Here is a 119,334-nt window from a genome sequence, read left to right as displayed (position 1 = left end):
TACTATATTACTGTTTGTGCACATTGTAAAACTGCCATTTGTCAACATATATTTTGAAAAAGATGTAAATTTTTTAAATGTATGGTTTTGAATGCATAGATAATTCAATATCTTTATGCTACTGATAATTAATACTGACCTGCAGGTCTGAGGGGAGCCATCAGCAGTGTTTACTTGATTCTGACACGTCACGTAAGTCACCCGACCACCGTTGATATTGTCTCCTCCTCACAAAATGATGGATTGCAGAGGAGAAAGTGAACTTCTAATCATTCAAATATATGCATGCTTGTCAACTAAATATTCAGCTTTTGTTTCAGCCCTTTTCCTGACCTGACAATTTATCTTTTTGACAGTGCGTCGGTGTTCACCTGAGGGAAATTTCCATTATCTCTGCAACCATTATCTGCTTATGTACCACATTTAAACCTGTCAAAATCAATCCCAACCTGGTAATTGATGTGTGATCCATTGCGAGCCCGATGACCCTCTGCTCTTTTTGTCAGAATTACACTTGTCATTTTCTATCTGAGGACATGCCTCTCAAGATAACACTTATTCTTCTCCCACAGGTGTGATTTGTCTGGGCTGTCATTTGCATTTGACTCTTAAGCTCCCCCTTCTCAGTTGATCACACTACTTTTAAAGATATGCACTGTGCTGTGTAGTCAGGAAAACTCTTCTTGGAAAACATCTGGAGTTAAGCGTCATTTGATTCACGGCATCCTAAACAATTAAAATAGGTTAAACATAGTCTCTGAAGCAAACACATAGGGGACATTAACACCCATTACCCTGATCAATAACTGCTTGTGTTTAACCAAATGGAAAGTTAAGAAGCGCACATAATGTCATGACAGCTGCTGACAGCTTAACTCGTCAGCAATGAAAAATCTGGCCGCAGCGACTTTTGTTTCCGTCCCCGTAACAAACAAATCTCACACTCACAGTAAGCTCTCATTTTTGTCGCAATTGCAACCACAAGGACTTTTTCCTTTTTTTTTTTTTTTTTTTTTTCACTCAATCTGACTCAACCTGTCCAAAACAGCATTGGCAGATGGTAGGTTGTGATAATAATTACGCTGTTGTGTCTGGCCTTGCTGAGGATTTCCTCTGGGAAGTGTCTGGCTGCAATTGTGATGATGCTCCATTGAAACTGGGTGGAGGTCCATCGCTTTACAGCTGAACAGGCCGCTTTAGGTAAAGAGCACGGCGACCCCGCTTCCCTCCGACACACATGGAGCGCGCACGCACTCAAACACAGAGGAGGCCATTGGATGAGTGATGCCCCATGTGTGCAGCTTTGATTCAAACGTGCAAACGCAGGATGTAATGTCCGAGTCAGCTGTACCCTTTCTGACATGTTCCACTAAATCCACATCTTAACGTGTCTTCCAGCTATTTTTATGTGTGTTTTTTTTTTTTTTTTTACATATGTTCTTGCTTATTTAGAACAAAAACATTCTGGTTATGATGCAAGAACCAATTGTTTTGCTTTAAGATACAGTACTTGAACAACCTTTAGATAAGCTTACACCTCTTACTGACTGTTTGTTCCCGACAATGGAATCTTGAATCATCGTGCACTCGTGTCTCCCATGACCCTTGACGTTCCTCTATCTCAGTCGCACAGACACATCACACTTACACCAGTCAGCCAGTGGCCTTGCTCCCCTATTGTCTCCCATCCCTGCAGTCGTGACCCCAAACACGGCACTGCAGGGGTCTGTTCCTATTTATAATGAGGGGGGTTTCCTCCTCTTGTTTTGTTGCTGTTTGCCAGCACTTCCTCCTTTCATTCACTGACCTCTTCTCTACTTCCTGTTTGTGCGGTGGACCAGTGGTCATCCCAAGGGTAGTTTAGTAAATCCTCTTAATTATTACGGGTAAAAGGGTGCGGTTGAGGCAGCATAAAGAAAAAAGGAAATCTGAGTCATGTCTGGATCAGCTTGTGTCCTGTCAGACCAAAGGTAAGTAAGTAAGTCCAAACTGAATTAACTTTTTATTATTATTAATATTATTTTATTAGCATCTATTTTCACATACACGTACATTGGGTACATCTTGGGGTTCAGCATCTTGCTCATGGGCCCTTCAACACACTGACAGGAAAAGGTCAAGATCAAACGACGACATTGCGATTGATGGCTCAAACTGCTTCCAGCAGCAGTTGGATATGAACAGCGCATGAGGAAAACTGTATGTTCTTTGCCATCCTTCCAATAGCAAAGCTAATCTCATGTTTACTAACACATTCATTTAAGATACATATTGTAAATCTTGATAATTGTCTTACCCTTCCAACAGAGTATTTGTGCAACTAGTCCCCAATATATTATCTTTTATTCCTGAAATCTAAATCTATTTTCTTTGTAGTGAATGATGCTGTTTCCAGTTGCTTTATATTCGCCAGGAAATCTTTTGACATGTCAACCATCTCTTCAGTATTTGTCACCAAAACAGTATTTAATTCTAACACATCAATCAGAAAAAAGTTGAATGGACAGCTGACACCTTTAAAACAACAGATATAATCCTCTGACCTTTGCTGCACTGGCTTCAAATCTACTTTTTGATTTAGAAAGTCCTCTTTTTTAAAACATTATTAGTTATTTTTGATGCAGTTGCCACAAATGGCGACACTAACTGCATTGCTTATATTTTTCATATGAAATTATCTATTCACATTCTTACTCTGACTAACTTTTCTCTAACTTTTCTCTGCCACCAAGGACCCATTATTTATCAATTTATGAAGATCCAGGCTGGTGGTGTGCAGTCGCCTCTGATTGCAGAACAATCTGTGAGTTCCACTTCAGATCTCATGTCCCAAGAGAAGCCTTTTTATAGTTTAACAGGAACCAACCCTCCCATGTGGCTTCAACTCATCTGTGTGAATGACATAGTTTTCTTCATAATTTATCTCTGTTATTTTCTCCTCTGTTTTATTTTCCTCACGCAAAGTAATCAGCAGTCTGAAGGGAGGGATGAATACTGTGTACTTTGTGGTGAGGGTGAGGGTGAAGGGTTAAAAACTGGAACACCATGGTACTTTACAGCTCAAACTCCAAATTACAATCACATGCATACCAGGTTTTGCCAGTTTTGTGCCAGTCTTTTGTTTTTCAGAGACTCTGGCCTCAAGTGTTTAGATGAGCAATTGAAAATAAACAATGCAGTTGACACTACAATTCAATGTCAAACAATCTCCGGCGCAACAATGAGCTGAAGCATGGGCAATGCGAGCTAATGGCTGACCATTGATGCATGCTTCACTTTGTTGCCCAGACGATGTTAAAACTATGGCAGGAAATGATGTAAATGGTGACCTGGAGAGGCAAAGTCATTGTATAATGGGGGTCTCTTGAGAGTCTGGCTGACAATGGATCAAAATGAGACCAGAAACAATGGAACACAAGTTACTGACAACATTCACAGCCTCGACCAGATGCTAGTGTGAGAAAAAAAAAAAAAAAACCTGCAGTTTGATTATTTGGACCTTTGAGCTGTCGGAGCCAAGGCTACGGCCCACCTGGATGTTACAAAGCCTCATCATGCAGAGATTGGGGGCTGAACTCTAACTCATAGGCTCTTATCTCATTCCGACATCTGTTTGCACTAGGTCTTCCAGATGTTTCCTGCTTGGCTTCTGCTGATTCTGAGCTGGGCCAAAGGGTCCTGCGCACTTGCCTGTCCTCCCAGCTCAGTGTTGGTGCTAGACCTTTGGGTCCCATCAAATGTGTTTACCTAAGGCCCCACGCTGATAGCAACTTGGCGACAAGGCTAAATCATATTCCAAATGCAATCATCTGTTAGTGGGAGAGGCAAGTTATTTTTGATACAGGGCAAGTGCTTTGGCCTTCAAGAGGAGCAAATGGGAGGATTTTTCACTGACTACTCTATTATCCAAAGGATATTATGTAATTGTACTCTTTCTATCTGCTGCACTAAAGTACACTTAAAATAGTCAAATGTGATAATCAGCGGAGTGCAGTTTAGTCAGTCAGGCCTACGTGACTCCATTCACTGCTTCAGTACCTAATAATGTCCTTTGTTTTGTTTAAGGGATCATTTGGATGACAGCCAAACTCACCTTTCCACTAAATGCATTTCCAGACTGAAATATGAACAATAACTCCACCATTACTTTTATATCTGATGGCATATTTGATAAGCAGAAATCTAGTCGAGACACGTACACAGCTTTGTTAGGCACCGTGGCTAAAAGTCTTCAGCATTTTGGTTAGATGAGTGTGTCGAGAAACTGTACCAGCTCTGTTGATTAATGACACCAAGAAACCAGTCATAATGAAACTGTGTGGAGCAAGACTGAGTTCCCAACCAGGTCCAAAATTCTGATAATCATTTGAATTTTTAAGACGTTTTGTTAAAGCGACTAAAATCAAGATGTTTGACAATTGATCACACAGGTGTATGTAAAGCATCGCTCATAATGGTGAACCCTTAAATGAACCCAGGCGTAGCCGACAAAGTTTGGCTACTGTGCTTGGAGCATAGCAGCTAGTAGCTCGCCTTGGTGCGGGGAATTAGCATAGAGTAAGCTAGACTGGCTACTCGCTGGTGAACCTAGCAGAACGTTTAGCAGATATTTCCCTCAAGAGTTGGTGGAGACCAAAAACAAAGCTAAAAAGAGAATGATTATTGGACTCACATTCGCCAGGTGGCTAGAAACACAATGCCAAATGCATGCTAATGTTGCTCTGTGTCTTCTGGATCAGTAAATAGTCAACAATCAAGTTTGCTGGCTCACTCGTGTGATGTTGGTCTAACAGTACATTTACAGTCTTTAATCATTATTTAGTGTTATGGAGTTGGCCTTAAAGTAATTAGTGGTACCCTCATCCTTGGAATTACTCTCGATGGTGAATTAGTTGCTGTTTAAAGTGTCCGCATGGACTGGCCCAGCCTTTGATCTTCTGCTTCAATGGCAAAATTAAGACCTAAAGTCTGTATCTGAGCATTGCAGGGATCAGTGTTTTACTGCAGCCTGATAATAGTTGGAGACGGTCTCTTGCAAGATGCTGAGTTACTCTATCATCTCTGACAGCAGTGGAGACTGCTTGCCTATCTCCTGTCCCATCCTCCTCTTCCTGATATACTTCTTCTCCCAATTCTCCATTCAACCTTCCTCCCTGCTCTATCTCAGCCTAACCCCATACCTCCTGTACGTCCTACTTCCATCCCTCGTTTCTCTGTCTTTCCTCATACTCCTCCTCCTCGAACCACTATGTACTTGCTGCTTATTAAATTGTATTGTCATTTTTATAATTTTTAACTTTTTAATTCCGAATCATATTTGTTGCCCCAAAAGAACAAACAAATAAGAGTACTGTCACAAATTCCTACAACCATGCTGTTTGCATGTGAAATAAAAGGATTTAACTTGCTCTATGTTCGGAAAATGCTATCTGCTGGAACGCATCGCACGAGGCGCCTGCCATGCTAAGCTGCAGCGCTGCAAGGCAAAGACAAGGCAAAGGCGAGAAGCCGTGGCACATATTACATCATGAAATGAGTGTCTGAAGCCTGCAGACAGATCGCAGCAAAGCTGTTTGATGGTTTTGCAAGTGCGTAAGTGTCCCTTCTCTTCACCCACACACACAAACAAACATAGAAACCTGCATCACCTCAGATAGCGGTTGATGATTTTTTTTTTCTCTTGCTGTAGATCGTGAACACTTTTCAAAGAGAATGATTCCGATGAGTAGAATTAAAAAGGTTGCTTGTCAGATTTCCAGTAATACATCGTTGGCAGATGACCATCATTGCAGTGATATGGCTCACACCAATGTTTTCAGTAGTGCAACAGCCCGAAGTTTTACACCGTTTTGCTGTAAATGGCTTTGTGGTTTTTCATTCTTGCGTCACTGTGAAGCTGCAGTTACGTATGTCGTTTTTCTTGCTTGTTCATTTGAAACCATTTCCCAAGAAAAGAGACTTAACCAATAAATTTCCACCACCTGGAAATGTACTGACAAATAGAGCACATTTGACAAACAGTCAAGTATCTTGTACGTACATGAATGCCTGTCAGTTCCATGTGACAAAGATGTGAGATGCACAGTACAGGCGCAGCAAAGGAAACTGTAGCCTGTCTAAAGCCCTCTATGTAAATCTGTTATCAATTTTGAGTTATTTCTAGCAAGCGTCTATTCCTGGTGAGTTACTGTACTCACACCACTGGCACTGATATCCACTGGCTTTCAGGCAATGGGATCTATTTAATATCCTCCTACGTTTCATTTGAATTATAAGGATCAGAGCATATTTATAGGATGTACTGCCAAGATGTGTGATTCTTTCCAGACCGTTTGGCACAAGGCTTTGCAGAGTGCCCTGCAGATGGTTCTTTTATTCACCTTATCTGCCTTTTTTCTCCTTGTTTCTCATTTTTCTTTCATAAAATGCTCCGGTTCAGTCTTTTTTTGGAGAACGAAAGAGGAAATCCATCAGATCTGCAGTGGTGCAACGTACCTCTGGGCTCATAAATTGTACATGCCTCAAAGTAGCAGGAAGTACAGGCCTAATAGGGTGTATCCTCCAGGTTTCCTGTTAGGTTAACCCATTGGGTCGGGGGTATTCTACCCCGCCATTGGATCAGAAGACACGACCCCCTCTTGCCCTAACACTTAAACTGAATGGGCCCATAATGCAGTCAAGCTGCACAGCAACCACTGAACACTTTTTTTTGTTGTGTATTGTATTGTATTTTGGGGCCGTGCTTTTCACAGAAACATAAACCACCAAACCTCAAGCTATTTTGATGTCATGGTTATTATTGTTACCAGTTACAGAGAGAAGTTGATCCGTGAGGTGAACTGGCAGGATCTTATTCCGAGTTGGCCGTGAAAATGTCTCGTTTGCATGGCAAAGAGTGCTCAAAAAATCACACTTGTCCGACAGTTATTGAGTTTCCATATCATTATGGGGATCACACTCGTTCAGATGCACACACGCAGACACTATTTCATCGCTTAATTCAATTCCCAGCTCTTCACTTAGACTCTGGGGGATGAAGTGTGGCTGGCATTGAAAGGGTTAGATCTGAGCACAGGAAACTCCAGCCCAGAGCAGAGACAGAAAGAGGGAGAGAGGTGATCAGGTGCCCCATCTGGATCCAATCCCACCTGGGCCCAGATAAAAATAGAGGCTGGGTGATGGGCCATCGGCCCACCAGTCCTTCTTCTTCAAAGGTGTTAGGGGGAGGAGTGCAGTGTGGGTCCACGTTTGTCCTTGATGCTAACCCACACTTTTCGCTAAATTTTAAAACACTCTGTTTTTTTACTTTAATTGTATTTGACATGACAGCTCAAATAGAAAAAAAACATATATAGTTTAGCGAGGCTTTAAAGAAGCCTGCTTCCTGTCTCCCCCTTGGCTTTCTTATTCTTTCTCACTGGATGGGTTGCAGGTGTTGGGAGAGGAGTTTTACGCCACATTTCTGTCTCTCAGGAGCCGTCGCAGTCGGTTCGCCTGGTGAGGAGTTGGCCACGGTTTCATCACTGAATTGAGCAAGGCCTTTGAACAGTGCGGGTCATCCCCCGAGAGCCTCTTTTCACAGATAAAATGCTCAGATACGACATGTTGAAAGGATATGTTTCCAATTTGACTCGTGCCACCCTTATCCCTCTCAGCCTCCTCCCCACCACCATCATCTTTCTTCCTATCTCCCTCCCTCTGTCTGCCTCCCCGTCTGCCGTGCATGTGTCAGACAGCTGATTAATTCCCCAGAGAAGGGGGGGAGGACGGGGGCACAAGGTAAATTGATAAATCATCTCTTTATTCATTCACAGGTAAATAAAAAAAAACATGACCATGCTCTGAAATACATAGATCTACCCGTGACACCCACAGATGCTCTGCATTAATGTCTTCCTGGCCTCAATGTTGTAATTTATAAACTGCTTCAACGTGCAGACCCCAGGGATGACTCTTATCTCTGCTGCACTCGCATGCATATGTGTCTCATTGCTCCAAGAGGGATTGTGTGCGTGTGCATTAAGAGTATCATCAAATCCTAATACACATTTATAGTTGATATAAATTATTTGGTACATGGCTCCAAGCCACTGGCAATAGAGAGCTCCAGTCAGAGCTGAGTTAAAATGCTGTGTAAAACAATCTTTGCATTCAGATAAACCCACTTAGAACAGCACGGCCACGAGATTTATCAGATTTTTAAATCACATATTTGCCGTTCATATACATCCTCCATGTGCAGCAAAGTTCTGTGTCAGCGCTTACACTGCATTCACATATGCGCTGCACAACATATGTGACGTAGCCCATCTGATGACATCTAATCATTCTTAAAAACTGTTGGAAGTATTTCCATTTGCTCCAACAGGTTCGGACCCAGCTGTACAATCTCAACACTCCCCAACACCAAAACCCATTTTTCCACAATTGCTATCAACACAGTGATTATTATTCATCACTCAATCATTTGTAAACATTAACTCGTGGCTGTAATGAACGCATTTCGTGCGGACCTCTTCCTGTAAACGTTGTTCCAATTATATTTAACAAGGTATGAAATATGCAACAATGTGAGGATTGTGTTGTGTCAGTTCATTGAGAAGCCCAAGCTGGGTTTGAGTTTTCCTTTCGAGCAGTGCTTTTTATTCCCATCACCTGCTCTCTCTCTCTCTCTCTCCTTGGACACGCATATACAAACACGCACACATGCAGAATTCATGTGGACAGCACGTACTCTCCTGACAAGCTGTTGGAGCCTGGTTTGCAGCGCTGGGCGGTAATATGATTTCTTTTGTTCAATAACAAGCAGTGTCACAGGTTTCAGCTGTTACATCACAGTTACTAACGCTCTGTTACTTTGACATGTTGGGTGGGGGGGTCGGCTTGTTTACTGACTTACCAGGAGTTAAGCCTATATCAGGAATCAGCAAGGTTTGAAGTGTGAAACATGCAGCTTTCTGTATACTTGCTGCATGCAAATAACAATACCTCCAAACTTTATGTGTAATAGCACAGCTAGTGCTGGTGGTTCATTTGTTGTTAGGTTGGGGTTTAATTGCCACTAAGCCTCATGGGTGTACAGTAGTACAGTACTAACTAGTAACAGGTCATTGCATACAGTAGATGCCTTAGCTGTCAGCACAAGAGAGGGTACAGACCTTACCCAGACGAGCTCAACTAACTGACCCATAAAAATCATGTTTATATATTGCTAACCAGCAAAAGCATATATAGAAAACTGTCCCCTGCTTTATGACTTTGACTATGACTTCAATATAATAATACATAATTATAACAATATGCACTTGGTGTCATACCTTGGAGTTATTATAAACCACTTTTGATGACACTATGCTGAGTAACAGAACGTAATGTAACATATAAACATGGCATACTGACACTTTTTCATGTTACTTGCCCAACACTGCCTGTCTGGCATCATAATCAGTTTTACAGTATCATTAAGTTAATGAATGCTCTTATTATTGTGAGTGGAGCTCACTTCCAAAGCAGCTGCTATTATCACTGTTGCGCCTCCATCAGTATGAACCAACCCCTGTTGGGAGGGAAGGGATTATTGTGTCGGGACACTGTGTTGTGTTGTGAAGTCTTAGTTAATGAATATACACCTCTGTATGTTTATGTTCCCCAATAAGAGCTCTTGTGTTTAACATCTGACCAAATTAATAAGAAACTCAGGAAATGACAATAAAAAAAATAATAACAATAATAGTTGGAGGATATGGCAGTCAGTGGTAGTATTTATCAGTCAGATTAGTTTTATGAAAGCAAAGCCTGCCTTGGTTTGTGGGTTTTTGTTCTTTTTCTGCAGAACAGTTGTTTAGAGGCGGATTGTGGTGATGGGGAGTCACAGCGCTGATATTTTAGTTCATGCTGGGTGAAGGCGTTCAGCTTTGCAGATGCAGCAAAAAATTACTTGTGGGGTGGAGTTCCTGATAAAGGTGGTTTCCTGCATTTGCTTCTTTTAGCGAGGGAGTGTGTGTGTGTGTTTGTGTGTGTGTGTGTGTGCGTGTTTGAAAAAGAGCGAGAGCTATTGAGGAGAGCAGTTCCAGTTAAACGGAAAGTGGAGAGGACTGTCAAATCAGCAGAGTGCATCCTCTTGGTCATTCAGTGTGTGTGTGTGTGTGTGTGTGTGTGTGTGTGTGTGTGTCTGTGAATGGAGGTACATGTGCATGCTGATATGCATGTGTGACCACCCCACCTCTAATGCACTATGTTTACAACTGTAGCAACAGCAAGTTGCTAATGGTTGCCTGGTCAATGACCCTAAAAACAGATCGCCTCTGCACCCCCAGCCCCCCCGTCTCCTCCTGCTCACCAGGCCTTATCTCTGCTACCCCTGCCGACCACTCATCGGCTAACGGGGGGGGGGGGGGGGGGGGGGGGGGGTGACTGAGTGTGCAGAAACTGAAAGTGCTGGAGCTGCTTTGCACGCCCGTTGATCGTTCTGCTTTAAGAATTTCAAGTCTGTTACCCTCCCTGTGGATTTTCACAACTATTTACTACTGTAACTTGAGTTTTTTGCAGCATTTTTCATTGAGTCACATCTCAATATTTACTTTGGATGTTCTCTTCTGAGCTTTTGATCAGGACGGGAAATCACTTGCAGTAATCTTGAAATTTGGAAATGTAATATGCTTGAGAACAAATTCAGTTGATCTTCCTCCAGATCTAGATGAACTTTCAGCACATGCCTGCCGTCAGACTGACTACACCACTCATAATAAGGGCAGCTCATTACACTTAATCCCTGCAGCCACAGCGGTGCCCACATTTCAGTTCTGAGATTGTAAACTGCGGAAAGATGGCTGATGTGTTTGTGAAACATGTTGTCGAGCAGAGGTTATGTTTTGCTGTCCTGTTTGCTTGTTAGTTAAAATGAGATTACAATTGGTCTAATTTATCAATTTATGCAAACTTTGACTCTCTTTTGGCAGCTTCCAACAACAACTGTGACCAAGGATAAAACACCTGTTTGCGTATATGTTGGTTTCACATGGGAATCGAATCCTGTTCTACCATGTTAAAGTCATGTGTGTGATACAGTTTCCAATTAAAATGTATTACATTTGTCTTTGGCTTCATTCATTGTTGCCCCCTGTGGGTGCTGTATCTTCCTACGTTTGTGTACTTTTCACACTTCTACTGCATCGGCGGGCTGGAAAATATATATAATACATATAAAAATATGAAAAATGTCAATCAAAGCAAAATGTTGATATAAAAAAGTCAAAAGTGAGAGCAGATTAGATAAGATTCAGCATTGTTGTCATCACCAGTAAAACTGAACGCAAAATGCAAAAAAAACACAACAATATAGAAAATGGACATAATTACAGACACTGTGTGATATGTGAGCAAAATAACAGTAAGTCATATATGGACAGAGCTAATGAATCATATATGTATGTATGTATGTGTGTATATATAAACACTATGTACAGATGAATATGGTCAGAGTTAAATACAATCAGTTAAAAATAGATAACAGGAAGTGCAAGTACAGAAAGTAATGAACCTTAGCAAGACTTGTTCATCAAACACATAGATGCTTTTCTACATTTAATGTGCACTTCTACCTACAGTGTAGGTATTCCGCATCGTCACATGCACTAACAGCTAATGGCTGCTAAGATTAACAGGTGAAACAAATGCACAGATGTAGAAGCATGAGGTTCACAGGCTGCAGAGGCACGCTGAGTTGTTAATGTTATGCACTTGAGTCATTTGAAAAGGATGACAACAGTTTAGCTTTGGATACGGTAACAGACATAAACACGACTTGTACAGCAGGAAAACACTGACGTTAATCTAATTTAGCTGCTGTCTCTCCAAGATCACAATAAATATGTTCCCCGACCGAATTCAAGAGCAGTGTCACTTTTGCTGTCGCTCTGCTCTGCTTTGTTTCAACTTGTTATCACCTGACAGCGACTCCTCTCACCCCGCATCAGCTGTCCTCTGACTCAGTACTCCGGGCTCATTCCCTGACCACAAATTTGCTTTGGGTATCTCTTCCTCTCTCTGTCCATCTCGCCCCCCCCTCCCCTCTCTTTCTCTCTCTGTGGGGTTTGTGACTGCAGGGGGAGATGGTGAGAACAGTGGGCTGTAGCCTTTCCCAGCCACAGCCCAGAAGATTGCTGTGGAGCAAGGAGCCCACCTCTTGCCTCAGCCCCTGGCCCCCGGGCCCCCAGTGATGTGGGAAAAGCCTGGGAGGGTGTCCCACTGAGCGTGCTCAGGCACTCGTCCCAGTCTCCAAACCTGTCACCGCGGCCCTCTCGGTCGCAGCGGCAGTGGGGCCGAGCCGAGCTTGTTGAAGACAGCTCTCTTCGTGGCCGCTGTGTATATTTATTTATTTACTTTCTGCCGTGTAGTTTCACCTTGCCTCTAACCAAACAGAAAGTGCCACACAAGTCGCAGTGGGAGTCAGTGAGGTTGAATTGCGCCAGCGAGTCGTGACTTCTTGTTACCACTTAAAAAGATCTGTGTAAACATCTGTTTGGCTGGCCTGAGACAGTCACGAGAGGGCTATTGATTGACGCAGCTTTGACAGTTGTTTTCCAGCCTCGAATCGCTGGTTTCTGCTTTTTTTCAAACTTGTCACTATTGTTTCTTTTTGAGGTTTTTTCCGCCTTTGTTGTTCTTTTACTGCTTTTGCAACAAGCGACTGCTAGAATCATCACTACTATAACAGCCACTTGAAGAGCAATGACTTGTCCAGCTGCGTGGCTAAAATCTGAGAATTACACAACGTCGAGGGGGACTGCGTGGTGGCTGGTGAGTAATCTCTGGCTAGCCCCCGTGTGTTAAACTGATAAAGAGCAGCGGGATCTGTGTAGTGTCAAATCCTGTAACAGGCCAAACACACGCACGCACATGCACAGATAAAACAACTTTACATCACTGCAGAGGGTGAGACTGCCAAAATATGAGAAAAAGAGAAAAATCTTGAGAGATCGTTGACCTTCATCGAAGCCTAAAGAACATTATCATTTTGAGACCTTTGCATGTCTCCAGCAGAGGTTCTTGCCATGGGAATGGACATTGTTCCACATCTTACACCTCCTCTGTCACAATGCTCTCATGTGAGAAGAGGAGATCAAGCAGAGAGAAAGTTCCAGATCCAATAATTTTTTCTCACAAAAACACAGAGAGAAGCATAAATCATGACTGCTATACGTCCACACAGACACCCCTCTGCCAACCAATTACGCTGATTCAGCATTCCATACGCGAGGGAGCAGATCTTTGTGTGGGAGACTCGTGTGAACAGCCAGCACCCTCCCTCCTTCTCCCCATGTCCCCCTCGCAACCCTTCCGCCGCTACATGCTAAACGTGCCATTATGTTTTTCTCTTGTCATCCTTAGGTTTCATTGTCTCAGCAAAGCCGCGATCAGTTGGCGCCAGACCAACCTGTGTCTGCTTTACATTAGCTGTGAGTCACCAGGAAAGCCCTGTTTATACAGCCTGAGACAAGGACACTCCGGACGACAGCCAGGAGAGAGCTTGTCCTCTTCTTCTCTCTTTTTTTTTTTTTTCGTTCTCCCGCAAAAGTTTCAGCTTGGATCTTGTGAGATGTGAGATGACATGCACTGTCAGAGTCTCGGGGGGGAGGCAGAATAAGCAGGGACTGCCACGGTGTGTGTTTGTGTGTGTGGGGTGGGGCATGGGGGGGAATGGTTTGTGGTTATGTGAGCAAGAACTTCTTGGCACATCATCATATGACTTTATTCTCTCTCACACGGTGAGAGAAAAGGGGATGTGCGCACATTGTTTTATTGTGGAAAAATATCACTGTTGCAGCATCACAGTAAACACATGATTACATAGCAACCACACAGCGTTTCTGAGCCGGCTTATGTAAACATAGGTGAGATGTCATTGGTTCTATGGGTTTCCAGGATATGTACTGCTCTCTTAAAAATACAGTGGTGATGTTATCCTGTGGTTATGATTAAGGGAGAAATATTCTGCTGATTGTGCTTACAGTATACCTGAAATGAGACAGACAGACCTTTAAGAACATTCCTGGCATCTGTTTGACACCTACTTGAAGACAAGCTCAACTTCTAATTATAACATAAAATAAAATAGGCACAAACTTTGTAACAAAAAACACATTTTTCTATTAAAAGTGTTCAGTATTTTCAGTATCAGTATTTTTGAGGTGGAATAAAATGCTTTCCCACATATTGTTGCGAAACCAACACAAATTGCCTTGTCTCAAACAATATATTATGTCATACAACACTGAGAGACCATTCATGCAAATAAAGCTAGAGACTTACTATTGTTGACGCATCTAAAAATGAAAACCAAACACAAAGTCAGAGTTTCCCAAGATCAGCTCAGCTCAAGCTCAATTTAAAAGAGACTTCTGCCCACGATTCCCAGGAGCTCTCTGTTTTTCTATAAAATCCCAGACTGGCTACTTTTGTCCTCCGGTTCCTTTGGTCTCCTTTAGCTGCCAAACACAATTACATTTCCGGAGAAAAAAAGCGTTACTGGAGACTCACATGATACCGGTGGACCGTGTTTCTCCACAGCCTGGTACTTACTGGACGTCGTGAGTGGGTGTTTTCTCGCATGCTGAACGTGGTGCCACACAGGTGAGCTCTGCGCCACACCTGCTGGACAGCTACGGGAGTGCTACGGCCTCCATGGTCACGCAGCACTCAGATAAATGTGATTTGGTCAAATTGCTAAATTAAGTCTGAGTGGAAATGATTGAGGTAATCGTAACAAATCATCCGCTGGAACATGATCACACTGTCTACTTTGGCACAATACATTCATCAGCGACATTATCAGCTTGGGAAAAGTTTCTTTTTACGGTTCGACAAAGATCCAAATGACTGAATGTCTCTGTTATTAGAAATATGAGTCTACTGGTGTCCATAAAAAGCTTAACCAACAAACACTAAGAAACAGGAGTTTCTCTGAGGCACAGTGGTGCTTTGAGCTAAATGCTAACATCAGCCAACATGCATGCAGTGGCAATGCTAACATGCTGATGTTTGACAGCTTTCCTGTGTACCATATTCAGCATCTTATTTCACAAACTACAGCTCTGGCATCAGAAGTCATTAAGATATTTCAGTCTGGACCAAACTGGTGGATCGACCTACTAACGTTGCCACAAAGCCACGCTTATAATGGGGCTGAAAAGCAAACAAACCAAAAATAACTTGAAATGATGTGTTTAACTCTTGTGTAGTAACTATAAAACACTGAATTTTACGTTTTATCATTTCGTTTTCGACCATCATTCTGTCATGATACCCTCTCCTGACCTGCCCACCTCTGCGATGACTTCCTGGTCTCAGGGGCCTTCTCCCTGAGCGCCGGGGGAGCTGCCCTCCTCACTTCTCACTCCCTTCCTCTTCTCTGCGTTACTGGAGCTCGTAGCTCATGTACTTACTGTGTTATTGCAGCGAAAACAGTTCATTCATGTTGTATACATATGCCTTCACACACACCCGGCGCGTTGCCGTCCTTTCCCACAAAACCTTAACCTCTGAAGTGCCAGAGGTCGAAACAGCTTATTTCACTCTCTGTGGTCTTTGCAGAAGGGGCTGTGCTTAAATTCCTCATGGGGACAAGATATTTAGTTGTTCTCTAGTCTGTCTCATCAGAACAAGTTATACTGGAGGTTTTCCAAAGCACGCAACGAACAAGAACGTTCGATTATAGCTTGATCTATTATTCCCTTATTTCCAACCATTTGCGTTCCACTTTATCTTGTAAAACTCATGGACTGAGCTCATGTGTATGAGGCAATTACTCAGCCACCTCCTCTACAAGGTAAGCCAAAACAAAGCATGCAACATGTCATGAAGCGCACTATCAGCCAGTTCTCATGACTCACTGCAAACAGTGGGACAGCAGGTGTTGGGATTTGGCTTTTCACAGCCCCCTCTGTGTACGTGAAGTTGCACCACATTCGCTCTGACCGTATGTTCTGCTTTCTGTGTTTGGTCAGAGGAAGCAAGTGAAACGGGGAGTTAAGCCGGACAAGTGCAAGTGATAGTACACCTTCACTAGAACGACATACTTTGGTTTTACACATGAAGGCACGGGGTAGAGTCTGGGCAGCTGATTTACATTTCATGACATTCACCCCAAGCTTTCCTTTACCTATTTATTGTTTTTTTTATATATTCTTATATATATATATTTTCTCCCCTTTCCAATTTCTTACACCTGGTTCAGGCAAAGGTAATCACAGGTAAGTTTTTGTCATGCGGGCTATGATTACATTCTGTTCTATAGAGCAAGCAGTCAGCTGGGATATGAAATCTCTCCTTCCTCAACTGTGCGATTAGCTTCGACTGGCGTTCATTCTCTGTAAATGCATTGCACATATTTTCATTGATCACATGGTGCATTTTATAGCTTACTTATATGTACATCTGGTTAGCATTAATTACACTCAGTAAGTTCCAGAACTTTAATGACACAGGAAACTATCCCCATGGTAGTGTAATAGTGCTAATTCAATTGTTATTGCTGATTGCACGTAATGATACTTAATTACATAAAGAGAGTTTATGAACCAAACTTTTAAAAACGGTTTCGAAAAGCAGGAAAACGCAAGAAACAAGATGTGCTGGAGTGGCACACTGCAGATTTATTAGCTCGGTCTGACCCAGGATTACTCCTGAAGACCAGTCAGCACTACTGCGCTGTAAATCAGGCCTTGCCCAGCAGGAGTCGGAGCGCAAAACCAATGGTGTTAAAGGTCAAAGGTCAATGGGAACGAAGCTCAAAATCAGGCAGCCACTGGTAATATCTTGATCTACTCCGGAGGCCACAGTTCTTTCGTTAGCACCAGGTTTACAGTGTCATTTGGTTTTGTGCAAGTCAGAACATCCTCTAGTTTAAATATATAATATCGCAGTAGTGGTTTCATTTCTCTTATTGCTGTCTGTGAGAAAGGTTTACGTTTATCGAGGGGTAGCCTCTACAGTTTGGTCTAGCTGTTACACAGAACTGTTTGTAATAACTCCCAAATTTCACTTCAACAACCTCATAACCTCCAAGTTATTTCTCCCATGATTGTTTAGCCATGAGGGCCAAAGCCTATTAAGCAGTTTTCTGGCAGAAACAACACAGTCAAGCCTTGCTGATAATAGCGAGCTATTGCACACAACTCAAGTAACTGCTGCTCACACTGTGTGTTTCTCTTTGGCTACAGTGACTCATCGTGCTTATTCCTGAGCATCTGTGGAAAGTACCTGCTATAATAAGCAGGATTTTCTGCCGTTTGTTGACTTGTTGCAGTTGAAAGTCACGCAAAAGGAGCAGCGGCGATGACCGCACGGGAAAGGCCGAGCTGTGAATGAAAGTAAGTAAGTAAGAAAGAACACTGACACTTAAGGAAGTTGACCCTCATGCTATTTTCTCATGAAAAGGGTGGGATGAAGTGCCGCGGGCAGCAGTCACAAGGATGTCCAATGTGTGTTTGAGTGTGTGTGCTTGTGAAAATATTTTTTCTTTACCAGTTTCTGCCCTCTTTGCTCCCAGTCAGTTCAGTCACATCTGATTCATGAATTGATGCACGAAGAACGATGCATCATTCTTTGCAGTCAAACGTTTAGAAGCTCATGCATGTTAAGACTGTCGTATACAAAGGCAGAAAGAAATAAACGACACTGTTAAGAGAGGCAGCTGAATAAAGTTGTATCTTTAAGAGGATTTGCGTGTTTAATGTTTAATGTCACTTACAACATAAAATTGCCTGGAAGTTACAAGCAGAAAGCAGCAGGAAAAAGGTTGCTTGGTGTTAGTGTGTGTGTGTGTATGTGTGTGTTTGTGTGTGCGTGTGTGGGTGTGTGTGCAACCCAGACAGCGGGGAGAAAGAGAAGCGGTCTTTTCACTAACGTTGATTGGAAGCAGATGTTGGCGAAAGCCAAGACAGAGGAGAGAATGTTTCGGAAAATTCTCAGGGCTCAGCCTTCTCTTTCTGGGCCCTGGCCCGGGCGGCCAATGGCTGCTCAGCACCCGCTGGTCTTAGGGGCGAAAGGAGCACTCCTATTGGATGGAGATTCAAACGTGGGCGTCGGGAGCAGATGTCCTGGGAAAGTTGCTGAATCCCAGTCGACTCGCAGCAAAAGAAAAGCGAAAACATTTGCTTGTTCAACTGGACAGTGACCAAAGCCTGTTTAAATCCAGCTGAACTCTGTCTCCCGCTCTTTCTCGCTCTCATAGCGCTTGTACAAACACTATTATAAAAATTGCTGTATGCCGCAGCTATGGACGTAGACCTATAGATTTCAAATGAAATGCCTTTCATTCAGCTGCCTCATGAAAGAAAATAATCTTTTGTGAGGAAAGAAAGCTGACTTAAAGACCTCTCTCTTTTCTTCTGTCTTCTTTCATCTGGTTTTGAAAACCATGTTTGGAATGAACGCAGTTGAGAGCTTTCATACCTTTGCCATCTCCCACCACTCACTCATCCAACCCTCAGCACCTCCGAACCCTCCACTCCTCCTTTGCTCCCTCTCACCCCCTAACCTTCACCCTCCCTCATTCAACCCTCCATCCCATTTCTCATCTCTCTTCGTCTCTGTCCCCGAACCCCCTCTTCCCTCCTCTCACCTCTCCTCTCGCCCCATCATCAGCACCGTGATGCAGTCACACTCTAGTTCACACGCGGCCTCACCTGCACACAAAGCCCCATCTCACTCTTTTATTGTGCCAGTCTATTGCCTATTCACGGCGACAGCACAGCGCAAATCAATCATCTTTCCTAATGGAAAGTCCACATTAACATGAGAGGACACTCCATTTCCGTCCCAGAATGCCAGGTCGACTGGTACCTGAGCTTCAGCCAATGCGGATCCGGGGGCCAGCAGGCGCTCTCATTTCAGGTGGGATAGCAAGGTGATGCCGTTAGGTCCAGGGGTGGCTCTGGGAGTCAATGGTGTATTAACTGAGGATGCGACAACGGCAATAAAAATGCAAATTGCCAGCCAAAGCAGGGGATGGCCTGGATCTGCCCTTCATAAGCCCGGATAATACAGTCACCACACCTGCCAAGACATGTGGTTCAACACATCTCAGACACAACAATACAACGAAGGCGAGGAGGAGAGGAACAGCAGAGGAATAGCGTGTGTGAGAAACCTTGAGACCATAGGTGATATAGGAAAGGAACAAGCTATTTTATTCGTGACAGCTATTATTGGTTTGTCAAATAGCCTCGATTATGTTTGGTTTGTGTTCTGTTTAATAAGAGGGTTAATGTACTACGCAACAGTAGACCGTACACATTTAGCCATTTCGCAGTCCTGCACCAGTTTTTATGGCAATTCTGGTGCTTCTCATTTACTTCACTGGTGTCTCTCAATGACAAACATGTGATATTTGTGAAACTAAGGAAGTTTGTCACTAATGAACATCCCTGAGAAGCTTGGCTGATATTTTTCAAGACTTTTTATGTGGCCATCTAATTTGATCCATTGCTTTTAGAGTCTGTATTAACAGAACCCTAAGAAAAGGTGAAAGTGTCATGCTGCACGCTGTCCAACTGAGGTTGGCCATGCACACTCTCCACTGTTTTCCCCAACTACGACAGCAAGAACTACCAACACAACCACATTGTTGCATGAGCTATTTCACATTCATTCACATTCATCTGAGGAGTGAATTAAAAAAATAGACAGAGTTTACATTATGTGGCCCAAGTAAAATGATTATATATATATATATATATATATATATATATATATATATATATATATATATATATATATATATATATATTAGAAAGACAGTACATTAGGCAGTGAGAGGGGCCTATAAACTATAAAGTTATGGCCATTTACCAAATGTGTAAACCAAACTCTCTGCCTGTCTCTCTCTATCCATGAGAAGGGTCATATTAGAGAAGACACGGTAGATCTAACTGTGTTTATGTTTGTCCATACTGGCCCAAGTCAGCCCAACCATGACGGACAATAGGACATGAATATATCCCCAGGCAACTGTGTCTTAGGTTGGGCCATCAGGGCCCTCAGGGACACACTGGTCATATTTCACAACTTCTCTGCGTAATGGAACCACTGAGTTGGTCCCTTGTGCGTCACAGGGATTCTCTCTCTATGAAGAGGATGTTAATTTAGGACAGGGGGGATAGATATAGTTGTCTTATCATAGCAGTCCATTAGGTCTTAAAACCAAAGAATGTGGATTTTAAAGCGATTTGATTGGAAAGCTGACCAAAGTTTTGCAATAGCGACATTTAGAGTGTAACATTTTTACATCCATTAGTGTCCCTAAAATAAAAATTTAAAAAGATGTACAATATAGGGACAGACAGAGGTGGTCAGCCTTTGTGCCATTAAAATACCAGTTCTGCTGCACTGATCTTTACAGTTCATTTAGATGACGTACACGTGTACTGTCAAACTCTCAGAGATTTGTGTAACTTTGGAGATTTAGGGTGTACATACACCATAGTTTTACCACAAAAACAGTTTCCTCTGGTGCCGTTCACCAGCTCTGATGAGTGTGACTGGTTTAAGAGATACGAGGACACTTTTGCAAATTGCTGTCAGGACCACAACACTTTGTGCTGCCACATGTTTTCAATTTAGTATTTAGTATTTGCTAAGACTGATTCTGTAATTTGGCGCAGCCACAGTGCTGTCTATTATTCCATTTGAATGTTATGCTACTAATTAAGACTTGAACCAAGGCAAAGGACATGTGTGCATGTCTGGAAAGCAATGGGCCGCAACAGAAAGCTCTGCTACTGAGCTTGAAATATTTAAATGGTGTTAAATACTTGAGTCTGCTTGATAAAAGGGTTTGCAAATTTCATTTAAAAATGCTGATAGCCGGTGCTTCTCCCAGACCTTCCATCACAGACGCTGTTTGCTCTGCTGCAGCGGTCAGCCATCATTCCTGAATCACCTTCCATTCCTTCCTCTCATATTTTCCCACAGATATTCCCGAAAATACATGTTGCTTTAACTCAAACATCATTCTGCTCTGTAATTTCACCCCATAAAAAAGTACAGACAAGTGCTATTTGACCCATTAACATCTGAAAAGTGCTTAGTACAGCAGCCCCGTGATGTTTTTGGCTTCCTATCGATACCCCAGTAGCACAGTGGTAACTTCAAAAGTCACGGTATACTATGAAGTGCAACCCCAAACCTCTCCTGTAATGATACTATAAACTAAATAACACCTTTTGAGAGCTGGTGTAGTTTTCGAGTGGCTGAAGAGCAGCAAGTGTCACAAGGAAGTGGCTCAAAAGCATAGGGAGCACATAAAATATGTTGTGTGTCGGCATGGAGAAGCCTGCAGACACACACAGGCCAAACCCTCAGCAGCCTCGTCTGGATGCATTCTCGGAAACACAAATGTTTCAACGCAGCGGTCTGATAAGATGGATCCAGAGCGCAGCTATGAGGACTAATTGATTTCACCTAATATATTTAGTTTTTATTCCAATTGTGTCTCCAGTATGTCCAGTATTTCCAACCTTCATGCTTACACCAGTGCACGATTTAACCTCCCTCCTTGTCTTTCTCAGCCGTGTTAAGACCACATGCAGGAGACAGATGTAGCTTGGTAAGACCCCTTAGATAAATATTTAGGTTTGAAATCTGACAAACGCGCTGCATTCCAGTGTCAAGAGAGCCGTAAGCTGCTGACGACAGGAGGCGATGCTTTTCGCCCGACATCATTCTGTGACTGCTAAGGTGTGACAGTTCTCACTGTCTGCATGGACTTCCTCTTCTCTTCATGTCTCTCTCTGCTGTCTTTCACTTCTAAACCCTGCTTTAAATCAGTAGAAGCTTTCTTTGAATGAGGCAGGGAGGGGAAAAAAAGAGGTGTGAAGTGTGTCTCCGTGGGCCAGCTTTGTGTCTGGCTTTGGACGTTGAATAAGCAGGTATGAGTGGTATCGTAATGGTTTGGATTTTGTTGCAGGTCTGCTGGAACGCGCGCAGCCCGGGCAAATATTTCAAAACCTGCCCAGCGATCACGTCTGGTCTGGATCATCATCCCAGTCGGAGGGAGGGAGGTGGAACAGGAGAAGAACCACCTGGGTAACCTCCGACTGCCCTCATCCGAGAACACCACCAGCAGGTCCAGCAGGAGACTCTGGGTCTGCTTTTGACAGAACACAGCTCTGTGCTTTGGTGTGACATGAAGTATGTATTGGTCATGTATATATATTCTGTTTCATGTGATTTGTACAGTACATGTGTTTTATTTGATCCACATCATTGTCATTTTGTTGCATTTGTCATGATTTAAGTTTGTCCCAAACTAGATATAAATTATGTCTGTGTACTTGTGTTTTCATGCAGATTGTGTTTTGTTTCTACATTCAGATTTGCAGTTTTCTGAAACTGAAAAACAGCCCGCTGGATCTGTGTTTTGGCCTTATTGCTGGACTGCTGCAGCGGGGCCAAACAGCTGTGCTGCTTGGGGCAGCAGGCCACGGCCCTGTATGTTTTCTATCGACAGTGGAATTTATATGAGCCCGGAGTTACAAGCACATGAATGGGCCCCAGTGTGTTGGTTCTGTTTTGACGTCACCTCATCAGCGTGCATGGGACACACTCGTTAAAACTGGGACACACCAGGGCCTGCGTGTGTTTCAAAGGGAACCTGGGCCCCCTTTGAGGGATCAGAGTGACTGATGATTTGAACAATAGACAGATCTGTTTGACCAATTTGTGCCACTGTGGGTTAGGGACTATTGCACAATGAACTGCCAAATGAATCCATCCATCCATCATCTCCTGTATCTGTTGAGAGTTTCTCAGTAATTTAATATATAGTACTTGTTCTGTAGATGACTCTAAATGTTGAGCCGGTAACATTTTATATTAAGCTACACATATTCAATATTATCTAGTTGCTCATAGGCTCTTTATTAGCCAATTATAAAGCACTTACTAATGCCTTATTGTACATGGTCATGTTCTTTAGCTACTAGGCCATTTTCTCTCAATAACCTCCTGTTTATTGACACTGTGTGCACCTTAGCCATAACCATATCAAATAGCATATAACATAATATTTGTAATACTTAAATGGCATAGCAAAACTAGTGTGGTATAATAACAGTATGGCATATAGTATGTTGTATAGTATATGGTACTATAACAGCACTAATAAATGAATGTTAAACTAATGTTATATGGCACAGTATACATATACTGTATGTTGTATATGAATAAAAAAACACGACACAAATGTGAAATCTTTGTTCACATATATTTTATAACATTTTGAAGTACATTAAGTACATTTTAGAAATAGAAGCTACAGTTTATAAAACCTTTCCAGCGGAAATCATTGATGGGCCAGCATCAGCCTTTTTTTCTCGAGCAGACAGGTCTATTTTCTGTATAAAAAAAAGGATAAAAAAACAAAAACAAAACACATAATCGCTACATTATTTTGTCCTGCGCTACCTTTAAATTCCCATGAAAGCACCAGCTGTCTGCGTCTCTTGTCTTTTATAAAATATAAATTATTGAAAAATATTCAAATGTTTGTGAACTAAATACAATAAAAATGATCTCATAACAAAAATACAGAGACACTATAAAATATACAAAAAAAAACAACATCCAAAACAAAAAAGGTTTCCTTCTGAATCCATTCTGAGATCTGCATATGCCACAAACTACTGGTGTGTATACACTTGTCCAACTAAGGTTCATTAATACATACGACCTGCAGTAGATTGCAATCTGTGACACTGAACATTGTATATCTTCCTGACAAAACAATTTTCAAAATATTAACATTTTAGGTAACAGAATGTTTTCTTTAGCGCATGAATCTTATGAAGCCAACCAACTAATATTATGACCTTGTGTGGGGAAAAAAAAGAAAGCTTTTTCAGGGCACTGACGACAATAATTTTTAAATCTCTGTAAAGCTCTGTTGAACATAAAACGCTGACATCAGAAAAGGAACCTGAACAAAACGAACGAAACAGTGTTTTGAAACCTTGACATCAACATGCACACAGAATGAGAGTACAGTGCAGCATTACTAATGAATTTGTTGCGTCGGATGGCGAGCATGGGCGAGGGTTTGTGAGTCAGTGCTTGATGATGGCGGACAGGCTTTTGCTATCGATCAAGCATTGCAAACACATACAGCATCTCTTTGCAACGCTCAGTGGGAAACCCAGACCAGCGAAGGCGTTTCTCTTTGTCCTGAAGCTGTGTGCTTTCCAACATACTAACAAAAGATGAAAGGAGGATCAACACTCGCAAAGACGTTTGAGAATTCTGGTCCCTGTCTTCCAACATTGTGGACGATACCCGAAGACCTCACATGGGTTTTGGTTATTATTCCTGCTTTGTCTCTTGCTTATTTGCGTAATCTGGGTCTCAATAAAGCATCATGAAATAGAATCTGTACAAATAGACATCTCAAAAGCTATTCTCATCCATATGGGTAACATTCAGCCACTGTAAACAATAACATTGTATTCTAAGATGATACTCCACTTTGGCATTTCCCATAAGGCCAGTGTACAGCCACCGTTCCCACTGCTGGGAGGAAACTGCTGCCAATTTGCTCAAACGTAACCAGTGAATCTTGCGTGTCTTCCGAGCAAACGGCACGAATATATGAGGAACCATACACGAGACGCTCGCTATGAACTGAATATTATTTTGTGACACACACGCAGCTGAAAACGAAATACAAAACGCCTGCCAGCATCGAGGACGCAACCCATGTAATGCAAAGCTCCGAGCAGCGCCAGCTCGCATCATTCCTCTCCGACCTCGCAGGTGATCATCACCTGCAGGATCCACAGATTCCTTTCTGCCACCTTCATTTATCCCACACAACTTCCCATACGCTCTTCTCAACATCTCTCTATTGCCTGCCCCTTTTTTTCCTACACTGTACCTTCACTCCACACTCTATCCGCTTCCTTTTACCCAAAATGTACTGCATAACAAAAGAAAGAAAATCTGACATTCTTAGGATTTTGTAAAATCACCCCCTCAGCTATTTCACTTGTGATTTTATTGTACAGACATACGGACGGACGAGACTACTCCAACACTTCTAAAGCAACACGAACATGGACAGTGAACCGACAAGTTATGCATCTAATCTGCACATTAAACAACTCTTCTTACCAAAGACTCCTGAATTTCCCCACATTAGATTGTCTACAGTTTGCTAATACTGGTGGTATATGCAAAAATGCATAAGTTTCAGTCACAATATGTGTCCCTAACAAGATGGCAAACATGTACGTAAAGGTGAAAGCGTCAGTTTCAAAAGCAACGGCTACTTTCAGTTGTCTGTCTATCAGACACTCTTGGTATGAGTAATATCACCAGGTCCTCACACCTTCCGGAGCACAGGCCCGGCGTCTATAGTGTTGTCTGATAACGAACCGGCGCATTTCAGTTAAAGGCTCCTGGAGATCAGAACGGTTCAACTTGGCAGCTAATGTTTGGTTCCACTGTAATACCTTCATCGACAACATAAGAAAACAAGTATTTCCAATATACGCCTGGTGTGTTTTACATCGGGTGTTCTGAACATCAATAATACGCATAATACTGGCACAAGCATACGCTTCTCAAAAAAAAATTAGAAACAACACTTTTTGGTCCAAGCTGAAAACTCTCTTTGCCAAAGAGAAACAGTGAGCGTGTATGCAAATATGACATTATACCTTCCTTGGGCTTCGGCTTTTACATTTTGGCAACCGTTTTTTTTTTCCTTAGCGGGAACTTTTGCCCGCTATCTGTTTACCCCAACAACGAAATGAATCAGTTTAATTTTGCTCGTTTTCTCCGTCCTCTCAGACTGTCTGTCTTGGTCCTCTGTCTTGGGCAGAACAGAAGCTGAACTCTATAGCGCTCCATCTGCCTCGAGCTGCTAAATAACGCTCGCTCTCACACACGCACGCACACACACCTCAAATGCAACAGGGTATGAATACAGGCTTTTGGCTTGTGCCTTCTTTTTAAAACATGTTCTGAGAGACAGGAGCTTGAAGTTGAAAAAAGACCATAATTAGTCATCAAAAACATTTTTGGTCCCCCCAAAAAAAACGGTTTACCGACTCTATCAAACAGTTAAGACCACTTTACGAGCCGCAGTCCACGCGGCTCCTTGACTTCTGTCTTCGCTTCCTTCCTCCTCTGTGCTTTCACTCGTCCGTATCGGGCTTTACGTCCAACATTGCATGGAGCTCCTCGGGCGTGTACCCCAGCAGGCTTTTTAAGTCACAGACAAATCGGTAGACGTAGCGTTTCCCTGATGTCTTGTGGATGATATTCTTGTCATAGTAGTAGCGTAGGCCACGGCTCAACTTCTCATAGTTCATCTTCGGCTTGTTTTTCCTCTTGCCCCACCTCCGAGCAACCTAAAACAACACAGGGAACGAGCTCGTCAAGATGATTCATAGACACTTAAAAATGCGCCTCGGATGTTTCTACATGGACTCGGGAACACTATGTGAAACAGTTGTCGGGGAATGCGAATGGCCGCGTTCTGTTTTTGTTTACATTTTACACAGCATCCCAACTTTTTGGGAATTGGGGTTGTGCATTAAATGTGTAACAAATGATCTCAGTTTCAAATCAAAGCCACATTTTTTTTTTTTTTTTTAAATCTGGTCGTCATCTGAGAATGCAATCATCCGCATTTTGAAATGAAACACTGCTCATGCAAAACCAGCAAAGCTGACCCTTCCGAAAAGATTGATGGAGCCAAACAAGGCATGCAAATGTTTTTTAACAAAGCCAGAAGATGTCTTGTTCATCTGGCTATCTACTTAGGACCTCCCAGCACGCGTACCAGCGACCGGCGGGGTCAGGACCTCTCACCTCATCTGGGTCAGACAGCTTGAACTCCCAGCCGTCGCCTGTCCAGCTGATGAAGGACTGGCAAGACTTGTCGGTCAGCAGCTCCAGAAGAAACTGCCACAGCTGGATGGGGCCGCTGCCTGCAGAACAGATGGGAGGGAGAAGGTGTGCATTTAAATAAAGCTTTTTACACTGAGAAGACACATTGGTGTTGATGTAGACGCTGCATGGCATGTGGATTTAATTTAATAAGTGTGAGCTCGGGGCAAGCCAGACTCAAATTGCGTTCTATTATTAGTCCTTTCCAGTGTAAGAGTTTAAAAAAGTGAGGCACATAGAATAAAACTGAACAAAGTCTATATACTGTTAATGCACTGCAAGGATGAGAGGAGATTCTTGAAAAGTGAAAGAAATACACTCCAGGTCAAAAGGAGGAACATCTAGTGTCTCTAGAGAGGAGACTTCTGCTATGTATGGAAGTGTTAAATATGCATGCCAATTATTCACTTATGTCTGGAGAGGGACAAAGTAAACCTTCTAATCTGGGTCACACTGAAGTACAGCAGTGGAACCAAATGTCCTCGTGCATACAACAGTCCCATTTATCATGTATCCCCTTGTCTGCCAGTTGCCCTGTGCAGTATGTGAATCCAGAGTCTGTGTCTCCATGAGTTCCAAACGGATGAAATCACTAGTTTAAAATAAGAGGGGCTGCCTTTAGGCCTCGGCAACTCATTTTAGGGACTTGAATACAGACTGTGTGTGTGTGTTTATGTGTGTGTGTGTGTGTGTGTGTGTCAGAGAGTGGTTGCTAAGTCATCTGTAATGTTTGAATGGATTGCATTTTTTCACAAATGAAGACTAATATAATAACCTGTTAAAACCGAACTTTGGCGCTATTCAGACAGCTTGGTACATTTCGTGGAAAAAAAGGAGGGAAAGCAGAACAAAGACAACCAAAAAAAAAAAAAAAAAAAGGCAGCCCTTGTGTCTGAACTAGATTCACTGCAGCACACTTTGATCTTGTGGTTTTTTTTTTCGGCACATAAACTAACCCACCCACTTTTGAGGCTCGCATGTAGAAATCACACCTGCCTATGCAGCACACCGCCTCAGCAAAACTGAAGCCGAGCAAAAGTCGCCTCTCTCGAGTGCCTCAGAAAAACCAAATGTACCCTTATACAACACAAACAAGAGCGCTGAGGGGAACAGACGTGTGGGTTGAACACTTGAAATGCTGCTTGCGAGCCCTCTTCGCTCCTGCTAGGATTGGAGAAGGTGCATGACAACAGCCGCCACGACTTTGGAAAATAAGCAGCGGCGCAACACTGGGTCTCTTTCAGACAGAAGGCTTTGACTCAAATTCCAAAAGTCTGCTACTGTAACTGCAAGCCCACATAAGGGTGATACAGTGCCCGTTTACCAGCCCCCTGCGCTTTCACGCCAGAATGTGGGCGACCCTTTGACAAAACCACCCCCCCCAGAAAAAAAGAAGTTTCCAAAAATACGTTACAAGGCTCCGTGCACAATGGGCCTCATTGAAAAAGCATACAGTGCGGCTAAAGGTTGGGTGGGGTGGGGGCTCACATTCACAGCAGCCTTAAGTATCTGACCCATGGCACGCTAAACGAGTCTGAGAGAGCCGGGTGGTGATCGTGGCTGCAGCTAAGGAGTCATTTCTGGATTTTTCAGAAGGTATTTGAATCATGATTCTCACATCTGAATAACGTGGAATAGGTTATATATAAAGATAAATGACATAATCAATGAAGTCATTTATCAAGTTTTACCACTTTACTTAATCTAGCGGCGATGCAAATAAAGCAACAGGGAGACAGAGGAGAGAGGAAGCAAAGCGTTTTAATAAAGGTTAAGAGTTCGCCGTGTTATGAGCCCGCCTGATGTTACTGTAGACGGAGGTGTAGATGGCAAATTGTCACAGGAAACCAGAGAGATGACAACTGGCTCTTCACTTATCTCTCTGCAGCCTTATCGGGCTCCCTGTCCTCACTACAAGTGTCACCTGTCACCGCGTGACTGGGACAGGAAACCGAGCAGAACAAGCCGTCATAAACATCGATCTGGAATTTTACAAAAGCCTGTCTCTTTATTTTGAGGTTTCATTTGGGGGAGGGGGGGGAGGTTTTTCTCTCTCTCCTTTTCTTCCTCTATTTCTTCATCCACCCACACACATATGCACATGGGCACGCACACACATGTACACTCAGAAAGTGCTTCCATCTCTGAAGGACTGCACTCAACCCGTACCGCTGCTCCTAATAACAGCCGGGACCAGAGCAGGCTGCTCGACTTTTTTTTTGCCTTTCAGGAAAATTGGGGTACTTCAGCATGATTTTTATTTCCCATCTTGCCTTTTTCCAAATGTTTAAAAGCTCAGAGGAAGCACATTCTCCCCAGTGAGAATACATTACTATGCATTAGGCAGTAAACACTCGCCAGGCTTTCACGCATTGGAGTCTGTAACTACTATCCCGCCGTAACGACTGAGACACGTCAGACGACGAGGCTCAAGCTGTAAACTGAGCCAGAGTGTTGTGAAGACGTTTTTCGCAGCCCGAGGGCAAAAGCAAATTTCATAAGAAGGTAGATGTCACAGCTTGCTTTAAAAAAATCCTGCATCAAACTCAAACTTGCATGAATCTCAGAGGGTTTCATGCAGAATGTTCACCCTATCTACATCCGACTGCATCAGCTCATGCATCACTTTTATTTTTGGTTTCTCAAATGGGATGCAGGGAGCAACGCGGCCTCTAATGGTTACTAAAGGGGCTTTCAGACTGCCTCGACTCCTCATTATTTGATTATACGTACATTACGACATCTTTCCAGCGTCATTACAAATGAATGACTCGTTGTTGTACAAGCGGCTTTTGAACTAATAATCATGCAGATGACCAATTAAGCGGCGCATAGCAACCGTGGGGCAGTCTGTTGATGTCTGATGTATGCATTGTTAATGACGTTGAGAAATTTGCTCGGGTTTCCCCTCTTCCAATGCTGGCAGCCTTGCAGCCTTGTGACTCTAATTTAAACACTGCTGAAAAAGTCCCAAACACTTGAGCGTTAAGAGGCGATTCAGTGTCCACACTGGAACTGTTCATCGCTTCCTACAATCCAGATTTTAAACAGCAGCAGGGTACGTCATAAAGACTCAACTTGAACTACACCCTCTACGCATGACTGCTAAAGTTTAATATGTATTTTCTCAAGGAGCACATGTTTGAATACAACATTTAACATCAAGAGGCAGTTTATACCATACATAAATAGTTTTAGTTCCCTATGTTGCTAGGTTCTTATAATGGAGAAGCAGCATTCATGGCTTCATGTTAACATGCATATCCTGGTAAACTCTTAAAAGCATAACAGCGGTAGTTTTTTCATGCACCTTTTCTAGGCCAAAAACCATGACAGGTGATAAAATAGTGCATTTGCTTCAGAAGAGTTTGCAGATATCTCCACATCTTACTGAACATGGAGAACACATATAAAGCAGCTCTTTGAGCATGCACAAGTATGAAGATGCCTCGTGAGATGAGGAGATAATTTTACTCTTGTGTTATATGCAGGGGCAGGCATAATTTCTATATTTTACCGGCGTTGCTAGGACGACCTGGAAAAATAGGTTGAGATGCGGGCTGCAGATAACAAGATGAGAAGTGAAGACACAACAAAAGAGTGCCAGAGAGAGCGAGAGACAGAGAGAGCGAGAGAGAGAGAGAGAAGAGAGAGAGAAGAGAGAAAGAAGAAGAAGGTACGAGTGAGATCTATTCTGTTTCCTGTAATGTGCATGACTCGGGCTGTCAGGGTAAAAGGTGTTGTTGTTTTTTTTTTTTTTTCTTTTGGTCTAAAAGCAGTACATGAAGGCACCACCACATCTGGGGCTTTTGCAGAGCATCAACAAGTGCGTTACAGCTGCACTCAATTTTATTCCCTGTAGAACTGATGGCAGGAACTCAATTCTGCACCTTTGAGAATATTTCATCGAAAATACAAGAAGAAGAGCATGCAAATACTACTTTGTATCTGGTTTTAATGTGCACAGATGCATTCTGTGAAAAGGGCTTGTTAAACTTTAGACTGAGCTTTTTTTTCTTTTCAGTTATTGATAAATTAATGCTGTAGTCATGGAAATTTTCAAGATTATGGGATTTTTTTTCATAATGTACAACAAAGACTATAAGTGTAAGTGTGCTTGTTACCCTGTGCATTCCCTGCCATTACTTTTTAAAAATGTTTGCTGTGAAAAAGGTCTTTAAAATGCTGCAACATTTTTCAAGGCTTTTTGAAACTACGACCTCTGGACATCTCACCTGTGTATCCAGCCAGTGCCGCTGCCGGGATGACGGGTTTATCCTTGCTGAGGTCTGAGCGCTCCCTCACATAGTCTTTGAAAGTGCCCTTGGGCTTGTGGCCATGCAAGGCGGTGGGGTAATCTTCCGAGTCGAAGCTGTCGTATGAAGGTACCCGCTGGAGGCTGCTGAATGAAGACTGGCTGCTCCATGACTGGGTCAATCGGTCACAGCTCTCAAAGCTCTCGATGCTCTCGAAGGAGTCCTGGCCGCCGAGCTTACCTGTGAGGGGGGAGCCAAGGGAAAGTAGGCAAGAGAGAGAGAAATAAAGTCTTTACAACAGCAGCAAATTTTAGCTTATCTCAATCTAAAAACTCCAAAGCCTGGATTTGTATTAAGTATGACTGTCAGACTTTTTCTGTAAAAAAAAACAAAAGAATGGATGTGTAGCAACTTTTCATCATACTTCACACAGCGCATATGTATGTTAACTGTTGTTGCATTGAACAAAGGAGCAATATTTACATGAGTGACATACACAACACCTTAGCAGAAAAATATGTTCCTTCTCAAGGATTCTCAAGGATTGTTTTGTACGGTGCCACGTCTCTCTCCATTTCGCACCTCATTTCCCTTTCACAACCACATTTGGATTTGATTTTAAATGGAAGACAATCGCACAAAAAAAAAAAAAAAAATTGCCTTGCTATTTTTGACCTTGGGAAAGATAAGAGGACTCTTTCAATGGTGAGCCATTATCAAGTGACAGATAATGCGGCACCTCGATTGATGCAGAAATCTACGACCGCTGAAATTGGAGCCACATGTGGATCTCAGCAGCGGTGCTGCAGAATTCTTTCCCACGTTGGGAACGCTCAGAAGCTTGGTATGTGTCATGCATGGGGATTGGACCTCATACCTTACAGGCAAATGCTTAAAGCACTGGGAGGGAGGCTTGTATAGTGTACATGGCACATGCTCTTCATTTATACAGCTGGGGATTTGTGAGAAGAAAATCCTGGCTTTATGGCTATAAATGTAAACCATGCTGCTAATTCCTCTGTAAACTATCACTGGGAGAGAAAACAAGCCGGTGCATTCAGAAAAGCAAACAGTTTCATGAGAAAGCCCCACGCTTGATAGCTGAGGATGACACCTCTATCTCCTTACCAAGAAAGTTCAGCAGAGGAAAGGAAAAAAAAAAACTGTCTTGAAGGTTACACCACTAGAGCTCTTTTACATAAAGGACAGGCGGCAAGAGAACACGTTGTGGCTTTGGTTTCGTGCATCACTCTGACAAAAACAATAGAGTTTTCTTTTTTTCTCGCTCTCTTTCTCCCAACCCAGTCTAGAGTGTACGAGACGGTTTTGCTCGAACCACAAACCAACCAGAGGGCCTGCTTTTCTTCTTCTTCTAATACATGCACGCTGATGTGGCATGACAAGATTTTGGTAGCTTCAGCACAATCACACGCACGCAGACACCCACACAAACACTTAACATTCACACGCGCTCACACATGCATGCACACATGGACGCGTTTATCACACAGACTGTTGATCACGACAGAAAAGCAGCACATCGTTCACTGCAGTACTTCTACAGACTAATGCTACGCTGCTCTATATTGATCATCCAGTGCATGACCCCTCACCTCTGCTGAGGCGTCCCACGCACATGTTGTCAGGGGACACCACCTCCTGCTTGACAGAGAAGTAGTCCCCCTGTAGCGGGTTGAGGGGCGTGTCGCGGAGGATGACAGCGGGGTATTCACTCTCATACTTAAGCGTCAGCAGTTCCTCCGAGCTGATGGGATGAAGTGTCTGGTAGGACTCCGTGATGAAGCCGGGCTCTGAGTATTCAGAAGGAGGGACACACTGAGCATGCTCAACACCGTAGCCTGGAGACACAGAAGGGAAACGAGTGTAGATAGAGAGCAGGGAGGGAGAGCAGGCAGCAAAGCAGAAGAGGAAGATCAATCTTAGGAGAGCGGAGTCATTATCTGTCTTGTGCTGAACTGCTCCCCATAGTGTGAGAAGAGTTCATAACAAAACACAGCCCTGAATGCATAAGATGAATCTTGTAGATGTGAGGCAGAGGTATTGATTGGACATGTGCCTAACTTTGGCAAAACTTACATATTATTTCCTATGATGCTGTATGTGGTCGTTATAGATCTATAGCTACAGGGTTTTTTACTGGGATCTATAGCTGGTTTTTTGTACACTGAGAAAGGTCACTTAATCTTTTATTCACAACACTAAACGGCTCCTTCGGCATTTCCATTCATATTTCAGGCACGCATCTATTACACAGAGTGACTGGCTACGAGAGGGACGAGTACTTACTGACAAAGTAGTCTGAGGTATAACGTGATTCCTGGAAGTTGGAGGTCAGTCCATTGATGGGGTAATGCTTTGTATCCTCTTCATGAAAAATAGATAGAGAATGAGTGTCAGTGACCTCGTCATTGATTTCTTGTATCATGTAACTGCATCCAGCGTTATCAAAAATTAATGACCTGAGCTAAATTGTGTCTTTCCGTTTGGCTCCTGTTACTATTGCAAATGCCAACAGTGTCTTAAATTGGTGCAAAGAGAGACATCACAACATGTGGTGCGTGTTTTTTTTACACACCGTGTGCATGATGAAAAGTCAGTGGTCAATGGTCTTAAAACCATCTTATAATGCGCAAAAACAAATAAACAAACAGGAAATCGGTGTAGTAACTTGTGGCCTTACCTTTCTGAAGCATCTCTAAATGTTCCCAAAGGATGTCGCCCACAAAATCAGGCGCTAAGTCCAGGAAGCGATCCTTCCCCATCGCACACAGGGTGGCTCCGTTCATACAGAATTTGTCAAAGTCGACATTCTTCAGACTGAACTCGTTCACTGTCCATGTTAGCCACTCAGCCACATGGTTTTCTGTCCACTGTCTGGGATCTGAGGAGGATCACGGCTGTTATATTCACCAGTTTTTATGCAGAGTATTCAGACAGAGGTGCACATACCACACATACATTCAAACATCCATCTCAACCGACTGATACAACAATTCAGATTATAGTTATAGCACTACAATACTGCACCGCATCCTGTATTGTGCACCTTTATCACAATCAGAACGCAGATCTTTTGTTGTGCCGCCAACTATCAAACCGCCTCTGTGGTAAATATATCTTCGCATAACAAGTCAATCAACAACAAACAGGGTGGCAGCAGTAATGACAAGCCGAAACCATAGTTTGCAGATATAGTATGATTACACAGACGCACACACACACTAAAAGTCCTGCTGTTTCCACACAGCATGAAGAGGCTCTGTGGTCGGCCTCCATTTAGGAAGCTAACTCATTATTTCACTGTCTGTCTCTGCGTCTACATTCTCTGGAAGCTGCAGTCAGTCAGTCTGCCTGGAGTGAAATGTACAGTTTGTAATGTAAGGGCACTGCTGGAATAACTGGGTGTCTCCTGGTTCTCAGTGAATCCTTCAAAGAGATGCCTTCATTGAGTTATCTAAAGCTGGCTATGATGTGATCTAGCAAATGCACATGTCTGGCACGTGACACATCCAGGTGGTTATGAGGGCTCGTGCTTTACTGATAAGATTTCATTTCCCCCCATGAAAATGTTTCAGGCATATTAAGAGTACACGCAGCTTACCTTTGGGAATACCCAGCCGCTGCTGCTCCTTCGTGAAGCCACTGAACGTGGCCTTCAGAGCCTGGGACATCATCTCTTTACTTCCTGGAGTTAGCAGGGGGACATCTCCACACTCCGGATCTGCCAATCACAAAGAAAAAAGCAAAGAACATTGATTATGACATTATTTTGAGTAATATCAATATCTGTTTAATTTGGGATTACAATTAGTAATATGCTAATATTATATATTGCTTTATTTATGATTGACAATCCAAGCTACAACACTGCATCCTGTATTGTGTGTCATGCTGATAACGCTTACTGAATGAAAAATTGAATTGAGACAGAGGGAGAGCGGGAAAGAGAGACTTGTAAATGTGATTCAGTTAGTCATCAACACACACACACATGCACACGCACAAATGCACCCACACACACACACACACAAAATCAACACAGTTGTATCTGACCGTGATCAACAACATGGCTCAACAATTACATCTTGTCTAGACAGACACCCTCTCCGTATCAGAGCCTATCAATCTAAACAAGAGCTGTCACACTGTCTCATGCGAAGTGTTTTAAAACTGAGGTAACATTGCATGTGGACTATTTTTGCACAGTGATACACACGTTTCAGTGGGCTGAGTAACAGACGGTGGAAATCGTTTTTTTCAGGAGTTTATAAACAAAATTTCGCGCATGGTGAGTTCAGGAAATGTCGTACGACCACTTTTTAACAATTGTCTACTTTTTCTGGTATTTCAGGCATTGTCTTGAGGTAAATCCCGCTCATCTGGCACTCTGCATTAAAATAAACACCCAAGCTTATTTGCAAATACTGCAAACACCAACCTCTCTCCTCCCCTCACATTCTGGGTGGGAGAGCAGCGCCTGGTGCCCATCCGTGACACCATGACCCCTGCTGGCCCTCCTACCATGTTCCCCCGACACAGTGGGCCTACTGTCGCCGGCCCAAGCACGGGGTCAAACACTCTGAGAGGTCAAGGGTCGAGGGATGAGGTGATGATGTCACCGTGGCTGCTGGCGGGTGGCTAGGAGAGTCGGGGGTGGGCTGTCTCGAGGGTCTCGGTCACACACTAGGGTTACTGTTCTCTGCTCACAGCCAGTGGGCACCCTGTGTGGAACAGAGCTCCCTTTGATGGCTTTAAACAGTGCCTGATGACTCGCACTCATCTAATTAGATTGACCAGGCTGCAGAAGTATGGGATGAGGAGGGGGAAGCAAGGGCCATGACAAGGGGAGAAGGGGAAAGACCCCCAGGCCACTAACATTAGAACAGACCGCTAAAGACTAATCTGGCCAAAACTGAACAAATCACTTGTAAATAGACACAAGAAGGCTCTGTGGTGTTCCCATTAACTGACATGCCTTTATCACCCATCTACAAAGTCCCCAGACTCACTTACACAACAAAGACAGACATGATCTCTTAGCGACTGCAGTATGGTGTAATGGCATTGTCTTGTCTAATCAACGTGGGTGGGGTGAAGTGAAAAACCAAAACAAAGCATCTTGGGGCTTCAGCAGGTTATGGCACAAAAATCGAGGGTTCAATCGGGCTTAGTTTGTGGCCGCGTTTCTCATCTGTGCCGTCCGTCTCCATCGCTAATCGTTAAAAAACAGATCACTAAAGGCTGGAAGGCAAAACCAGTGATGAGGATTAGTTGTGTCACTCCTCTCGCAGCACCAACATTCGTCGAACCCAGATGTCCTGGCATCTCCTGCCGCTGGTGGCTTCATCTGCCAGCAGCACGCTGGGGCAACATACAGTTCATGCTTGTTTTTTGCCACTCGCTGACGTCTCGACCTCGTCTGGAATGCGCAGCAGCTGTCCCTGCTTCGCCCGTGTAACCAATGTCTGTCTGGCTGTTCGTAAAATTAGGTCTCCCACTTACTTTTTTCTCTCTTTGGCTCTTTTTTTCCCCCCTTATTTTCTCTTTCTAAAGAAAGAAACCCCACAACGGGCCCAAGACGGAGGACACACAAGAGCTCCTTGCTTCTTCATGTGATTCAATTAGGCCTGTAATAATATATTGCTCTCTGTTGCACTGGTGAACAAACAGAAAGTTATTCATTCAAGTCAAGACAGAAGAGCTGAGAATAAACACTGTTTTACAGTCTCACATAAGACCTCAGTTAAACTATTGTCAGACACAGCTCACACACCAAAATAAACCGTGCAGAAAATAAGACCTGAGCTGTCTTTGTGTACAAGTTAACGCTGACAGCGAGACTGCCTGAGCCTCTGCAGAGCTCATTTTTCTTTTGAGCAGTGTTGGTAGTACAAAAACGTACATGTTGCAAACTGAGATGGGACTGGGGCTCAGACAGTCTGCGCTTTGATGTGAAGGCGAGGGGCGAACTGCGGCAGTTTATTTAAGCTGGATCGAGTGGAGTTTGTCTGCACTTTCGAACCGTTTACGCCCCTCCCTCTCCATCGCTTTTATGAACCCAGCCCCGGCCTGGATTTGCCTACACAGACATGAACCCACTTAAGCACTAAATCCTCCATCAAAGACGCTCAACACCATCGTGCATGAGAGCTACCATTAGACACTCCGAGGAGAGAAATATGCGAGCCATGATTACAGAGCAAATTAAAATGTGAGCTGCAATTTGTGTGATTTCTTTTGTTTTTATTTTGAATGACTTCTTTCCCCCCGTTCAAAATGAGCTTGAAGTGGGATTTTTGTTTATTGTGTTGCAGCAATTCAAAGCACAAACCATGTTTTCTAAGTTTGGACTGTTAGGTGACAGCACTAATTGCACTTTCAACAAAACACTTTACTTTCTGGAGTGCATCTTACACATCGTGCATGTACGTACATTACTTTGTGGCGCTTTTGTGAACTGATTTGAGATCTGAAAAACGTGAAGCAGAAGACACAGCAGCGCTGAGAGGCAAATAAAAACCTAAAAGCGCAATGATAATAGAGCAGACTCCATGGTGAATGATCCATATGAAAGTTATCTGTGGCAGTGCTAATGTACAGTGTGCATCCATTAGTGAGAGAGGCGAGCTTGTATCTAGACGATCTCTAGTAAATGATGAAGTCCTGATAGGATTTCAATGCCTGCGAGTCCCATTAGATACAGAATGGTCAGCGTGTACTGAGAGTTAGAGCATCCACAAGTCATCACTTTCCACATTAGACGGTGTGGGTCTGTCCGCAAAATGAGTCCCATCCACTTAGCTCGTGAAATGTGGGAGTGGGCGTAAATCACGGGGCAACATTATGGTATTCGTGTTTCACTAACAAGACTCCGAGTAAAAAGAGCGTCTGGAGTGAAAAGTAAGAAATGAAACCAATTCCTTCTAATGATGTAGAAGGAATCACTAGTCGGTCTATTCTAAGAATGACTGATAAAGTGAGACTGATGTTCAGTCTGTATGTACAGTAAAAAGGTATTGATCAGCCACTCCCCTCCTGATATGATATGAGTAATGGACAGGCTGCTGAGTGTGACGATGATATTTTCCTCCGGGGATTGTCTCCGACTGATTGTGCACCCTCACCGCCCTGCCCTCGTGACCGAGCCCCAGCCCAACCTTAGACGGAGGGTCTGTTAAACGGACACACATATGAGCACATATCTATACACACACACACGAGCTAAATTAGCAGCCCTCCTCGCCTGCGCGCCAGAGCGTGGGCGTGAAATTGGGATTTTTGCGACTGGGGCTGGAGTCTGTGGGGCTGGGAAAGGCAGGGCTGGGCAGGGCAGGACGGGGGCTGGGGAAGATAGCAAGGGAGAATCTCGGGTGGGTGAGTGGGGCGGGGGCGGGGATGAGTCACCGGGCTGTAATATGAACCCATCACAGGACGAGAGAAGCGAGGAGTGGGCACAGCGGAGAGGACGGGACAGAGAGACAGAAGAATGAATGGGAGGTCTCATAAAGCTCCCTCTCTTCTCCTTGTCTCTGGAGTGACATCACAGTGGGATCAGTGCCATCTCCCAGCCTCTGGCGGAGACTCAGTTCATTCATAAAAGCCTGGGCTGCTGCCTCCACACAGAATGATGCAACGATACAAGCAGAGCAGGCAACCAGGCCCAACAAATAAGGGACAATATGCTTTCTATCGTGTCACTGAGCTATAAATAGCCCTATAGAGTCGATCCAATGAGTGGGCGTGTGTTGCTGTGAGGAAAAGAGAGTCGGCTGTGGCATAAAAAAAAAAAAAAGAGAATGGCATCTAAAAGGCTATTCAAAGCTGGGCTTTTGAGAACTGAATACGTTATGGTCAGATAACCATTTATTTATATCTGTGTCAAAGTATGTGGTAATCCATGCCTCCCTGTCTATGGCCTTCTGTAGCTGAGTGTACAGGGGGGCTTTTTTTTTAAATCAGCAAAAGAGTCAATTTCCTGTGGCTAAGTTGCCATTTCCTGTGGGAAGTGAGGTGAGATGTGGGTTCAGGTGAGGGTCAAACATTTCAGAACCGCCACTAAGGCCTCGCACCTTTCCTGAATATCCCTACATGCATGCAGGTACATATGAGGGGGGTCACGACATGGCGCAGGGAAAAAGAGAAGCGGTCTTGGCGACTTGCCAGGGGCTGATAATCGGCTCTTTAAGGCAGACCAGTCTGCCCACAGCAGACCAGAGGTGACAGTGGTATCTGAGAGAGCCTTTGATGGAGATCCGTATCTGAACCCCTGGTCTGAGAACGCGGGGTCATAAACCCCACCAACATGAAGGGGGCCCATTCAGCGCCACGGGGTGATAAAGTGGCGGCTGAGGGCTGTAGTGGAGCAAGAGGAGGAGGACGGGGTGGCAGTCTGGTTTTGAGAGGGCTGCTTGTTCGGCCAGCCGCTCCGCTGTTTAGATTTCCATCTCGTTGCCAAGGACCAGGAATAGATGTGTAGGCCTGGCTCAAGCTGAACTGAAGGAGGCAGACCAGGCCTAAACCCAAGCCTGCTGCACAGCACAGGGCAGCGTAAACCCAAAGAGATCCAACTCAGAGACCAGGACTGTCCCACCATCGTGTGCTGAAACACTGGTTTTATTCTTAGGTCTCCACCACTGGATTCTGGCTGCCCTCTTGAAGCACAAGCCTGTGGTGGCGAACAGCAGCTGTACGGGACGAGGCCGCTACTGCTGACATCTGTCTTTGGCCATGTAACTAGAGTTGTTCAGGATCATCACCACCACAGACATACCGGCTACTGAAGCAGACTGTAAGTGAGACTAATACCCCATAGCTGCCTTGCTGTCTTTCTTTCCTCCACTCCCCCCATCTCTGAAATCATATTAGCTTCTGATGTGAAAGTGCATTAACTCTACTGTTTATGGCAAAGTCTCAGCGCTTGATACGACATTACCTCTGCGCTCGGAATGATACGCGCCACCGCCAACAGACGCTAAACATATTTTTGCTAAAAGCTTGATGGAAAGTCTTTCCTTTCCAGAAGAAGGAGGGAAACTGAGACAAGGCACTTTCAGCGGGATTTGGCTCTGTGTTGCTTATTTAACTGCCTACAAGCTTTGTTGCCCTGTGATCTTTAACAGTGTGAAAAGGCCTGGTTTTCGGTATGCTTCAACTATTAGGAGGTTGAGCAACAGTACTGTACTTCTCACAACAGCCAGCAGCACAAGGTTTCTATTACTTTCCTGCCAAGGCCCAATATGCACTCTCGCAAGCATCTTGAAGGTTTTCCATGACCTCCGTATATGCTAAATATTTATAATGAAAGCACTAGTTAGTCAAAAAGGATTTGACTGTCTTGTTTTATCCATCAGTGGGAGGCATAGTGGCGAGAAAGGGGAACTGACAGGCGAGCACCGCACTGGAGAGTGCAGGTGGTGTGAGCGTAGCTGCATCCAGGCTCGCTGCCCTCCCAGGCTCCATCCCTGTTGTAAACAGACAGGGGATGCTCTGGGGGAACTGTTTAGGCGTAAAACCAAACACGCGACATATCTGACAAACAGTTTACTCTCTGTGTTGCATTTTTTCCACAAAACACGGTGCCTGCCCCATTTTTAGTCCAAACTGATACATTCCACAACCAGGTCCCAGATAAAAGTGTGAATTTTGTGGGACAGCATGCGGCCGCACATTCGCACACGTCGACGGGATAGCCTGCAGCTTCTTTTGTGCAATGCATACGACTGTAAGTGTTGTAGTGGCTGGGTCTAATTAGACATCGCTCATATATAAGAGCTTGTTGCTTGTTTGAAGGCAAGCTATGGGCGACAGATGGATACTTGATAAATAAATTCCCCCCAGACCGCAGTGTTTTCATGCTGCGTGCCTCACATTCCACCTCTGTTTTACAATCACTAATGTGCTTCTCACAGCTTTCTTGTTTTCCTCTAATGTGACCAAAAATGACTTGTGGTCCAAGTGGCAAAATGGTTTCAGCTCAAAATGATGAATTGCCCGTCTATTTTAAGCTCAGAGTAGGCTCCGTGGCTAATGGGAGCATAAAACATCAAACATCTGGCCACATCTCTCTTCCTTTATCTTATTTAAGATATGCACGTTATTTTTCATGACGCTATAAGAGCCTGAAGCTTTGGCTGACTTGGCTGATTAGAAGATGTAAACCGTGATTTGATAAGCGGAAAGTTACAACTGCGTTTTGCAATAAGAGATGGAGGTGATTTCCTAAACATGTGCATATTATTGCAGATGTGTAAACTCATGCTCACCACTTCTATCTATCTCCCTCTCTCTCTTCCTATCTCTCTCTCTCTTAGACACACACACACGCACACACACACTCGCACACACGCAGATAGGCTGTGACTCATGCCATCAGAGAATGACTGGACTTCAGGGGATATCGTGCTGCTCCAGTTGACAATGTGACTGGTTATGATGAAAGCAGTGACCATATCTTGTAAAATTCCTGCTCAATGACTCAGACTTTGTCACGGTTGGCAGTAACTATGCATAAAACAAACACATGTTTCGGGCAGCAAACAGAGCATCTCTAATGAGCGTTTATGTAAAGATCGCTTCATTAAAAAGATAATTTTTCACCGACGAGATGGCACTCCTGAACTGGAATGTTGGCAAAGTCAAGTTCTGGATGTGCGGACAGCAGAAGAGGTCAGTGAAGGCAACTCGTGTATGTAAAAATAGATACAGGGCAGGTGAGGATAGGAAGGCAAAGGAATCCCACTGCTTCTGCTCGTGTAGCTAAACTCCAGCGGCGGCCTAAAAACTTCCACCGAGTCCCACTCCCCCACCTCCTCCTGCCAGAACACACATGTGCCTCCCATTCGACTGCGCCGCTGAGGCCAAACTCATCATGAGCGCCACAGAGTCGCACCTACACAGCAGAGCCGGCCACCCACACAAACACACCCTTCTTTATCATTCTTTGCCCTGGCAGGCCAGTCAATCAATACAACTGTAACTGCTGTAGGTCTGATACACATGGAGCCTGCGGCTGCGCCCCATTTGTTCACCTGATTACAAAAGCAGCATGCAATGCGTGTTGACTCCAAAAACAGGTGGTGTGCAGCAAGCGCAGACAAAAGAGAAAACAAGGGAAGAAAACCTGGACCGTACGCTGAACAAAATGTGTGACGCGGCCCTTTTGAGGACAGCTGAACATCTGCGGTGGAAAAGACCTGCTGCCTTTCAGGACCGTGGACTGGGGTTCTGAAAGCAGGCACGTTTCTAAACTGGCCTAGTTTCCATGCCATTATAGGAAACGCAGCTCCTAAATGTGGAGCCATAAAACAGAAACAGCAACAGAGCGAGCGGACGAAAAAAGTTACAAAGCACTCAGGACGACGTCGAGATGAGTGGGCGGCTGCGGAGCCATTTTGGGGCAGCGTCAGGCCGGTTAGGGTTCACGGTCGGACTGGTAATGCAGGGAGGGGAGAGGCCTGCGGTGGCAGAAGTCAGTAAGCGAGCCAAGCAGACGCACAGTCGGACAGCCAGTGGCGTGTGGTGCAGCAGGCGTCTAGTGCCATGACTCAGGGATTACAAGCAAGGAATGAATGGGGATGGGACAAAGTGCACTCACCAGGAACTCACTATACACCACATCAAGGCGTCATGAGAGAAACTCATGTGGCCAACAGAGAGACACTGGAAACAGAGGAAGAAAGGGAAAGGAGGGGGAGGAACGCTAGAGGAGGAATTGTGTGTGTGTGTGTGGGTGGGTGAATGATTGAAAAGAGTTGTCTGTTGCAAAAAAAAGCTTGTCAGTGCTTTATTTCCCCCACTGAGGAACATGTTTTCCTTTGTTTTGGTTGTTGGCTTTTTGTGGAATGTGAGTAAAGCAAGAAGCTGTGGAGGACTGATTGTATTTTGATCTCTCATTAATGTTTCTAGCATAACGAGGACTTTTCACTGCCATCATGCCGACCACACCTTGGAAGGCCTCTCTTTCTTCAACCCCCCCACCTTCACCATATGCTTACTATTTAGCAGACTGCTGTATCTGGTGCTAACACGCCTTACTTTATGACTAAGCTTTATAAGCAAAGATTAAGGCGTGTAGTCACCAGGGAAGCGCTGTGATAGGACCCACGCAGTATAATTGTTTTATGTTTATATGGGCAGCGCGGCAGATGACTGGCTGAATGAAGGAGCAATGAATGAAGAGCTGACTGAATGGGGGGATAACCCATTTGATGTAACACAGTGGCATAACTGAGCAGCCTGGGAAAGAAAAAAAGACAAGGTCATTGTGGAAACTCACAGAAAGCTTCTTCACTAGCATCCAGCCAGTCTGTTGACAAGTCTGACCAACACAGGGAGGCCCATTGAGGAGGCTGGTATCTGTTGCCCTCTAGGCTCAGACATGGCCTGGTCAGACACTACTCAGTGACATATGGGTGATGCCCTGAACACTGGACTGACTAATCAAGTTTGGACCATATCGTCCTCAGTTTGACACGGCGCACATTGGATGGAAAACGGGCCGGTTTGCCTAGTTTGGCCCGATTCATTGACAGACCACATCAAGAGAAGCCTGGATCACCCAAACAGTGTTTGCACAGCTGCCAGGCAGCCACGCACACTCAAACATTGGCATATATTACAGTGCGCTACTGAAGGAGTGCTGACACAAACACACCGAAGCAAAAACCTGAAGCTTATGTAACGCCTTCTGTTCTAACACAAGCTACCCGTCTCCACACCGCACCGACATGGGAGGCACCTTAGGAACGTCAGCGAAGCCTTTCTGAGAGTCATCTGTGTGGCATGGCCTGTGTGTGCTTGTGTGCGCATACAGTATGTGGTCGGGCGTGGAGCGGGATGCCTTATAAGGGTTCGCAGCAGAAGCATCAGGCACGCCAGTTACAACAAACAGCAGCGTTTTGATCAGATAAAAGTGGGCCTCCCACTCATGCTCCTTCTGTGCCTCCATGCATGCCACCAAGCAGGGCATGCTCGCACGCATTCCTGTCAGCCACTGAACCCTGACCTTCAGGCCCGACGAACGGAGAGGGAAAGTAAAAGAGGGACGACTCCCTCAGGTCTAACACAGACAATCTGTGTGTTGTAAATGATCGACAGCGCCGTTGTCTGAAATGTTTACTTGGTTAACCGAAGAACGAGGTTACTGGAGTACGCTTCCACACTCCATAAGAACTTCGGCAACACAAGGCGTTTGTGCTTTCATGTCTGTAATTTCACAATCCAACCCCTTCCCCGCGAAGTCATGCTCTCCCCTATCTTTAAAACCTGCCTCTGTCGAGCTGACAGCTTTGTTATGGTTGCATAATGCTTTCGATAATAAGCTACCGTGATCTGAACACTGAAGCAACTGTGCTCTGTCAGGAATTGACTGCTAGAACTGAGCGGAGGAATGAAAGCTTTGTGGAATTTTAGATGCCTTGTTTGGGTGCACCTCTGACCCTGGCAGTGTGTGAGCACTTTAAGAGGAATTACCTCCGCTGGAGAGAGGCAGGACAGGCCTTGGGTAAGCTGACTCTAGCCGCTCTTCTGTCGCAAAGAAAAACAAACAATATAGTAAGGTGGGTCGGAAGCCACTTAAGCCTGTTAGCGGGGGATGTATGTACGTACAGTGTGCGGTTGCAGGTGTTTGGAGAAAGGGGGAAAAAAAAAGACAGCATCTGCAGTTCTCACAATGCTGTAGCAAGACGCTACCGAGTAGCCTTGTCCAGTGGGACGGCTGCAAATCAACAAATGCATTCTGCCTTTGTGTGGAGCACTTATCACTTTCAGCAAGTTGTAAGCAAAGAGGCCGTCATGCTCCTGTGTGCCCGCAACACAGAACATCACTGTTTTGTCTCCTCAGGATCAGGGACAGCCTTGGACTTTGCACTTATCTCGTAAGTATGGGAATACCAAGGAGAGAACAGAACAGTGTGTGTCTGTGTGTGTGTGAGTGTTTGTGTGAAAGAGTCATGGAGAAAAGATGTGTTTGTGTGAAGCTGCGAACTGCTCCTTGGCAGCCTCAGCTTGACCCGAATGCACCCAAGTGAGCTTAAGAAGGGGCGCGCATTGCGAAACCGTGTTGCAAGATAGCGCTACTCTTTGGCAATTTAGCTGCAGCTGTCAGCACTTTCTGTGTGAGTTTCTGAGATGTGTATATGTGAATCTATGCTCTGCAGGTATTGACAGTGAAGAGAAGGTGGTTAATGTGGTGAGTCACAGCCCCATAGTGGGTCAACACTAGCAATTAGTATCAAATTTCCATGATGCATCGATGCTGCTTGCTGCTGCACTAACACCACCTGAGCAGCAAAAGCACAAGGGGATTAGTTCATGTAAAAAGCTGCTCAATGCAAATGATCCAAACATGCCGCCATGTGTAACACCACTCTGGGTAAAAGTGAGAAGTGAAACCACACGCAAGTTTAAAGCCAAACACAAACACAGCTCACGGTTGTGGGCTTCCCTGCATGTGCCCTGGACTACCCCTGGAGCAAGCCAAGTCTTCCAGGCAGCGGGGTCAGAGAGGCAAGCCTCAGCACTGCAGATTCATCACCTCAGCCTGCCTCTCCTTCCCTCTGGAAAGTCAGTTTCAACCACTGCGGAGGAGGGGGAGGTGGAGGAGACAGTGGGGTTGGTGGGGAGGGGAGTGATTAGGCACTACTGCCTGTCTCCCATGCCGGCTGGGCAGAATGCCCTGGCTCTCCCGGTGCAGCACTGGATAGAGGGTCAGAGATGGGTGCTTAGATAGAAGAGAGAGGAGATGGAGATAGATCCCCGGTGAGATCAAAGCAGGATGAAACAGAGGGGTGTCACTCGTACATCAGAGCTCCAGAGTAATCTGAGCAGCAGTCCAAAACAAAACGGACAAAACTGAACTTACAGGAAGGACGCATGTAAAAAGCAAATCAGAAAAAAGTAATTAACACATCCCATGATTACTTGACAGCAAGCAGCGTGTCTGAAAGTGTGTCAGCAGCTTGAAAACATATCAAACACACTGGAAATGTCACAATCATCTCTGGATGAATTCAACATTTTTGTTCCTGTTTTAATTTGTTTTGCCTACATTACCTCAGTGTCTACACATGTAAGAACTTCTTTTTTTCATAATGCCCCTTGTTTCACAAACATTACATTGCAAATTAAAAGAGGGGAAAAAAGCAAACCAGCCTGATTCATTCAATCTAAATAAGCAACACACACTGGTTGTATAGGCTGTTGCATGACTGTAGAGCCTCCGGCGTGATTGCATTTTTCTTAAGTGTTGCGTGCTGTCCAATATTGAGCAACCAGCACCGTGTTCACACTGAGCCGCGTTCAGGACGCGGTGTCCCTCTCGGCGCGTCTGCTGTAATAACGACCACGGTCACGCAGATCCACGCAACGAGCCATCTGGCTACGTTACGAGGAAACGCTGCGGAGTAATGTTAGTCTCGTGTTAGCTGTCACAGAAGAGTTGCGCTACTCACCGTCCATTTTTTCAGCCTTTATGATTGTTAACGTCGGTTTCATATCGACAGCTGCCGTCATGACCATCAGATCAGCGGGACTTAACAACGCCGCGTCCCTCTTTTTTTTATTCTAACAGCTCCCAAAAAAAAAGAAAAAAGGTAAGGGAAAATCTTCTCCTCCTGTGGCGCCCCGGTTAATTCTAGTGGCCGGCTGGGTTTTACCTCTCCTCCCGTACTAAAAATAAAAAACACACACACACACAATTTCAGTTTCTTTCACTCCTAACTTATCTTTCTCTCTCCCTCTCCGGTACATGTACACACACTCCCTCTTTTCCTCGTTCTTTCTTACTCACTCACTCACACACTCACTCCTTCCTCTCTATCTCTGGCTATGGGCGTTGCATTGCTCAGAGCCGGAGAGCGACGACAGCTGAAGGGGGCGGTGTTTGGGGCTGACTTGCCAGTTGATTCACAATTCAATTACAATGCCCCCCCCCAACACACACACACACGCACACACTACTCCTACCTCCCCCCCCCGTGTCTCTGTGAGAACCCACTTGCATCAAGACCCCTTCGCGTCATCAGACGCACTTAGGACTCCACACGTTCCCGCAAATTACTCGCGTTTTACAGGGATGAGGAACACTTTGGAGACGCCAGAGCTGCTGAGTAACCTGACAGAAAACCCCACTACTGCCCAAACATGACAGCAAACACTTAGTTCAAATAAGATATTAAAAATCCAGTCCGAACAATAGTTGAAGATGACACCCTGGAGTGCTGCAGGCACACTAAAGGGAACAAAAGCAGCATGTTGGAGTACAGCAGACAGTAGTTGGCCTGTTTGGCACTGTGAGCTCTTATATGAGAGAGAAATCTGTCTTTGGAGATGGTTTTAGATCTTAAAATAGCCGCGCACAAACGAGTTTAGCTGCGGTTCATGTGTGAGGGACCGTTAACTGTGGGCTGAGAGAGAGTCCGGGGCTGTCTGTGCCCTATATTCTGCAGGTCCGGGCCTCCTCATAACTTGTAACTCACCCTCATAAACACCTCAGAGTATTTCCTGTTCACCTTGTGCTGATCAATAAAAGCTTTACTCAGCTGCATGACGTATTAGTAACAAGGTACATCTTTGCAGATACTGTATGCACAATATTATGTATACGAACGACCATGAGGCATACAGACAGAGAGTGTTGTTAAGAATCATATGGATATTATAATCAATCAGACTGGGTGGCCTGTAGCCAAAACCCATCAATGAAAATTCAGTTTAAACGGGGTAGCCTGCCCATACTAATTCTCAGTTTGCATTGCTTTTTTATTTTTCAGACGTTCGTGCTCTCTTATCTTGGATAATCAGGAACAATGACCCTGCCTTACTGGAAATCAAATCAAGGATTTGTTCTGCCACTGCAAAAGAACAGAAAAGAGAAAGACCGAGCTCTCCAGCCACAGTATGGCTCCACTCTGAACAAATCACTGCCGTCAGAGAACACCTCCCATGGCAACCAAAACGGTAATAGCAGATTATAAAAGTGACTCTCACATATGTTCCACTGGAACCTAGTGCTTCAGCAGAAGTGAGAAAATTGAGGTCCAATATGAACTGCTAAAGGAGCAATATGGACCACTTTATTCATTAATGAAACAATTGAAACACTTTTCTCCAAGAGACAAGGCCTCTTTTTCATACATCCAACCTCGTCATGAGCAACCTTGTTAGAGTGACTCATATGGCGCAGCCTACAATGCACGTCAATATTATACTTCTGCATGTACAGTATGCAAGTGCATATGGAGGCTGGGGAGCCAGGGATATTGATCACACATGGATTTTCAAACCGGTGGTACTTCACCGGCTCCATTAGCAGCCCTGGATCAGGTTTCATTGGCCTGATAGGAGCCTCGTCTGGGAAGAGTGCTGGTGGGTTCTGCGGTGAGAGGAGCTGCCTCACCAGGGGCAAAGTGGAGGGGGGCCCGATGAAGGAGAAGAATGGAGGAGGGTGTGGGGGACAGTACCTCTCACTTCATCACAGTCAGTCAGTCTCTCACTCTCTCTGACTGGACCTCTTTGTTTTCTGTTAATGAACTCCCTCGTATCTGTTCTTAAAAGGACAGCGCGGGTCCTTTCGTGCCTGAGGGCGGCCATTAGGGGTTTAATGGCGTTGCTGACTAATATCTGGGCTGGCGTCACTTTAGCTCATTTCAGTTTGGGCTGTCCTCTTCCCGTCTTCACTTCTTTACATCTGATTTTTTTAGCATTAAAAAAACAGAACTATTTAAAAAAAAAAGTAAAGAAGCAGTTTGCGGACAAACTGATTGCATAAAGCATTGCTGCTTTTAATTCCTGTTGCCAGGAAACATCTGAGTACATTTCTTCTTGTGTCTAAGAACAGCGTGTTACTGATCTGTTCCTCGGAGCAATGGCCATTTCTATTGCTTTTAGGCAGCCTGGTGTACAATGACCCTGAGGATAAACACATTTTTTATGAACAGCCCACTGACATGAGGAAAATGATATCAATAAAGAAAGCATGGGGTTAGATGCTAAACATTGGGTTTATCTGCACAGAGATCTCTACATCAACTGCAGGAACTGCTTGTGTCAAAGTTTTGCTCAATACGGACCCCCAAAAAAACCAGCTATTGTTGAAACTAACTGTGTCATTTCCTATTTAGACAGAGGGATTGTTAATTGTCCTACACTCATGAAACAACCAGCCGGTAAACCATGTGCATCAGTACACTTGAGGACACATGTCCCAGATCAAACAAGTTTTGGTTTCAGTGTCTCTTTCCTTCACCTGGCAAATGCTGTTGCCATGGTTTTGACAGTTAGCTGGCTTCACTCATTTGCGTTGCAGTATAGCACCCCGAGCAGCTTTCTCCCTCCCGCTCGCTCTCTGTCTCTCACTGGCACATCTGTGCTGTCTGCCTGTCTATAATCCTTAGATGTAACCGTTGCACCTGCTACTTTTCACAGAGTTAACTGAAAGGTTATTCGATTCGGAGCAATCCATACAGCTGTCAAGTGATATTTGTCTTTGATGTTAGTGCCCTCGCAGGCAGTCGCAAGAGTTTCGCTTGTATTTCAGCTCTGAACGCCGTGCTTTCTTTCTCGTTCCCAAAGAGAAAATCTGAAATGATGACCTCAGACGAGGGATATGTTTGGTGTGTTGTGTGGCTGGATAGCATTTGGCATGTAATCAGTCAGTCGCTAATTTACAGACTCTCAAGCTCACACACAGTCAGACAGAGAGAGAGAGAGAGAGAGAGAGAGAACAGACAGTAAAACAGTAAAACAGTGGGGTCCTTGTGGCCTCTGTCTAGCAGCTCAGTCTCAGCTCTATCTGTGGTTGATGCTGTCTGAAGGTGCCACAGGCTGGATGCACTCCTGCTGAGATCAGAGGGTTAGCTGCTCCAGGACTGGTGTGTGTGTGGGTGTGGGCGTGTGTGTGTGGGTGGTTGTGTGTGTGCGTGCGCGCTCATGCACATGTACTTTGCGTGTGTACATCTTTCTCTTGCGCCACACATTCCAAAATATCCTCTGAGAGCATGTGTGTGTGTGTGTGTGTGTGTGCTCTGCTAAATTGTGTGGTGCATGTAAGTGCACTGGGAAAGTAGCAGGGCCTCCCTGAACAAAGGCTCAGCTCTTTTCTGAACAATTAGCTTCGCTAAAAAGGACATCTCTTCCTCCATTAGCGGCACCACGTGCCCCCCATCACTCCATTGTGCAGATAATTCAATTATCCCCACCCCCCTCCGAGTCTCTTTGCCTCCCAGACCTCCCTCTTCTCGTCTTGCCCTCCCTCCTCTCTGTTACCGCCGCGCTCTCAGATGAAGCTCCGCTAGTCCCTGAAGCTAAAGAGAAAATACATCGGTCTGCGGTTTAAATTTATTTCTCATTGAAGAAATGAGGGTTGTACATTATAGTAAGTAGCAACACTCAAAAGAGCGGTACATTCTGAAAAGATAATGATGGCTGTGAAAACACAGTTACTGCTTGTTGTATTGTGGTAATTGTTGTATAAATGCACTTTATATTGAGTGGTTATAGGGAGGAATTGAACTTTACCTACTATAGGATGGACTCAGTTCAACTATGAACGCACATTACGAGACACAGTAAGAGGTATTCACTCTTACCATTACCAGCGCACGCTCATTGTAGTTAACAGTCTGTGAATATTGCTAAGCTCATGATACAAACATTAAAACAATGGGAGGTCTCTCTTAGGATTCATTAAAGCACCACCTTTCCTGATGAGCTGGCATCTGTTGCATCATCACCCATCAGTGATTGCATGCGTTTCAGAACTGCATGTTCTCCAACTGAAGTGGTTTGTAATTAGTCACCACGCTATCAAGAGGAACTTACCACACTAACACTTCCTGGAAAGAAAACTTGTAGAACTCTGGGAAAGAGAAGTTTAAAAATCGGGCATTTGGCTGATGCCTTGAAGCAGAGCACCTCTTCAGAAGGGGAAAGGAGGATGTCTTTCTTCAAGCTGGGTGCACAGCCAGTAGCTTTCAGCGAGGGAAAATACTGAGACATTTCTGAATGCCAAGAGTAATTATTTAGAAAAGCACTCACATTAATGGCTTATCAAAAGAAAAAGTACATTCACCAGAAATGATTCTTTGACATGGTTTCCTTTTAGTTCATCAAAGTAGTGCATTGAGTTATGGGCTAGAAATTCGAGAGCGACTCTACTATAAATGGCCGATTTCAATGCACAATGCAACCACTTCTCAGAAGTCTAATGTGGAAACTCAAATACTTCAGATTTCTAAAAATACCTCAAAACTTACAAATGTAGAGTGTCGTAGTAAAACATTTTCTCTTTCCTCTGTTTATTGACCAACACCTCTCGCCTCAGAACTATCATCACACGATGCAGTTCAAATCTAGGACCACGGCAGCGGTGTAGCCCATTCCTCCACAGTTGTCTGTCGCTTTTCCGTGTTTCCACTCTTGTTTTGTTTTATTGTTGGAGGGGGAAGTGTGTGCTGGCCTGATTAGCATCACTGTTTCCTCCTTTCCCATAACCCCCCAGACCCCCGCAGGCTGCCTGTTTACTTTTAGAAATAAAAAATGGGCCTGCGCCCGTGAGGACGTGCCCCTCATCAGAGGCGAAAGCCCCCCCACCCCCACCCGTCTCCCCCCTCAAGGCTCCACATCTCAGATCCTCCTCCCCTTGTCTCCCCTCCTCCCACCAACGCCAGTCCCAGTCCTGTGACTTATCCCTCTCCTTATCCGTCTTCTCTCCTCAAACTGTATTCCGCCCACTCTCCTTCGCTTTCCACCCCGTTCCCCTCCTCTTCCAACTGTCCAGCTGTCAAATCACATCAAATAAAACAGGCCAATGGTCCCTGAGTGCCAGATCACAGCTGTGTCTGCGTGCACTAAATGGGAGGGCATGTTTAAATGTACAGTGAACTCATGAGTGCCTGGGAGTGGATGTGTGTGTGTGTGTGTGTGTGTGTGTGTGTGTGCGTGCGTGTGTGTGTGCCTGCTTTACTGAATGGGAGGATGCAGTAATACAATACACGCCAGAGCGCAGGGTGTGAATTTAATGAATGAATATGTGGAGTGTGCATCACTGCAGGATGTTGGTGGAGTGTGTGTGCGTGTGTGTGATATCTGCGCCTGGAATTCAATGAGATACGCGCCGAAATACACGCGCTCTGTTTTTCCCGTACGCACGCACACACACACACGCACACACACAGTGAATTTCCACAGTGGGAGTTTACAGCAGGCCCTGTGGTGCGAGTGCTGGACAGTGAAGAGTAGAGCTGGGTCAGTGTAAACATCGCCATGGCATGGCTGTTGTCAGGAAGCGGTGTGTGTGACATTGGGCTCTGGGCCAAACATGCAATGGTCCTTTAACGTCCAACATCCCCGCCTCACATCTGCTCTGTACTCTTTCTTTCTCACACTAGCACATTTCATTTTTACAACACCCAATCCATTCCTGAAGAAGTGGCTTGAGCTTGTTCGCTTTCAAAGTTAAATAAAATACAGCAACCCATATATCCAAGACACTGGATTCAGCTTGTGGGATAGTTAGGAATGCTTTTAACTGATTACTTGCCTGCTGTTTATTTATGATCACCATGCAACTATTGTGTCAGTAAAATAGTTCAAAATGGTTGATTTATCAATTTCCATCTAGTTTCAACATAAAAACAAACTTAAATCAGCTATAATCAATATTTTTAGGATATGAGAATCTACAGCTCCCCTCTACTTTACAGAGAGTTTCAGCTCATTGTTCAGCTGTCCTGCCCATACTTACAGCATCGTTTTCAGCCACAGCTACAAACCCATTGCACACTACCTCCACCAAATGGCAGACAGACACAGTTAGCAACTAGCCGAAAAACATAGTGGGATATTTCAGAGCTGGAAATTTCCCTCAGGAGTCGGTGGAGACCAAAAGGGGCGAATCTCCACCAGGTGTCTAGACACACGACTCAAAACAAGCGATGACGTTGCTCCGTAGCATCTGCATGTGGAAATAAACAGCTGATTGCTAACAAGTTCGCTTTAAAAGATGCTCATATGTTTTCCGCTGTCTCCAAGTGGCCATAAACTCACTTATTGCAAGTTTAAAGACTGTAGTCAGAGGAGTTTGTTTTAACACAGTTGCTGCCTATGTCGGTTTTACTTCTACACACCTGAATCAAACACAACAAACAGGGCAAACTCATTATATTCCGGGGAATCTTCAGCTGATCTCAAAGCAGAAACCTCTGAAGTGCCAAATCACACTTACACAGCAGTAAGAAGCTCAAATAAGCTGTAGAGTTGTATTTTGCAAGGGCAAAATGCTCAACGGGTGACCGTGTTTTCAGTTTGAGAGAAATGAGTCAAAGCAACGGCTATGCAGTGTGGAGACTGTGTGAGAGGTTATTTAGCTGCTTTTGAGGTTAGCGCAGACTCATAACACCATATGCTGGTAGCAGCTCTATATGACACCAGCAACGAGAGCTAAATGACTGTTACAACAGCTCCAGGTGGCTCGAAGGCTCTGAGACCTGTGCTCTGCATAGTGCAGGATTTAGGAGATGGATGAGAGAGGAAAAAAAAAAAAAAAGGTCATCGCTCGGTCATTTTTTTCCACTCAGAGATGTTTATGTCAACGGTTTAGCGCTGGGAGCAATGAAGTGAAGGCTCCAAAGGAGTGTGTCTCTAGCAACAAACATCAGCAAATCCCATCAAATCCTGACTCCCTTTCATACACACACACACACATATGCACAGTCAGCCCCCCTCCACCTCTCCAGAGACCAAACAAGAGGCTTGGGAAAAAGATGGCCGCCCTTTGGCCCCCCGTCTTGCCCCCTGCATCCAGCGCAGGGAGGTGACGGAAGAAAGCCTGTGCCCCCCAGCACCCCTACCCTACTCCCGTGGCGTGCGTCCCGGTCCACCAGCATCAATCTCTTTTGAGGACGAGTAGAGGCCGGAGTCAAACACAGGCAAATGCACTGGAAGGAATGTTCCAGTTTAAAATAAAACTCATTTGAAAAATGAGGAAGAAAAAATAGAAAAGGGAAGGTTGGAAGCGAGGAAAAGCAGGGCGTTCGGTTGTCCCCGGAAGAAAAGGGAGAGAGACAGAGAGTAAGAGAGCCGGGGGGGAGGGGGTATCTGGTAAAGGCATTGCCCTCTGGGTCAACATCACCAACATCAGCCAACAGGCCAAGCTGAAACTGTGTGTGTGTGCGTCTGTTCTAAATAACTAAATGAGGGAGTTTAAACGTGTGTGTCAAGATCACAGACACGAATGCTTGAGCGTGACCGATTGCCCGTTTAGCATTCCAGTTAACACAAAGTCTTCTGTTTGCTCTAAGCCGTTTAATCACAATGAACTACTGACGATGTTTTGAACATTATGAATATGCGCAGTATGAGAAAAAGACAAGGTAAAGTATGTGGTATGTCATTTTTATAGATCAGCACTAAAAAATGCTTTGGTTTCCAACTGGCTGCATCAAATTTGTGTATGACTGATGACAAATGGGGCATTAATAAAGGTTCATTTAAACAAAACTAATTATATTACAAAACATTGTCAAGTTATGCGTCAAACACAGTACTTCTTCCAGTGCTTTGTACCATGCTTGACGCCAGACTGTCCATTTCTTACCTGTAGGGCACACGTCGTGTCCGTTGGGTACCTCCTGCAGGGGTATATCCCGGATGTAAAGGGGCTGTGATGGGTAGTACTGCTGCTGAGGGTGAACCACACCTGGGAACTGGGCATGAGGGCCCACTGCCCCCCCTCCACTCTGCCTCTGGAGACAAACAACGTGCGGTATGATTGAGCCAAAACGAACAGAGCAACATGGAACAGATGCGTGCTCTTGCAAAGTCACTGGGTGGTGGTAGGGGGTGTTGTTGGGGAACAATTTTGCTCACCTCACAGATGTGAAACTAATATGTGAGCTCAATTCAAATTTTAAAAAACAAAACAGTTTGGCCATGAATGAGGGCATGTTATAACCTGTTATTGACATTATACAAATCACTTGGCTCAACAAAAGATTTACAGGGCCAAGACAATGAGCTGCGGAAATATATCAACAGGGTAAGGGGTCACGTTAGCGCATCTGTCAGTAAGTGATTGGTTCTTTTTAACTGTGGCTACAAGGAGGATCCAGCTCAACTAGCATAAAATAAACAATTTGGTCTTTGGATGAAATTCAAGCTTTAAAATCAATGATTTTAACAGCTGGAAAAGGTTGAATTCCAAGCACAATTTCATGCTTGAACCATTGGAAGGGGCACTTTAGCCAGGGTTTTATTTGTTAACCAATGAAAAACATTAATTTCTGTGCTTGGGGCCGCAGTGAAAGATTAAGCTGGAAAAAAGTGAAACTATCCAGTGGCTTTGGCCGACAGCGCAACCTTGGATTTTGAAAACAGTTTTTTCATTGTTTTCCCGCACAGATAACCCTTGCAGCTAAATTTGACTCGTTCAGTTTATCATTGCTGTGTTGTTGTATCCTGCTTATCACAGAAATGTCCACGTAAGAGGCTGCGCTGAGGGGGAAGTCTAAAGTCAGCACTTGACAGGCGAGATACGAAATTCTGTGATACAAGAGATGGAAGGGAGGAAGATAGCCACTTGGCCATTTTTAGCATATCAAAACCTTCATTTGACAACAAACAAAAAAACTCAATGGATATTGTTGGATGCTTCTGTTTGAAAGCGATGTGAAAAGGCGATTGAGATCTTTCTCACAAGAGTGAGTCGAACCAGATGTAGGTTTCTAAGACTCATTTAAAGAGCAAGAATTCATCATTGTAACATACAAAAAGAGATGAAAGCAGTGTTTCAGTTAGTCTTTCCAATGCAGCCTCCAATGAGAGGGTGTTAGACATTATTTCTGTCGTATGCTATACATCATGTGGACTGACAGACTGGCTGACAGAGTGACTGCTGATCTGATAAGGAGGCCCTGTTTAAGCACAGCAGCAAATTTTATCAGTAGCCGACCAGCTTTATGGATGGTAAACATGACCGGAGGATTGGGGTAGGGGGTTCGCATGGGACGCTGCTCTTTCCTATCAGTCCCGTCAGCATGGGGGGGAAAGTTAGATGGGCATGGAGGGAGTCACATGGATTATTTATGGATTAGACACATAGACTAGCACGGACAACAGTGGAAATGACATCTTTCAATGCAGAGGTCAGTCTATAATTTGGGAAGTGAAGAGGCTAACAACAAGCATGAAGGAGCCCTGAGTGCCTTTTCAGTTTGAAATAAATTATAGTATTCAACCTAATTTCAAATGATCTGACTGATCTGAGTACATATCAACTACAAACAGGTTTGTGGCTCAAGTCTAAAGCCTTAATAGTCTATATTTTGACTCGAGCGCCACAATAGCAATGCTAGTTTGTGCCTGGTTGCTTAATAACCTACTTTCATTCGCGCTCCACCAACATGGATGCAGTGACTGAACAAATGCGCCAAAGGGTACATGTTTGTTACGTCACTTTTTCAATATAGGAACATAAAACCTTCAGCACATTATGTACGGAAATCTTCACAGTTGAGACATTTGTGACTCACAGTTGTCATATAGTGTCACATGGATACTGTAGAGTGCTTGCTGAATACTAATTCACTGATTTGTTCACTGTGGCGTGTGGTTAGTTTATCTGCCCCCTAGTGGTTTGAAGCAGGAATTGCAGCATCTACAGTTCACGCACAGGTGTAATTAAAGGCACAGATGTGAAGTTTATGCACACACTGAAAAATTCACACACAGAAATCTGGCCAATTGCATGTATATTCCTTTCTGCCATCAACAGTGTTGTGCAAGTCATGGAAAATTACTCATTAGTTGCAGCTACTAGTTGCTTCTCACAAAAGTAATTGAATTACTTTACCAATTACTGCATAAAAGTAATTAGTTACTGTGGAAAATAACTTTTTACCTTTACTTTTAAATGTCTGCTTCAATGCTCCTATTAATGCATGCATAGCTTTATTATTTTAGTGTTCCTGTGGAGCAGTGACTGAAATCTTATTTTACTACTCACTTGATTAAACTACTGAGTGTCTGCACTGTCGGGATGTAATGAATGAGTGAACAAGGGGCTGATTTATGTGGCATGCCGCCTCTATACTTTATAATACACTAAGATCACCTTTGCTGTGAGGTGGCTTCTGGCATTTTGTAATCGCTACAGGCTGCGTGGAAGCTCTGATTTTTTTCCTCTTTTCTCTGCACACAGTCATCGTGAAGCATAGAAGACACAGACAATCACTAACGTGTAAACACATCAGGCCCTGCTGCTTTTTGCTGATAATTCTTGTAAATTCAGGAGAATATAGCCACCGAGGTGACCCAGGTTCACCTTTTGACCAAGTCTGTCCTGGTATACAGTAGTCTCAATTTCAAAGGCAAGCCCCACCACCTGAGCCAATTAGGACCCAGGGAGCTTTACCCTTCTATGTTTTCTACCAGGCCAGGGTGGGGTTGCCATTTGCATATAACCTCAGTCTCTTATCCTAATGTGCCGGCGCTCTGCATACAAATGGAGGCATTTATTTTGCCGCTCCTTGGCCTTCACCCTTCAAATGCTCATCTGACAGGAATCCCAATGTTCCCGGCTACCACTGTCTCTGACTCTGTATTCAGCTCCCTCATTTGGAAAGCGTTAAGAGCCTTGGTGTTCTTGCAAGCAGGCTGCAGCAAAGCACTGTGTGGGTGGCTTAACTGAGAAAAGTGTTATTCAGTAGGGATGGTCTGACTCCAATTTGACTGGTTAACGGCAAGGCTGGAGGCCTACAGGTCTCAATATTTACAATATTACTTGCTAAAGAGAAGTGCATCTTGGCGCAAGGTGGTTGTGCAACACAGAGGAGTTCATAAAGGTGATTTCACAGCCTTGTAGAAAATCATCTTGTTCAACAGCTCCGTTTCCTAACAGAGGAACAGCGTGTACAGATACAACCGCTGTTAGCGCAACTGTGGTGGACTAAACTCAACAGGAAAAATGTTCAGATAGAGTGTGTTCCTGTGAGGTGATGGGATCCAGAGTTACTAACCCACATACGAGCACGCTGCTCACATGCACCTCCTGCACACATTCCTGCACTGCCATGTGGCTGAGCAGCTCACACACACACACACACACACACACACACACACACACGCAAACGCTCATTCCCCCACACTGCCGGCTGGCTGTGTGACAGGTAGCTGGGGCAGCCCTAACACTGAGGTAATTTACGAGGCAGGTCTTACCATTGCGCCCAGACGGTCACAGGGGTGAAGGGCCGGGTAGGAAGAAACTGGATCCATGTAGTAACTCATCACGGACGCTGCGGACAGGAGAAGCAGGGCCTGCTGAAGGGATCAACACGCAAACAGACGAGGCAGGGTGGAGCGACCTATCTATCACACACTGTTTACGCTTTGTGTGGAAGTGTGCGGTGTGTACTGTGTGTGGGTGTGTGCGTTAGTGTGTGTATATGTAGGTGTGTGGGAGAGGAGGGAAGGAGGGAGAGGGAAGGGAGTCAAAAAAAAGAGAAAGAGGAGGGAGAGTGAGACATCTGAGCTGGGTTTCAATAACCTGCAACATCAGCTCTACAGTTTACAGGGTGAAAACTGTGGTCTGGATCTTTTTTAACACACAGTATCGTGTCATCGTATTCAGCCTTTGTTTGAGTTAGGTTATAGGGCTTACAGGAGGGATTCTTTTAAAGTAAACACTGCTGTTTTTCATATGGGGAATAAAGAGGATCTCAGCTGAGGCAAATCAATCCACCGAGAGGCTTGTCAGCCTTACATTTCCATCACTCCTCTCTCCCCGAATCACTCCCCTCTCCGTATGCAAAAACTGCCTCCTCCTCTCAACTGCCTCACCTCTTCCTCCTCCTCTTTCTCCTCCTCCTCTTTTCCTTCCTCTTCCTCCCCTCCTACACACTTTGCTTATCACTTAACATTGTTTACTTGAAGCAGCATCAACAAAAGAGACTGCAAACTGAGCTGAAGGATTACATTAGAGGAGGAATGGTGTATATGGGCAGTGGCAGGTCCCATCCTCCTCACATTCATATGTTAAGCAATTTGGCATATCTAGTTTGTGGCAGCTGCTGACAGACTGAGGGAAGATGCGCCACTGCTCAATGGTTGCAGATGTTCATCAGCTCAAAAAGATTCAGATGCTCTTGTTTCAGGAAAAAAAGTACCCATACACAGAGTGGATAATGTGCAAATCAGTTCTGTCATTCAAATGCATGCGGCACCTTTAGGCTTTTACTTAAACCTCACTGATTTGATGGAAGAAAAAATAAGATGTAAAAGAGAAAAGCCTTCATATAGCTCTAATTATGCATTTTCTTATATAAATAGATCCCACTCATACGTTGTGTATTTTGAGAGCTCTATTTGAAGGCAGATTGAAGCTCACCAAGTGAAGGAAAATGAAAAAAAAAACATTGAGGTGAAGTTCATTTTAAAAAGACGCATAAAGGTACACACAACTTTTACTTTGCTTTTTCTCACGTTTTGAACGCCGCGGCAAGGTCGCAAAAAAATGAGCAGCGATGAAACGGGGTCGAAAGCAGCGCATCTCAATTAAAAAAAAAAAAAAAAAAAAAAAAAAGCGCGCTGCATGCTTCAAGAGAATTCCTGACGGGAAAAAAACAGAAACTTTAAAGCCAACACTTTCACCCCGCTGCATCAAACGGTTTCACACTTCGTCTCATCCCATCAGTTGATTCCTAGTTAATGTTGGTACAATAAAACTTTGCACTTACCGACAGTGGCGTGAGAAGTTTCCTGTGCAGTGGAAGCGCCGGGCAGCTGAGTGTGACAGCTGAGCGGTGGACTGCAGAGATGCTGTACCTGCTCGCAGCGAGTCCCACAGAGGAAGGAATATTATGCACACTTTTAGTCCCTCCCTCAATCACACGGTGATCCCCTCCAAATTCTATTTTCCTCTGCATGTAGTCTTTGGACTTCGCATGCAGCCACAGCACAGGTGTAAACTCGCAGAGGACCTGCGGTGGCCAATAATGGATTTCTGTTGTGACCTAACTTTTCCAGCCTATTATCCCTTTAATACCCACTTCACTGTAATATTCCAAAATCGTGTGGGTGAAGCATATTTATCCAATATCGAGTCAGCCAGGAAGTCTCTGCTTTGCAGGGAGCTTAAACAATGAAGCTGACACTGATGTGTCATTCCAGAAACCCACATCTGTATTCTCCCTTTGGTTTGAGCAATGTTTCAATAAGATTGAAATTTAAAATGAAACTCAATCTGAATGAAGCTGGTTTGTTTATTTGTTTGAAAGCTAAAAGTCGTACTTTGGCAAACAGGAGGACGGAGGCAGGAACACATCACACAGAGAGGAGGTGTGATGACAATGACAATGGCTCCTCTTCAAGAGAGAAAACATCTGTGTTTGTGTGTGTAGGCAGGCAGATGTTTGATTAAAACACCAATTTGCCATTTTTGGACATTTGCTTCAATCCATCCTTTAATCAAACCCCTCATATTTTTTTAAAAGTTTGCTGGTAAACATCTCCTGCATACGCTTATATTGTCCTGCATGGCGAACCTCTAACATCTGACATCAAACGCAGGTAAAACCATTTGAAGGACTGTCACTGTCAAATCAATTTGTTTCTGGTTTTGCCAGAGTGCGCCTGAGCAGCGTGCGCTTCTTGAATATTTATTGACTTTACATCGCTGACTATCGTATCTTCCTCCACCTCGCACCCCCTAAGCCCGGCCGACGACGTGTGGGATGCTGATTAAAGCTATGACAGAAACGTAGACCACTCTTCTGCGAAATGAGAAGTCCCCCCCCAGTACAACACAAGATCTACATCCACCTGCTCTGATAGAGGTTAGTGATAACCAGGTAAGAGAAGCTTTATCTGTTTGCTCATTTATCGCTTTATTTGTTTATTTATTTCCACGCTGTAAGGTCACAAGCTTTCCGCTGCATTGCTACCTAACAGCATGGAGGGCAGTCTCTCTTCTTATGTCTCTCTCTCTCTGTCTCTCTCTCTCTCTCTCTCTCTCTCTCTCTATCAGCTTAACACTCAACACTTGCGAGTCATCTGAAACACCTTGTGACTCCATGATAATTCCGTGACCCCCGGTGCAGCATTTGTTTGAATTAGAAAGTGCACGGTTCAAACTTCCTGACAGCCACTGCTCTTAACAGTAAATCTTAAAAGTCTTGGGAAGGAGGTGTGTGCGTTGTCGGGGGTGAGGGGGGTTGATGTGTGTGTTTGTGTGTGTGTGTGTGTGTGTGAGTGGAGAGCTGAAGGGTGGGGTCAAGTCCAAGGTGAGAGGCGTGAAGAAGTACCATAAGGGGCTCAGTGGCAGGGAGCCTGCATTTTCTCAAGACCTCGTCTGAATCCCTCAGCTTTCTGTGGGCCTCAGCGCCTCAGGGCCCCCAGGGGACACAGATGGGCAACACGTCGAGGGCAAAAGGCGAGGGTATGACTTATTGCCATGTGGAGAGAAAAGCACGGGACGCGCCCCTGCGATGAGACCAAATTGAATAAAAGCGAGGATGAATGCGATCCAGATCTTCCACCGATGCCCCCGCAATGCTGTTTCAATTAGCTGACTCACCGGTTCAAAGGCGAGGCCCTCGATACACTTCTGCTCCGCATGAAGCCACTATCATCACGTTGCCCCCCCTCGCCTTTCGCCTCACCATTACGGTGCCACTTTTTTCCGATCAGAGCCTCCATATATCCGTGGCTGTGCTTGTGTTTTGCATTTAACGGACGGTGAACGCCTCGCCGTCCCCGCCAGTAAAAGCCATCAGTCAAAAGACCTGCAGGGGTTTATGGCTTTCATCATCGTTCTCATGGTAAAGTCTTACAATGCTCTCGCATCCACATCAGCTGTGAATTTAACTGATTCAAATCCATGTCCACCTGATATCTGGAATCTTTAAAATAATGCTCCTCCAGACTTTATTTTTTTAGATGTGACAGCGTTCAATGCCACATTCCTCACCTGAAACCACCTGGAGGTAAAAATCTTGACCATATAACATCAACTCTGAAACGCTGACAGAACGTTTTCGTGACAGGTTCATTCCCTACCTTGAAAGATGGAGTCACGTAAGGGGTCATATTCTTATCCTTACCATGTGTTCAGAGGTGACGATCCCACCATACAATGCACTGCTGTATTCAAACCCCATTTGGAGCAACTGGAACATCTCTAAGACCAAAAGATAAAGAATTGCAGGCGATAGTTTGCTGCAAGTCTGACCAAAATGAGGAAACCATGCGACATAGGTTACACAAACCTGATGTTCCTGCTAAGAAAACGAAATGTTTTGCAGGTGAAACATCACCGATAATAAACCAGACTGTCCTGCAGCCCTTGTGATGACTTTATCTTGGAACAATGATGGATTTCTGTCATCCAAATGCTTTATTTAAATCAGCCCAGCAAATCACACTGCTGCCTGTCCTCCACTGGTTCCCCTCAGTAAGAAGCTCCAGACTGCGAATCCTTTTGTCTCATTTTCTCATTTTGGATCTTCCAAAGATAGCTCTGACAGGTGATATTAATGGTCTTTTATTAGCATCGTCCTGATTGCTACAGATTTTTGGAAGCGAGAGATAGAGGGAAAGAGCAAAAAAGAAAAAGAAAGAGAAAGAGAATATGGAAGTCCTCCGCCCACCACTTCTCACAGGAGATCGCCTCTCTCTTTGATAGCCTGCCCGAATCTGTTCCCCCCATAGAAACTGCCCTGCAGATGTTGTTGCTGTATGCCGACTACAAAGAAGGAGCCCTTTATAAGAAGAACATCTATTTTGGGCCTCAGTGTTTCCGAGCCGTGGTGCTCAGTGAGAGAATCACAGGCCTAATCTTTCTGCCGCTGAAAACTCTGTTTTATTCCCTGCCCATGATATTTTTAGATTAAAGCCCAGTTCTAATGAATAAAGTGAGGATGTAATATTTTATGACAGTATCAATATGCCATCACCGCGGTGGGCTTGGGCCTGAAAAAGCCTGCGTTGCTATTGGCATCGGCAGAGAGAAAGTGTGGGGATAGGGGGCAGTAACCTCGGTGAAATAAAGAACATGGAGAAGCCTTTGTGTCGGGCCTGACTGGACTCATTCAGAAGTATTTGCGGCTAAGACTCTCACCCTCACCCACAGAACCGTGACTTTGTTGCACTGTTGACTGTGAGGCAAAGGTCTTGGGGGCAATATTAGCTCTTGATATTATCTTTAATTAAAGCACCAATCCCTCAGCCAAGTTGTCCAAACAGTCCTAAATAGGCTCTGTAAGTCAGACAAACATCCTCAATATTTGATGGGTCGAGAGTGTGCACTATAGCCTCCAGATGGTTTGTGTTTCTCAAGCGTTTCACAAGGGATGGTACGGGACAGCGATCTTCTGTCCGAGCGTGCCTCTTGACAGAGCGAGTTCCTCCAAACCACATGCAGAGTCGCTGGATATCTGCCTGGGTCGCCCTCGCTCCCTTTTCTTTTTGTCTCCTCAGTGTGTGGGTTTTTTTTCTACACGTGTGTGCACATACTGCCGCTCTCGTCAGTCATTGTTGTGTTTAATTAACGGCATGTCCACCAACTGGCTCCGCCTCTGAAACAAACACTGCACATTTAGCATTTTAATGCAAAAAGCCGGCGCGGCACGCAGGACGACGAGCAGTGACAGATCATGGATTTTGCATCATACGTACTTCAAAGGCTGAGAGAACCAGTTTCCTTTCGAACCTTACACCATCTTTAATGAGTGTAAAGTTAACATTGCTTGACAAAATAATGCCTCATGCCAATCTTTGTGAGAAAAAAAAAGATGAGAGCGTAGTAAGATGAAAGGATAAAGACAAGGAGGGAGGGAAGGAGCGAGATGCTGAGTCCAACATGCCCCGGTTGATAAGATGCTGGACTGGCGCCAGAATACTCCCCCCGAATACACACGCATGCACACACAAACACCCCACCCAGTGGCCAGCTTGACCCCCCCACCACCACTCACACACACACACACACACACACACACAACACCACTTCAGTGGCGTCTACCGCTCAGTATTCCTCTTCATTAGTGTCCCAGAACGAGATGCTTGTCATGTAATTAGCAGAGGAGGTTTTCTGAATGCCTGTGTAACACACACTCTCATTAGAGAAGTGAGAGAAGGCTGGAGCGAGAGGGGAGAGGTGGAGAAGCGGGCCCGGGAGGCACGTAGAGGGAGAGCAATCAGCGAGACGGATGGGGGGAGAGTAAGACAGGACGGCAGAGGAAAACATGCCAGAAACCAGCGTCGATAGCAGCCAGAAAAGTGGAAACGTACACGATGAGGGGTGAGATTTGTGACTCGAGTGCGCCAACTAGGGACGCGAGTGACAACTGCTTGGTGTGGATTAAAAAAAAGGCGAAGAGTTCTTTTCAATTCATGTTCACTCTCCACAGACTGTTAACTCTATCCTCTGAGGAGTTCAAGATAATGCCGCTCTTCCTCCTTTAGGTGGCTCCACAGTGTTAACCCATTCATGCGCTTTCGCCCACACAACCTGGGATGATTACAGCCCAGACCTGGTTGAAATACTGACCCGATCGCTGTGAGAAAGAGGCATCATTAGCCGCGCTTCGTCCCTGTTGTGTTCACACTGATAACAACATCAGTGCCGCTGGTCGACCTGTCGGCTTCGTTCGGCCCATCCAGCCTGTGATGAGGTGTGCGGCTCAGGCTGCAGAAGAGGGCTTATCAGGGTGATGAGAGGGAAGAAGGAGCTGCTTGTCAGTGGCTGCTTTTCAACAGAGTCTGTCTTGTGTCCTGCGTCTGGTCTCCTTCCCCGTCTTACATGTTGCAGTTTCAGCACGGCCTCCCTACCACCAGCCCGGGGTCAAGCGATGCCTGAAAATCCCTTTCATGCTTTGTCTTTTTAACCTGCACAGGTGACAGATTGATGCAAGTCTGAAGAAAATGTATATTAACTGGGTATAGTTTTCTCTATTGATTTACTGTCCTGATATAATTACACCAACGAGTCTGAGGCTACACCTCAAGATGATTCCAAAATCATTCTTGCATGTGACCTGCATGTGTTTGTATTATGACCGGCATTAATGGACACTTAGTAGCAGCTCCTTGTATAATATAATCTGTACCTTCCTGTATCTTAAAATGTGATGTCCTCTGCATGAGCATGTTGGTGTAACGTGTGGGTCAGGTATGTGCTGGTTGGATCACTCACAACAAGACAAGAAAGGCAGGATGGAGATGGATGACGTTCCTTGGCAGCTGTTTACTGTCCTCCATATTTTATCAGCTTTGCAACAACAAGACTTCCTTGTTCCTAACTCCCATGTGACTGAAATAGCCAATCAAAAGCTAGGAAGACTTAAACTGAGGTAAACGTGAGAAAAGCCACAGAGGTAGATTCAGCAGATGCTTGTAGCTGTTTTAAAGTTGCTGATTAAAATATTTAAACATGAGAATGTGGTAATAGTTCACTTATTTTTCTGAGGGCCAGGAGAGGTTTGTAGGCTGTAATAACAAATGGCTGCTTGTAGAGGTAGTGTGGAAAATGCTGTTCCACCCAGACATTAACTCAGAATACTCTACTGTAGATTGACCACCGTCTCTCTGCTTTCGTGAGAACATGGCTAGCATGTGCAGTTACTTTCTCCTGGTAAGCACAGCACCAATAACAGAGCATGAAGCATCCGTGTGGAGGGAGAATGGCCTCTGGAGGTCTTGAGAGTGCATGTTTCAGGTAAGTGAATGCATCCTAACATTGAGAAGTTTGTTGGACTTGCATATTCCTGTCAGTGAGTGCGTTTAGTGGAACCACTGTGCGCAAAGTACTTGATGAACAAAGTCCTGGGAATGATCTTACTTATGTTGCTCAGCCTGGAGTAGGCTGACTTGACTTTTGGATACAGCAGGCTGATGTCTGACGAGACAGCATTTTGATGGATTTAGCTTGAGGCACTGAAATCTGGACGGGAGTTCTTCCAGGTGCTGGAGATGTTGGCTGAAAGGGCAGCTGGAAATGTGGACACTATCCAAGTAGACTGGGCAGTTTTTCCATGGGAGGCCATGGAGTACCATCTCCATTAACTGCGGCATCTGGCTGTAGTGTTGGTGAGTTCCGCTGGCATGAGTAAAAAAAAAGTCCCTGCTATATTTTTCATGGTCTGTCTCTTCCAGCTCAACATGCCAATAGCCATCCTGAAGATCCATTGTGGAGAACCAGGCAGAGCATCTAGTGCGACTCTGGGAAGACGATGGAAATGTTTGACTGTCACAGCATTGAGTTTCATATAGTCCTATATATTTATCTGCTCTGGTCTTACTCTGCAGGCTGGCTGTTTTAGTTTGTGCGGCATCACCGGTGCAAATATGATGCACAGGTGCATCAGATGAGGTTGCACAACACGTCTTTGAACGTTGAACTATGGCACTGTCCGTCGACTGATGGAGCTGGCACAGAGGAGGCGGTCAGGAGGCTTTATTTTAGGGCTGCAAAAAAATTTAAAAAATCTTCTTCCACAATGGGGGCAAAAGATCAAAGTGCTTTCAGGGATGTGAGAAGAAACAGCGGCATCAGGATGCAGTATAAGGGTAATGTACCTCCTACCTTCCCCTTGCATGTCAGCAGGTGAACATCAAGCTTTTCCTCATTGATTCAGTGTTTAAGACTAGAGAACTGGCATTGACTAAAACTACAGGTGTTTGCCAAGTGAAAGTACTGTAACAGCCATGTTTCAGGGGTCGAGGATGGGGTTCTCTCTTTTCCACTTTCACACTTTTACGCCCGCTCTCTACCCCTCTCCATCTTTGTCTCTCTCTCTCACGCAATCTCAGGCCCATCTTTCATCGCCGCTGTCTGGCACGGCGGCGTTTCTTTGTTTCTCTCCAACTTTTCACTCCCAGTCTCGTGCTCCGATTCCCATTTCCAACCGCCAGCCGCCCCCACTCACCCACACCTCTCTCACCCCTACTCCCACTCCCGCCTCTTACTGTGCAGAAACGGGGGTTATTTTTAGAGCGAGGTTGATGGTTTAAGGACGTTAAGTTCATCTTGTGCCATGGACTTTCAGGGAGGAAACAGGCTATTTCTCTTTTTGCCCCCTAACCTCCTTTTCATTTCCTTCTCTGCATCCTCTCTTTCCTCCTCTGAAGCCCTTTCTCCCACCCCTTACTAACACACTTTCTTTTCTCCCCTACCCGAGCCTCACCCTCTCTCTAACCACCCCACTGTCAACACAACACCAGGCTCTCACCTCCCTCATCACACCTACACAGTTCTCTCGTTTTCTCATTCTCTTTCTCGTCTCTGTTCGCTCTCTTCCTAGCAGTGAGCTTTTATTTGTCCCTCTGCATGCAGTCTCGGCCTGTCACTATTCAGACTGCACACTTGAGGACGCTTTCGGTATGGCACCTCACAACGTGGTGTTACCAAGCCTTACATTATGCAGTGGGAACATCGTAGAAAACAACCTAAAGTGCACACACAATACTGTATATTAAATCCTGAGACAGCAGTGGTGGTTGAGATTATGAGTTGTAAATCCAGCTCTGCTTTTGTACACTTGACACCTGCTGATGTTTGATAAGTTGGAGAGAATACTGAATAAAATTATATACCAGAAGAAGGTCAAGACAGATCAGCTGACCTCATTGCTCATAGGAAGCATATTATTTTCTTTAACTTGTCAAAGTTACCATCATGTCAAAGGGTTCAGAAATGTATACAGTAGTGAAAACAACCCTGAATTCTTAAGTTTTCAGCACTGATCTACTCAAAGGTCTGTTACTTACTGAGCTCACACTTGTTTCACAGCTCAACTCTGCCCTCTATCCCTGAATCTGTGCAATGCAGACACAGCACATCCTAAACTATCACTCCCAGCAGCAGCTAGACACAGATCGAAGCTGCATGCCTGCTTGGCTTTGAATAAAAGATCCTGACATGAATGTTTTTTTTGGTTATTTTATCAGTTGCTGTCGCAGTGTGCTGTTTGAGCTGACGAGGTCTCCTATCAGACGACAGTCAGAGGGCTGGCATGGCCACCTATCGCCTTCTGTGCGTTTCGCCAGCCTTCTCAAATAGCCCTCACCATATGTTAACACTTTGCTCCCCAAATACCCATGATGACAGCGTCGCTCTGTCTCTTTAAGACCCGTCGTGGAATGCTGTGGTTTGCCTAGGCGTTTGGGGTAGTGCCCTCACCCACACATAAACACAACCCTAAAAGTGACTGTGACTCACTCTCCTACTCGCCGTCCCTCTCCGCTCTCATACTCAGATGCCTGCCTATCCCTGTGCGCTCGTGTGAGGATGTTTCTTGTTTTGCGGCCTGCACTTTCATTGTGCTTCACTTGACTGTTATAAAGAAAAACAATGTCCTGCCCTCATCTGGCAGGCACTGCGTCAGTGCATGGCAGCCTGTGTTTCCTGCTTCACATGTTTGTTTGTGCTACAGGTGAAAAGAGAGAGAGAGAGAGAGAGAGAGAGTGTGTATGTGTGTGCGTGTGTGTGTGTGTGTGTGTGTGTGTGTGTGTGTGTGTTGTTGTTGTTGCCCTTGGCCTCAGTAACCTCACAAGGACCTTTTTAAAGCTTCAAACAGTTCAGAATAGGAAACAAACCTCATTGGTTAACTTGCAGATGTCACCTCTTGAGGCTGCATTTCTCTATAGTTAATACAAACAAATTTAAAAAAGAAAAAATAAATGGTTTTCAGTTTTTAATGATGAATCAAAGACAAAACAAATCACAATCCTCACTGCTTGTTCATAATGTTTCCCATTCTGAACAAAAGGGTACCAAGCACTTCAATGAGCCAGAAGCTTCTAGCTTGAGCCAGAGAGCCCTCCAGTGGTGAGAGCTGGCAGTGGCTTTCCCTATGAATAGGATCAATAGGCAAGCTCCCTTTATTAGATCCAGATTTGACCGTCTGAAGGCACAGATGAATGATTTTTGTAGTCTGGTGAGCAGCCCACATCGGGTTCAGCCTGTCAGACATGTCTGGGGGGACGTGGGGGAGGAAAGAGAGACGCGGGCCTCAAAGTAAAAGCCTTGAGAATGCGGGACAGGGGTAAACCCTAAACCTGAGAGCTCAGCCCAGGCCAGCAGCCTTCCAGGGAACAACACTTTTCTTATTGAGCCAGCGGGCCAGACCCAAATGAGAGGTGACAGCATATTCATTTCACTCAGTGTTTTTCTTTAAGGGCTTTTTAAAATGCTGCTGAATGATGAGCGGTCAGTGGATTTATAGTTCATGGGATGATTTAGGCTTTCTAAATGGCACTGCTTTCCTCCTGCTCTCGCTCGCCCTGCTTTTTTTCCACACCAGCAGTCATTTTCAGGGGCTTTATTTCAGCCTCGTGTTGTTCGTGTAGGGATGCCTCCCCCCTGGCAACCAAGATTGATTTAAACTGTAAAGTGAGCACCTTGTTTCCCATGCCCAGTCTGGATAGTCAGGGTGTGTCCACACTTTACAGCTGAATTCACATAAGATAAGTGGTCTGGGAAATCCGTGTACCCTCAGAAATTCACAGCATTTTGTGGTGTTGTGAAAAGTAATTACATGGACACATACTGCAGTTGCATTTAAGCATAGACACACAGTAGACAACCCAGCTACAGCCTCTTCTCCTTTGATTAAGTGCATACCAGAGCATATTATATGTAATGATAACATGCATTTTGTCTCGACACCACATGTCCTTCCACTTTCCCCAGCTCTCATCCCTGCGTAGCCCCCGGGGGCGAGAATACCGACTCTGAGCGGATGAGGTCACATGGTGGATGTATCGCTGGTTTGCTCTGGACCCGATGAGTGGCAACTCATCAGGAGGCATTGGGAGGTCGTTAATTTATAGGGATGCTATTACCTTCATAAATGCTTGCCTCATAAAAGGACTGCCTTGCTTTAATTTAATACTTCCCCTTGCTAATTATCACCACACACACACACACACACACACACACACACACACACACACACACACATAAGTGGGCTGCTGTCCACACTCTGTTTGAGCTATTTTCAATGGACAGTCAGAGGAGGAGTTCTGATAAGTTGTTCTGTACCTGTTCTGCGTGTGAGCTGGGTTGCTCGTGAAGGCGATCCAGCGCAACTTTTATACTATTTTCTTATCTTTTTCTTGCAACAGAAAGAAGGTGTAGCTTTGTCTTCATTACAGTTCATTATACATGTCCAGAGAGCATCCAGTGGTTAAGGCTTCCCTGCAAGAGGTGCCACAGTTGTTTCAACTTGAGTACAATGAAATGCATCTCCTGTTTGTTGATTAGGCCCCTCTTAAATCTTTCAAAGTGTAATTCAGCACATGAAAGTTGCACAATTATAAAGGTGACAGAACCTCCACTTTTGTGAAGCCCTGTGCTTACATGCAGTTACGTGTCTGGCACATGACTGCCTGGAAGCTTGCATGAAAAGATGTGATATTCTGCCCTGCCTTCCCTGGTGCCACACTGCCATTTTCCCTCTCCCTGAGGACCCCCAAAATAAAGAAAGAAAGAAAAAAGACTGGAATGGGTCCGATCGCCATCTCCAGATCATCTCTCGGTAGCCCCTTCAACTAAATAAATAACTCATTACAGTTCAGAGTAAGGAGCTTCATTTACTCTAGGCGATGTAATCGCAGATGTCTGTAGGTTGCCCACATCATCTTGAATACAAGTGGTTTTGGTGGAATCCCAAGAGAAGGAGCTCTGAAATGTTAACATGCCAGTAGGAAGGACTGACGGTGGCCTGCATATGGGAACCTGTTGATGGCAGATTGTTTGGCTTCGCTTGCAGGGTGAGATTAGGCTTGCTGTAAAAGTGCAGAGGAAGATTGCTTTTTTGCCACACTAAAAAACCACGTATGCAAAATAACCATAACTGAGACGGTCTTGTGCGAGCCCTCCACAAGAGGCATAATCACTCCACATTCCACATTTGATGTCAATACCATGGCAAAAACAAGAAGTCCTGCATGGTGCAAGGCTTGATGAAACAACCAGACAGACGTGAAGCATTTGCTTTTTTCACCACCTTAAAAAAACAAAACAAAACACAAGAATGAGCGGTGTCACACAAAACGATCAGTATCAGGAGGTTTAGACCACCACAGCATGACCTCTACGGAGCTATTTGAAATGTCTGCTGTCATCTGAGGTTAAAGGAGTGATAATAATTAATTGCAAATATTAACTAACTTTAAAGGAGGTCTGATACAGGCTTTGGATGTCATTTTGAAACATGTCCAAATGCTCCAATGCTGATGCATTTTAGAGTGACTTCTGTTCAAAGATGCTGGACATTAATTCAAGATTCAAGATTCAAGATTCAAGAGTCTTTATTGTCATTGCACATGTCAATGAAATTTTCATTGCAACATTAAAGCTCCCATCAGAGACTGTTTGTGGTTAAATGTGGACTCTTTGCTTTGCCTCCTGTCCCATTAAAACAGCTGATGCATCTACATTTAGTAATATTAATACCAGCTCAGTACACCATACTCACCACATACTGTATTCCTCTTCTTTGTCTTTTTCATTGGGGGGGGGGTTAATAGTTGCTGTTCAAATGTGTTAGAAAACTTCTTCTACTGTATCCTGAGGAAGGCAACACAGCATGCGCATGAATGCCATTTTTCAGTAAAACGGATGTTGGGATTTCCGTCCATTGTTTCATGCTGGGAACACTATTATCAATGTTGTTGTTTTTAATCATTGCATTAGGAAACGGTGTAACAAACAGAGGGTCTAGCCGGTGATGAAAGACGACCTTTTTACCAGATGACCCCAACACTGTAAAAAAAGGAAAAAAAAAAGTCATTGAAGTGAGTCTCAGGACTGTGCTGTTTTTCTAAGTGATTGTTTTACATAATGAAGTGTCGTTATTTCACCTCTTCCAGAAGTTTGCAAACTTTTTCCATATTTTTCTTTTTTATTCTGAAGAAAGTTATGTCATTGCTTCACTATGTGGCAGAAATTACCACATGTTTCACAGCAATCACGCGCGAGACAAATGCACATTCCTATGATGGATGCTCGCTGCGAGGAGCGCGTGAAACAGGCCCGGGCGACAGCAGCAGATCCCGCTTGTCACACTCACCTCGCCCCCCCGATGCAAAGAGTCACCGGCGACTGGTCCACTTTGGTTGGCCTGCGTGAAATAGCGACCTTGATGAGGCTATAAAATGCCACGGTTGGGCGGCTTTCCTCACCGTGAATTGGCCCACATCCTTTTTTCAGAAGGGGGGGGGACTCTTGGTCGAAGACGAGGGCAGCAACGTGAAAGGAAATGAAGTTAGTGAAGTGAGCGGGGTCAACCGAGCAGGAAAAGACAAACCCGCTGCAGAGGAACTCGTGCTGCTGGTGTATTCCTGCGGGAGCTGTCACCACCCGGACGGGCAGCAGCATGAATGAACGTCTGCACACTACATGCTGCCTTTCAAATGATTTTAAAGCCATTTATAGTCTGAATGTATGCAGAACAGGATGCTTTTTTTTCTTTTTCTTTTTCTTTTTTTTCTTTTGCAGTGTGTGAAAATCAAGCTTCTCTGCTTTGCTTGATCCTCGTGAATATTTCACTCAGTGAAATGTGTCAGATGAGATGTTCTGTAATCTGAATGTTGTCTAAAAATCACCTATGAACAGTGACAGTGTCTTTGATGGCTGTTGTTTTGATGATGTTTGAGGAGTTGGCCCACATATTGAACTCTTGTTTGGATATTCAGGGCGTTGTGTGTGAGTTTAATCACACATTGAGGCTGTTAACTACTCAGACATCTAATGAAACAAAATAAATATACATTTATACATTTTTCCTGCTCTGTCCTTTACCAAAAGGCTTTATAAAGCAGATTTACGGCTCTCTTTCTCTCCCTGCTTTTCCCTGATTTCATGGTTCAGTGGCCTCTCACGGCAGGCGAGGGGAGGCTGTCTCTCGCTGCTCATTGGTCGCGGATTTCCCATCTCAGCAACATTTCCATTCATACACCCGGCGCTCCTTTTCAGCCCCTTTCCAAATAACTCACTGTCATTATCAGTGGGAAACGGCTTTGCCTGGACGGGACTAATTATTTAAAATTGGCGGAGGAGTGATTCGATCGAGAGAGAGGAGAGAGAGAGAGTGAGAGAGAGAAAAGAAGAAGATCAAACGACCGACAGAGAAACGACAGGTGAGTGAGAAAAAGAACAAGAAGTGATTCGTCCTGCTCAGGCGAACTGCGCGGCGAAGGTGTGCATGCAGGAGAACAATCAATCATTTCCGCTTGTGTTATGGCTTTTATTGATGCTCACATTGCTTTAAAATTTGCGCATCAATCGAGGGAAAATTAAGAGTGGGCTCTGTCTCAGTCTTTGTGTTGATGTTTGCGTCTCGCTCGTCGTTCAAAGCTTTACCCCGTTCAAGGTCTGACTTCAACAGGAGTTTTGTAATCGAAAAACACTCAACTTTTTTGTCAATTTCTTGTCAGCTCGCTGCCTCGCGGTCTCACTTTAGGCGAGCGTAAGAACCAAAAAAAAAAAAAAAAAGAATGCGTATTAGCTGAAAATCAGTTGGCTCTCGGTTATGATGGATAACAGCAAGGTAAGATGCTTAAAATGTAACACTAGAGGGGTCCCGGCCCACGGGGCTGTCTCGGAGGGAGGTTCACGCCGTTATTCACCAGTCCTCCTCCGCCTAATTGGCTGCAGATGCGGTATCCTATGCTCCTTTTTACCGCGCAGAAATTGGATGCATTTGGGGAACTTTATGAGGCGAGCCCTGCGTTTGCCTGCAGGAGCCGAGAAGACCAAAAAAAAAAAAAAAAAAAAAAAAAAACATTGGTCCCCTACAAGTATTTAAACCGGGCCACGTTCATATATAAGCCCTCCTACCTTGGCTAATTTATCATGGGGCAGGGATTCTTAAAAAAAAAAAAAAAAAAAAAACTGCAGCAGAAACGTGAAAAAGGAGAGAAATGGTTGCGCTATGGCTCTTTTTTTTAATCCATTTTTCTTTTTGTTGTTGGAATTTCTCTCCCAGGTTCTGGCGTTAGATCACAAAGGCCAGTGATCTGCATCCACTACTAATTGTGCTAAAATGCGGTGTCGGTCATTGTGTGTTTATAATCCCGACAGGTCAGAGCGCACATGCTACTGAACGGGACAATGATGTCCCACCGGTCCTGTATGTGGAACTTTAACTGTGCGTCCTGGGTGCCAATGTAGAGGTCCATATACGCTCATTTGCTTTATCGCACAGTCTATATAACAGCCATTTGTGATGGTGTGCGCCGCTGCCTTGCTAATAATTGCGCAGGGAGGGAAGGGCTAAAGACACCGTCCTCTAAGTGCCCTTTCACCCTAGACTTTGTAAGCTGCACTTATTAAAGCGAAAAGTGTTTCAATATGTGGTGAGCTTTGGGGGAAAACGTGATGGGGGTTGGGATGGGGCCCTCTTCTTCTAGCTGCCCAGCTCCCATTGGGCGACTTGGAGTCATTCATCCATGTTACCAGTAGGTTAGTGGTGTAATTTACATCTGTTGGTGCTGTTAAATGTACGGACAGCGGTGATTAAAACCTACCCGCATCTAATACCTCTGACCGCTCCAGAGAAAAATCTCCATGAATGAATCAAAGGATTCTGTGCGCAGTCAGACAGAGGCTGCAGGGGGGCCATTAAGCAAATTTGACTTTCCCTTTATTTTGATGGAAGCGGTAACCCATGTGGGCCTTGCGTGGACGTTCACGAAACCCGCGGTACTTAGTGAATGTTTGCTGTGCAGCTCGTAGCTGTCCTGCCATGTCTGGATGACAGCAAGGAAATCTATTTGTGACGCTTGAAACTTTAGTCAAATTTCAGGTAATCATGAAAACAATACATAAAGCATCAGGTCCGGTAATAATAATAATAATAATAATAATAATAATAATAGTAAATTTTCTTTTCTCAGGGCCCATTGGACAGTGAGAACCCTTGGGCCTGTCTGTCAAGTAGACATGTTTCAAACTGTTCCTGACACGTCGTCTTACGTCAAGGTAAGACATCACCGCCTCTTCGATCAGGTAGGCCTAATGTTGGAGGGCAAACTGGGGTCCTTTCATTTATTTATTTATTTATTTTGCTTGGGCTGGGATGTTCAACCGTATCTCCCCTTATTCTCCAACATTTCCACAATGTAACAAGCCTCGGTCATTTGCATGGAAGTAGAATTGAATGTTTGCAGGGCACTTTCTGCAGATTTTGGACTTGTTGAACATATTTTTCATCATTTATAAATCCAACACCTGTAGCTGCTTGCTGCCATGGCTCATTATCATGTTTGACGTCATGAATCTCTCTCTCTCTCCTCTCTCCTTTCTCTCTCTCTCTCTCTCTCTCTCTCTCTCTCTCTCCCTCTCTCGACCACACAGTCCAGAGAATGTAAATAAAAGCAAACAGCGCACATCTGGTTTTCACATAAAAACTGCGTCGCGACTCACATGGCGCAGCATGAATGCCTGCAACCGCTACATATCTGAGGCAGTGGAACCATTAAATCTCTCTCTCTCTCTCTCTCTCTCTCTCTCTCTCTCTCTCTCTCTCTCTCTCTTTAAATATACAACCCTATATGACCGTATAATGCCCACATAATGTCAAGTGCAACGTGCGCTTTTCTCACAGTTGTGTCAGTTAATTATGGCGGCTGCGTGACGTTTGCTCACATCCATCAGAATAATCTGCAGAGTTTGACTGGCCGGATTGTGCCTCATTAAAATGGGCCATTGTGCAGAGGCGAGCTATGGTAATATCTTCATAATCAAGGTATTTTTCCAAGGCCGACTTGTTAATGTTTTGAAGACTTATTTCCCCTTTGAATAAGGACTCTTTTCATCCAGCCACAGCGTTTGTGCCACTGCAGAGAGACTCGGGGCTCAGAATTTGTTGTGAAAGAGTTGAATGGCGCGGAATGTTTCAGGGGAAAATATGCTTTTTAATGATTCTGTTTGCTCCCTAACGCAGACAGCAGGCCAGTGAGGTGGGGGTTACAGGTTTGTGGAGGAGTCATGTCAGTTTTATCGCTTCTTTGCTGTGGAAGCAATGCAAGATAGATTATTTCTGTTTCTTCTGATTCCAATACTGTTATTTCTCTTATTATTATTTTTGTCCTTCAGGGTAAGCGTGTGTTTCTTGCGTGCAAGTGCCTCACTCACAGAACTGCCCTGATACTGAGGTGGATATTGGTCAGAATGTGGCACGCCTCAATACAAAATTTAAAGAAATATTCCTCATTCAAGCGAATCCACGGCCCAGCATTTGGTTTTGTTTGGTTAAGGCCAGGCGAGACTGGAACTCTCCAATAAAAATAAATCTCAAATTAATTATGGCCTAGAGCGAGGGGCCAGACAGTTCGTGCTTATATGTGCTGCAGACTCCACTTTTTTTTTTTTTTTTTTGCCCTCAGTATTTTGACTCGGGCTGTCTTTTAGCACGACAGGAGGAATGATCTGAATACAAGTCTGCAGCGTGATAAAGAGCGAATTTAGCAGGCTCATAGTCACTGGGACTATTTCTTCGCTGCAGTAACACTCCGCCGAAAGATTTCTCGTAACATTCAGTGCCGGATACGCAATTTCCCACCTCTGGATCGATCAAATTAGGTACCCATGACTTAAATTCATGTGCTACAACATACACAAATATTGTTGTATATAGAAGCACAAGAGCAGAAAGCGAGAGGACGCACTTTGACCAATGGGCATGAAGCAGAATCTACACGCTGTTAATAAAAATGTGCCTGATTAAAGACGCCTATTTAAGTTTATTCCCCCTCTTTATATTTCCCCTTTGACGGATTGTTTTCACTTGTTGCGCCTGTGTGACAAATAAAAATCTTAACGCTCACTTTCTCTCATGTAAGACTGCAACCAGATTCTCCATGCACTCAACCTTAGATCTTCTTATAAGCCCAAATAGAAAGGATGTGCCTAACAATCGAAAGACTGCTGAACATAAAGTCTGCATAGTGTCCGCCCACCTCTGGCTTGTTGCCCCGGCGGAGAGACAGAGGAGCTACTGGCTCGTGGTGTAAGGAAGAAATGTCTGGCTGTCTAGTTCCAGCGTCAAGCCAGATGTTCTGTGGTTCACTGTGTAAACCAACTTGCATCTGTTTATTGGCCTTCCAAAATGTTTGTTACCACTGTATTCATTATGGTCTTGGTAGGTCTTGGACCCCCAGTCTTTCTAATAAGCTCGATGACTGGGGGTGGCAGGCATTTTAATGTGGTGATCTTGTCTGAGGCAGGCTGCGGGCGAGATGTTGTTAGATTAGAAAATCAGACCAGTCAGGAAAACTTTAGGGTTTTGTTGTTTGACAAGCATCCTGTAAAGTTTCATATCACTGTGTTTCAATTATTTACACAACGTAAACTGGTTTTGGCCTCTTCAGTGCAGTGGAAGGTAAGCTTGCCTTTTTATTCATGGCAGCTGATGATATAACCCCAAAGAAGCACATCATAGTGTGAAACTGAAAGAATGGGCCGTTTAAAGAGATGTGTTTATCACTGGTCATAAAGCCCTGCATGTTGAGTCACCAACTTGAGGTTGCACCTATTCAATTTTGTCATTTTATCACTAGTCTCCCTACAATAAAATCCATATATGAAGACGCTGGAATGTGCAGAAGAAGAAGAAAAAAAGAACCCAAACCAGTCACTGAAGAGTTAAACAAGGTGTCTCCCTTAATTACACGAGTCTGAACTGGCCTCAGGCAGGAGAAGCCTTGACCCTTAGCAGGATCCAGATGTGGTGGTCCCAAGGGTGGGGGGCCCTCAGCCCTACCAGACCCCCAAGTCGAGAGCAGACAGGCCGGCCCTGCCGTCAGTCGTTGCGGCGGCGCAGTCTCTGTTTGGCCAGTCTGAGGCCGCTCCCCGAGGCTGCAGCCTAACACTGCAAAAAATATTCCTCAGCATCATTTCAGCCAAACCGCCGTTAAATGTTGTTAAACGTGATAAAAAAAAAAAAAAAAAAAAAAAAGCTGGTGTCATAATGAGCTACATTCACCCATTTTTTTCTTATCAAATGTGATTTTCTTTACGGCACTGCGGGAATAATAGGTGTTTTTCCAGGGTAGGCTTTTACTAAGACATGTTTAAAAATCCATGAAACTACTATTAAAGTAGTTGACTCTGGATTGGGGTGGATTTCCTTCAAATCTCCAAATCTAAACAGCCTGTTTGTTAGTTGTACATTTTGTGATTCACTCATCTATACAATAAAATAACACTGAAATGCTGAATGCGGCAGTAAATTTGTGAAACCTGACGTTTCTTGCAGTGTTACTGGTCTGGTCACGTTCAGAGCTGGCTCCACGTCTAGCATCTGCACGAAAATTATGCTTGAATTGATGAGGGCAATTTCATAGGGCAGACGAAAAAAAAAGCACCTATGTGGGGGTGGGGATTAGGGGATTTTTTTTAAACTCAGGCGAATGGGGATAAACCGTTGAATGGGCCTATAATAATAATAAAAATAATAATCGCCAACTGTGTCCTGTTTTCAAGTGCGCTTTTGTCGAAGCAGGCTGCGTTTCAGCCATCCAGCCCTGTGCTGAGCAGCAGACGCACACGTGTAGAGCAGACCCTCAGATTATAGTGCGGTTAGGAGCTGAATGCTTGGGTTTTATTAATGGTGTCTCAGGAAAACTTCACAGAAGCATCACAGGGAGCCGTACAAAAAAAAAAAAAAAAAAAAAAGACAAGGTTGCAGCAACTCCTGTCATAGGTGTTCAGGTTTCAGATAAAGTTTATTTAACTTATCACTTTCACTATAAAATATATAACGGAGAACAGGCTGATTTACAGAGGGATGGAGGCATGGCCAGATTTAAGTGAAGTGTAGGCGTCAACCGAAAGCGCTCTAAAACATGGGATCACATAACTTAGTGTCCCGCGACAGTCGACCTCATTCCCGAAAACCTCTGTGAAATGTGTGCAGAAATAATTCAGAAGTCGGATAAATAGTAAACCCTTCCACGCCATCCGTGGCATTACTGGGAACGCAAAAACACACAAGTCCGCTCCGCAGTAATCTACACAGCAATGGCTGTGCACAAGGCAGGCAGTCATCCTGTAAATATTTCCGAGCAGAAAAACATAACAGCGGAGCGAACACTCAATTGTTTTCCCTGCTTATCTCCCTGGGACAGTATCCTGCTTTTTTGAAGGCAGGGCTTTCGGTGACACACAGCTTCCTTCTCAACCTTCTCAACAGTGGTGACTTCACTTCCCAAATTTAGAGGAAAGAAAAAACTCAATCCGGTAAAAGTGTCTCTTTCTCTCCGCCACATACCGGGGGCTGGAATTAATTCAGGAGCGTGTCATGTTTGGGATATTGTCGGGGTCCGCTGAAAATTGCGCAAAATGGACGGAACTATTAAGGTAAGGGTGGAGAACGGGGTGTATGAGTTTGTGGGAGACTGCTTTTGTCGGAGTTGCGCCTCCTTTTTTTAAGCAATGGGTTGAAATGCCCCTCTGTGTCGGTCTGTGAGCTGGGACCTCCAATCTGACGACGATGAGCGGCTTTTTTCACTCGGTTTGAAAGCGGTAACCAGATTTCCCTCTTTTTTCCCTCTTTCTTTGAAAGTATCCACTTTCCGTTTTCAATAAGCTGCCTGCTTGCGAGGATACGCTACGGTGTGGATTCAAGGCTAAATCAGAATCACGCTTTGGATTTTGGGGACCGAGCGCACAATTACGCACGTCTGGAAAGGCAGAAAGGAGTGGCTATTTGTTTCAGACAACACGCTGTAGACTGTACTTTCATATAGGTAGAAGTAATCCACGAGCCCAGCGTTTTGGTTTAGTCTGGGCAGCGGGGATTGAGCAATAGCCATGACTGGATGTACCGCTGGATACGATGTGTCGAGCTGCGCAACAGCGGTGTGGCACATCGCCCGGCTCGGTCCGAAGATCCTGTCGTGGGTCAAAAAACTGATGGTTTGGTATTTACACAAGAAATGACCTCTCTCTCTTTGTTGCTGCTGATTTTTTGTAACGTCTCTCCCTCCGCCGCACAGAGAGTTTTGTCAAAGCGTAAGGAAAGCTGTCATTTGGTAACTTCATGCGGTAACTGCTCAGTTTGCAACACTAAAAAACCGCAAGGCTTCACAATGATTACCTCGCCTTGCTTCTTAGATAGTTACACAACTATTTTGAAATGGTATGTTGGTAGTAAGAGCGCCGGTCCACATTAACGTTGGCTACTGGCCCCCGACAGTCAAATTCCAGATGCATTATGGCTGCAGCCACCAGATGTTGAATGGCAAGTCCCGGTTAGTTCACCGTGCGACGCGTTCAGGCTGTGTCCTCCGGTTAACAAGTGTGAGCTCGGAAGAATGCAGCATTTGCATTCACTCGTGTTGTTGCTGTAAAGCAGTGCGACGTGTTTTCTTTTGGAAAATTAAAGTAGCGGGTTTGCGGCGGCTGGGTGTGGTGTGAGTTTTGGGAGAGTGTAAACGTTGGCCAGACAAAAATGTCAGGCTGCATTAAATCCCGTCATTCAGCGCTCACGGCCGCTCTGATTGTTTTATGATGCATCGGGGGCTGAATGTCACGCTGCAGGAGGACGCGAACGTCTCAGCCTGGGCGCTTGCAACAAAGCAAGAAGTTTTGGACAATTCATGTAATCATAATTGAATCCTTGGGTATAAATGACTGTCTGCTAGCTGCATTCACGCTCGCTAAAAGAAAGGAAGGGCTCTCTAGCCATGAGAGCTTCCTGTTCTACACAATCTTTTCCTGACAGGTTTCCTCTTCCTCCTTAAACAAAGGACAGGAATGCCCCCCCCCTGGGTGGCTCCTGCTAGATGGCTGTGTGTGAACGTCAAACAATCACACGTGTAGTCTGGATGTGGGGCTATTGCATATATCCAGTCTGCTCCAGACGCGTCGTGACGCATTTGGAGAGATCGACTTGGCTGCATGTAAACAGAACAGAGGTGGCTCCCAGCAGGTGTCACACTCACACAATGCTTATAATGGGGCCTGCAGTTTAACAGCTGAGCTGTGATTTAGTTGATGTTTTTCCCCTCTTTGGCAGTGGCACTGCAGAAAGATATATTGCAAAAAATAGAAGTCAGATGTTATTTATGTTTTAGGGAGAAAAAATGTCGTTGAGCACGAAGTGATTTATATATTTAGACTTGGAAACCTTCCAGACTTTTTATTGATGATGCTCAGATATGATCCTCGGCAGAGGTGAATCTGAAATGTTTAAGAGTGGCACACAGGCACTGGAGAATTATCTGTGGACACTGTGAGACAGACAGAAGTCTGAGTGTAACCGCCTGTGGCTCTCACCAGCAGTATGTGTGTGTTCCCCGCAGATACTGGAAAGAAAACATAGGCACTGGTCTGGCACCGATCTGTCATGCTTTCAGCTTCTCTTCGCGAGACTGTTGTGCTTCTATTTTTAAAAACTCTGCCGTCTTGATAGGCACACACCACTTGCCAATCATGGTTTCAATTGCGCAGGCTGATATGTCACTGTTAATGCAACATGCAACAGTCACAATAGTTGACCAAGTCCTTATCTAACTGTAATGAGACGTTCCCTCACCCTCCTAACACTTTATCATCCGCAGACGAGCTGGTGTGCTCTGCTCAGATAGGGAGTCCTGCTGCCAGGGTTCAGACTGTGATGGATCCACTGATGAAATCACTGGAAACTCTAATTCTGGCGAGATGTTTAAATACGCTGGAGAGGTTCAGCTTTTTTATCTGCCCGTCACCCTGAAGAGAAGTATTATATTAAAGCAGTCTGCAAAAGTTTTAGATTTGATATGTGGCACAGGCCCGAAGAAAGATTCAATACACCACCTGAGATTTTTGTGTCGTTTGAGACTGACTTTGACCTCTTAATCCACTTGACCGCTTTGTTAAAACAGAATAAAACAGGTGCCTTTTATTCCAGCGTGCTTACAAAAGGTGATTAAAACTTTATTTTTTGCTTTTGTAAAAACAGCCAGTGGAGCGTCTGTGGCATTACAACAGAGGGCACTATAGTGCAATTACAAATTTAAACCCTTTTCAGAGCAGAGGTCACCATAACCTGAGATAATGAATTGTACAGAGTGAAAGCTTCACCTGACACTTTGGTTTATCAGATCAGTTTTAATGCAAAGAATCTGCCATGGTGTCAAATATTAATGCAAGTCCTTTCAGCTTCAATGATTAGAAAAACACTGATGGCTGCCAATCAGTGTCAAAGTATATGGTCCAAATATTAGATTGATTATAGAGACAATGTTTCAGATATATTAATTAGCAGAATCATTCAGCCTTGTTGATGTTTCTTGTTTGAGAACTCAGATTTACTGGAAATGTGCAGCATTGTTTTTTATTTCAAATCTCAGCCGTCCTGTTTGTGTTTAGAATGTATAAAACAGCTATAGCAGCCATGAAAGACACACAGGTTGTGTTTATTGTGGTTGGAGGATGTTTTAGCATGCAGTGCTTTACAAATCGGTGGAGTTCACGCTGGGACAGCATCCCTGCCATTTATAGTGAGTGTTTTGGTGTGTATATATACATAACACATACATATTTTCATTCATACCTCTAGTTCTGCCAATGAAAACGAGACATTTATCATCAAAACAGGGATAAGTGAAAGCATTCTGCTTGCATGAAATGTCTTAGAATGGAATGACACTGAAGTTATACGAGATCATGAGGATTTCGCTTTAATAAAAGTAACATTTTAGAGAATGCAAACAGCTGCATGCTGGAAATATTGATCAATGAATATCAAGTAGCATTTTCCCCCTGAGGCACATATGTGGCATTTTGGAATGAAATAATTCAGTCCTTGGGAATTAGACACGTCTCGGTCTGAGCTGTGCCATCAGATCCTATCAGATCCAGATGTGCATCAGGCCCGAGCTTAATCCTGAGCAGAAGCACATGACTGTAACGATTCCACTTGATATTCCGACTTATTGTTTTTTGGATTTGTTTGTCTGATTGTTTTCAACAATGATGGATGGAGCAATTAGAACAAGGCATGACTCATCAAGTTATTGTTAAGCAGTATCCACATTCTGTGCCAGCCAAACGCTGTCTGGCACGGGTCTGAGAAGGTGACAGTGCCCGGCTCTGCATATCTGCATGTTTTAATGTGAGCCATCATATACATAATCCACACTACGCTTCCAACGGGGAGCACGTTGGAAGCCACATAATATCTTGGCTAGCCGTGAGTTTCTGCGTTTGTTTTCTTTAATAAACTCACATTGCTCCAGCTGAGCCACAGCAGAGGGGTCAGCGTAGCCGCGACCCCCCCTGCTTCTGTTGAGTCTTCAGCTGCGGAGGGAGGCCGGTCGCTCAGACAGGACAGACACATCGGGCTGCTGTCAGCTCATTCTGTCCACTGAATGGGAGAATTTGAGTAGATTTATTGTGGTGTGTTTTATTTGTGAAGCAAAGGGTTCTTACAGCTGTACGTATTGGTGACTGATGACGGCTGAAGTCAGTAAACCAATACGGTGGCAGCGCCCAAGCTTCCGACTCCAGCTTACTCCGCTGTGGGCATGATTGTCATCCTAACATCAACAGGAAGCTACAGTTGCTACGTGGGCTGTAAACACAAACGACTAAGGATGCCAGACTGCGATACGACCAATAACTGCACATAATTGCTGTAAACAAAAATACACAAGAGATTGAAAATTTGACATCACAAGTTTCTGGGTTGTGTCAAATGAGTGGCGTGAGTGTAAGCTTATCTTTCTCATGAAAACACTGCGTCCTTCCACTCGAAACCGTTTGGCGTGCTGGGGATCGCGCCTCTCCTCTTTCTTGCTGAGAGTTACATGAGAAGATTGATGCCACTCTCACATCTGTCTGCTAAATACGAAGCTACAGCCAGGAGATGGTTAGCTTAGCATAGCATGAAGGAGCAGGGGCAAACAGGTAGCCTGGATTGGCCTAAAAGTGAAATAAACCACCTGCCAGCACCTCGAAACTCTTTCTTCAACACATTATATCTCATTTCTTGCATACGTACAAAAAAAGTGCACGGTTATGCGCCAGGCAACCGCCAGAGACTCCAGGAAGTCCCTGCGGCCATCCAGAGAACAGCGTGGAAAGCCACATCCTGCTCACACCTTCAATGTTTGTAAAGAAAAGAGGTATAATGTGTTAATTAGTGAGCTTTAGAGGTGTTGGTAGATATATTTTGCTACAGTTGGATGGAGCATGGCTAGCAGTTTCCCTCTGTGTACAGGCTTTATGCTATGCTAAGATAACCAGCTGCTGGCTCTAGCCTTATGTTAAAATAAACAGACTTTAGAGTGGTGGTGATATTCTCCAAGCAAATATTTCCAAACATATCAAAGTATTTCTTTAAGGTGTGTTTTGCTCAGGATGGTTACATGTGACCTGTTCACATAAAGCATTTGTACAGTGAGTTGTATAAGACGTACCAAGCATTTGTTCCTTCCACCCGCAGGAGGCGCTATCAGTGGTGAGTGAAGACCAATCCTTATTTGAGCCTCCGTACGCTGCTGCTGCCCCTCTCCCCAAGACAGACATGACTGCATCTGGCACACAGGACTACGGCCAGACCCACAAGATCAACCCCTTACCCCCACAGCAGGAGTGGATCAACCAGCCGGTGCGGGTCAACGTCAAGAGAGAATATGAGCACATGAATGGATCCAGGTACGACGTGACAACCGCTCCCTGTGTCTTACGTTCTTAAGTGAGAAGCGACTTTATCATTATTAGACACGTGTTCATCACTGCAGCTGCTGCTATAAATGTTGACGTTTGTCATTAAAAGGACTGTTTCTTTACCACGACTAACCTTCACTTCACGTGGTGTAGGGCTCCATGTATCCCACGCCAAAGTCAATGACGGGAAAAGAAAAACCAACAACACCCAATTTATCTGATGATAATATTTTTACAACTTTACTGTATGTGTGTGTTTGTGTAGCAGGGAGTCTCCAGTGGACTGCAGTGTGGGTAAATGCAATAAGCTGGTGGGGGGCAACGACACATCTCAGATGAACTATGGAAACTACATGGATGAGAAGAACGCCCCTCCCCCCAACATGACCACCAATGAGCGGAGAGTCATTGTACCCGCAGGTAAGAATCGCCTTTTGACCAACAGCCGTGTATAATCTGACCTGAGGCGGACATCTTTGAATGTCTGTTCACTGCATTTCACAGGTGCAAATAGTTCCAGGTGTTTTTTTTGATTGCAGACAGAATCACGCTTCTGTTTTGGTATAATTTTGCCAATGCTGTAAATGTTTTATGAGTCCCCTTTCTCTTTCACTGGTTCATGGTGTACAGCATCGTTCCAGTGGTTTACATCACTCACGGGAGCACGGCTTGAATGCAGTGCAGGTAGAGATGTCTGTCTGCCAGACCTTTATATTTCTTCACTGGTCTCACCAATTTGATCTTACAGTATATGAAATTAGGCCATTCGGGTCGTAACAAGTGCAGTTTCAGGGTTATAGACTTGAGAAGAGTCATTTTAGTGGGTGAGTTGATGGCGTTGTTACGTTTAAACCGGAGAGCCAAAGAGAATGACTGCATTTTCCCAAAAATGAGCTGTGTGATTCATTTAATTTAAATCCAATGGAGCCTTGGTAATTTTTCCTTTTTTAAAGACTATTCAAGTGTTCGTGCTAAACTGATGCAAAGGCCGCTCATCTATTAATCTAATAGGAGCTGCACGGAGGCCACTCCTTAACCATTAGTGGTAAGTTTGGGGTTTGGTTTTGAGATTATACGTGCAGTACATCAGATGTTCAGCGCTTGCAGATTTTGTTTGCTTTCGTTTATTTCTGCCATATGGGACGATGCAAAGATCTACTACAAAGCTTGAACAAACGCGGGAAGGGATTTCAGAGTGAACGCTACTCTGTGAAAAATGATTCACCTGAAACCTAACGTGAGTCATCCCAAACTCTACCCATGTGGTTAAAATAAGACCAAGAATATTTACAAGTATCTGAACAAGGTCTGCTACTGATACAAAATTCTGTTTCCAATTTGTTCATTTCTCCCCCTCCCCTCACCTCAGTCAGATGTGAGGCTCTCCCGACTCTGCCTCCCCTGGTTCCTGTCCAGAAACAATTGTTATGAAGACAATAAACTTCCTCTCTCTTCCTCTCCTGTGCTCCCGCAGACCCATCGTTGTGGTCCCAGGACCATGTGCGCCAGTGGCTTGAGTGGGCCATCAAGGAGTACGGCCTGTTAGAGATCGACACGGCCATGTTTCAGAACATGGACGGCAAAGACCTCTGCAAGATGGGCAAGGACGACTTCCTCCGGCTCACCACCATGTACAACGCCGAAGTGCTCCTCTCTCATCTCAATTACCTCAGGGAAAGTAAGTACGCTTTGCCGAAGTGTAAGAATGAATAAAGGTGATGATCAAAGATGAAATCAAGAGGAACAATGGATGATAATCAGTTAACGGCTTGGATTCCAGTAAACGTTGTTGACTTTGTTTGACTCATAAAAAACAGGAAAATGTTCAGGATAATGAAGATTTTCAGATTTTTTTATTGACAGATTAAGGAAAGTAAGAGGACAGTGAATTTTGTGAACTGCGCTCTTGGTATTCCTGCTGTACATTCGGCTGTTTGTGCTCCAGTTGAAGTCTGCACTGGCATCCATCTTTGCCAAAGAATGGAAGTCAAAATCAACTTCCAGTCAACACACAGGCCTCTTTTCATATATTTTTTCTCTACTTTTGGATGAGACGTGAGAGTGAAAAAATGCCAAACCCGACCAAACAACATGACACTTTCTTTCTTTCTGTCTTTTTTTTTGTCACCGCACTTTACTCACATTACCATCAATAAACAATGAAATTGCTTTTACTGGAAACCCATTCCTCCATAATGGCTACCCAGTATTAAGCAGAGCTGTGGAAACCAAGAGGATTTCTTTCCCTTCTCGAGATAACCATCGACTACATCCCCCACTTCGCTTTGCAGCGCCTTATTCCACATGGTCCGGAGAGATGAAGCCCAGGTGCATTGCCTCAGGAATCGTGCTTGGACTGTGTGTTCGGCACAGCAAAGAAAGTTGATCTGCAATTTGCAATGGAGGCAACTAAATTTGCCTCTTACCTTTGAAGAGCTCCTCGCTGCAATCCATGCTTCATATGTTTCGGCGGGGAAACAAAGCCAGTCTTCTGAGGGAGTATGCAAACTACATTTAATTATAACATGTACATCTGGCGTGGCTGTTGGAAAACACAGCGATGTCTGGTTCGGACTGTAGGTATGTCCACTGTTAACTGTAAAAATGAGCAGATCATGAGTAATGCATTGTCATATAAAGGACACTTTGTCCCGTTTTTGAATTCTTTGCATTCTGTACGTTAAAGCACAGGAAGCCTCCTCTGCTGCGGCTGCAGAATATCATGACACCATGTTGGGTGGAGTGACTGATGGCTCAACTAAATTTAACATTACTCCCAAGAAACTGCGATGGGCCTCGGCGTGATGTAATGGGAACTGTATTTTGTGGGTGTCAACAGTTTTCTCTGTGCGCGGCGTCTGGGCAGAGAGAGATGCTTGTCATGAGTATAACAGCCTCATTGTGCAGCGCTGCAGCGGGTGGATCTGTCTGACCGCCACTGGGCACACTCCGCAGAGCAGTTTTCATTATGGCCACTGGCTGCGGGACTTAGCCACGGCTTAGGCGTGCTGCACCGCGACTCTGCCCATTGCTGCCCTTTTTTTGATTTAGACCTTGTGTGTTTTGGAGACAGAAGAGATGTCTCGGGAATCCTCTCCACTCGCCAGTTGAAATTGCTTTGGACCCGTTCCCGACAATCAAAAAGATGAATGCTCCCGTCCCGTGCCTGGACTGACTGACCTGTTGTGCGGCGGCTCTCTGAGAAGCGAGCAGTGTATATTATTGACACCGGGGGAGCCTAAGGGCAAGAGGAACCATGTTAGTAAATGAACGTCTAAGGACGAATGAGAGGGAGGAGGCGGAGGAAGAGGAGGAGGAGGGTTGAGGCTTTTTGTAGACCCTGCAGGCCTGATGATTTGGAAACTAAAGCCGTTCTCTCTTTTCCCCCCGCAGCACAAACAAACACAATCATAGACGAGGAGTAACCCCGTCCAGAAAATAGACCTCTGGCTTCACTCACGAGAGCTGGAGCTGGGCCGAGCCTCCAGAATACAGAAAAAGAGAAAGGGAGGGAAAGGCTTAGCCAAGCCCTGGAAGTATTAGTGATTACAGGTCATGTGACGTCTTCCTCCAACCCCATTCACCGCTCTTTCCTACGTTACCCCCCATCTTCCTCCAAAAAAATGGATGGTCCAAGAGGGTACTGCAATCATTTCATACACATCTGTGTGCATTATGTGCGCCTTTGGCTCTGTTTATTGAACCTCTGATTAACATTCCTCGGAGTCATTAAGCCCTGTATGTACACTCGGCACGGGGCAAGGACACACTTCCCCACCCTGCAGCCATACCATAACAAAACATTCCTGCCACGTCATGCGCAGGAATATTGCTCAGACACCCACACTGGTGCAACTGCGGGCACAATCTGAACATCTGTCTGGCTACCCAGCTGCTTGCAGTAACAAGAGTAGTTGCCCGTGCATTATTTTGGCCTCATTGTTGGTCACTTATCCAGATTTTTATAAGTGATGGCCGCCCGCACCCCAATGTGCTTTCAATTTGGGGTGCAATTTGAGAATTTGTTCAAATTAGTCTGTCAGGGAGGGACCGCGGACTGTTTGCTTTATCGCACCCATGTAGGTCGGTTTGATACCACATGTGCTGGAAGCGGAGTAGAGCAAAAAAAAAAAAAAATAACAAACCTCAGACAACGAAAGACTGTATCCTCCAACACACAGATACAAGACGAGAGAGAGGAAGAGAGAGCGGAGAATGCAGAAATGAAATGGGAGTGAGGATGAGGAGGATCTAAACGCACATAATAGTAGAAATTTGATGAAGAAACATCCTTGACGGGTAGATTTTACAGTAGTTATTTGAGGACAAGGGCAGGAGGGTGTGAGCAAGAGAAGCAGTTACAGAAAGCGAGTGCGAGATAGAAAAAAGAAGTCGGGCCGGTGGAGGAGGGGGGGCGCTGAACTATTTTTTAGAAGTGTGTGGAAACGGTCCGAGGTGGTCGTGATTGAGTGCCGTTGGAGAATAGCAATAGTTCTGTTTCCCAGCTGTCGCCGCTGCTTGTGTGTCTGGATGGATTTACAGTGAGGGAGTCAAGACAGAGAGAGAGAGAGAGAGAGAGTGATAAGTCTGGGCTTCTGCACTGCTGCTGCTCGCTCCGGAGTGGGGGACATTCTCGAGCCCTCAATAGTTTATACAGACCATAAACATCTGGGCTCGAAGGCTGAGTAGGGAAAAAGGAGGTCTGGAGAGCTCTCTCTCTCTCTCTCTCTTTCTCTCTCTCTCCTCTTTCTCCCCTCACAACATTTTTATTGAGCTCCCCTTGCATTAGTTCTTTCTATTGGCAGATTATCACTGGTGCAGAGGGGCTCAACGGCCTGGCTCCGCGCCCTTCACTGTTAGCCGTCTGCTGTTAGCCACCATTACAGAGCAGTTTGCGGCTGCTCACTTGACTGCTGGGCTTCAGACACTTAGCGCTCCAGGAATTTACGTACATATCACATTAGCATAAGTGGAGGTGGATAATAAGCAGTTGCTATTCGTGTAAACACTGAGATGAGCTCAGCTGTAATTTAAGATAGCTGCTTAGAGGTCCATTGTAATTGTGCTTTCAACACAATTGCCAGTTAGGAATGTTGATTCGGGGCAATTCTGCAAAACCTTGGATTTCAGTCAGTGATGTTTTTTTAATGTTAATCCCAACACTGGAATTCTTTCTCTCTGCAATACCTGTGCAAGGCAAACTGCCGTTATGGCAAACAAACTGTGGTTTCCAGTATGCTCCAACAGAAGTACTCGCCAGGTGGTTGAACTGTGCCTGTGTGGACTCACACACACACCTTTCCGACGCCGAAACTACTCTAACTTTCCGAGAGTGACAATCCGATATTCACACCCACATCATTCAGTGATTGGTTGGGTCTGGTCTGTGGAGGTGAGAAATAAAGCAAGGTTTGAACTTTTTTTTTTTTACCCACCACAATTTCTGGCACTTTTCTAGGAGGTCTTTAGGGTTAGGCAACTAAAATATTCGGCAGGAGATGGGATGTGAACACACACTCTGCTGATCCATCCCTCCACCGCAGCCCCGTCGCTGAAAGGTTTTGTTGAGCTACAGCAACTCGCTTGACTTTCGCATTTCTTCTGCCGTTTCAGGAATTGAAACAAACATCCCATTATGTCATTCTCTGGTGAGGACAGCCTTGAATACCTGCCCAGAATCCATCGGAATGACATTCGTATTGGACAGTTCCACGCCGCGAAATTTGCGTCCAATGCCAACGTTCAGTGCCAGTGCAGGAAGTCGTGTGCCCTTTACGTAGCTAGGTGGAAAGTAAGGTGGAGGTCATGGTGTAGGACGGGTGTGTAGTGCATTTGAGCTTATGTGAGTTCATGCCCAGTCACAAACCAGGAATTAAAACCCAAACCATAGTCTTTCCCCAACCGTACCCAACTTTTTGTGCCGAATCAAACATTAACGGTTGCGGAGCAGATCCGAGAAAAGTCGCATGACTTTTGTGATGTCACAGGCTATGAGAAAGAGTGTTGGGTACTAATGCAGCACTAAGAAAAGAGTTTAAGTAATGATGTTGGAGGTGCAGGTTTGTCTTTGGTCACAGAGACCTTTCAGCATAAACCCTGAGGAGAAACCTGTTATCTGGCGTTGGTTTGCATCTTGGGCCTCTTTACCCCTCAAGCCCACCACCAGCAGCACTGCGAGTTAAGATTCTGCATCAAATCTCAACAAAAGTACATTACAAATACAGTGGTTTGCATCTATAAAGGTATTTGAGTGATTTCACGAGTGTTTGTTGTCTGTCCGGGGGGTGAAAACATCTTTTCCTGTTAGCAAAAACCAATATTTTAATACAGTCTTTCAGTCTTTCTACAGATTAGCAAAGTACAGTAAAGAACAGAACAGCGGGACCAAGTTTGTAGTGCTGTCGCTAAAACAATGTGCACAGTGTCGAAATAGTCAAATGATTTAAATGTTCTTGCTCGTAATAAAATAAGTAAATACTTTTTCAATGAGTAATGGTGAAAGAGCCACATTCACGTCGTGCTTTTCTAGTCTACCGACCAGTCGAAGTGCTTTCCAACACATGTCGCATTCACATACACACTCACACAGCGGCAGCACAACCATCAGGAACAATTTGGGGTTTCTAGCCCATGGACACTACGACAAGCAGCCTGGGGGAGCCTGGAATCGAACCTGCCACCTTCTGATTAGTGAACGGCCGGCTCTACCTCCTGAGCCGCCCCAAATTCAATTTTCCAAAGTAAATGCTAACAAACAATGTCGTTCTGACAGTTTGGTCTGTCAGCTGAGAAAATACTCGCGTGGGTTGCTTTGGAAGGCAGTTACAAATAATCTTTTTTTGGTTTGGAGAACTTGTTGGAAATTTCTCATGTGCACCATGTAAGGCTGAAGACAAGCGACTGCTCAGTGCTGCTTCATGCTATAGCGCTAACTGGATGACACGCTGCTGGCTCGAGCCCATTTGGAGCCCTTGAAGTGGCAAGATGGCCAAAACTGGGTGACTGGGACCCTCAGTTTGTTGACAAAGCTCAGGCCACACGTCTGAGGTAATGGTATCATATAGCTCTACAGAATCAACAGCAGGGGCCTGATGGAGGTCAATCACGATGCCGAACAAGCCTGCAAAGATCTCTGTCAATATTATTGGCGTGCTAAACTGGAGGACAGGGCCTTTTGAAAGAGCCATCAGTCATAGGAAGGGAAGAAAAGAAAATTGTTTGTGGATGTTATGTAATCTAGCAGACTGTGAGCAGATGTGACTGGAGAGGGAAAGAGAGAGTGAGGGTCTTAAAGGCTGAACACTGGCCAGTCCTCCCACTGTGCTGTCAGATTACCGGGACATGTTTGTTTTCTGAGAGAGGAAGAAGCCGTCCAAATAAATAGGCAGCGCGGCCAAGACTCCCTCCACCAAACTGTCAGCTGTGGTGTCTCTCTCTCCCTCGCTCACTCGCTCTCCTACAGCAGTCCTGAATTTCTCTGTGGGAAGGTTTGAGGTTTTCTCAGCAATGCTGCCTGTTTGCCTGTCTGGGTCAGCCCACATATGTGGCACACAGTAGGAAAAGGGTTAACAGCCCCTTCCTCCTCGCTCCTCTCTCCCTCTCTCGCTCGCTTTTTCTGTCTGTCTTTACATCTTTCTCTTACGCTTTCTCCCCCGTTCCAGAGCTGGTGCTTTGGTAGCTTGCCCCTGTGCGCTTACACTGTGCGTGTGGAATTATTTTTGTACGGGGAGCTGCATTTGATTGCTGTGCAGGGACCCTTCCTCATACAATGGCTCCCCTGTTCTGAGGCCCCCAGGTTTCTAAACTAGACCCAGAGCCTTGGGGGTGCCGTGGAGTAGGTAGAAACGGGGAGGGGTGGGGTGTTGGGAGGTTAGACTACATTTGCGGAGCACCCCACTCTTCCCCCACAGCCACCCCTTAAAAAAACAGACCCCTAGCCTGCCACCATGGGCCCCTTCACCCCTCAAGCCCACCAGCAGTAGCGCAGCGAGTTAGCCAGGATCCTGCGTCAAATCTCCACAAAAGCACGTCACAAATGTCATTTTGCTGTTGAGTTCGTTGTCCTTTTTCAGATTCAGAGAAGGCATCTTTCCTACTCAGCAGCTCAGTAGCCACCTCAGTGCTAAATCTTAACACTCCCCATGTAGTAGCTGCTCTTGTGTTTTCTCTGTGCATTTTTGGGTCTGTTTTTCCACTCTCTGATTTATGCCTGGGGGCAGCTAAAATTAAGAGAGCATTTTGGTGCCGCCCAGGGTGCCTGTGTAAGTGGAGGAATGCAGCGCAGAGTTCTGCTCCATAAGGTGAAATGAATAGGCAGCCATATGCAGAGTCTTGCCTCTCCGACTTTATTATTCAGGAGTAGGGTTTGCAGTTAAAATGCTGACAGGCTATGAGCTCTTTCCTGACCGTGTGCTGGATTCTCTCTCTTTTTTTTTTTTTTTTCTTGGGACTAGATTTATGTGTCATGAATTATTTTCCTTCAGAGGTTATTTTTTTAAGACAAAACAGGAACACAATTCGAGAAATGAAAAGGGGCTCTATGGTGCTGCTTGACAGTAATCGAGCTGAACCTTCTACTGCCACCTGCTGGCTTTTGTTATATCCTGCAAGCTTTTTATCACACAAGCCTCAGGGTATATACAAAGGTTATTCTGCACTACAGTTTCCCTTACAGAAAAGTTATCATGATGAATATACAAATTAGCACCTGCAAATATTCAGCAAGGCCGCCTATTCTAAACTAAGCATTAATAAGAATCATTATGCTCCACCATATTGGTGCAACCATGTATGATGTGTGCTGTTAATCACTGGATGCTCTTATATTAGCATGTTTCTTATGCAGGTTTGGCTTCATGCATTACATGACTGGTGGAACAGACCTCGCATTGTCTTAATATGCTCTCATTTGTCTCATTTTATTACAGGTAGCTCATCATTATCCTACAATACACCATCTCATGCAGACCCATCCCCACGCCTGGCTGCCAAAGAGGGTAGGAACACATTTATACTAATTTCTGTCTCTCTGTTTGTGTATTTGGGTTAATGTAACTGATGGGGAAAGGTGAGATTATCTGACTGCCACACAGGAGAATGGGAGACAAAAACAGGGGTACCTGCCATCTTTAGGCGAGCAGATATGAACACATACATGCAGTTGAAAAGAACAACCTCTCACACAAATCGAAAGCACACGCAGTCACTGATTGCCACCGACAAAGCTCTGTGCAGGTGCACGTTTTGTGTCGTTAAAAATAATATGAGCCAAGCTGCTATTCAGGAGCGCTACCTGACAATACATAGCCGCTCAGAGGGGCAACACCAGCACAGAGGAAAATGAACAAAAAGACGAAAAGCGGCCTGCTGATGAGCTCTGTCCACAGCAGCAGGGGTGAGGACAGACGGTGAATGCGATGATTAACGGAAAGAAGCGGGGACATGAGACATGTGAATGAGGGTGTTTGCTGGAAAGACAGGCATCAGAGAGAGGTGCTGAAGCAACAATGTGTGCGGTAAACATGGAAGGAGAGCCTGATTGGCTGCTTTCGACCAGACTGGAGTGGAAAGGAGTGTGTGTTTGTGGGTCTCGACTGTGTGTGTAAGTGAATTAATGACTGAGGGGGCGACAGAAGGTGAAAGGGAGTAACCGTACAACCGTACAACATCATGAATGAATAAGCTTTTAGGGGTGAATATAAGCATAAAGGATATATCAATATGGACTTTCTTTCTTTTCCTTTCTTTTTACTGTGTTAGCTGCTTGGTGGTGCTGACCAAAAATTACTATATCCAATTTGCTCACTGAATTGGCATTGACAAATCTGCTGTAAAGTAGAAATGCAGCAGTCAAATGAGACCTGGTATTACGTTGCACGAGTAAAATTCTTGCCAAAGCCAAGCTGAGTTTCTAAGAACAACGCCCACAGCAGCTCAGGATGATTGTCTCTTTCCTCTGGATACCTTTTCACTCTACAAACATTATTTTGTGCTGACACACAATGAACCAGGCGAAGGCTGCACTGCGTATCTGTATAAAAGAAAAAAAAAAAAAAGCTACACATCCTTTACATCGGCTATATGTTGTCACCGCCAGAGACGGGAGAAAGGACTGCAATAACAGTGATAGCCTCGCTCACAGGATGAGGGGCCCTATCGAGGCAGGAGGAGAGGAAACACTAGGCCTGATAAGTGTCCGAGAATGCCCTCTGCCTCTCTCTCTATCTGCCCCAGTGGTGAGCGTTAGCAGGCCGCGTACTTGTTCTCGCCCAGCTTCAATACCAATAGACCAATGGGCCGGCCAGATAAGATTCTGCTCAGTCACCCCCGACCCCGGTCTTCCTGGTTCTCAGCGCCAGGTATTTGGACTGGCAGGAATAGAGGGTCACTCCCTTCAACAGCATTTCCTTTTCATGAGAGGTGACTTCTATTATGGGCTCCTGCAACACAGCCCCTGTCTCCAACAGGGCAACTTTTCAGGAATTAGGAAATACAACCAAGCTATCAGATTCATATCCATCCAGTTTGAAATGAATCACTTTGCTTTGAAATATCTGTATTCACCTTAACATTGTGCAATTTATTAACAGCATTCACTGTTACAAAACTTTCATGGCCAATTAAGTAAAGAGGTGAAACAAGATGGGGAAGGAAAACATCAAAATTGGAGTTTGGAGTTTGTGACTCAACAATAAAAGAAGTCTTGCTTCAGGAGAGGCCTTTATCAACATTTTCTCAGATCAACATTGCCAGATGTTCAAGTTCATATTGCCTTTAGAGAACAGTCAAATACCATTCAGGCTCTTTGGGGTAGAGTAAGCACGAGCATGCAGCAGGAGACAACCCTTAATCTGCTCCAGACTCTGTGGTGTAAAATGCAATGTTATGAATAAAAGAGAGCATATAAAACATGGAATGCAGCAGCTATGAAAGAGAGAGTGTGTGTGTGCATGTGTGTGTGTCTAAAGTCTGTGTCTAGTATGTCTGTGGATAGGCATGTGTGTGAGTGTGTGTGTGGGTGGGTTCCTGTATGTCTTAGTGCAGAATGTGTTACCGTACTCATTAACATTGCTTTCGAGCCTCTATGTTATATTATATATAGTATTATCTTGGTGTTGATGTTTGTAGATTATACAGCTTTTTTCCCCTCTGGTGAGTCTTTGTGTTTTTATCAATTTTCATTTGTGTCGCTGCTGTGAAATTTTATAAATCGCTGCAAGGACGGTCATATTCTCCGCTGCCTGAGGAGGAAAGATGATGAATCACCTCTGTGAATGTATTTATTTTGCTGCCACGTCAAAGTGGCAATGCGACTTCAAGTGTGCCATTATGCGTGCGAGCTGTTGTACGTTTACGACTTTCAATTTCAGTCGCTCCCCTTTAAATGTAAATGAGAGCTGTGATTCTTTCTCTGGAATAAAACCAATGAAAAGGTAAACTAATAAAGCTGCTTATAGCGGTTTCCCTTGCATGTGCATGAATATGTTTATGTGTGTGTGTGCAGCATTGTTGCAGTCTGCTGTATTTCTGAACTTTTTTTTTTCACTGGATGCTTCTCTGTCCTGGTGCACCCACTGTCTCATCTCTGTGTCTAACTCCTGTACTTTGCCATCATTCTCCTCCTCTTATGGCTCCGTCTTCACACAGATGGCTTTTAAAGCACCTGTATTACGGGTATTAAAAAAAGTTTACCCTGTCTGGGTCTCTCTCCCTGGCTCAGACTCTGGGTTAAAAACAGTCCACGGCTCCTCTCTTTCTCCGTCTATCTCACCCTCTCCGCTCAGTTGTTCTTTCTCTCCCACTCCGTCTCCCTCTGCCTCCCTCCGTCACTCTCTGTGTCTCTCTGCCTCTCTCTCCCTCTCTGTCTAGCACTCGGGCCTTGTTTTGACTAACTGGTCCTGCAGTCGAAGTCTCCCAGGAGCGTGCACCACACCCCAGACCAGAGTGGAAACTGGCTCAAGTCGCAGTCAGAGCGAGGCCTGGAAAAATGAAGGAGGGAGGGAGGGGTTAGGGAAGAGGCGGCTCTGTGTGTGCACATTCGGGTCTGTGTCTGTGTTTGCGTGGCTGGCTCGCCCTGAGTACCCCCGGCCACTTGGGCTTTGTACATTTTACCTCTGCTGCGTCTTCCTTCTTCTGCTCTTTTACTTCCACTTCTACACCTTTCACTCACCCAGTTAACCCTGGAACGGAGTGATTACATATGTGAAAACCCAAAGTTGTGTCTCTTATCACTTGCATGCTGGTCAAGGGAAAAAAAAACAAAACAACTAGCAATAAAAAAAGTTTAGGAGGTTAATGAAATCTGCTGCACCAAGAGTATCTGCAAATGTGGATGAGCCCATATGACTGGGCATCTGCTCTAGCCCATACCAGACAGTAGCAGGGTTTGCTGCCATTGTTTTCTTTTCAAATTCCAAAGTTGTGTTTCGTCTGACTCTATTTTTTCACATTTTTTTCTCCTCTTGTTCTTAAGTTTCTTCTCCTCTTTCTCTTTCAAGGCCTTTTGAATGCGCTCCCTCCATCTCCATCTCCTTCTGTCTGCCTCCCAGTAATCTCTCAGTTTCTGCGGCTCCTTCACCTCCTCATCTCTCGTCTCCGCTTCTCCCCCACCATCGCCTCTCCTGTGTGTAACCCCTTGCTGGACGTGTGGAGGTAGCCCCGTTGTTTTGTGGGGGGGTGGTGGTTTTCAGAGTGGTGGAGAGTGGATGAAGTGTGTGTGTGTGTGTGTGTATGATGGGGGGGGGCTGGCGGTGAGAAGAGGGGAAAAAAGGGCCAGTAAAACAAAGAGAGGTTGTCTGCAGGCGAGGTAGGCAGGAAACACAAGTCTCCCAGGACTCTCCCCCAGTCACTGCTCCTTGGCTATCCTGCCGGCCCACACCAGATTGAACCTGACAGCCCCGCTGAGCCACGGCAGCCCGCTTGTTATTTGTCCCTCCTCTCCCTCTTTTTGTCTTTCTCTCTATTACGCTCTCTTTTCTTTCATCTGTTTGATCATACCCCAATTTATTCGCTTTTCTCATGCTCTGTTGCGAGCTCGTGTCCTTCACTTTACTTCCCGTATGTTTTTCGCACTGCCGCTTGCGCCTTCGTGCACTTTCACTGCACTTTGAATATCCCCGTTTTCAGTCGCAGAGACCAGAATGCCTCTTGTCATCTTCAGACAGGAACGGGCCCTTTACTGGAAACGTCAAGTTCGAAATTAGTGAGGAGATCAAGAGGTCCCCGAGCAGCAGGAAGTTTTCCCATTGGTGGATATTCTGCTAGTCGGGGAAGGGGAAAAAAGGCAACAAAACATCCTTTTTAAGTAGCACAAGACACATAATTGGATTTGAAATGTTTTCACATTTTCTTTGCTGGATTATGAAATGAGTAAAACAATAAAACACTTGTGCGGCCGCCAAACTTTGTTTTCAAGGATGCAGAGAGAATTAAATCTAGAGTTCAGCTGTGCCGAAAGGAGAAATGAGGAGTGTTGTTTTGTGTGTTTTATTAGTTGTGGTTTGTTTCAGGCAAACCAAGACGTCAGTATGTTGTGATCCACAGGAGGGCAGTATTGTACAGTGTTTATAGACGACCATACATGAAGAGAGAGCAGATAATCAATCTGATGTGACTGGGGTCCCTCTGGTGTGGCTGTATGAGGTTATATGGGTCAAGAAGGCTCAAAAAGCCCAAATGTGTTGAAAGGGAAGACGATTATCTTCATTTGTTTCCAACACTGGAAAGAACACCAGTGTTACAATAAGTCATCAAGTGTTTTGCATATTAAATTGGTGGACTTTGTGGCATGAATAAGATCTAGAGTTTAGACAAATGCAGGGAATCATTTTGTAGTGAATTTGCCAGTTCCCCCCCCCCCAGTGACTGGTCACTCATCAGGATGGGAGTTGTTTGTTCTGCACTGGTTAAAACGCAGTGGAGAATAATTTGCAAACACATAAATATTCATGTTTGAAAAACAAACGCCTATGCACACCAATACACACACACAATGAATTTATAGTCTGGGATCAACACGCTTACTCTCCTCTGAAACGTCAAAACATGTCATTCTGATCTATTAAGATAATTAATCATGCATATTGTGTAAAAACACGACGCTGCGAGCCGCACTTTTTCTGGTCGAGATGGAGACCCGCTGTTCTTTATTAGCCGTGCTTCATATTTGGAGTAATTTTACACTGGCCAGGTGCTGAGCTCATTCATCAAACTATTTGGCGTCCATGTTTTTGCAGCAGGTTTGAGTTTTGCTCCTTTCAAATCTGGGGATTCAAACTGCCAACTTTGCTTGTCAATAAGCCTCCTCAAACGCCTGCGCTGATGGGAAATGGAATTGCTTCTTGACCTTCTAACAGCTTGCTTATCCCAGCAACAACCTCTGTCATCAACATTACACCGTGTCTCTCCGCTGCCCTCTGGGAGAAACACTGCTGACAATAAGATCTGCGGCTCATGATAACACTGTGAATAGCACGCTGCACACAACAAGGGTGAAAAGCATATCTGGCTACAATACGCGTCGTATTTCCCTGTATTCTGGCAACTGTTTGAACTGTTTTAGCCCACAATGGTCAAAACAATCAAGGGTGCTGGCCAGGTGCGCTGTGAATATGCCAGGGTTTTTTTTTTTTTGGGGGGGGGGGGTGGTTTGAGACATTGCCAGGGGAAGGATACATCCACTGTTTTATCTGCTTGTGTCAGAGTAATTGATTGTTACTGGAAGCGGTCCAGCTTCACACTCAGTCAGGCAGGTACAGCTCATGCAAACTGGGCCAGTTTGGCTGTTTGTCAAGGTCTCATAAAAGCCGCTAGTGTAGGGAAGAGGGATGAGGGTGAATATCATGTATTGTTTATCTGTGTGTCCTGCTGTACCGTAATTTGCTCCAGTCCCTTTATCTGTGGTCAGAGCGTTGCAAGCTGCTCAACCAACTCTACTCTGCCAAAGATTGTGCCATCTACATTTAAACCATCACAGTGTGCCAATCAAAACCACATTACCATGTCCAGATATCCTGTGAAGAGCATCTTGAACCGTGTTTTGATAGATTTATTGATGCTGTTTGGCACTGGCCTCCCTGTTTTTGCTGTGGCAGTTGCAGTGTTGTGTTGGGATAGTGCACAATGAGATGAGACAGTAACTGTAGTCACACACACACAGGCACGTTTCTAGATTGCAATTTAACTAAATATAAAGAATGCATCCACTGATCTTTTGTGAGTTGTATGTACAATATTCTTGCCCTCTTTTAAAAAAAACTGGGAAACATTTTAAAGTATACTCACACTTTACCTTCACTTCTTTTCTCTCTCTTTGACAGACCCTTCGTATGATGCTGTACGGCGGACAGGATGGTCAAACAACATGCACAGTGGCAAAGGTGAGGACGCAAAAATCACTGAAGGTCCTTCTGACTGGACACGACTAAGCACACATGGCTGCAGCTGCACTGCTAGGGGACACGGTTCTACATTTCACCTGATGTGGTGAACCTTATCATCTGGAATTCCGCACAGATTATTTGCAAATGCTACTTAACCTAAGTCTACATCACAGCGGAGGCCGTTCCAACATCCACAGAGTCCAGACGTGTGGGACAGACTCCTGAAGATTACAGTGTGTGTTGTCAGAGCATGAACAGACAAAAGAAGTCTGTCCTGCCACCAACTAATGCCTTATTTACTTTGGACCTCTGCTGACGTGCAGTTGTGCAGCCTGGTTATCTGCAGCCGCCCTACTGATGTTGTCTCTGAACCTTCTTATGTCTCTCTCTCTGTCCCTCTGTCTGTCTCTCTTGTCTTCTACTGATTGCCTCTCTCTCTGCAGGCTCACCAGTGGTTACTCAGAATGTGACCAAGTCCACTGAGCAGCCCAGAGCTCAGCCAGGTAATCGCTTACCAGCTGTCCTGATCTACATAGTATCAGCACAATGCTAGCAAATCTAGCCTTATGCTTGTTAGCATTGTTAGCATGGGTATCACTTATTAAAAATGTTTTTCTACTCTTAGTCAAGACAGTCCAGCATGATTATTCTATATTCGTAAATGACCCCACATTGAGTTCTTTGTATTTGGTTGCCTGATTGATTTTGGTGAAGCTTACTTTACTGGTGCATTGTTATAAATTGGAAATGTTTAAAAGCACAAATCAAGATGAGCAAAATGGTCACAGCGTCATAATAGTGAAAACAATTGTTTTGCAAGTGGTTTATGAGCAATTTAATAATGGACTGTCTGGAAGTCTACCAACAAACTCTGAGTGTTTACTGGAGTTTGTAGGTTTTTTTTGTACCTCTCAGCCACACACCTATTAGCATGTATAATTGGTTTTCCCAGTCAGGTCATTACTGAGAGGGTGCGCAGAGCATAATAATCCAAACAAACTAATACTGAGACTTCACCACTTAATGTTCTCTCATTTTGTCAGTGTTTTGCATATTCTACTTATTTGCTTAACCCGAAACATGATCTTATAAGCAAAAGTAATAAAACTGAAATTGGAAAATATCATTAAATTATACCATCAGCTCTTCCACACTAATTGGCATGTGTAACATACTGTTATATCAGCATGTAGTCCAACAAAGCTCTCCTTTCATCCACAGATCCTTACCAGATTCTTGGTCCCACCAGCAGTCGCCTAGCCAATCCAGGTACGAGTCTGAGCATGCTCAAGTCTTTATAATGCATCTGCTGTCAATAGCCAGTTGTTCTCAAAAATGTCCTGTTACACTGGATGGATAATGAGCTGTCGACTAATAAGCTCTTAGGTGGATGAGGTATTTGACCGTTGTTTGTGTATGTGTCCCCCATCAGGTTCAGGTCAGATCCAGCTGTGGCAGTTCCTCCTGGAGCTCCTGTCCGACAGCGCCAACGCTGGCTGCATCACCTGGGAGGGCACCAACGGCGAGTTCAAGATGACGGACCCGGACGAGGTGGCGCGACGCTGGGGCGAGCGCAAGAGCAAGCCCAACATGAACTACGACAAGCTGAGCCGCGCGCTGCGCTACTACTACGACAAAAATATCATGACCAAGGTGCACGGCAAACGCTACGCCTACAAGTTCGACTTCCATGGCATCGCTCAGGCGCTGCAGCCGCACCCCACCGAGTCCTCCATGTACAAGTACCCCTCGGACCTGGCCTATGTGCCTTCCTACCACGCCCACCAGCAGAAGGTCAACTTTGTGTCCCCGCACCCGCCATCCATGCCAGTCACCTCCTCCAATTTCTTTGGACCCACAGCTCCATACTGGAGCTCGCCCACTGCAGGCATCTACCCCAACCCAAACGTTCCCCGCCACCCTAATACTCATGTGCCGTCCCACCTGGGTAGTTACTATTAGACAGTCCCCTCTGACCATCCACCGCCCTCTAAAACCTCCCTTTTCCCAAAACAAAGTCCACGATTGCTGACCTGCACTCCCAATGATGCCAAACCAATGAAGACTGAGTTAACAGAGGCATTTGTATTCTGAAGAAAATTTGCTCCTGAATGAAGGATGATAAAATTGAAGGAGATTTTTTTTTTTACTTGTAAGAATCTATAAACAACTGGATGGAATGGTCCAAAATGGAATATGGAATACTACTTACCTTTACAAGACTAGCAACTTTGTTTATGTTTTTTGGACGTGCGTCTGAGTTTCCTGTGCCTTTATCTTTCCCATCATCCAGAAAGCCGCACCTACAGGTGTCCTTTCCAAAACCTTCCCAAACCAAAGGCTGAGGACGGGGAGAACTCGAGTCTGTCTGCCTCCTCACCACGCTACAGTACCAGACATGGGCCTATTATTTATGGGTCTCAATCTACATCCTCCTCAGTACATTATGTACATTATGCTTTGAAGCATCTGCCTTTTCCACTCGTCTACAGCCTTGTTGGGGTTTCTTATTCCCACCACATCTAGCCTTCTGTTTCCACTGTCTCCGTCTGCTCGTCTGTCCATCTGCACCTTTTTATGTGTGTGGAGAGTCTTCTGGAATTCGCTGGATAAGGAGGAGCTCTCACAGAGATGGACTTTTCTCAGCACTGAATGAAATTTGGCAACTGGAATATGCCATTCACATTTTAATTTATCCTCCAAACTGGAAGGCTAGAGAAGAGTTAAATGCTGGAGAAGGAAGCGCTGTATGTTTTGCTGACCTGGGTCAACTCAGTTGCTCAAAATGCTCTCTGTGTGTTGTGTGCGGGGCTCAAGATGGCCGATACAGTTGACTCCACTGTGCTGGGGAAGCTGAGTCAACGTGTAATTGAAGTAATTTGCAACAATAATTCAACCCAGGTCAGATGTTTTCAGGGGGCCACACACTAGGCTATTAAATGTTTGCCATGTTGTTGCCTTTCAGCCATGCCATTTCCAGATGTTTTGTTGCTCGACCATGTCAGTATTAATGTGAATGTCTTCTGGTTTGTGAAACGCGTAAAAAAGGGATACCCTGCGGCAAAATCAAAATTTGTCAGATGTTTTCATTTTGCTGAGTGAAAGAAAACATTCCTTGAATTTTAACACCTTGTTTGCTGCACACATCTGAATCTAACACATGAATAACAACACAAGCGCCTTTTTTTTTTTTTTTTTGCAGAATAAGACTATATATTGATGGATTTTTTCTTTTTTGTTTGTTTGCTTTTTTTTTTTAATCCAAAGTGCCTTACATGCATCCAGTCTTCATATATGGCATAATGAGAACCCTGACCCTCACAGTGCCTTAACTGCTGTTCTATACCGTATAGTGTCTATTCATTATAGACAAAACAGCATTACATCTTAAAATGCATAGCATAGAAAAAATGCATAAATGCACCAGAAATCTGACAATTTTTGATTTTGATGTGCACAGTAACGGCTGCCGCGCTGTCTGTTTCCTCTCTGTAGGTCAGCACAGAGAAGAGGCTTAGCAGTAAGTCAAGTTAATAGACAGTTAAGTTGCGTTTTACCGGGGCTGGATCCTAGTTTGAGAGCAGCATGTGTGTTTGATTGTTAGTTTCTCACTGATCGAAAGCCCGGCAAAATGCACATGAATCTCAAGTCAGGATTTCGTCATCATGTAACAGTATCATGTCAAAACATATCCATCTTCAGGTGTTTGAAGCTGTTCATAGCAAAAGCATTCCTTTTGAAAGTAAATTACTTGGGACTAAGTAGTTTATCAGAGAACAAAACCAATAAAGTATGACGAGATGAAACAAAGAAATCCTCAGATTCGCAAACGCTGTGCGTTTGTCAGACCTATTTTTTATTATTTTATAAGCAACAGACAACTAGGCATTAAAGCAACTTACTGTATAAATTATGCAGAGTTATTTTCATATGTGACACAGTATAAAAAGTCAAGAGAATTAATACGAGTTGACCTCGGTCAAAAATGCAAACCTTTAAAGTCCATGTCTGCTAAGTAGTTTGTTCAGCATTTTAAGCGTTTTTATATCTGTACATTTGGGCAATACATTTTAGCATTTTTGCTTTCTTTTAATTGTTATTATTTCTGAAATTTGGTCGTAACATCCTGAGTGCCTTTGTGCTCTCAAGGTATTTTCTTGTATTCCCAAAACCACAAATGCCTGCTTGAATCATTATCCAATAGCCAGGGATTCTTTTACTCTATATGCAACATGTGATTATGATGGATCTCTTCCATTGTGAATGCCTTTTTTTTTTTTGTCAAACGGCCCTGGAATTGGTGGCTTCTCCTGTGCGTTAAAGGATTTCAGGTATTTTATGCAAAATATTACATCAGTGTTAATATCCACAACCAGCTTCTCCTGAAAAAATATAGCTTTGAAAGAACAAATAAAAAGGGAACATGTAATTTGTAGCATAAAGAAATTATTCTAATGTACCCTTAACTTCCATGTTTCACAAGCATTATCGATGAAAAGGGATCTGTGCTACTTCGTATATGCAATGTATTTTGGATATTAAATATATATATATATGTGTATAATTTTACAATTAACCAGTGTATTATTATTATTATTGTCATTCCTGCAATGTATGAAGTAATACCTTTTGAAAAAGGGATTTTGTATAGGAAAATGTGACAAAATAAATGTTTTTACCTCTCAAATCTTCCGTTGTTTGCCTGTGGCTTCACTGGAGTGCCGGGACAGATGAAAACACAGACGCTATGGCAGATCCACAGAGCAGAGCTATAAAAGTCGTACATATTGATAGCGATCTGCACATTTTGCACAGTACATGTCTCAGTTATGTCAAGCTTTGAAAATTCATTTGCTTCATTTCTGTGACTGCTCCGGCAACTCAATGCACATTGTCAGTGTGTAGTATTCCTATTTGTTCTGTAGCAATTTTTTTGCGTTTGTTGACTACATATACTACAATGCATGGCACATGCAGATAGAAAACAGACCCCTGTCCCTCCTCATTTAAAACAGCTTTGTCTGTATCTGCATCTGCACCTGCATCAATACAATAAGAAAAAACAAAGCATCCATTCTCAAAAAAAAGAGTGTTCCACAATAATTCATTCCTATATGTTCCACAGAACAATTAAATGGCCATTACAGTTTGTACAGCAACTTAATCTTGATCGTCATTGAAAGGCCTGCTATCTGATTGTTATATAATCAAATTTATGCACTAACCATGGTTGTGTCCTCTTAAGGGAATACACTCAGTTTTTTGCCTGCCAGCTTTCATGCCAAGCTGCATTTTGTCATTGCAAAACACAGATAAGCCGTGTTTACGCCTTTTCCAGTTGCATCAGGTTTTGAATCAGCAGATCACACATGGGAATTGTAGGTGTAAAGTCACTTTAGACTTGTGTGCGTCAATGTGAAAGTCTCCTCGATGTTCGACTCTTTGCGTAATTCCCTCCCTGAACGCAGCTTCAAATGATAGGTGCTGGCATTTTAACAACCAGTGTGTACTCATGGTGTCTGTGTTAAATGACAGCTACAACCATGCAAAGTGCTCTGTTGGTTTGCATGGACCGTGTAGACAGAAATATGTTCCACTGACACAGTGAACAGCCATCAAGGGGCTTTTGTGGGCATGTATTTTTTATTGAAATATGCTTGTGAGGAATGCGTCATCTTTATGCTGCTTAGCAACGTCACAAAATTGTCAATAACACACCTTGTCCTTCTTATTACTCTGTCACTTGCTGTATGTCCCTGGGTGCAGACACATGCATGACAGTCTAAGCATATGCAGTTCATCGGAGCGGTTGTAGTGGTAACAAAACCTGTTGAAGCTCCATGCTAGCAGACAGCGTGTGCTGTTATGTCTCTAAATGGAGAGTTCTGGTTTCATGTTCAGAACCTGCAGGCAAAATAATGGGCAGTAAGCAACAGCTCTTATCTTCCACTCTGTTCTGCTCGGATCCCTGTTTGCTGTCACAACTTCACTTTGTTTACGGACGAAAAGCCGTGATAGGGGTTGGCACCTGTCATTACGCCGCTTTGACCTTTTTTGATCACAGGCCTTATGTGACGTTCCGGTTCAGTTCGACGCAGAGTAAGACGGTGACACAGACATTTTTTGAATGCAAAAATAGCCTTTATTTAAGTGTATTTTTCCCCTGAGATCAAATACAAAAAAGACTTAACAAACAGAGCTGATTGTCACACTGGCGTCAGTGCAGTATGCAGCCATGTATTAAGTGTTTCCTGAGAGCTTTGTTCTCTCACAATGTCCCAACTCCAGAAGAAAGCCACAACTATATCAAACACCGTTTGAAAAGAGTGGCCCCTGAATCCGACCTTCGCTAGTACCTCAGAGTCTGAGTAGCATGCTCTGATGGTTCAGTTCCAAGTGTTTCTTTGTTTACAGCAGCATACAGTACAATGAATAATTGAATAACCAGTTCTATCTTTTTCTCACCCATGACAATAGCATGCCCCCCCAACACTGGTCCTTCAAGTAATTACAAGACACACAATATAATGCAATTGCTTTTTTTTCCTCCCTCTCCGTACGTGGTAAACCTAATGTGCAAGGCAAAAGGTAAATTACAACCACCCATCTTCAGTTAAAGCGAGAGCTCATACGTATATATCATGTGTGAACAATTGGGAAACCTTTCCTTTGAGTCACCGTCTTGAATGACCTGGCTTCCCGTTTGAAAACAGGTTTTGGGTCAGCAGACAGTGACGGGTGTGGTTTTACATAAAAATGGGTCACAGTAAGTGTCCTGACCTATAGACGGCTTTCTTATCTGTGTTCAACACAATGGAATACAAGTTAGCAGGTTTTCTTTACTTCATATTTAAATGCTACATAGTGTGCTGCGTAACACCACACGCCTCCAACACCTGTTTGTTCATTAGAGCCTTGAGAAGTTCATCAGTGAGAGGTGTGAGCCTCCACCAGCCTCAGTTTCTAATGTTCATGACATTCACCCATCCTCTCACATCTTGGTGACATTTGGGGGATCATTGATATCAATCACCTCAAAGCCCTGGTTGTCATGTCCGTCTCTGGAGTGGTGATGATGACCCTTGATGTTGTGGAAACAGTAGGCACAGTGCGCAGTAGCCACTGGCACCACCTTGGAGAAGTTGGAGAAGTCTACTCTGTACTTGCCCTCCTTGCTTCTGGAAATGATGGGCAAGAAGTTGTAGCCCCACATGACCTCCTGGGGAATAAAGGAGGTCCGGACTTGGCAGGCGGAGCTGGTGGACTCTGCGGTGCCGTCCAGGAAGACGACCAGCTCGAACTCTTGTTTGTGGAGCGTGTCCACTGCCATCTCAAAGAAGGGGCTGCTCTTGTCGATGACGTGGAAGAGTGTGAGAGGACATACAAAGAAGAGGTTATCCTTGCCAGCATCCACCATGAAGTCAATGTTCACCTGGTCCATGATAATCGTCTCCCCATCTGGTGTGTTTGTTGTCCTCAGCAGCTTTCCATAGATCTGGCTTCCAATCATCAGGGTCTTGCGCAGGTTGGCCACTCTGATTGAAAGGCAAAGAGAGCCATTTTTGGGACTGATGACGGCCATATCACTAAATGTGATGGTCTTCGCCCTCTTTTTGGGTAAGGAGATTTTGGACAGGACGACTCCACACATGAAGCAGTTGATAATGGCTCCAAGGAGGGACTGGATGATAAGAAGGGCCACAGCACCTGGGCAGAGAGGGGTAAGCGCTCGGCCACCGTACCCAATAGTTGTCTGGGTTTCAAGGGAGTAGAGGAACGCTGTGGTGAGTCCAACAACATTATCAACACATGGAGTGTGGTCTGATTGGGGGTTTTGCCACGTTAGGTCTCCATTACTGCGGGCAATCCAGTACCACAGCAGGCCAAAAATGAACCAGCTGAGGGTGAAAGAGGCGATGAAGAGGAAGATTACAAAACGCCACCGGATCTCAACAAAGGTGGTCCAGAAGTCAGCCAGGAAGGCAAAGTGCTTGCTGTACTTGATGTTTCCGTACTCAATGTTGCAGCGACCATCTTTGGTCACCAGTCTGGTCCTGCGGCTTTTCCGTGCTGTCAGACAGTCCTGGATACGCTTGTTCAGAAATCCAAACATTTTTTACAGGCCCACGACCTATAAGACAATAAAACAGCGTTTCAGTACAAAGTCCAAAACCAGTCATCAAGCAGTTGTTTGTGTCGACAGCTATCTATGAATTCCTCAAGTTAGTTACAGAGCAGATTTTCCCAAATCATAAACAACAAAATGAATGCAAACTTTACTAACTAGCTAACTTATCACATGAGAGCTTGCACCAGGGACCCCACTAAGCTTTTACATCCCCAACAATAGCAGATGATGTCTTTGTGTAAATGTGCAACAAAAGTTCAGTTCTAAAAACTAGACTTTTTACCACAAGCACTGTCGTTTAACCAGTCAGCCAGCCACAGGCCCTCCCAAACTGTCAATCATCCTCACATACTGTAATTCACTACAATCAAACAGCAAAATGTCAAGACGGCACTACCTGTCAGGTGCTGAGAGGGGGATGTAGAAAGTGATGTGCAGGCACATATTGTGCCAAAGACAAATAATGTGCGCAGCAAATGCTTTACTGGTCTTCCCACATGGCTGCTTTTCACTGTGCACTGCTTATGTACAGTCTCACATGTTCCAAGATGCTTGGTACTGTAGTTTTAATCCTGAACAGCTATAATCCTGGGAGGATGCAGCACTGCAGTAAAGACCCGACGTTAATGAGAAACAAAAGTTTCCACTGAAGGGTAACACATAAGTGCTCCAAATAAACCAAATAATTTGGGATCTTTGGTCCCGTGCAAGTGTCTCAACACAAGGATCAGCTTTGTTTGCTGGGTTTCAATGCTGCAAAAATAAACGTGGCATTAAAATAATTTGCGCAAACCTGGCCTGAAGGCCAGCAGCTCACAGACATAACAATCTTTGACTTTATTCAAGCACTGAGTTCTCATAAGTCTGGTGCTTGATGGATGGCAACTGGCAGTATTGGCTATGCAGAGGTTTCCAAATAAGAACGGCCTCTGTTCCTGCCAAGTCATGCAAACTACCCATTTGGTTCATGGCGTGCTTGTTAGGGAGTGTGAAGTAGTACAAAACGATCGGTGCAGTGAGTTTATGTTTCTGTTTTCAACCCTCAAAGCTTACATCCAGTCATTTTGCCAAAAGAAATCTGATAATCACACTGTGCAGCTTGTTTGTAGGCTTTAGTCCTTTTCGAAGTAAAGCTTCTCATTCCACACCTGATCATTAGGTCAGCATGTTTTCATACTGTAACAAGTACAGCTCGGGCTGCAATAATTTCAGGTATTTAGTATCTTAAGTGTATGTATGACAAGTTACTCTAAATTATTGCTTTGCATTAGAAAACAACTACCTTTATGAATGGAAATGGTCACATCAACTCATGAGGAGTCACAGTTAAAATGTAATAAATCAGTCAATCTAGGACTAACAACTGCTGTGTATGCAAAGGTCCTTTGTAAGGACAATACCATTTTTGAATTATATTTGACTTTTTTTTTTCCTTTACACAGACCTTTTGAATGTTCCTTTCCGTTATTGCCTGCCTACGTTGAGCCGTTTTTTGCTGGATTAACAATGTTGAAGGAAAATGCACTGGCCCTCAGTTATTACAATACATGTCTTTCAGGTTTAAAGGTTTGGGACCCTTCTGTCCTAACTAGATTTAGATTCACCTTGAGCACCTTTGAGTTTGAAAACTGAAAACCTATAACTCTGTTCCACTGACCCATTCCAATACAAACAATCCACTTTAGTAGAAACAACCAGTGCAGCTCCTGTTGCACTAATTGCCATTAAGATTATTGCTTTTTTTAGACTACATACTTCTTTCTGTTTAAATGTCTAATTCATTGAAATGCTGCAAACTATTTTAGGCTCATTCTAATATCAGTTAATAAAAATCTACTTTCATCATTTGCACCATTAAGTAGCTTGTGACTGTTACATAATTTCAGCTAGAGCAGGGATTTAGCAATACCTTTGATTTAAAAGGGAGATCAGTGGAATAAGCCTGAATGCCTAATGTGTAGTAAATGCTTTCGTTTGTCAGTGAGGCACAAACCAGCTTCATGAGCTACTACATAGAGTAAGAAGAAATTTGAACCAATAAATATATTTGCAGCGCTCACCTTTAATTTTTTATTTTTAGAAAACGGTCACAAGGACAGTTCCTATGAAATGAATTGTATCTGAACTGCTCACACTGTGACCCCATGCTCACCATATTCTTGGAGCAGTGTGATCCAGCTGAAAATGCAACATGTCTACATGAAAGCGAACTCTCTTCAGCCCAAACTCACCTCTATGAGTTGAAGTGACAGTAGCTCGGTGCACATCCAGAAGTTAACGAATGACAAACTCCAGCTCTATTGTCTTTCCCCTCCAGCCGTGTCCTTCTTCTCCACTAGTGATAGAGACAGTTTAGGTGTGTCCTCCTCTTATGCCTGTTCACCAACACCTGTGTGCATTTATACTGCCCTGGCTCCGTGTGCCGGAATCAGCCAGGTGATGTTTACGCCCACAGATACATCAAGCACCCCTCCGCCCACAAACTTTCACACACACACACATACGCACATGCATACCCTTCCCCCGGCTCTAATAAGTTGTTTACCCCACAGACGTCTGGCACCAAGGGCCAATCTGACCTCTATTCGCCACACTCCCAGCGCACTGCCATCTGACACATGCTTTGGATTTATTGCTGGTTGTTTGGTGATATTTGAATGTAAGTTTTTCCACTGCTGCACTCACTCTGGAAAAAAGTGAACGCTGACAATGTAAAAGCAGAGCCTGCACATGTGTGTGGTTCCAGTTATCTGCGTCTCAGTGACGAACAGACCGTGTGGGATTATTTACTGTAGACAAACAGACATACTTTTATTGGCATGCTGTGGAGAAATCTTTTTTTCTTCTTTTGACTTGCCAGTCTTTGGCAAGTCCAGCAGTGAATGTTTGAGCTGCAGGGATTATAATGATCAAGTGGGAGGAGGGTACAACAGTTTCACAGCTTTTCATCACTTGCTATGTGCATGTTATGATAATCATGTTGTCCCAGGATTACTGCGTATTCATGAAAGAAAGGAGCACATTACTCACATTATGCATGGATTCAAGTGTTTCGCAGCTAAGTGCAGCGCAGTCCTCCTCCTCCAAGCAACAGTTTCCCTTCTCCACCACGACTACAGAGCTGCGTTGTGATGAAATATGGGGACCATAGAACACAAATAGGCGATGGAGCGAGACAACAGAAGATGCAGACATGTAAAGGAAGATGCTCATGATCAAAGCAGATAGCTCTCCTCGGGGTCAGCCAGGAATCAAATCAGTTCATGAGCCAGAGATGTTCTGAATGCTGAGGGGAGAAATGTTGTGAATTGCGATGGGAGTCGTTTTTCAGCTCTATTGTTCCAAAAGTGACGGAAAAGGCCGCGGTATTACCTTTCATGCTGCAGATACGTGTGTCCTATTGACAACCACAATACATCTCTGTTGACGCACAACAAGATTAGCCCTGTCTGTCTCCGTCTAAATTTGTGCGATTGTAAAAGCATGACAAGCTTTTTGCATTTCATCTTAAAGGGGCGATTTTCCTGTTTGTTTAATCAGCTCCCTCTTTTTTCTTAATCCCTTTTATATGTGACAAAAGGCCGGCGAATAGCCACCAGACCACATAGCTGTGCCGATTGTTGAGCTGGTTTAGCAACTTAAGAGCCGTGGAGGCTACATTTGACTGACAGCAAAGCAATCTGAGACAATTACTGCCACTGAATAATAATGACACAACAACCACAGATGAATCCCCTCAGATAGGATGATGCTGCTTTCATGCAGAGAAAAAAATATTAACAGAACTACAGCAGACCATAAAAGAACTCTTTTTATCAAAAAAGAAATTGAAAAAAAAATTAATTTAGTGACCATGTGTGCAATTTATATAGAAAGTAGAAAAGTAATCCTGATACTACTAATACTGTTATACACATGTATCTAATTATGTTTTGTGGATATGGCATGTATATGCAAGACACTTTCTGATTTTTAAAAGATTGAAGATTTTATGGAAAATTTTAGGATTTTTGTCAAGAAAAGAACCAGAAAATCATAATGATTTTAATTGCCAGTCAAAATCTATGAAATGAAATTGCTCAAATTTAATAAGACAAACTCCCCATTCAACAAGCAGATAATGGCACTATTGTAGAGATTATAAACTGCATTAGTGTCAAACTATACAATATGCAGCACAGACTGATTTAGTTCCATGGACAATATTTTCAGATGTAAGGATATTAAAGATCGTACTGTTCATTGATGAGAGCTGTTTTTACTCACAGCTGGCTCACTGTTCACAGACACATGTCCGAGGGATCAACACTTAAGTGCCCTTGATAAGCAGATGCCTCACAGTGATAGTAAACAATGGCAGTTTCTGTCCCCTGCAATTGGACCACTCAAATGAATAATACTGGTTTCTATATCAGTTTCTGTCAATCAACTTTAGGACCGACAATCAGTGTTACCTGGCCACTTTCACTATGAGGTGATAAGTACAGCAGCAAAAAGATAAAACAGATCACATGGAGATTAGATGCTGTGCTTGCACGTCTTTATCTGCAGACGATCCTGGAACAGTGATGAGCTGTGATGTGTGCCAAATACTCTGCAGTGGCATATTATCACCATTCAAGTTAACAAACTTGTTAGGCAGCAGTTGGTCATTCACGCCTCCAGTAGATGTCAGCAGATATGGACCAACATTGTCATTCATTTGGAGTCGGAGTCGCATTTCTGGTCACCTGGCAAATGCAAGTCCAACTCTCTCCTTTCGCGTTGTTTTGGGTCTCTACCCGCCCCTGGGGGGAATATCTGGCTGTTTAGCTCCTAAATGCCCCAGTGAAAGTCTGAAGATAATTCTCTGAGTTCATCACTCAGTGCAACCCCTTTCACATGCACAAGTAGTCTTGTCTATTGAAATATTGATTGTTGTCGTTGTGAGCAATCAGTTAGCCAACATTTATTTAAAAAAAAAAAAAAGACTACCAATGAATTTTGAATTACATGTGTGGTCTGCAAGCAGGTAAAGCAGGTTTGAGTGGACTCCGAAAGCATCAGCCCTGAAAAGTTGGTCTAAACAATATTGATTCTGCTGAAGATTTTATGTCTTTCCTGATTTTTAGCTAGCTGCAGCTCAGAGCCTTATTGCGCTGCAGGTTCCAGCCCCCTAAATCAACAGTAACAGAAGTCAGGAAAAGCCACTTTCACATTTGTTTTCATTCGTTGTCACTTGATGATTTGAATTGACAACACTTCTTAGGCAGTTAAATCAAGACCAGATATCTCTTTTTAAGGCCATTAACACCTGACCGAGGTCTCCCTTTGAAGCTGTTAAACAGTCAACATGTTGTCATGACCCCTTAAGGCTCATATCCTGCAAAGAGCCCCCCCGCCGCAACACACACACATGCACACTACTCACTCTGTGACTAACTGATGATGAGAGGCGTCACTTTTAAGGATTTGCTGCTCTCTCTGCTCCTTTTGTGCCCGTTCATTTACTTCTTTCTATTTGAAAAAAAAGCCTGTTCAGTTGCAAACCATATCCAGCTGTTTCACAACAGAAAAAAAAAATCCATCGCAGTCAGAGTTAACAATGAAATGTAGCCTTGAGCAGTGGGCTGAAAACTTTTAATTAATTCTGGTGTGAATAGAAATGATTTGTGATTCAGGCGTGCTTGGCAACACATAGTTTTAGCATTCACCACGTGGCTTCATATTCTATGATCTGCTTGGGTTGAACTGAATAGGTCTTTACTTTGGGGATGATGCTCGCATGTGTGTGCGTGTGTGTGTGTGTGTGTGTGTGTGTGTGTGTGTGTGTGTGTGGGAGCGGAAAGGCGAGTGAGGGGGGGGCCTTGCACTTGTATCAGCCATTTTGCTGGGTCATCATGTCACTGAGCATTCATATTCCATATCCATCATTCTGAGAGTAAAAATGGCAAAGTGCTAAATGCCAAGCATTGCAATCCCAAGCTGTGCAATGTGCTTGCAAAGCATTTGCCTCTTGTGATAATACAAACATAAGCTGTAAAGCATTTCAGAAGATGTCTCTGTACTTTGCTGCCTTATTGTCAGCATTCACTTGTGCAAGACTATCTTGTCTGTGAACCTCAGAGATGTAGACATGCAGAAAAAACAAAAAGCTGTTGTGATTATAATGATTTTAGGATCTGTGCACCCAGCTTTGTTGCCTTTGGGTGCAATGTGCATATCAATAGAGAGCCATAGATGAGGACTTTCAGGCCTGAATGAGGACAAAGATGAGGAACCTAGCCAACAGGGTTTGTGGGGATTTTCCACTGTATGACTTTGCTCGCCCACTAACTGTTGGGCTTCATCAAAATTCATGGAATCATGCATGTTTTTACTACGCCATACTTCATCCCTTGATAACCGCAGTTGTTCTCCAAGACATGGATAACCTATTTCAGCTTCGTTATCAGATGGTTGGAATGTGAGTGTGGCATGTACAATAAAGTAAGCCACGAAGTGTAAGATGTAAGCATGCCATAAACATTTAAGGTACTGCCGAGTTAGATGTGGTATGCGGGGCTTCAGGGCCACGCATTCAGGTTATTTGTATCTTTTGTTTCTTTAAGCCTGCATGGGTGTAATTCTATTTGCCCTGCAGACATGTGTGGAGATAAAGTGCGAGTGAAAAGCTTCACAACCAGTGATTGAACAATAGTAACCTTATTTATGCCTTATTATTGAAGAAATAACCAAATAATACATTTTTTTATGTTTATCTTGTCAACTGGGTTTAATTTTGATGTACAGCATTTCAAAGCTCTCAAGGTCACAGGGGGATCATACACGTAGTTTTGCCCTCTACTCAATTATTCGCAGGCCGCATTATGATCTTCCTGTCATACACCCTCCACTCAAAGGACTTCAGCCTGATTAAGCAGCCACATGGCTTGAACGAGTAGCTCAATGAACAGGAAAGAAAACACGAAACCCCTCTTAAAAGCTTCAAATCGCTCCTCTCCCTCTCACCCAGCCACTGCGCTGCAGCACGGTCAATAGCATGTGTGGAATTAGAGCAAATTCAATTTTGAACAATGTGAAGTGACACCTGGTGACAAAACCCTCAAGAGAACAGTGACCTATTGTTCCACTTGAGGGATTATATGTTTTTCTCAGTTGTGGATACGGCCCCGATATCACCTTTCATGTTTTTTTGTTGGTTTTTTTTTACAGTTCTTCACCCTCCTTCCATGGCTACTTCATTTTCTTATATCACAAAGATAATGCAAATGAACTCCAAAAAAGGATCCTTTCGTTACAAAGACGAATCTCTGCTTTGTAGTGGTCCTAATGACTGCTCGGCAGTGCTTCCCTGCGTATTGAAACAGAGCACTGTTAGAAGAGAAGTGTCTCTAAACTTGCATATTAAACCGTTCACATGAATGTCTTTGAGCTGGAAGGTATGGTGAAGAACTCAGCCTGAGAGCACTTTCCTGCAGATGTAGTTTGAACACATAACCATTGGAGGAGGAGGCTGCTCTAATGCGTGGATACCAAAGCTTTTTGACATTGATGGTATGGGACTGAATTATGGCATAGACAATAGGGAAGAATGGGCCAGTGGGCAACGGACTGAAAAAGTCAAGTAGACAATTTCATTTCATAAATGGGCTTTAAAGGCTTTATATTGTGACGATGTTGGAATGTTTCCCCAAATTATTTCTTAAGAATAATTGAATTAGATCAAATATTTATGTCTCCCTGGAGCTATTTGGAGAGTCGCACAAGTATTTACTCACCCTGCTTTGGACTCAAATATTCTCTCGCCATAAACATTCCTTAATGAAATAAACATTCATTTTATTCTTGTCACAGCAAACAAACTGTGATTTATCAAGGTAATATCACTGATGTCTGTCTGCTCCTCGCTGAGCAGGGCACATCAACCCACTGTGATGCACAACATTTCCCGCAAGACTTTATTTTTGCAAGTGATGACAAAGATAAAGAATAAAGCAGGAGAAATTCAACCTTGAGTTTTATAGTTTGAGCTCTCGATTTCAGCTAATAGGATCAAGCTGAAAATCGACTTGGTTTGACCACTTATATCAGCTTTACAACACGTAGTTCTTACAGGAACAGACCAACAGAGTCTGATGCTTCAGACTGTCAGCGGCTGACGAATTGTGACCAATAAAAAAACAGCAATCTGCTGTTTCATTATTACCGCTTTAGCACAGGTTCTCTCCAATCTGCAGTATGTTGCTGAACAAGAGTTCACTCCTACTTCCAGAGTAGCAAAGATTTAAGGATGCTCCCCTGGAAGGTAGATTTCATCCATGCGCAGAGCTCTGGGTAGTGATCATGTTTAAACACTGACTGCTGTACCTCTTTCCTCCACATAGTGTCACTGTGTCTGGGCCGTGCAGTGGTGTCCATGCAAGGATCAGTCACATTTTGTTCCCCAAGTTCAAAACATGAACTAAAAACAGAGCATTTATGGTTGACATATGGCTTTCAGCATGAAATGATGCATCTACATGACAAGATATTCAGTTTTACAACAGCTACTAAAATACTCCCATCTCACATACTTCTCCTTATAGTACTGTCCAGTATAAAGATGTCTGTATCTATGGATCTGAATCTCTCGCATCCATTGAGAAATAATTCACAATAACTCTGGTAACCCTGGGCTGTCAATCACAAAATCCTTTCTGATGAGCCAATGAGAAATAGCCCAGGCTTAGTAGTTGATTCATGTCCATGCATAACAATATTCACAATAAAGCAAAGTCAATCAATTTGAATGTTGTTTTTGAGAAAGTGTTTATCACTGGATATGATCTCACCCAACGCCTGCTTCAGTCTGCACTCTCCTCCCCTTCACTATCTGCATGTTGTCATTTTCAAAGTCCCAGTCGCTACATGAAACAACAGTCTCTGAGCTGGCAACCTACACACTGAAAATGGCAAGTTACCTGAACCCTTACCTGGTCACTAACAATACCAATGTAAACAAGCTAGCAGGTGTTACCTTTTGTTTTGCAGGGATTTAGCCATTTTATTGCCAGGGCTTGCAAATGTTCTACTTAACAGGTTCCTCCTGACGCTGTTTTGCAAGGGCACAGATGTTGCATCCTGGTTTTAGCGCCACCAGAGATGATTGTGATTGGTTTAAAGAAACACAAACAAGACGGAGCATTTTTCCCCCTATAGCAGCAAGATAATGGATTCAGCCAGACCTTTCTCCAGAGCTGGCACAGCATAAAAACAAAGTGTCGAGATAGGTCTGGCCATGCGAGGCTACTTCCACTGTATATACTTCACTGTTCTTTGCACAAGATAAAAACATGCTACAGTATTTCTAAATTATGTATTCACACATAACAAGCACAGTGCTGAGCTGAAGATCTTCACACTCGCATAATTCATAATTTAAATGCTAATAGATGTACTCATTTCCTTAAGTGAAGCCTCTCTTTAAATGATACTGAAGAATAAGAAATGAGGAGTACGTAATGGTTGCTGCTCCGCTCCTATATCCTCATTTTGTGTTCTGGATGATGATGTGTTGAACCCATTGTTTGGCACTGATGAATTTGTTTAAGATAAAGCTGCACCAGCTCCCTCAGATAGATTGTTTAATAATTTACACGTTTTCCATTGCAAACATACCTTGCCTCTTCATGCATTCACCAGTTCTCCATGCTATTAAATTCTGGTCTCCAGTTGCGCTCGCTATGTAACATTGAACGCGAACAGCCACTTGGTTGAGCAGTTAAATATTTAAGATATTACCAGCAGTGCACCATATAGCATTTCTGCTAAACCATTAAGTCCCGAGAATAACAGTGTGACACATTTGTTCTGTTTTGTAAGGAATATCCCAATGCGCATATTCAAACATATACTCAGACACCTAACTTTCTCCACCATGCCCTTGTGGTGTTATGTTTACGTTGTCCTCCGAGTTCCATTCCTGCTCCTTCTTGTCCTGAGCTGCTAGTAACAATGCAGTTCATCGCGGTGCCATAAGCTCTGACAAGAGGATCAATCAGAGCTAATGAAGCCTGGGAGGAGGTGAGAGAAAGCGAGGAGGGATGGGGCCAAAGGGGGGAGCGAATGGGAGAGTATGGATGGGGGTGGGCGGGTGGCGGGGGAGTTTAGGGTTTCTGGAGGAAAAAGAATATGAGAGCCGAGGGAGCAGAGAGGATTAAGAAAAATGACACTTCATCCACACCTCCTCACTCGATGCATCCACACCTCTGAAATGGTCATTTCTTCACCTGACGGCCACGGCCTGACTCTGTGTGGGGTGATGCTGAGTCTAAACTGACCCACTGATGCTGTTATCCCATCTGAACTGTTAAATGACTGCAAATCAGTATACACATCGTGTATTTCCCATTCACAAAGCTGCAGGAAGGATACCAAGAGTTGCACATACCCACAATGAACATAGGAGACAGAGCTCAGTTTATTTCATATGGAAATCTCTGCATTGATGAATATTAAATCAGAGCCAGAACATACATAACACTTCACTGTTTGTATTAGGTATCTTCACCCTGCAGGATAATCCACAGCGTCATACATTCTTATGGATCATCTGTTCAAGGACCAATGAAGAGCCTATTATGTTGTGTCACCCACACCCGTTAACGTTATGCAAATGAGTCTACACTATACAAAACTTTCCTCCAAGCACTTGTAATAATGAATGTGCCAAGAAGCTTTATTAATGTGTGATGTGTGATTAATGGGAGGTGGTAGAGTCAACTGAATGGATTTCCCCACAAGATGAACAGGAGAGGCAATAAGGTGGAAGGGGCTCGCCTTTGATCAATAATGGTGTAACCTCAGGAGGGGAAATAATTACACATGCCCTGGATCTGAACAACTAGGGGCTGATCCACACGCAGGACTCATGTGGCGCTGCCGCCGGAGGTTCTGGATTTTTACAATAAAGAACACCAACACTTCATG

At 44.3% G+C, this 119,334-nt stretch overlaps 3 protein-coding genes across 10 annotated transcripts; 1 reads left to right on the top strand and 2 right to left on the bottom strand.

The window, feature by feature from the left end:
* Positions 1–23,247: 23,247 nt before the first annotated feature.
* ets1 (v-ets avian erythroblastosis virus E26 oncogene homolog 1) lies at positions 23,248–58,573 on the bottom strand. Of its 2 annotated transcripts, XM_041940567.1 has the most exons (9): positions 58,437–58,573; positions 54,820–54,967; positions 34,828–34,947; positions 33,907–34,107; positions 33,513–33,590; positions 32,819–33,064; positions 31,185–31,445; positions 26,872–26,990; positions 23,248–26,408 (listed from the first exon to the last, which is right to left on the bottom strand). In XM_041940567.1, exons 1-9 carry the CDS (start codon positions 58,503–58,505, stop codon positions 26,193–26,195), a joined length of 1,458 nt encoding a protein of 485 aa, XP_041796501.1. In that variant the 5' UTR covers positions 58,506–58,573; the 3' UTR covers positions 23,248–26,192. The 2 variants fall into 2 exon arrangements, with proteins under 2 accessions (XP_041796501.1, XP_041796502.1); XM_041940568.1 differs by lacking the exons at positions 54,820–54,967; positions 58,437–58,573 and adding an exon at positions 46,676–47,018.
* A 14,591-nt stretch (positions 58,574–73,164) lies between these two features.
* Positions 73,165–104,937, top strand: fli1 (Fli-1 proto-oncogene, ETS transcription factor). Of its 7 annotated transcripts, none has more exons than XM_041940192.1 (10): positions 73,165–73,358; positions 75,117–75,228; positions 84,653–84,864; positions 85,145–85,296; positions 86,351–86,554; positions 93,804–93,872; positions 100,194–100,253; positions 100,700–100,759; positions 101,478–101,525; positions 101,689–104,937. In XM_041940192.1, exons 2-10 carry the CDS (start codon positions 75,163–75,165, stop codon positions 102,216–102,218), a joined length of 1,401 nt encoding a protein of 466 aa, XP_041796126.1. In that variant the 5' UTR covers positions 73,165–73,358; positions 75,117–75,162; the 3' UTR covers positions 102,219–104,937. The 7 variants fall into 7 exon arrangements, with proteins under 7 accessions (XP_041796126.1, XP_041796128.1, XP_041796125.1 ...); XM_041940194.1 differs by having other exon boundaries at positions 73,166–73,358; positions 75,117–75,201; XM_041940191.1 differs by having other exon boundaries at positions 73,166–73,358; positions 85,142–85,296.
* A 1,022-nt stretch (positions 104,938–105,959) lies between these two features.
* Positions 105,960–110,748, bottom strand: LOC121609365 (ATP-sensitive inward rectifier potassium channel 1-like). Its single transcript, XM_041940970.1, has 2 exons — positions 110,616–110,748; positions 105,960–108,387 (listed from the first exon to the last, which is right to left on the bottom strand). Exon 2 carries the CDS (start codon positions 108,367–108,369, stop codon positions 107,248–107,250), a length of 1,122 nt encoding a protein of 373 aa, XP_041796904.1. The 5' UTR covers positions 108,370–108,387; positions 110,616–110,748; the 3' UTR covers positions 105,960–107,247.
* Positions 110,749–119,334: the final 8,586 nt, after the last annotated feature.

The sequence above is a fragment of the Chelmon rostratus genome, chromosome 7 (assembly GCF_017976325.1).
Source record: "Chelmon rostratus isolate fCheRos1 chromosome 7, fCheRos1.pri, whole genome shotgun sequence".
Taxonomy (NCBI): Eukaryota; Metazoa; Chordata; class Actinopteri; order Chaetodontiformes; family Chaetodontidae; genus Chelmon; species Chelmon rostratus.
This window is presented reverse-complemented; position numbering and strand designations above follow the sequence as displayed.

Excerpts from the sequence above, each read along its gene's own strand:
- ets1 (XM_041940567.1), bottom strand. The coding sequence starts at position 58,505 with ATGAGTTACTACATGGATCCAGTTTCTTCCTACCCGGCCCTTCACCCC. Across the intron at positions 33,065-33,512 it reads TACCTCAGACTACTTTGTCA|GCTACGGTGTTGAGCATGCT; the intron begins GTAAGTACTCGT and ends CTGTGTCTCCAG. Across the intron at positions 26,409-26,871 it reads AGCTGTCTGACCCAGATGAG|GTTGCTCGGAGGTGGGGCAA; the intron begins GTGAGAGGTCCT and ends GTGTTGTTTTAG.
- fli1 (XM_041940191.1), top strand. The coding sequence starts at position 75,163 with ATGTTTCAAACTGTTCCTGACACGTCGTCTTACGTCAAGGTAAGACAT. Across the intron at positions 86,555-93,803 it reads TCTCAATTACCTCAGGGAAA|GTAGCTCATCATTATCCTAC; the intron begins GTAAGTACGCTT and ends ATTTTATTACAG. Across the intron at positions 100,760-101,477 it reads GCAGCCCAGAGCTCAGCCAG|ATCCTTACCAGATTCTTGGT; the intron begins GTAATCGCTTAC and ends TTTCATCCACAG.
- LOC121609365 (XM_041940970.1), bottom strand. The coding sequence starts at position 108,369 with ATGTTTGGATTTCTGAACAAGCGTATCCAGGACTGTCTGACAGCACGG.